At 37.9% G+C, this 144,179-nt stretch overlaps 1 protein-coding gene across 1 annotated transcript; it reads right to left on the reverse strand.

The window, feature by feature from the left end:
• Window positions 1–52,815: 52,815 nt before the first annotated feature.
• On the reverse strand, window positions 52,816–89,591 carry LOC145998879 (uncharacterized). Its single transcript, XM_083135575.1, has 3 exons — window positions 89,214–89,591; window positions 61,145–61,227; window positions 52,816–57,226 (listed from the first exon to the last, which is right to left on the reverse strand). The coding sequence occupies exons 1-3, from the start codon at window positions 89,361–89,363 to the stop codon at window positions 53,323–53,325; spliced, it is 4,137 nt and encodes a 1,378-aa protein (XP_082991701.1). The 5' UTR covers window positions 89,364–89,591; the 3' UTR covers window positions 52,816–53,322.
• Between the last annotated feature and the right edge of the window lie 54,588 nt (window positions 89,592–144,179).

Consider the following 144,179-nt stretch of genomic DNA (forward strand, 5'->3'; position numbering starts at 1 on the left):
ACATAAATTTACATTCTGCAAGACATTCTGCCTTTGAGTTGTTTCTTCCAGGCCTAAAGTCAGGAAACCATTTTTGTAAGGTAAGTCGTTACTAAAATCACATTTGCGTTTCGGCAAGGTTCAGATCGCGGATTCACAAAACTTCACTTCTCCACTGACATGTAACAACTAGGAGAACATCAGTTGAAAACTATTGTTCATTTCTGAATTCTGATGTCGTGAAACTCAAATCAAAGAAAGCCGCAGCGTATCGCATATTCTTACCTATTGTTAGAAACTTGTTGATCACCATGAGCCGCGGTAGATATCACGAAATCAAAACCTTACGAGACGAGCGGCGACAACAGAAGAGATGCAAAAGTCCAACATTTTTCTTTGTTTTTAAGAAAAATTTCTTGGCTTTGTGCTTGCAACTGAGTGTGTCGTATTTCTTTACTTTGAAATTGAATACGGAAATAATATTAACAATTATTATTAAATAACAGAAAAGAGAACATTTCCAAATTTTTCTAAAAATCTGCCCGCACCATTTTTAGTACTCGAAGAAGAGGATTAGCCCAGGCAAAACAGGACGTGTGGTAACCCTAAACGACTTGTATCGCTGCATCGGTTACAGCAAGCCCACGTGTGTTTCTCACTCAGGGTGCACTCCCCTAACCCTAATAGTGGAGTCTTCTGTCGCTACGTCACTGCACTTCCGTTGGGGATCGTCTCCTGAGCGGTGAGCTGTACAGCCCTGGCCTTGAATGTACCGACTTTCATCTCATTGTTTAACTGAAGAGGTTTCTGGCAGGGCAAGGATTTGACAGCTACACTGCGGTAGAGATAGTTCCAGTCTTTGCTGTCAGACACATATACCATGGGCATACAAAATTTAGTGCCATGCTACAACAAATGAACAACGGTGATGATTATGCCGAAAATTAGGTTAGGACTCACTGTTACTCATGCAATAAATTAGAACTGATATTCTTGTTTTATTTATGCCTAATCGGTAGGGATCTTGATATTTATTTTTCTTCAAATTTTCTTATTTTTTACTTTTTACTATACGGTGTTATTTTCACCAAAATTCACATTTTCATTTTAGCGCATTTTCTGGCAAATTATACCATCATGGTGTTTTTAAACTACTGTTTTAAATTGTAAGTCACATGGCTTACGCCTCTTCGTGAGAGTTTGATATCTTGAAAGTTATTTTGAGAAAGTTATTTTCCATACTCCCTTCTTAATTTTAAGGTAAAGGATTTTAGATAATGGAATTTTTCCCGTATATACTGAATGGTGCATAATGACCATAAGTGGCGACGCACCCAAAAAATTAAAATCCATCAAGCTCACGTGACAGATACCGATATGTTATGGCACCAAAAATTGGCATTATCTTTTTTTGACTTGTTAGTGTTGTTTCCCAAAATTCGCGTTTTTGTTTTAGAACATTAATCTGCCAAATATACCGAAACTTAATACTCCATTGTGCTTTAAATTATTATTTTAAATTGTAGGTCACATGGTATATGTATTTTCGTGACAGTTTGATATGTTCGAACAGATTTTTGAGGAAGTAAAAGTAAAGTGCTCATCTGCACTTTTCCATGAAGGTGTATAGGGGTGTGGAGTTAGGGCCCCACACTTTCTTGATCACGGCTGAAGGTGGAGGGGTATGTGATCAGCACCATGCTGGCTACCTTTATCCCTCAAAGTTTCCTCAAGGTACCAGCTTCATATGATGCTGGGTGGGTGCCGGAGCAGTTTGAATAGGTGGAAAACATCCCGATTCTCCCCCGCAGGGGATCGACCCCGGGTCTCTCGCATGGTAGTCAGACGCCGTAACGACTGAGCTCCATTATTACTCGCTCGACAAATGCCGATGGTGCGCACTTAGCTTGGTAATTCAAAACATATCTCGTGCGACAAATACGAAGATGTGGCTCTCGTGTGACGGTAGATACGCACTCGATCTCCTGTTAGAACGCTGCCACTTTGCTCTGTGATGCAAATGGTTTTGATAGATGTTGAAAAAATCGTGGGAAATACATGATTTAATGTGGCTGTCGGAATTATTCCATGTACGTATAAATCTATCGTTTACTCTTGAGTAAAATGTTCGAAAACTTGCATGTTCTATGTACACAAACATGGCCTAGAAAAGACAAGAATGTTGTATTTCATGGAATTTTTCGTTGTTTTAGGACATTTCTTTTTAAAAAAATCGCTAAAAACGCCAACAATTCGCATTTTATGCCAAATTCGCATTATTTCGATACTTCGAAAGGGCGAAAAATGTGTCCAGACATCACTTCACTTTCCTAAACATAACTTCGCAGCAATTACCATTTTTCACGGTTTTGGCGTTTGCGAAAAATCAATGTCCCTACTATTTGCTTTTATGATTGAATGATTCGAGTAAATATCATATTAAAATATTTACATATTTATTATTAGTATTTTATTTCATAATATTGGACATTAACTTCACTCAGTGAGATATTAATGACCATCTCACGAGTTTAAACAGACAGGACAGAGAGTGGCGTTAATTTCATTGCAATACTAGTGTTGCAGTAAATTTGAGGTTGGGAGCATGCACTTGCCACATTTTTATAACGTTCACCAATGTAAATTTATGTGTCACTTTTTCGTAATAGTATTCAATATCCCGTTTGGTTGGATTCTTCATGATATCTAAGAATAGTGCAATGTCATTGTAAACGTATGTTAACTTGTGTGAAACCAGTAATACGTCAGGATGATGAAAGAAAACCTTCGTAAGGACTGCTACATTAAATAAGGTGAAGTGAGCCAAAAGAGTAATAAAATTCCAGCAGCATATTTGCAGTCTAAAGCTCTTCTGTTTATGCATGCGATTTTTGTTGGATGTTGCAGTCCATGCAATTTCTGTCGCATGTTGTAGTGAGATACTTTGTCGGGTGGCGATATTCGACAAAAATCGTGTTAATATGGAAGCAAGGCTTAATTATATTACAAAAATCGTATGTATCAATGGAACCTATTTGTTTCCATGGTCCTTCAGTTTGCCCAACAAAATGCCTTACTACGACGTCTGACAACTATCGGACGGCGCCACCCGCTCTTATCCCCTCCATCTGTTGACAAGTCCCTTTACTACTCCCATACGGACAAGAAAAAAATGATAATTCAATGCATTTTCCACGTAATATTTAGAGACTTAACCTTTACTCCCCCGATGATACCATATGGCATCAGCAGAGTAAGGTCGTACTGGCCCGATGATACCATATGGTATCATGGTGCTGATTACGAAATGAATGTGCTTTTTGGACCTTCATACTCTTATGTTTGGGTGGAAACTCTGACACAGGTCTGGAGCAAGCCTGGGAAATTCATTTTGATGACAAACCTCCCCCGCTCTCCGCAACATATCCATGCCACATTTCCGAACAGTTTCACATTTTGGCTCATTATTCAACTTGTATGGTACCCAGGAACATGAAACATGTTTCAATCTCTTTGGAAACGTCCATTCTTTGAAAAGAACACTAAGGTTTGCGCCTTCTCCCCAAAATAGCGGGAGAAGAGGGGGCAAACTCCAGATTTTTATGTTGTTTTTTTCATTGAAATTCGGTGGTCGCGCCCCCAAACCTCCTTCCTCGGTTCGGCGTTCTGAATTGTACACGGTTGCATGCTATGATGTTTTAGCTGCAAAACAAAACTTATCCGAAGTAGATTGCTCCCATAGTGCCCGAATTATAACAATTTTCCTCCAAAAATGCAAATTACCTATTTTTCGTAAAAAAAAAAAAATATCACATTTTCGCTTATTATTCAACTTGTATGGCACCCAAGAACATGAAAGATGTTTCATTCTCTTGATAAATGTCCATTCTTTAAAAAGAATACTAAAGTTCGCGCCTTCTCCCCAAAGTAGCAGGAGAAGAGGGGTAAACTCCAGATTTTTATGTTTTTTCCATTGAAATTCAGGGGATGTGCCCCCCTCCCCCAAAACCCCCTTCCTCGGTTCGGCGTTCTGAATTGTACACGGTTGCATGCTCTGATGTTTTAGCTGCAAAACAAAAGTTATCCGAAGTAGATTGCTCCCATAGTGCCAGAGTTATAACAATTTTCCTCCAAAGAGTGTTCGAATTTAAAATTCCCGCCGAGAAGCCCGGGCGAGAGAAATTTCTCTCTTTCTCTCTCTCTTGCCATCACTGGTTTCTGGCGCCGTGGTTGTGTTGCACATAAAAGGGGCCTAAAGGTTGAGGCCGAAACTTACGAACGAGATTTCCTGTTCCCGTGCAGAGTTCCATAACGATATCTCTAAATAAATAATTTTTTTTTAAAAAAAAAGTCAATGAAGACGAAATTCCCTGACACTTCCCTGACTTTTTTTGACACCTCAATTTACCTGACTTTTCCCGGTTTTCGAGGTCTGTCGCCACCCTGCCTGGGCATTGAACGTCAGTCGGAGATGGTTCGGTTTTCAAATGTGTGGTTGAACTTGTTGGGGACCTGTTATTTTTAGATGTCTCGATCGCTTCCTCAACTCTACACCTTAAACCACCCACGCTTCGAAGAAATACTAACGGGACCCTGGTCAATAAAGCTAGTTAACAGTGTCCAAGGGATTCGATGCGCTAACCACGCGTTACTCCAGCCACTGTTCAATTTAGAACTAGTGACGTCATCTGAAAATTTATTGCGGATGGATTCAAAGCTGGAAGAAATATTTTCAGGAGGGCTCTGATTCTGAAGTCCTCTCGTCCTCACTGTATTATTTAATTTCCTTTCTTCATTACTTTTTCTCTTTCTTTGTTTTCTCTGATTCTTCCGTCTCTTATTTCTCTATTCATTATTTCCTCTTTCTTTTTCTTGATTCTCTATTTCTTTCTCCCTGTTCCTTCTCCCTTTGTTTCCCTACATCTTACATTTGTTCCTCTATTTCAATGTGTCTTACTTCCTTCATATTTATTTCTTTCTTGCTCCCCTGTTTCCTTATGTCCTTCTTCCTTCCTCTTCTTCCCTATATCATTCTTACCTTCTCTGTTTCCATACTTCTGTTTGCCTTCTTCTGTCCCCCTATTTCTTTCTTCCTTCCTCTGTTTCCGTATATCTTTCCTCCTTTCTCTGTTCCCCTATTTCTTTTTTCCTTTCTGTTTCCTGTCTTTCTTCCTTCCTCTGTTTCTCTATTTCTTCCTTCCTTCCCCGTTTCACTATTTTCCCTTCTTCCTCCTCTCTCTCAATTTCTTTCTTCCTGATTCTGTAATATCCCCTTTCGTGAATGTTGTTCATTCTTGCTCTGGTATACATCATTTTGAAAATTTCCCTTGTAACCTATTTGGCTGGACATAACTGGACTCGCACTATTTCACGGTGGGCTCACCAGGTGACGACACCTCTGCTTAGGAATATTCCTGAACTGCAAGAATGTGCCCATTGGACTGCAAAATGCGTTCCGATTACCTCCTAAGTGTTTCCGCACTATCGTAATAATGTTGAGATTTCAGCCTCGCAAGGCACTAAAAATGCGGTTGAAGAAGCAAGTGACTACATTTAAGAAAATTCCGCAAATTCTCCTTCAGAGTCGCAGACGCAAATCCTGACCATCGCCAGTAATGAACACGCTCCGTGCGCCGACTACCAACGCCTCGCCATAAGATTAACCTAACGAATGACGCAGCTAATAAATAACAGAGATAGCTAGCTACAGCAACTCCTTTGCGCTAAGATGCAAAACAAAAATTCGGACGCAGAACCCCGGAGGCCATAATGTAAGCCGGCGGCAACGAAATTCACCCATCCTGCGTGGTCGCATTGCATTCTGGGGGAGAGCGGGAAAATTCCGGTCACGAGCGACGCCCGCCATAAAATCCACCGCTAGATGGCAGCGTTGTTCTGACGATCCTTGGAGATTTCAAAGTCGGAAAAACCTTCCCCGAAATTGCTTCCTTTTTAGCGCTATCTGTGGCGCGTGCAAGTGAAGTCTGTTTACTTTACTCCTAAGAGCACAGCAAAATATGCAGGAAGCTACAGTGTAGCCAGGCACCCATGTAAAATACGCATGGATCTAATTGGCCAATTCCACTGCATTAAGTGCTTGCAGATGTTCCGTTTGGTCACATTCAGGGGTGGCCACAGGGAGGAATTATGGCACAGACTGCGCCATCGACATATTTTTCTCTTCAAACAATATAAAATTAAACATTGATGTAAATAATTTACACCTTAAATGCACCATATTTAACCCATTAGATGAAGAAAATAAAGTATTTAGCTGAAGGGTGCCCCCAGGTGGGTCTGTGGACGCATGTTGCGTCTACCCAGAACTTTGGGGGATGGGGGCTATTTTTATGATGGAAATTTAACGTGAACAATATAGCATTTGACACAAGTTGAATTAATAGCAATTTGTAGACTTCCAAGGGAATTGTGACGGATAATGTTTATTATTCAACATTTGTGAATTTTTGGCCTCCATATTGGATCCGCCATTTTGTTTTTGGGAAAAATATTGTCAGATTCGTAATCAGCGGTCCCGAAAACCCCGGGTAACAATTTTCGTTAATATTTATCAACATTTGTGAATTTTTGGCCGCCATATTGGATCCGCCATTTTGTTTTCGGGAAAAATATTGTCAGATTCGTAATCAGCGACCTCAAAAACCCCCGAGTATCCATTTTCAACAACATTCATTAATATCTAACCGATTTTCCACCCACGTACGTTCTCTTTATATTTTGTTTATGACTGCACATTGTTTAAACAATTAGTCTTAATACTAGGGTAGCAGGTTGTAGCAGCCAATTCTTTGAAATATCGAAAGTTAAGGGTTCAACAAACATTTTCCAGTGAGAATCATCGATCGAGTGAAGTCGAGTGGTTAAATTTTTGCTCAATGTTTATAAAAATGTTCTCAATAAAATGAAAAAAACATGAGTGTCTTTAATTATTAATAACTAATTTACAGTTAATTATGAATAAACTTGGATTTAATTATCGTATTACACATACCTTGCAGAAAATAATCCGCAACAATTTATACTAATATCATGTATTATGCCGATAATAGCGCACTATTTCTCCGGCACTTTATATACACGCTGTATTTTTGTTAGACGCGTCCGCTTGCACGTTGAACTTTGAAATGACCTGACTCACTGCTGAGTGGCATCAAACACTTGAAAACCGGTTTTCCTTGTGTTTTGGGGTTCCAACTAACGGTCGGTACACAAGGCAACGTTAAACTGGGACTTTCGAATTTTCCCCAATGGCCAGCTTTTTTCGATTCTATCCCACAGTGCATCGTATAGGCATAACAACTGAATATTATCACAATTTGAATAATATATGCCAGCACCATATCAAACACCTGGTCAACTTTCTAGTGTTAGCATCATTGATTAGTAATCAATGATTACTTTAACAATGGATCATGTTGAAAGATAAGTCATTCTTATATTTGTTTCACATTTTACTCACAGTACCTACCAGGGGGAAAAGACATTAAACACTGCGAGAACACACACTTTGTTTACAACATACATTATACAGACTTCTAATATGTATATTTCTCATTTTCCAAGTTTTACGTCGGAAGAGAGGACTAATTGTATCCACCCATAGACTTGGTAGTCCGACAAACAAGCGCCTTGCAGAAGCTGGAAACTTTACCGGAAGCAGAACAATGAAATTGATTGAGAGTGAAAACCGTAAGAAGTTAATCTACTGCGTTCTACACAATCTACAGATTGTTCGAGGTACGTTTGAAGGTGATTTCTAAAACCTATATTTACAGTGTGGTTTTGAGTGTACACTACATCCCGGGAATCTCGGGAGCGATTGGTTTATTTTACTTCGCTTTTCTGCCACTATTGACTAATCGCGAAGATGAGGATGAGAGATGATTTGATGAAATTCATGAAGAGAGACTCACAAACACCCATGCACAGGCCGGGATTCGAACCCAGAACCTCTGGCATCATAGCGCGCTGAGATAACCACTACACCACAAGTCTCTGAAGTAGTAGTGACTAGAGGAGGTTCGGCCAATGAACGCGTGACAGGGGAAGTGAGTGTGTATGGCTGCAGCTACCAGCCGTTTGCAGCAGTTCCGCACACTCGATTTCTCTCCTTTTCTACCGTTATGCGCGGCATTGCTCCACAGATTCTCGGGAAAGGGAAAGCGTTCGGGCTGGAAACTATTTGAAGATGTGACACCTACGTTCCATTTCTTGTCAATGGCGCCACCTGCTGAGAAAGTTATCGCCGTTCTTTGAGCGTAACATCGTTGTTCTGCACGATCGATGCAGTTCCGAAGGGAACGTCAACGATTCTCGGAAATGACTTCTGTCAAAAAGTAATAGAAATTGAACTTGCCCCGCCTCCCCCTCCCCCCACTTAAGAGATGCTCTACATCAACATCATCTTCTGGTAACTTACCAGGTTAGTCATGCATGGGGTCGAGAAAAGTGTCTGAAATTCATTTTATAAAATAAATAAATAAAATTTATAAAAAATATAAAATAAAATAAAAATGAAGAAAGTTATGAAGGAAAAATATGTCCTGTAGTCAGTTATTGTCACACAGCTATCTCACACTCCGTGGGGCTACTGAAAGAGGAAATGTGCCTTTCGAGGTGAGGTCAGAAATGAGATCCATTATGCAATCATAGGCGTAGCTAGAACTTTATATTTGGGTGTGCACAAAGAGAAAAAAATGCGGTCTTGTACCTTTTTAATAGCAAATTTTGCAACACAATCACTTGGCTCTTTAACTGCACTGATGTTTGTAAAGGAATATAAATTCACTAAATGACAGTGTTGAAAATTTCTGAATATATGTAGTAGAAAAAATCAAATTGCATAGAAATTACACACACACAAAATGTTCATAAATGTTACAAACAAATACATCAAAATACACGTCATCTATAACAAGAGACGTCTGTCAAAAGGTACAATATATCTTAAACTCATCAATAACATCATTTACATCAATAGAATAGACTAAGCTTTTTCCTGTTCCACAAATAGCAAATAGCAATCTATCCTGCTTCTGAGTTGCTCTTAATTTAGTTTTAACTTGGGAAAGCTTGGAGAAAACTGTCTCTCACACGTGCAGCTTGTGACAGGTATAGAAGAAAGGCGCTGTAGTACAGAGTAGAATGCAGTAAATATCTTCTTTCTCCAATGACATCAAAAAATCGAAAATCTATAGACACCCGTTTCATCAGCGATAATGCACACGTTTGTACCAAGTAATTACATTTTCAACTTCTTACAAACTGTCGCTTATTTTCTCTCTTATTGAAATATATGTCTTTGATTCTCTTTGATAAAGTAGCCCATTAGGGTGTGCCTAGGCACACCCGGCACACCCCGTAGCTACGCCTATGGACGCAATATAGGTTTAGGTCTCATTGGTACATTATAAAGATCTGCAATGGTGTATCGCGTTGGCGTCAGGTTTCAAATAACAAATGGCCAAAAGCTGCGGATATTGAAACAACAAAAAAAGCCAACAGGAAACTTTTTCTTTTTTGAAACTATGACAACATGGCGATAGCTCATTAATAGTCCACGTGAGCTCATTGTTGGGAGTCACCATTGTTGCGGGAGGAAGTTATTGATGACCAGCGAGTTGGGATTTCCTCCCGTAGCTGCAACAACGAACTGATTTACTGAATCCGACATCAGCTAGCCAAGCCTAATTGTCATTAACAGAGCTTTGTTGTTGATGAAAACTGGACAACAGGACACAGGAAGCAGGATTCGGACACAGGGATTTGTTTTCCATCCCGTTGCTCCTGTGATAAGTGGATTACAGAATATCGCGTACAAAGGGGATTAAAGAAAATGATTCAGCCGATCCGTCAGTGACAGTGGTTTTTTTGCGATACTTCTCACTCTTTGACACCCCCTTCCAACCCCGTTCAACTGTTGAAGGGTGCGTTACAGGGGTGACGTTGCGGAACCAATGTGTCATATCGGTACGCTGGGTGATATTCAATCGGCGGGTTTCCGAAAATATTAACCTGTTGGAGGGAAAATGTCGAAAGTTCAGTGCGGTAGAATCGCGAATGACAACAAGGCCGCTTAGCCAGAAATTCGTTTTTAGTATATTGTTGCATGGAAGGCGAGACGAAGAGTGTCACTTGACCACCTCGCCTGAGCCTCCTTTCGATTTCATATTGCATTTATCCTTCCTTTCTTGATTATTTACCATCTATACTCTTCAGTTTTCTGTCTTGTTTACTTTTTACCCCTCCATCTTTCTCCAACTACCCCTATCTCTCGCATCTTATATTTATCTTCTCCATCTCTGTCTACAACTTTTCTACGCCATTTTCACACCTCTTACACCTCTTTCCTTATCTGCAGTGATGTGCCGTAGACTATAAGTTTACGTCTACATGCGTTGTCTACACGTAATCTACGCGTAGATTACATTGGGTTGTAGTTTACATAGACTACGTAGACAATCTAAAGTACATTAAAATTAATTTTCAAGGGTTTCATGAAAGGAAAGTGACATTTTCAACTATATTGGTTCCTAACGAAATCAAAAGAATCCTATTTACAAAAAATTTCTCTTCTTTTCTATTATCAACTATGGAGGAAGATAAATAGTATGCAAGAAACAACAACAGATGGCAGTCGTGAGGTAAGAGTGGTCTATTTCCCATAAAACACTCTATTATTTCCCATATTAGGTCTCTTCCTAGGTGAGAAACTGTTCGAATTTGGAGGAAAGTGTATGAAAAGTTCTCCTCACACATCAGCAACTGATACGTAGTATAATTTTGTTCTACTTCCACAGCGCCCTTTGCTAAGTTATCACCTTTCGCCATGTTGTTTACATAGATTACGTAATCTACGTGTATAAAATAGTCTACGTGTAGAATGTAGACTATCGTTGTTTACGCGTAGACGCACATCACTGCTTATCTGCCTTGCTTCACTCACACACACACTGTCTCTTTCTCTCTCTGAGACTTGATTAGTTTGTCTTTCTTTCTGTGTGTCTGCCTTGCTTCCTTTATCTCTCTCTCTCCACTTTGCTCCTTTCTCTCCCTCCGCGTTGCTTGTTTTATACTTCTGTCTCTCATTTCTGCCTTGACTTTTATCTTTCTCTGTCCACCTTGCTTCTTTTTATATTTCTCTGTCTCTCCTTGATTCTTCTATCTCCTCCTCTCTCTTTCTCTCTCTATCTCTATCTCTCTCTGCCTTGCTTCTTTCATCCCTCTCTCACACACTTTCCCAATTTTCTCTTGCTCCTAGTTTCTCTATTTTTCTATTTTGTTTATTCCTTCTTTATGTGTATATACTAACACAATGAGCCGTTAAAATATACCTGTAGTCAACAGGTGTTCTAATTCGATATATCTTTCTAACTTTGAGCCCATGTTTGCATGGAAAATATTAAAAGGTACTTTATGTTAACTTATTGCTGGTATGATATAATTAGCATGACGATTCTTATATTTATCGTCTCCATCATTGTCTACAACTTTCTACGTCTTTCTGCAGTTGTCTAATCTGCACATTTATGGAGGTAATGCAGACCAGTACATTACTTTAAATTACCGCATATCATACCATCAGCAGACGTAACTTCCTATTTCCAATAGCGTTTTGTATGTAAATATGTATTTACGCTAACAAATTGAAGCTATTGTAAAAATCTTGCGCTTCACTTAAAATAAATATACACAAAATATATAAAGATAATAGGGCTAAACGAAGCAATGGCGGACGAACTACACTTTTCTTGCAGGGTCAGATTACTCTGTTAGCTGTCTGTTGGTTTTAGGCGTCGTGTCCATTGGTGAATGCTCACCATTTAGTCTAACGTTAATCGATTTCTCATAAGCTGATTGATTGCTTCAACTGGCAGGTGGGAAGTAACCAATCAGCTTCGCCTGTCATTTCTTACTTTCATGTCACAAGGTGTCGAACAAGAATCAGCGACTTCTCATGTTGCCAAAGCGCATGGCTTTCTCCGTTTTGATGGTTGTTGAAGAGCCCTGTTGCGATTGAACCCCCAACGCGCAAACGTAGCAAGAAGCAAGGGCAAGATTGCACATGGCAGTGTTTCTGCAGTACAGCTAATGTTCTTTCTGCAATGTCCAAATCGTAACAGGTAAGAAAAGAAAAACTGAGCACAGACTACATACAGAGCATTCCCTGACATTCGCTACGAGACTCGGCGGCAAGCGGCCCGGCATCAGCGCTTGTCTTTCCCGGCAAACGGGTCCTCGACAGTCGCTAGAGTCGACTATTAGAATTACAGTTTTCATATTGTGTACTAACCTTCACTACAGAAGGTGTTGAAAATGATATCCCTCTGCTGCAACACATTCCTGGCATCTCCGAAGGAAATTGGCATTTGCACTTGTAAGTTCGTCTACTGTAATTCTCCCGATTTCTCGTACAAAACTCTCTTTTAACTTTACGGATGGTGTGCGGACTGTGTCTGTATACTTTATTTTTTAGATTTCCCCATTTTTCTTTACACTTTTATTCAGAACTGACCCTGTTTTTTACGAGGTTAAATATAGTGGTCCTATGTGGAACGGGAACACCAGGAAATTTCGTTGCAAAACGTCGTCGCACTTCTCCACAATTCCTCTTTCCGAAGTAACACTCGACACGATAAATCCTTTGTTGTAATGTAAACTTTTGTGGTGCCATATTAAGCCACAATCTTCAACACACGGACACGACACAACACAACTTCCGAGGGAGGATTATAATGGCGTCAGTCTGGAACGTCAACAGAAAGGGAAAGAGAGCGAAGGCAGGGAGAGCGAAAAAAACAGATAGCGTGTGACTGTCGCAGACCCGTTCACCGGGAAAAACAAGCGATGATGCCGGGCCTCTTGCCGCTGTCTCTCGTAGCGAATGTCAGGGAATGAGCTGTATAGAGAGCTCGCAAGATCAGACGCCAGTTGAAAAGGTTGCGCCTCTGGTGGGGAGTTAGTGCTAATTTCAAAGCTAATTTCGACCGTCTGGTCATCGCCATTTGATCCTATGTTAATTGACAACCTATTGTTAGTTTCAAACGTCTCCTTGGAGATGATCAACCCCTGGGCCCTCCCTTTTAAATCCGCCCATGAAACGAAGTCCAATGAAAACACACCAATGTAATGCTATTTGCAATTTCGGAACCGCCTGCCACGCTCTACTGACGCTGTAAAGGAACGCGATATTCTATCATGAGGCTTAAAACATCCCACCCCCTTCCCTTCCAAGTCCCTTCAGACGTAGAGAAAGTCCCCCCGCGCGCTTTCAGTGTTGACAAGCGATAGCCGCAGCTCCACCTCTTCGAGGGACTTTCCCCGAAAATCCCTGTAATTTTCAGGGCATTGTCCCGCTTGCAGCGCATCACTGCTAACGGTGGTGCTATCCCTACGTAATCCTCCCTCTCACATTACTGTACCAAGCCCGTAGCTGAAGCTTTTCCCGGCTTAATTACACAGCGTTTAGTGCTTCCCGCCTTTTCTCAGAAAGCATACCGGGAAAAGGGCGGGAGAATTTCCCGCCATTTCCGAGGTAAGCGGCGTGCCCATTTTCCCATGTTCGATTTAGCTCTTTTCTTTGCATTTTCCGGGCCTTCTTGCTGGATACAGCGCGCAGCATCTTATTAAATCTGGTTTTCAGTCAGGGAGTCCTACTTGTGATTCAGGAATTCATGTAAATTGAGGAGACGGGCTCCGTTATCTTTCGTCCCTTCGCTGCATGTTGTACTCGAGAAATTAAAGCTGGAGAATGCAGTCGATTAACATAAAATCGATTCTCTTGGCGTGTTGATCGCTCTTTGGAATATCGGCGATCCTTTTTTGCATCCCGTTCCCTCGCTGTCTTTCTCATCCCCATCAATGTGGCTCCAAAGTTGCCAAATCTGGCACCAAATCACTAACAAGACGGATAATTTACAAATTTCGTGTAAATGCGAGTAATTGCTGTTTTGGGTACTGTATAGCAAATTCACGTAAATTCTACCGGACATACGAGGTATTTATTTACGAGAGATGTCGACTTAGATGTCACTATCAAGGTTCCTCGTTCGATTTCTCGTCTGGCATGGATGTTTCATTGTGAGCGTCCCTTCATCAATTTAATCTAATCATCATCGTCGTTGCGATTAACCAAAACTGGAAAAATGGCGCGAAAAAGGAAGTAAAAAATAAACGAGTATATACTACTCATAGACTTTCTGACATTTATGCATAGTAGCAAACTCTATAGTCGATAGATCGCTAATCGCTCATGAACATGACATAAGACGAGCAACCTTCTCTGGCAATTTTCTAAAGAATAAATGGTGGAGAACTGGCTTTCTTGAAATTCGAGTAGGAATCATTTCAAGGTCTCCATCAAAATCGGGTAGGAGACACACCTGTAGACCCATTGGATGTAAATGAGAAAGCTTGCTTCCTGAGAAATAACTATACAAATAATGAAGAGTTCGTGTAATTTCTGGCCATATATTTATATAGACCTTTGTAACACGTCAATAATATCAGATTACAGATTTTCGCTTTATTCCACGCGAGCAACTGAAGATCAGAACTATCGGTTCTAGAAGCTACTTTTTACTGTAGTGAACAGATATGTAACAAGCTCAATATTGTAATATCACAATGCCAATTTTAAAAAATATACACAAGAATTTCCTATGTCATCTCTGAATTCATATCCATACACACGCTTCATTTTGTGTTTTAGTGCCATTTGAGAACAAGGCATTGGAAACACTGCTACTGTATGACGTTTTTAGCTAGATTAGTGCCTGATGCGTTGGCAACACTGGGTGGCCCGCCTTCTCTTGGACTCGAGCCGGGGAAGAGCCGTAATGTTCCAAGGATAGAGGGCGCACCCTGTCTGCAAAGACGTAGATTATTCCGGACAATTTATCTTCTTCTTTGGAACGCTGGTAGCAGCCAGCAAGGAGGAGGAGTGAAGGAAAAGGGGGGGGGGGCTGGATAGGTTAAAAGAAGATGACCCTCCTGGAAACCGTTAACCCGGAAGCCAAATGTCTTCTCTAGGTTTCCGAAGGTATATTCCATCATTGGTTTTTCTTCCTAAATACAGATGTCTCTCACTTGCAGGAAGCTAGTGTTTCAAATGGCTTGGCGTAAACATGCATGGATCGTTTTACGTATGTTTGTCAAAATATTGTTTAGATTAATACCTTTGTCATGGGAACCAACGCACTTTCAGGAAGGTACAATGTTCTATCGTCGATTCAGGTTTCATCCAACTTGACATTTGAATAGCAGTAAATTCAAAACTTGCAATGGCATTGTAATGTTTCAAACTTTGTGGGAATAAGCAATGTACTTTCGTTTCCTTATTACATTCTTGGCTAAGTTTGATGACCTGGTAAATATTGATTCATGTACATTTATTTTTCTTCTAAATATTTATTCTGTGTTTCTATCATGTAGGTCAGTTATTGCCAGAAGCATTAAATATTAAAATATCATTAATCATTTCCTTTGTTTTCTTTACTTTTACAAAGTAGTATATACTTTATATTTATTTACAACTTACCTACTTTTCACTTTTAATATTTCTTCCAAAAGGGTTCTTTGCAAAATATATCTCGAAGCGCCATCTATTATTATTATTATTATTAGTCAAATAGTTTCTTACTGGGTAGAGATGTGACGAATCGACTTAAATTTTGTATGCATTGGTAAACTAATCAAAACTGTTCGAGAACGCATTGTCATTATGTTCCATTAATATTATTGGCAATTACTTTAATCAGCAAATCAATAGAAACAAAATTAAATCTGTCACGCTCTAATAAACACAAAAGCAAAATATCATCGTTAGATGATTTTCTAAAATAACCTATGCAATTAACATTACTGCAGGAACCTATAGAAACGTGTTATCTTCATTACACAATAAACAAGATCTGTGTAACATGCTTAGGAAGTTGGTTGAAAGAATGGAAAAAACTGATGCATATGAAACGTAGCTCACAATGGAAATAAGTAGAGAAAACTTCCCTCTTAGATATTGGCGGCAAACGGCGAATGTTAGGTAAAAAGTGGGATAACTATTTAAGAAGACAATGAATTATATAGCGCCATCTTTTAGCAAAGTTCAAAGAAACTAGATAATATACTCTCCTGGGAAATAATTAATCAGACTATAAACATGAAATTAAAGCAATTGAGCTCGTAATAAAATTTGAAATAAAGCTAATTGTAAAAATTAAAGTGATAATTTTGAATCAATTATTTGGTACTTCTGAACAAATGGAACGGATTTGTTCAGAATTACCTATTTGTGCTAACTTTGTTACAGTTGACTCTGTTGCTTATATACACCTCAAAGAAAGTATGGAATATTGTTTGTTATGTTGGGCATTAGTTGATAGGCACAGCATTGGAATGCAACAATACATGGTATCTATCTCGGCCGGACGTCCTTGTGTTTTCGCCGACATATGCCACAGTGCCTATCACCTTTTGCCCAATGTAACAATATTCCGAACTTCTTTATTTATTTATAAAACACTACAGGCAAATTCCCAGTTACAGTGCTTTGAGGTATTGTATGAAAGTACAATCCCAAATTGGATCCACACAAGGATATAAGGAACAGAAAATTAACAAGATTACAGCGTTGTACAAATAATGATAAAGAAAGCGACCACCAGGCACACGGTTAAGTTCTGAGTTAAGTTCAGATACATATTGACAAAACAAAAGTAATAAAGAATTGGAAAGAGAAAACAAAAACAATGGGAAAAGAAACTACGTATAAAATGGAACAGACTAATCGTTACATAACAACAATATATAATACAAGGGTGGTATATCATAAAGTATACAACATACTTTGTTACAATGCTTTTATACAGGGTTCACATAATATGTTAGCTTTTAGGTCTAAATAGATCAATGTCAGGGGCATTATTAGAGACTATATTGTACAACACACACATCCTCCTCATGGGATCCGTTTCGGCCATCCAGGTTCTACCGCATGGAATTTGGAAGAGGTCATTTCTGGGTCTTAATTTTGAGTATGGAACATAAAAGTTTATCTTTGCGAGATGTGCGGAGGAGTCAGTTTTTCCATTGACAAGTTTAAGGAAAGTTAACTGTCTTCAGAAGAGACGTCTAGGTCACGAGTGCAGGTGTAATGGCAGCCGAGTGAGGTATAAACAATGTATCACTTCACATTTTTAAAAGCCGATAACTATTCAACCGAGAGGAATAACGCTTCCTGTAGAAAGGCAAATCAATTGTGCTGCTTAAATACATACTTTATGGGGTATACAGTACACGTATCATCTATATATATATATATATAAAAAAAATGGATGTATGTGTGTGTGGGTGTGTGTATTTGTTTGTTCCGGCATAACTCTCGAACGCCAGGAGCGATTTCAACCAAACTTGGTACGCGTATCACTTGCAATCTGGAAAGAAATACTGTGGGGGTAAGACATCCCTGGCACCCTTAGGGGTGCGGTGGAAAGGGGTGACATGTAAAAATAATCGAGTATCACCGATATTAAAGTACCGCACAAACAGACATCCGTGACTCTATGCAATCCGCACAACGATAGTGTTTCTCGGGTTGTCTAACATTCAGGCTGTGTTGCAAATGGAATCCATAGTTTTCATGACACTCCCAGTAGGTTCAACTCCAAGTTCATCACCTATCGCCATGGGGGATGAGAGGTGGTGAAAAATGAAATGCCATAAATGATCTAGGTTAGTGTCGAATCCATAGTTTTCGGACTATGGTGACTTTCACGATCACATTTAAAATTAGTTAAATTTTACACTATAGTTAGAATTCGTTACTTTCCTGTCTAATACAAGATTGGGAAAATCAAAACCCGGGCAACGCCGGGCAATCAGCTAGTTGAAGAATACATTAGTCGTTTCAATGTAAATAGCGGTCACTGGCTCGTCTCGTGTTCCTTTCGTGCTGTATATATTATATCTAACGTTCTCTGCATGCTTCGCGTCGCAATCGCAAATGCTAAGCGGAATGTTACAGGAAATGCGTCCGTGTAAAGTATTGTCTGCTGTAAAAAAATTCTATAGATTTTTTGAAGCATTTATGCTATACCCTGTCCCGGCTAACTCTGGAGCAAGGCAGTGCATAGCGGCAGAGAAGTGGGGAAATCGAGTGGGCAGAACGAAGCAGCACACGCTGCTGCGAAGGGTGGTAACAGCAGTCGCTTCCCCCCTCCACGTAAACCAATTCCCTCTCACGTGGTCACTTGTAGAGCCGTCTCGCGTCACTACTTGCGCAGAAACTTGTTTTCGTTCGTTTGCTCCAAAGATGACTGGGACAGAGTCCAGCAAAGATGATTCCTTCTAAAGCAGCCCTTTGAAGGAAAACATTGTTGCCAGTTCTTATAATACAGACGATCTCTAATCCAAGACTTCTGGATGGCTGCATATTCCCACCTTCAACCAAGTGTGTGGTACCGAACTAAAAATATGTGCATTTGCTGTATATGACTAGAAGAGTTGATGTGTGGATATTTTAACAATGCACACATGTATATCGATTCGCAATGTAATATTGTTTCCGTCACATTTGCCAGCAGCTTTTCGGCATCGGGCACATGTTGTACAACCTAGCTGGGGTAATTTTCCGACTGTGGCCCCTGTACATTCCATCGGCATTCAGTGTGTATTTTGCAGAGCGATCCCCCGAAGATAATCCCCCTGTTCACTCAGTTTGAGTCAACATTTTACAACAAACCGGCAGTTTGCCCTCCCAGCGGTCAATACTCGGTCAAATTCACATCAAATGATCTGCACGGCAAATCCAAATGCACTCTGTAGGTCTCTTGTAACGATGTCATATATTATTGGCACGCAATCTTTCGCCTCCGTGCTCTCAAATAACAGCGTACGGACCAGCGTGTTTCAAAGTACATAGAAGCTAATCCAGGCTAGATATACAATCTCTGTATGATGTCCAAATGGTAGAACTCAAACTGGAGTCGAACCAAGAACTGTTCATATTTGATATTTCATCCCCCGGTAATGAAAATGCAATAGCAGATAATTGTAAACGACTTGGAAACAGTGGTGGATTTAGAACAAGGAGTAAGGAGCTTCCCATGATGGCGGCTGTATCCTTGTAATCAGGGCATCCCGGGTTCGATTCCCGGTGATGGTGATTCGGATCCCACTTTAAACTATAGGTCCAGTCCCGATCAGCATATCTGTGCATAAAATATACTTGAAACAAACTTTGACTTTTTGACAAACAAGGAGTGGCTTAGACACCAAAGGAGGGGATGTCACTTTTTTGCTATCATTTGATTTTTTATATTAGTTTTTCTTGTTTAGCGTCGCTTTTTGTCACTTTTCGCTAATGGTGACGATGATGATGTGATGGTATTGATGAAGGGACACTCACAAAGAACACCCACGACCAGGCCACGATTCGAACTTGGCACCCTCGGTGTCGTATTACATTGTTCTAACCACTCCGTCACGGAGGCCGGCATTACTATTATGTTAATATAAGCACATTTTGTACAAGGTTGGCGGTTATCAAACACCCCTCCCTCCATATCTTTCAATTCGGCCATGGGTATAGGAAACCAACACATGAAAATGTGCTTCATGCAGTTCAAGTGTACTCCAACGGCTAGCATGGACTCTTCACTGCATTTTAAGATGAAACGCGAACTAAAATGTACACCAACGAGCATCGAACCCTTGATTACAGGGCGATAGGTTAACTCTGGGCATTGACTAATCAGGAAAACTAGCCCTGGAACCACATCAGTACCTCTCCGGTGCCGTAGAAGTTAACGTTGAAGCATTGATACCAAGGTTCGTTTCCCAACGAGATCAGTGATCAGATTCCAGTGGATCAGTCTTATTCTAAACTTTCAGTGTCGATTAGCCTGTTTGTGCACAAAGCGGAATGAAAACTTGGGTTTCTTGGGCCTCGGGTTAACAGAAAATACAAGGGTTGGATAAAAAGTAATGGCAACACTGGTATAATTGCTACTTGACTGTATTGGCAGAGGAGCACGTGTTACATTCCTTCAATGTAATCGCCCCACCATCTCTACGACCTTCTGCCACACGTATGGAAGGCGTCGTACACCGTCAGCGCGTCTATTTCTGTCGATGTCCCGCAGTGACCGCCCTATAGCACGTATGATGGCTTCGCGCGTGTAGTGCTTCCCGCCCAGTGGTTCCTTCATTTTGGCAAAAAGGTCGTAATCACACGGTCTCATACCGGTGAATACGGCGGATGTTCCAGTACCTCCCACTACCAGTTATGCAGGAGCGCCGTCACAGTGTTCGCAGTATGACACTTTGCATTGTCAAGCAGGATGATGGGACATCGTGCCAGAACGTGCCGTCGCTTCCTTCTTAATGCGAGACGAAGCTGGTGTTGCAAGAAGGTGCAGAAGTAGGCTGCGTTGACCTTCTGCCTGAGAGACGTTGTTCTTCTTGCCTAAACATATTGTTAGGGCGCTTGCACTCTCGTCCTCTGCTTCAGAGCACTGCTGTTTTTGACTGAAAAACATACAATCGCACCCCACTCACTATACTTCCTCGTCTGACATTCCTTTATCAACCACGAAACGGTTGTGGCGCTGTGACTCGCCCCTTTCACGGGACAGCAGTGTTGCCATTACTTTTTATCCAACCCTTGTAACACTAAACTCTGTCCAGGGAATCTGTGAGCAAACTAACGGAATCAAGCCTCTACGCACGAAGTGACTCGAGACGGCTCGACCAATGAACTTGCGAGAAGGGAAGTGAGTGCACCGCTCTGCTCCGACCACTCGCTTTCTTCTCTTCTCTACCGTTATGCGCGGGTTTGCTCCGCAGATTCCCGAGACAGCGTGTATGTTCATGGGAGTTATAAGCAGTCAGTAGATAAAAGAACCATTGAAGATACATGAAGAACAGCGTCTCGAATGCTCTAGTCTTTTTGCACACGGCAACTTTGGCAATAATGAACAATAAGACCGCCATTTGCCATGCTCGTCAAGCTCACAGAATCCTCTTGAACACTCTTTCATCCACCCCTTGCTTGCAAGAGCCACTTTCTCGTTTTTCTTTTCTCTCTTTTTATACACCGCTCCCATCACGCTAAGCTGAAAGCAGTAATGAGGTAAAGAGGCCGAAACTTAATGCCGTCTCTTTAAACAAGGAGACGCCGTCGATTAACACGGTGTTAATGAGGTGTTAACAAGCTCGTTACACCCGACCGTCAGAGTTGTGACTGGATTCGCCAACTTTCGAGACGTCAATTTCGTCAAGGGCGTCAGAAGCCGGACGTAAAAAAAGGTTCATTGGAGGAAGTTTACGTTGAGAAGTAGCTTGCCTCTGTAAATTTTGCAGTACACGTTTTACGCTTCATCAAAAGTTCATTATCTCGTATTGTCTTTCCTGGTGTTTATACCGATCTTAAAAGTGACAAAAACAGTCAAGGCTTACTTTATGTCAACATGCTGAATAACAGGCAATACGGTACAAATTAAACACTTTTTTGCCGGTATGCAAGAAAATTCACTCTGCTTTTGGAGAGAGACAAATGTGTGGTATTTTTGTGATTATTTAGAGTAACTATTAAGATGGTAACTGTATAAAATCATTCCTTGTCTCACTTTTTCACGAGCATTAATTTTGCCCTGCCGACTCTACTGAAGTTTCTCATGTACGTATTCGTCTAATCTGTTAAGCTGTTTTTATGGAACTAATATTGAAATTCATTGTTGCCAGGTTATATTCTGGACTTGAAAATTATTCTCGAAGGTTGTGTTACAAGTTAAGAAGTGTACGCAGTATCAAAACACTTGCGCAAGTACAATCAAGTTTATTGAATTGCGCCATCGAGCTAAACCCTTACAGATTTAATAAGGACATTTTGTAGTTATGCTCTTCTGAACTAAAAATCATCAAATTGTACAAAATGATAAGTGACGTAAAATATATCCTAAAACAGTATAGATTTCTAACTTCGAAATTGTGTTTTTCATGATGAGTTGAACTATTTATCTATGTGAGATTTAAATACAAGAGAAACATGTAAAAAGTATGTGTAGGGCTATTTATCTTTCATATTCCAAATACCGATAGAGGAAAAGGTCTAAATATGGGCCCCCCTTTATGTGTTGTCATTTTCGGAGGAAAAAGATTAATATATCAACCATCTGCCTTAAAAATGCATATCTATGAAATGTATACTTAAATGTAATAGCATGCTAAAGTATAGAAGGTCTCCATTTTTTTTTTTAAAAAAAAAGCAATTTCCAAAAAATGGTAAAATTATGTATTTCAAAATTGTGGTCTAAATATGGGCTACTAGTGGCAATATCACAAACAGCAATTAAAATTTTAAAAAACAGTCATTTATCGCTAAAACATTATAAAATTCATATTTATGAATAATCTGTTGTTTTGAAAATCACGCGGAATGGGAAAAATCGAAATTAAAAAACCATCCAAATATTTGTTGAAAATGTGATCTCAACATTAGACCTCATGCCATAGCCCATATTTAGATCATCACGCTAGTTTTCTTCTTCAATTTATTTTCGCTCTCTGTGGTACATATTTCACAAACAAATCATAGCATTATAAAAGCCCACATTTTTTTTTACGTACCGCTAATATCATAACCTATACAAAGCAGATGAGAATTCAGAAAACGCTGAGTTAAAACATACCTGCAAAAAGTTTTCGGAGGTCGCAATTCTATAACAGCGTCCAAGGCCGAAACTAACTACCACTTTCTCTTGCGAATTGGCGCCGCAACCTTTGTCCTTGACAGATAACCAGTTCCCATAGCCTCTGCCAGGATGCAGCACTCGGGAGCGCTGATAACTCCAAAACCCATATTTAACCTTCGCCCATATTTAAACCTTCTCCTCACCATATGCTGTGAAATTTTCACATGTATCTTGTTTGTTCACTTTATGAGCCCGAGTTACAATTTACAATGACAACCTTGCGCACATTTTCAAATCTAAATGAGTCATTTGTCATCCAAAAAAGCCTTACGCTTAGAAAAGCTTTTTTTCGATTCGACTGCCATACGATAAGCAAATTAAATCCACTTTGTAAATGGTTAAGTGTACAAGAGACTTATTCGTCCCTTGCAAAATCAAAAATATGCTTAATATGGCCGAAAACTTTGTCAAAATTTGCTCTATCGAGTAGAATATGCACACACATGCCTCGACAAAATACCTTACTTTTTCATAATATGTACAGGAACGTATCATCCTTGCCCAGTGGCGCATCCTGAAATTTTCACCTGCGTACCGCAACAATAGTTATTGCATGCATTTATTAAACACCTCCCTATCTAGGACGTTAGGATGCGCACAGCCGCCATGTTTGCGGCCAATTTTATTTGTCGTTTGCAAGGAAATATCCAGCACTTAGCGTTCTTTATATCTGCACCAACTGTACATTTGTTTTAAATCCTGAATGTCTGTATTAGTATCTCCCGACAGCCCGCTTGAATTCCATATGCTTACAAGAACTGGCCTCAATCATGACTGCTCGAAGCCACAATGCAACAGTTTGTGACGTAAGTGAAACACACCTATATGAATTAGATATAATGGAAATGAAACACCAATGCAGGCATGGAAGTAAAATAAGAGGATATGTCCGACAACTTCCAATTTTCCGACAATTTCGAAAGGGAAATTTCCCTTCACGTAGCAACACTGCCTCTGCCAAGCGCGGCACAGAAACAGAAAGGAACAAGCAGTTTTTTTCCTGCCAACGCTGTTCCCAGCGTGGAAACTGACCGGGAAGGTCGCCCACTTTCTTCGGCTTCCTCCCCCTCACTGCGTACAATCGGGGAGGAAACCCAGACATCTAAAGGGTGCGATGGAGAAATTCGGATTTACAAGCTTATTTTAATAATTTGAATACCGGTATTATACAGGGTTAGTCTACAAGAAATAGACAATTTAAACGCATTATAAATTGAAATTTGTTTATTACATCAGAAAGCATTTTGTACTGTTGAATAGAAAAAGTCTTCAAGTTTACAACCTCCGCTTTTCGTTTGTCTTCGTGACGTCAGCATCACGTGAGCACCCTTTACGTCAGTCGAGCAGTATGGCCGCTAGCCAGGTGGAGAAGGCTTTCTGCGTGATTGAATTTGCAAAAAAACAAATTATGTTACTATCGTGCAGCGTCGTTTTAGAACACGGTATAGTAATCAACCACCCACAAGGCAGTCAGTCTACGATTGGAGCAAGAAATTTAAGGAAACTGGTTCTCTGTGCAAGATGAAAAGTCCTGGGAGAGGAGAACTAGACTATCGCATTGATATCTGTCGTGTTAAAAAAGGGTCACACACAGAACACTTGTAACTTACCAATGTAAACTTCAGGGCTTACTCTTTAAACCATTTAAGTATTTCAGCCCTATTATTAAAAGTCTTCTTCCTGTAAAACTTTGAAAGTGTCCATTTCTTTTAGGCTAACCCTGTATAATGAGCGATTTGCCATATATTAAAGCTAAATACAGGGTGTTGAAATAAAAAGGAAACTGAAAGTATGCAGAACGCACATTGTTCGGTTACTTTTCTTGCATCACCCTGTATATGAGAACACGGTAACATGGAGAATATGCCACTGTCCTTTCCAATGCACAATGCCTGCTAGTTAGTTTCCTCACGGCTATGAAATCAAGTGCGGAGAATCGAAGTTCCGTCATTCTGCAATTTTCTTCCATTGCTTATTGCACATCGGGGTCACTAATTCTTTGCAGTAATTTGTCCCGAAAAGGAGTTTGGATAATAGAAGCTCACCACAGGAGCACTTGTATATTCGCCACTCGGAAATTAGTTCGGGTAACAGACCTACAAGATGAAGAGATTTTTCGCCAACTCTGAGAGAAGGGGGAGGAAGCGCACTTTGAATAAGTGAAGCACTTTAAATGCATTGGACGTCGGAATGGTTACAGTCCTGGAATTAACAATCAGATAAGAACCGAATTATAATCAGAAAGAAGAGCAAAGTTTCGCAGAAGTCCATAAAAAAAAACTCGGCTTCTCTAGCAAAGGAAAAAAAATCCAGAGAATAAAATTAATTTCACCCCTTTCTGTTCGGTGGATTTCACTGGTCGAGTCGCGAGAAAGAATTTCCCCTTCTTCATCTTTCCGCCTCTCTTAAAGAAATGAAATTATTCCCTTGCATCACTGATGTTACTTGTACTTACCCCGTGCCCCTTCCTTTCTTCGTTTGGTGCGTGAGGTGCGTAGGAGATGCGTCGGGGAATTTGGTGGCGGCTCCTCTTGCACAAAGAGACGCCCATTCTATTCTGTCCTCACAACTTTCCTCTTCCGACTGTCCAGAGCTTCACTCTGAAACGACCAGACGCAAATATTTTAACTAATTGTTATTATTACCCTCAATTAATAGAAAAAACTAAAATAATTATGTGTTCTTAGTGTGTGTCTCAAATTATGTGACATCACCACTTAAAAATATGTTGCTGGTATATCTTTTTATAAAAAGACAACTCATGTTTTATGTATTATGCCCGGCGTTGCCCGGGAATTTATCCCAATCTTCCATTAGACAGGAAAACAATGAATTCTAACTATAGTGTAAAATGAGCTTGGATTTGAACGGCATTGGGAGTGTCACTATTCATCTTAGCGACCCCGACAACTATGGATTCCACACTAATATCGGTCGTTTTCGATTATTTTTACATGTCACCCACTTTCTCACCCCCACCCCTAGGGGTGCCAGGGGTGTCGTACCCCCACAGTATTTCTTTCTAGGCTGTAAGTCATATGTGTACCAAGTTTGGTTGAAATCGCTCCAGGATAGCAATATCGCACCTTCTGTGTAGGCAACCAACTTCGACGTGCTGTATAGCGGGAAGTATAACTTGCAGGATATTACACGAAAATTCCACGCAACAGAATGCTTTTTTATGTCCCCTTCCCACCCCACCCCTAGGGATGCCAGGGGTGTCTTACCCCCACACTATTTATTTCCAGATTGCAAGTGATACGTGTATCAAGTTTGGTTGAAATCGCTCCAGGCGTTCGAGAGTTATGCCGGAACAAACACACATATATATACACACATACATCCATTTATATATATATATATATATATATATATATATATATATATATATATATATATATATATAGAGAGAGAGAGAGAGAGAGAGAGAGAGAGAGAGAGAGAGAGAGAGAGAGAGAGAGATTGTGTATAAATTTGTACAATGTACATTTTAATGTTATACATATGTCTGGTTTATTACGGATTATGTTATGTATTCAATTTTGTGTATTTCTGAATGTCTATTTCTGTATTGAGTAATAAGTTATAATTATTTAATCTTGGACTGAAGATTATGTATACTCTGTCCCGGTTAGTTCTGGAGTAAGAGAAGAAAAGCAAGTCTCTGCGCAAATAGTGGCTCGAGACTGCTCCACCAATGAACACGTGAGAGGGAATGGAATTGCGTGGAGGGGGAACGCGACTGCAGTCACCAGTCTTCGCAGCAGCGTGTACTGCGTTGCTCTGCCCACTCGATTTCCCCCCTTCTCTGCCGTTATGCGCGACCTTACTCCTTGCTCTGCGACAGAGTTTAGATGTCAGTCTATTTTTAGAATATTTAGTACCTACAATTGATTCATCTGGATTGATCTTGAAGTATGTATTATGAGGGATTGTTAGAGCGAGTCAACATTGATGCCTAAACGGCAGTACAATTATCAACACGTGGACTTGCAATTCAAGCATATTTTTGGATATATTTGAAAATTATTGTATGTTACTAAGTACAATAAATCTAATCTTCTCTGTCACGCAGCGCACATAAGCCCCCACCTACTTGAGCAAAGAATTTCAAACTCGTGAATCTCTGTCCATCATGAGTTGATTATGGACATTACTGAACTAGAAGACAAATTGAAGAACCCTCGTATAAATCTTAAATAATTCCTAAGATTTCTAAATTAAACAAAGAGGGCTTCTCTATAGCATTCAATTTAAACACAAACTCGACAATTCAAATTAATGTCCATGTTACAAAAGTAAGCTGCTTTACGTCATTTCAGTCTAACGCATTTAAATCAAATATTTCGAGAACTTGTAAATAAATTCTGCAATGATAACATATGGAATCACTCACACCTTCTGTAACTGATATATCTGATTATCTCATGCTATTAACAATATGAGTACAAACACACATGAAATTCAAATTACATAAATTTATTAATTTAATTCTTGCAACAAACAGTAAGTAATGAATACTTTCAATTCAAGAGATTTTTTTAATGAATATAGTTTTCATGATTACTTTTATATATATTTTATCATATTCTATATGATTTTGTACCACCACCTTTGGCTGCAGACAGATATTGCACTACTTCTAATCAAAGAAGTGTTGATCACAAGTCTTGTTTCAAGTTGGAGAGAAGAGCTAAAAGTAATTATATCCTCTATAACAGGTAATATGATTATTTTACTTACTAAACAGATGTAAATCAAGAAGTCAGCGAAATTTCTTTTCAGATGATAATTTGTGAACGTATCTCATATCGACAATATTGAAGAAATATTCATTAAGTCAAGAATACCGTAGAATTTACTTTTTGTTTGTAAAGCATTCGTATTGTCCTAAATACTTGTATAGTTTATTCGGGCGAACAAAGAATTTTTTGATTGGGCGATTACCCACCCCTGGCCCCGTCCCTGGAAAAATTATAAAAGATGCAAATTAACCATGTAAGCATGAATGCAACTACTGCAAACAAGATATAGTAATGATAAGCCTAGTAACTACGTATAAAGCTAAATAAATATATAGATCGTGTTTTTTTTTTAAGCAATACAAATCCCACCCCTCATAGTACTAAGATCTACAGTGGAGTCGTCCGTCCAGCGGCATCTGTACGTTGAACTTGGCACTGGACGAGTCAGTGCTTCAGTATTCAGAGAGTTGGTGTCCAGTTTGCACGTGTTTGTGAAGTGTTAAGGTGTTAACAAGTGTTTTAGATTGTTTTGTTTGAGTTTACGTATTACTGGTGCTTCCTTCGGTCTAATAATGTCACCCTATCATACAATTTAAAACAATGATTTTTATGAGCAACTCTTATGTCATTACGAATTCTTGTAGGGAAGTCAGAAGGCGTTTTGCGGCAGAATTCCCAAATGTTCATATTCAACACAGAGACAGTGTTCGAAAACTTATGAATAAATTTAGGGAAACAGGGTCTGTTCTTGATAAGAAGCGAAGGGTGAAACGACGTGTCCTTGAGAACAAACTAGACGTCGTTGGAACACGATTGGAACATATTACTCCAAAATCCCTCCGGCGTATTGCACAAGAAACAGACAGCGTGGCGAGCTACCAAGCTTTTAAACCTGAACCATACATTAGAAAAATTGAAAGAAAACATCAGCAGAGAAACTTGAAACAATTTCAGAAGAGGAACTGACGCGTGTTAGTGAAAATTTCCTTAAAAAGATGCAGTAAATGTGTGGTTGCAGGAGGGCAACATTTCCAACACCTTTTGTAACAAGGTACATGCTCATTTCAATTGTAACTGTCAATGTAATTGTACAAGCTTATGTCATTGCATAGCTAGCGGTTCCAGTTACGCGGGTGTTGTATCCAGTTTGCCGGCAGACGTGCTCTCACTACCCGGCGCGCTAGCCGCAGCTTCACGGACGATTCGAGCGTGAAAAGCACTGTACAATTTCATTAAGCACTTCTAGATTAAAGATCTTGGCGACGCATGTACTCTTTTGGTCATGCCCCTTCGAAACAAAGGCACGCTACTATTATACAGTACTAGATTGAAAACGTGTTATCTTGGCATTGAAAGCAAAAGTGATTCACAATGTAAATTGTGAATCATCGACTCACAAAGTTCGATAATGACGCAGAATGTCCCAGCTATAATATCTCTCCAAGAAACAACAACCCATCCTAAAGAATCGTAACCTTATCTTGAACCTGACCGAACAATCGAGATGTAACTCGATAGCAAAGAAATCAAACGTTCCATCTGGACGAATGACCGAACTTGACCGTAACGAGGCTGTTCTCTTTAACCTTGACGACGGACTATGGCTTCCACGACTAGATGACGATGCCAACCCCATCTTTCGGAGTTCCTCGGAAGTTCTTTATGGACCGTTTGAAAGGGGGTTACGAGGAGCCGAGCAAGGAGGATCGTCCTCAGCTTCTGTGAGGTGATATAATGGGGCGTTATTCATGGTTGGGCTAATCAACTCCACGCCTGAAGGGCGCTAGAGCCCGAGATATGCTTCCTGGACCCGGATAAGCCTCCAGATCGTCAGCGAGGGAGGATATTCCAGTTGTAAATCTGACAGACTGTCTGTTGCTAGCAGCAAAATAGAGCAACTGATATGATATGTGTGCAGGGAAAATATCCGCAGCAAAATATTCAAATGTGGTGCTGTCCTTTTTTTGTTAATCGCAAAGGTAAGGATAAATTATGTTGGCGTTGCCAGAAATTTTTGTAGGGGAGGTCAGGCCATTGCTAAAACTATAATCGTAGAAATAATAAGAATAATAATTATTACCATGGTTAAAGTTCTTATTATACAATAATAACTATTATAAACTATTGCAATAAACCAATTTTATTACAAATTTATTATTATTATTATTATTATTATTCAATTTGCTACTCGATCCACCAAATGAGTGCATATCCACACATCTGTTTTAAATTATGTTTGTGTTTATCTTTCTCTGTGTGTGTCCTCTTTCTTTCTGTGCTTCCCTTAAAATGTAATACACCCGTGATATGAAAGATACGATTATTAATATCTCCTGTAATAAAATTTGCTATGGTAAGTTCCTCTAAGGGCACGCGGCCTCTAAGAGTACGCAGCTTAATTTTTGAAGGTTGGCAGATTTTCAGGAAGCTGCCATTTAGTCATCAGAATGCTTCACAAGTTGACTGTGTAGACGTCGTGCCTGGTGGATATTGGTGTGTTTTCTGTGAAGTTGTCTGTAAGTTTCTGTTTTTTGCCTGTTCACTGTAATATTGAACTGTCACATTTTAAGAGCTAATATCTGGTAATGGTAATAATTTGTTTTAAGTATGGTAATAAGTGTTAGTATACACCACAACGTCGAACATCAGACATATGTGAGAACGACACCCCTGCATGCTGCTGCTCCTGACCGATGAAATCTGAACCTTGTCTTGTTCCTTTAAGAGTACACAGTGCATGGAGAAGTCAGAAAATCAGAAGTTCTCACATCTTCACCGTACAAAAACTCAATTCTGGCTTCAACTTCCGGGACTTTGTAAAAACGGAACGACACAGTGACAACTAAATCAGTGTCTTCAAGGAAAATTGTGCGACCCCTTGATGATGCAACTCTACGTCATCACAAGAAAGTTTCTTCTGCCCTGGGTGTGATGAACAGTGTGTGGAACCCATGAATTGAAGATTGTGTTCAGTACGTATAATAGGTTGTGTCCAATGGTGGCACGAAGCATGCTCCTTTTATGAGGGCATGGGTATATTTAAATGTGACACCTTGAAGGACCTTGTGCACATTCTTAGAGGAACTGTCCTCTAAGAGTGCGCAATTACATTTTTTTCATAAATGTCTAAAAATAATGCAAGTTTATTATTACCTGGACAGTTGTTCATATGTATTCATACGCGTTTAAGTGCGAACTGTTTGTCGTTATAATTATTTATTTAGCTTCTGTGAAGTTGCAAAGTAAAATGCGTACTATTAGATGATTTCCCCGTATGTTCTATCACTAAACCCCGTTCCCCTATATTAATATACATAAGCAAAAAATTAATAATTCTTCCATCTCTCTCTCTCTCTCTCTCTCTCTCTCTCTCTCTCTCTGTGTATAACATTATTAGCAAATTCTTCTTTACCCTTGTAGCCGTATCATCGCAAACATGTTTACTGCAAATTCGCTCCTTTCAGGGCAAGCATAACGTAACGGTGAGAGATGCGACGCGAAAGTTAGGTCGCCTGAAACTCATAACTCGACAACTCTGAAGTAAAATTGCAGACATGAACGCGTGGGTGAGTTTTTGGGCAGCGTCCAAGAGAAAAACTGGGAGAGGAACTTATTTCAAGTGCGGAAGAGTGAGTGGTGCGGCTAAACTGAGGATGTTACGGCATTACAAAAAAAGAAAAAAGATATCCTTCCACTAAAAAAACACACACACACACACACACAAAACCGAACTCTTGGACGGTCAGTGAATTCTACTCGTGGAAGCGTTAACAAAAGCGCCTCCTAGTATAGGGACTTCGTATGATTCCAGACACTTTCAACAGACTGAAATTAGTTCATCTACTTTAATTACCGAAGGAAGGTCCAAAGATTCAAGCCTAGGAAATAAATCAGATTGAAGGTAACTGCATGTCGGTATTAGTGATGGGCAAATTCGGATATTCTTAAGTCCAAATATCCAAATTGTCTGGATTATCTGGATATTCGGATTATCCTAATTATCTGGATATTCGATATTCGGATTATTCCAAATGTCCGGATATCAGAATTGTGCATTATCCGGGCTGTTTTTAACGTGTATCCGTCTTACGGGTTATCAACATATTATTTTATTCGTCATGGTCGGATATTCTACAAATCCTTCATCAAGTCTGTACTATCCGGATATCCGAATTATTCGCATATTCGAATTATCCGTTGCATCCAAAACGTATATCGGATAATTTGAAATGAAGATAACCGTTATCTGGTCTTATATGAATGTTTCTCTTGCACTGCCTACGTTTTTATTTGATTTTTATGGCATTGTAGCATTTAGGACCGGGCTAACGAAATTTTCAGCCAATGACAAAGGTTCTACTCTCTAATCTCTCTTTGTGTGTGTGTGTGTGTGTGTGTGTGTGTGTGTGTAGAAAATAAGGGGGAGAGAAATCGGGCTCCACGGTAGAGCCGGGTTCGATTCCCAAAGTGGTTATTTCAGCTGAGAAATTTCCCAGTAATGTCTCTTCATTGAAGTGCTCTGCGGTTTACTCGGCCTCTAATGAAATGGATGACTGGGAGAACCCTGAGGCTGAGGGTGTGGGTAAAAGTGGCCGAAGTGTTTTAACATCACCTCACTAATGAACAAGACTGTGAATCCCTACCTCCACCCCTTTTTCATATGTGCAAGATACGTTTTACTTTATATGTATAAACACATGCATATAAACTTACTTCCTCATATAAATTACATCTACTCCCTCTTGCACTTTATTTATACGTAAAATCTGGTTTCATTTCACATTGCATGAGTGAAATGTTGTCACTAATTTGGTTTAATTTCATGCAGCCAACAGAAGTTTTTTATAAATTGGATTCGTGCGGGCTAAATATCCTTCCTGAAACTGCTTAATGTCACGTGTTTCAAGTAGAACTTTTCAAAAACTGGATTAATATTGCTTAGAACAAGCATACGTTTCCAAGACCTGGTATAATGTTAAACAGATCAAGTAAGAACTTTCCTTACACTGACTTAATGTTCTCAAACTGATAAAATATTCCTTAGAGCAAACAGAACTTTCCTAAAACTGGCATAATGTCACACAGTTCAAGCAGAACTTTTCTTCAACTGGCTTAATGTCATATAGTTCAAACAGAACTTTCCTAAAACTGGCATAATGTTACATAGTTCACGCAGAACTTTCCTCAAACTGGCATAATGTTAAACAGATCAAGTAAGAACTTTCCTTAAACTGGCTTAATGTCCTCAAATTGATATAATATTCCTTAGAACAAACAGAACTTTCCTAAAACTGGCATAATGTCACATAGTTCAAGCAGAACTTTCCTTCAACTGGCTTTATGTCATATAGTTCAAACAGAACTTTCCTAAAACTGGCATAATGTTACATAGTTCAAGCAGAACTTTCCTCAAACTGACATAATATTGCTGACAACAAGCAGAACTTTCCTAAAACTGGCATAATGTTAAACAGATCAAGTAAAAACTTTCCTTAAACTGGCTTAATGTCCTCAAACTGATATAATATTCCTTAGAACAAACAGAACTTTCCTAAAACTGGCATAATGTCACATAGTTCAAACAGAACTTTCCTCAAACTGACATAATATTGCTTACAACAAGCAGAACTATCCTAAAACTGGCATAATGTTAAACAGATCAAGTACGAACTTTCCATAAACTGGCTTCAATGTCCTCAAACTGATATAATAGTCCTTAGAACAAGCAGAACTTTCCAAAACCAGCCTAAAATCACACAGAACAAGCAAGAGCATTTCTGAAACCGAAGTTCGGGCAAAAATTTCCAAAAAAATTGCTTAATGATGCATGAATCAAAGGCAAAAATTTCTGAAACTGACAATGTTGCAAACTACAAATTTTATATTTTTTCTAACGTGAGGAATCAATCAAGCTTCTCATCCGTACACATGCATAATTAGAGTGTTGTATATTGCACCTTGCTAAATGTCTACCATTGTGTCTTGATCTAAACTCGACTCAATTGCCTTGTTATGCTGGTCTGCTGGGTGCCGCTGCGGGACAATTTGTCAGAGGAATTTCAAGAAGCTCGGACATCTCTGAGGGGAGCTCCACTACTCAGCCTTGTCGGGCTGATGAATGGCCGTGGAGCCGAGATTGCTACATGATGAATGATAACCACTTAGCCTTCCTTCACTAGGCATTTCTGTTCATCTCCGGAGGAGACCTCGCCAACCTTTGCATCTTCGCTCACGCTTCCCCCCGCCCACCACTACAACCAGGATCTTCCTACCCAGATCTCCCATCTACAAGCAACCAGGTAGGAAATCGAATATCATCGATCAATCCTTTCTTCCCCAGCGAGTTCACTATTACTGCATGAAGACACATCTTAATCTCTTTCTAGGAATCCTTGAGTTTAGCAAGATGTATCAATCTTATCTGAGGATAAAGTTTTCCCTGATTAAAGTAATGCGAAGGATACCGTTGATTCACATCTCGAAAACTAGACTAGTTGTAAACATGAAATTTGCTGCATAGCAAACTTCTATGAGGAATTTAGCTTAATTGCACACGTTATGTGAAATACCAAGAAAGTAGCTTAATGTCTCATGAATTAAGCAGAACATCCTTGAAACTACTTAATGTCATAACTTTCATGAAACTGGTCCATTGTACGTAACATAGATAAAGCAGGACTCTATTGAAACTGGTTCAATGTCATATAGATCAGTGGTTCTCAATATTAATAAATACATTATATCTAGGCTTGTTCACATGGCCGAATACATGGGGAGATTTTAACGGGTCCAAACCCTTCACATTGGATTATTGTATAATAAAATAAGCAACATTTCAAAATTAATTGTGTCCTTGACTGTTCTACTTTCGTGCAGATATATATATACGTCGAGAACATTTCTAGGATATCTATACATCAGTCTTAAATTTGATACACTGTAGCTAGTATGCTGGGTGTCCCACTTAAAAGTGGTACGCCTAACATTAATTCTGGCGTTCACAAATAAATGGGTGGAATCAGATTAATGTAGTTGCCTACACTGAAATATCGCATTACTTGAAGTCACACGTAATTGTTGAGTTGCGTTCGACAGTTTAAAAGTGATTGTTTGCGGAGATTGTTGTGCAAAAGTTTGCGGAGAAATGGTGCAGTTTGCAATTGAACACCGGATAGATATTGTTGAATTTTACATAAAGACAGGGTCCATTAAAGAGACTAAAGAAATGTTTGTCGGTATGAAGCCTCCCACAACCAATGCAATTCAAAAGATGTATAACAAATGGAGGACTACAGGATCCGTTAGTAATGTTTTGAAGAAGAAGCGTCGCACAGTGAAGACCCCGGTGGTAATGGATAGAATTCGCAGTAACATATTGAGAAGCCCCAAGAAATCGATACGAAGATTATCTCAACAAGTTGGTGTATCCCGCACAACATGCCATCGTGTACTAAAAGAGCTCCATTTCCGACCATTTCGTGTGACCGTAGTGCATGAATTGAAAGAACCAGACAACGCTAAAAGAGTTACTTATTGCAACTGGATGTTATCTTCGATTGCTGATGGTTACTTGTATCCTATGCTCTTCTTCATGACAGATGAAGCTTGGTTTCATCTTTCTGGTTACATCAACTCACAGAATTATAGATTTTGGTCACAGGATAACCCACACGTCGTGCATGAGGAACCTCTTCACCCAGAGAAGATAGGCGTTTGGTGTGCAGTGTCGGGAACACGCATTATCGGACCAATTTTCTTTGAAGAGACTATCAACAGCGAAAGATATCTGCAGATATTTGAGTCGTTCTATGCACAGTTAACATAAAATGAAAAAAGACACGGCGTCTTTCAACAAGATGGTGCCACTGCCCACACCTCCAACCAGAGTATGACTCGTATAAGTGAAGTGTTTCCCGAAAACAGGCTTGTCAGCAAAAACCTTTGGCCTCCGCGATCGCCGGACTTAACATCTTGTGATTTTTATTTATGGGGAGCTCTGAAAGGAAAGTGTACGCTAATAACCCTCATACGATAGACCAACTGAAAGAGAACATCACAAACGAGATAAATAACATCTCCCCTGAAGAATTACGACGTGTTTCTCAGAACATTGTACTGCGAGCGCAGCGATGCCTGGATGCTGGTGGATGGCACTTTCAGCATTTGTTATAAACCAGACAGTTTTACAGTTTTACACAGTAAGTGTACCTAACCTAACATAAGATGTGAAAATGTAATTATATGATGACACAAGTCTTGAAACTCTGCAGTATTTACATATGAAAAAACAATTCAACTAATATGAAAAGCAGTCAGTGAGTCGTACCACTTTTAAGTGGGACACCCGATATAAATTTTAGATCCGTTTTAACACATTAAAACTGCTTAAGCGCTCAATTTTAGTTCCCAGCACTAATTAACATATATGCACTCTTATTTATAATGAATTATTATTCCTTCGTTCCTTATTTATCTTAGTTCATTTGCTTCCATAAACCATAATGTAATATAGTGCAGTAGTTGTTTCTATTTCTTATAACTTTTGCCCGCTCTGCGTTCAATTGCTTTATCTTGAAGTTTAGGATACTGTGCGGCCATCTCTGTTCATTTATTCAAGTTACCTTTTCTTAAGGTTTGTAACACAAGGCATCGATCCTTTTTTTTTTTTTTTGCCTTAGTAATGGTAATATTATCGTCTTCTAATCAAGAGTTCCAGGATCCGATCCTAGATGTAAGTATATTAAACAGGTGTTCGTATTTGTATTTTGATATTCTACATCGCTTTTATGCACCGTTTGCCTGATCGCGACGATGAGGACGACTGATGAAGGGACACTCACAAAGAACATCCGGCAGTGGCGTACGCAGGATTTCTTTTCGGAAGAGGCTGGAATTTTAATGGTGGATACTATATAGCTGCTTTTTAGAGGAACGGTATGCACAATAAGATATTTAGTACACTGGTCGACAATTGCTAAGGAACAAACACGTTTTGACCAATAACTTTTGACTACGTGATCAGGGTGCAAGAAGTGAACAATATATAAGTACAGATATCAGTTAAGGTTTATTGAGAAAATATGACGTGGATTCCCATCAACCAAAGTAACAGGACGTCATAAAGCAAAACCAGGATAAGCAAGACAAAGTGAGGAAAGCACATGAATCACAATTAGGCATGTGTAGAGTGAGTCCAGAGGTAATCAGTATGGCGCGTGGCCACCGCGGATTGCACAGCAAGCTGCACACCTGTTTGGCATGCTGTCGATGAGAGTGTTCGTGTGTGTGAGGGGTGTATTGTCCCATTCTTCCTGAAGTGCAGTTTTCAGGTCCTGGAGGGTTCGGGGTGGGGGATACCTTTGTGCAACCCGCCTTCCGAGAGCATCCCACGCATATTCGATGGGATTGAGATCCGATGAATATGCAGGCCAGTCCATGCAGGTGATGTTTTCTCTTTCGAGTGTCTCTGTCACTTGGACAGTTCTGTGTGGACGCGCATTATCATCCGTGTAAAGAAAGTCAGGGCCAACTGCACCCCGAAAAAAGCGAACATAACCTTCCAGGATCTCGGTAGAATACCGTGCTCCAGTAACGGATCCTGCGGCGAAGATGTGCAGTGGTGTTTTCCCATTTTACATTATGCCTCCCCCCCCCCCCCCATACCGTGACTCCGGGTCCCCCATACCTGTCACGTTCACAGATGTGATGTGCATGATATCGTGTTCCACGTTCTCTCCACACCATTTGATGTCCAGAATCACTTGTTACACAGTACCGCGATTCATCGGAGAACATCACATTCGCCCATCTGTCTTGGTCCCAGTTACGATGCTGCACACACCAGTGTAATCTGGCACGACGGTGAGCTAGTTTTAATGGCACACACTTAACTGGCTTCCGGGCATACAACCCGCCACTGTTCAGTCGTCGCGTAATGGTTTTTGGGGACACACGAACACCTGAAGCACCGATAAGTCTTGAGCAATTTGCGCTGGAGTGGCAGATCGATTCATTTTTGCCACCTGGACGACGTACCGATCCTGGCAAGCAGTTGTACACCTTCCACGACCTCCACCATGCATACGCAAAGCTGTTCCTCTGGTACGAGTAGCTTTCTGAAGTCGGGAAATGACACTTTTCGATACCCCATAACACGTGTCACTTCAGTGACACTTCGCCCTGCCTCCAGCTGACCAACCACTCTGCCCCGTTCGTAATCACTCTTCTCGCCTTCTTTTGTTGCGCACCAGTATTGCACTGCCAACGGCCTTCGCCGTTTTTGACTGTCTCCCGTGGGTACCACCGTCTGCCACAGCACTGCAGTCTTTTCCTGATAACGATGCTCCAAGCGCACACGTTCCTTTCTGAATGGCCGCAATTATTCCTTGCTGCCCTCTACTTGTCTCTTTCTGGCATCAAACTGACACGGAGTTGTGTATGAAAAAAATATGGGTCAATATGTGTTTGTTACTTACCAATTGTCGATCTGTGTATATTGAGAACATTCTACTCTCAAAAATTGCAATATAATGGGGTCTGCATTTATCACTCTGGTTTTTCCCAAGTTCTTCACTTCTTTTATTTGAAAATGTTGATTTATTTTTCAGAAGTTCGGAGGGGGCTGTTGTCCCCCTCAGTCCCCTTCTGCGTACGCCAGTGATGCCCGGAACGGGACCAGAAGTGGTTCGGCTCCTACTTTAAACTGTAGGTCCAGTTCCGATTAGCCTATCCGAGCATAAAGTGGACCTGAACTTTCACAAAAAAAAAATTCCTTCACGTTTCATATTTACACCCAGTGTATTTCCTGAGCCTCAAAGCTTCGTAGATTTAACGCAGTACAATAAAACAAAAACAAAAAACTATGATCAATTCTGTTCGTAACGCTACGCAACAGTTTCCGAATCATCTGCAATTTCGGATTGATTGAATATGCATCAGGTAATTGTTTCGCCATGCATCCTGCAACACTGACTCGCATACAAAAACAGGCATTTGCCTGTTTGTGCGGAAGTCATAAACGGGAATTGGTCTGTGACGGGCATTCTGATTTGTATCTACGGAAGGAGGAGGGGGCGAAGGGGAGGGGTGGATTGAGACGCGAGCAGTTTTCAATTTAGCAATTTTTCCCCTCTAACAAAGCGGTCACAATTTCATTATTCGGCTCGTGTGTGTCATTCTCTTGACCCTCTGCTATAAACGGTACTTTGTGGGGATTGGTCGCTAAAAAGTGGGGGAGAGGGAAATTTGACACGAAATATACAAAGGAAAAACAGCAATCTATGAATTCATTTTAATAATAATTTATGCTTGCCTATATTGTTGCAACAACAGTCGTTGGAAGAACTAATTCGTCATAAATTAGTCTTTGTGATCTTCGCTTATTCTGTGTCCATGTTTCACAAAAAGTTTACGATTTATTATTTGGCACCTTGTCTATTTATAATACACTTTATTTAACCCTGCAAGATAAATATTCATTATATTACTTGTTATAATTTGAGTAATCATTCGATAGCTCTTGATAGGTCACAAAATAGAATACGCATATGAAATTTCGTGGACTGGAGGAAATATCAAGTTTCAGTATCATGATGGTTTGTTTGTCAACGGAGGTGAAAAGATTGACAGTAATAATCGACATTATAGTGATTTATTATTAACAAATAAATATAGAAATAGTATATTTTGTGCAGCGAAATGCCGATAAAATAAAAATTGTACAAGATGTTAGTTATGTCCATTTGGCGTAATATTCAAATACAAAGGAGAATCAAAAAGTAAGGTGAATATTGAATTTATTCCGAAACGTGAATGAGTACAAATATGAAACTGCAGTATGTTATGCACATGGTATCACACTACAATTCCACATAGTCGCCACTGCGGTCCAAACATTTATTCCAGCGAGAGACCAAATCGTCCATCCCGGTCGCAAAAAATTCTACACTGTGTGCGTGTGCCATGATCTATTGTTACGTTAGTTACTTAGATCATATTTTGTTTTACATATGTAAATCATATGTAGAATATGTACCAACTGATCAGAATAAAGCAGATATCCTTTTCAGTCATCTGATCCCTGGACCGTGGTAGTCAGGAGCAGCGCTAGGGTTTCTGGGTACCCAGAATTCCCCAAGCAATCGCGTCAGTTTGAGCTGTGACTTATATTAGGGTTGATGAGGCATGCCACGACCCAATACAGCATAACATTTTGTATAAAAGAATCTGATTCAAATCATTACGACATATATATATCAAATTCGGAAAAGTACTTAGCATATCTATCAAATTAACGTATTATAATGAAGAGGCTTTCTCGATGATTTCAATATTTATAACTTATTATATCTTAAGGGAAATAAACTCTTCATTATTGTATTTAAACAACGTACTTTCAAGTATCTTAATTCGTTATTAGTAAATGACAGACCTCAAGGTACCAGACCAGAGACGTGGGCCTTTTAACATGGGTCAACTAGAAGGCAAACATTTCGAAGGTGGAGGGGTGGTATAATGGCGGCGATCATACGTCATATTTCCATTTCTAACATCTATATTGAAGATTGTGAGTTATTGCGCCACACAATATTGCAATTTTCAAGTTTAATAAGAAGGATATAACTTTACATACGTATACCTCTCCACAAGTGAGTACAAATAATTTCTTCATAAAAGTGGTAACAATGATAAGCATAATTCACACATTCCTTTGCCGACGAAACATGGGCAATTGTACTGTGTGATTCTCATTCTACAAGAGAACGTTCATGCAGTTATACGAGCGTAATACGTACATTAACGATTGCTGTAAAGACAAGTAATATTGCACATGAATCGAGAGTGAATTTTTATTTTTCAACTAAGATGAAGAGCATTTCCGAAGTAGATAAACAACGTTGTATTATATGACTGTGATTATATGATAGTTACATTTAGTTCTTCGTATCTATTTCAAAGTGTTTTTTTTAATAAACTTTTGTTTGTAAAAGGACAAAGTAAAAGTTAATAATTTATATTATCATCGCCCAATCTTAAAATCTCGTTAACCAATTGATATACTATAAAAAATATTTTGTACATACATTAAACACGAAGTCAAAATATATACATAAATTTTTGGACAAGATATTAATCTCATAAATTGAAACTTCGATATTTTATTGCTAAAAATGTAGTGATATTATTGCTACTTTCAGTGTTATTTCAATAACGTTCGAGAAGTGAATCTTTCATTTTAAATAAGTTTCTGAAAGCAGTAACGTAATAACTGATCTGAAAATTCGGTAAGAGAAAATGTCTAACCCGAATACCCCACTGTTCATAATACCAGCAACTTATGTACACACTTGTATGTTTTAAAATGTTTACACTTTGAACGGTAAATGTTTTATATTGACTGTCATGTTGAAACATAACAAGATGCTCATAACAATATTGTGAAGTATGCTCCAAGAAACAGAGTTATTTCAGTATTATTACCTTAATAATAATATTACTAATAATTACACTAACTGCCTGGTGCAGTTACGTTTATCAAACAGAAAAATTCATAAAAAATATATTATGTCACGTACACAAACTGCATTGTTGTTGTTTGTGGTAGAGGATCATAGATGGCAGCATGTAAAAAGAACGACGCATATATTTGATGATGCATAAAGCAGTTTAGAAAGTGGGCCAGAGATGGCAGCACTCAGGAAGACGTCTGCCGTTGTGAAAAGAGAAAAAGGAAAGCGCTGATGTGGTGAAATAATGATTGTAGATATTAATACTAATTATTATTGTTATATTTATTATATAATATTATATATATATTATATATATATAATAATATTATTATTATAATGGAAGAATATTAGCACAATAACAGGATATAAATAAGGTGGAAAGGGTAATTAATATTCAGTAATAGTCTATGTGATCATTATATAAAAGTAAAGAAGTCGAATTGTAATTACGATTCTGGGTCTATTACGGTTCCCACGAACTGAGAGTTTCGTGCGGCTCTTGGGTTGTTTTCCCAGGTGTAGCTCCATTTCACGGCAGGCACCCAAGCACTTTTGGTAGGCGCATCTATTGCAGCTCCAAATTAAGGTTATCGCTGGCCAGGCGGCGTTCTATAACTAACCCCTTTCTCTTTGTTTGCCTGGAAGATCGATTTTCTTAATATTTCCGTCAATTTGGATCGACAAAGAAAAGAAAGAAGGAAAAATACACAACATGTAATAATTACAAGAAGAAGCAGCATTAGTAATTACAAGAAGAAGATGCCTTAGTAATTATAAGAAGAAGATGCCTTAATTATTACAAGAAGAAGCCTTAGTAATTACAAGAAGAAGAAGACTTAGTAATTATAAGAAGAAGAAGCCTTAGCGATTACAAGAAGAAGCCCAAAGAAGAAGATTGGCTACAATTAATATGAAATAAAAATAGAAGAAAAAAATTGTATGAAAAGATTTCCAAAGTTATCTAATATTTGTACATGATTATTCAAGAATATATTACGAATTGTACCCTCCGTAGTGGGTTAAATCTATTGTTTCATTCCATATATTCGTAGTGTTAGTCACCCTGATCTGTACCCAGAGGTATCTATCTCATTGTTTCTACCCTGAGTTAAGCTGGCAAATGCTCACGTGAGAGGACGTGGCAATTATGAGCACAGGTTAGAAGTGTTAGTGAAAATATACAAGGATGCAATTTCCAATGTGTATGCGTATTTTGTATTTTTGTATCCTGTACGCTTTCGTGGGCATGTTAGGTGCATAGCATTACCATTAAGCAGATCAACATGCTGTCGGTGTTACAATTTGTGTGTTTTGAGTAGGTTCGGTTTGTTATGTTTGATCGTTTTCGGGCTTTTTACTTATCTTCCCCTTCTGCACGTGAATATAGCGTGAAACGAGCTTCACAACAGTTACGAGGGAGACCACTTGTACGCATATTTATATTTTCTTATTTGTCCGTCCTTTTGCTATCATTTTAGATAATCATGACGGTGAGAAATTAGGTAAACTACATGAACATGAAACGCATGTCCAAAATCTTTTCTAGTTTGGCCACTTACAGCATTCACTTTTGAAGACATAATTGAGAACACATTATTTCTTTGTTACTTTAAAATTTACTCCGAAAATTAGCCTTAGTTCCATATTCATTTCCAGTTTTCTAAACCTATTTCTCAGCCTCCTGCGTAACTTGTAAAAAATCATCACACAGTCGAAACTGAATTTTCAATGTGTTACTAGCTGTATAATTTGAATGCTACATATTGGAATAATTGGTTTAACTGATTTGGTTTATTCTACTTTACTTTCCTGCCACTTTTGGCTAATCGCGATGATGAGGGTAAGTGATGATATAATGAAATTGATGAAGGGACACACACATACAAAGAACATCCATGCCCAGGACCCCCCTAATACAGATTCGATTACAATACTTTCTTATATATCGTGTATGTATGCTCTAAAGCTCTGAGAGCACTGTGGTGAGCAGTGGATGCAAAAATAACAAATATAAAGTAATATGAGTTATATGAAATGCGTTTCACATGTTGACACCCACAATGTTTCATTCTGCAGATTCAAATCAGATTGCGCATCTCTGCCATATTGCCATCCCCCTGGGGCTATGGGCGAGCAAAGATGCGCAGCTTCAAACTATAGCGCATCGTCTCCAGTCTGTAATTATAGGTCTGTGAGTAAATTTAAACTACATTAATAAGCTGTTAATACAAAGGTAAACCATTAACCTAAAGGGAATAGCTAATTGGTAAGTCGAACTCATACTCAGATATTCATATGCCTGTAGACATGCACTATGTATTTGCCAGTATTTTGGGGTTCGAGAACTTTCGTGTGATATAGACTGGATGGCCTCATGTATGCACAAAATGAGTACTTTTAATTAAAGTTTCTTTATATGAAATAAAAATTATGCTTAAAATACAACTAATTAGAATTAAATTAGATTTCATTGTCCTGCGTGTAAAAGTTGGCTACAAAAAAAAATAATTCCGAACCACAAACTTGTCCTATTACCACGCAAGGCGGTTCATTAGAGTGTATGTAATTTGCAGTTCCAATCCGAAGCAAATACAAAAAATTATATCACGTTTTCTTTCGCTATTTTATTTTATTGAAATTCGATTTGAAGTATTATATTGTCATATCTTACCTTTCTGTGCCATTAAAATACAATATCACAAAGCACTGTGCACACTCCCAAGGCCACCCGCATGATTTTTTTTTCTCGGGGAGAGGGCATAGTAAGATTTCATATCTTGAGCTTCCCCTTCTGTCATTGAAACTTGTACTGTTGTTGTTTTTTGTTATTATTGCTATTATTACTACTACTACTACTACTACTACTACTACTACTTTACAAATCATAAAATTCAAATTGAATTTAAAATACATTGGCTCTGTATACAAGTTCAGACTCCAGTCTTCTATCTACATAGAAATTGGATTCGCATTACTCCCTTTGCATAAACATCTATCACTTTGTTGATAATTGTTTCTTGTCTTTTTGTACTTTTTCACAAATCCCAAACAGATACCACTTAATCTACTGTCTTTCATTCTACCTCTGATCCATGTTTTTACATGCCGAAGGGTACTGGAAAAAGAAAGTAATAATTGAAAATGACAGGGTGTGAATTATCGAGATCAGATCTCGACTTTTCGTAATCCCGAACAGAAGATAAGTTCCAAAGGATCTTGTTTGAATGAAGCTAATGTTGATATTTTCTGCACTATAAGTGTCAGAAATTTCTTGAAATTGACAGTTTTTATTCCAGAAGTGTAAAAACAATCACTTGAAGAGGAAATAGTTTGTATAATTAGAGATTTAAACCGCATCGCGAAATTTCGAAAATTTCCCGACCCGATCGGAAAATGGAGAATTGTTTCAGTCCCGAACGTCAGGATTATTAATACTTGCTTTTAAATATTTCCGTCCTGCACACCCCTAGTTACGGCAGTTAACATGATTCTAATGTGTCTTGTGAAAACGTTCTCTCCTATTGTTGGACATGACAGTAAATTGCTATAACTGACAGCCTGTAAATCGTAGAAGATTATTTCTAACCTACGTCATTAAATCTTACTTAATACATTTATGACGCAATTTAGAAACAGTGTATTTACATTCTAAGTAAAACTAAACTCGTACACAGAAATAGCTATCGAAGTAATAACACCGAAAACGTACCCAAATTTTCATTGGCAGGTTCAAACTTAATGTCGATTTCACCACCTACAAGTTTCTTGTGAACGCTTGAATACATATTCGGTGAGGTTGGTCAGCAGAATGGTCCTCCTTTAATCCACAAGGCTGCGTACTTTTCGGCATGGAAGTCTTTGATAACTAGACAATTAATGGACACGAATAATTTTTCAGTTATGTTCGTTGCAATTAAGAAATGACGTACTGTGTGCTTTCAATTCGATTTTCTTTGAGGGGGATAGAAACATCTCTGGCAGGGATAAAGGTAATTTTCTTTGGCAGGGGATAAAATGTTTTGTGGGGGGAAATTCCCGGCATCCCCTCCGTAATTTCGCACACTGCCACAAAGGACAAAATTGTTAATCGAAAGATGAGTAAAAAAAAATATTGTTACTTCTAAAGCAATAATATTTATTTCTGCTGTCATTACTTTTATTCTATTATTTCATTATGTTATGTTAATATTATAGTATTATTTTCACTAAATTTTGTTTTGTTACATATGTAACAATATGTACAGTATATGTCTATCTTGCCCTCCCAATATTTAGTGGAAGTAGGTTGGTACACATATGTATCCCTCCAGAGATGTTGGTGTGTTTATGTATTATTTATCTGGTCAAGATTTCACTTTCCAAAATCGCAAGTCGAATATGTGAAAAGATCGTAAAATATTTTACTGACTAGCAACTAAAATTTTCACGTAACCCTATCTATGTAAACACGTTACTATGAGTACATACACTCACGTGGACTTGATTTGATTCTTGGTGGAATCGCACAATGCAGTATTTGGATCCCACTTCAAACTGTAGGTCCATTGACGACGCCAGGAAAGACAAGGATAATTGAAACGTATGTACCGGTCTTTCAAAAAAGCTATTGTAATCTCCAAGAATGATACCGTTGACAGAGGCCACGTACGTTTCTTGTCCTTCTATTGCATTATCCATTCACCCTTCTGACGCAATTAGCCTGGTAGTACAAATACGCAACGTTAATAATTATCCACTATGACCAGGCACGTATCTAGAAATATATTTCGGGGGGGGGGGAGGTCCGAACCAAGTGTCTCAAAATTAAATTAAATATTAATTAAATATGTAAATTTATTAATATTGGATTTTTATTATTACACGAATATGTAAAAAGAATATATACATATAACATCATGTATTTATTATCTAGCTTGCGTGTACTTAAGATCGCCAAAATTTGTATAAATACAAGGAAATTAATGTCAAATAGAATTGTCAATGAATTGCATATTTATCAAATAATAGACGTTAGATTCAGTTGACGAAAGGTAAAGTTCCTGATTAATATTTCTTGCATATTATCATTAGTAGTAATGTGCATAAATCTTATTTTGTACTGTCCTTCAAAACAGTATGATCCAAATATATTAATAATAATAAATATAATAATAACCCTTGTCTTCTGAGTTCGTAGGAAATAAATAACCACGATTATAGTACAATTGAGTACAGTTATGCTGAAAAGTACATTTTCATTAATTTATTTTAGTATTTGATAAGTCTTTCGGGGGGTCCGTACCCCCCTGAACCCTCCTAAATACGTCCTTGACTATGACATCAGTTCAAAAGGGCATGTGCGCGTTATTCTTGTGGCCATTAGAAATAGTTGTTCAATTACATTATAAAATTTACTACTTGAATATTATAAAAGTTGAATATGTTATATGTGTACGACTGAATATTGAATTTATTATTTTTTGTATTAAAGTGGTGAATTTTATGGTGTAATTTGAAAAATTCTCTCTAAGGTCACAATAATAACGTTGACATGTCCATAATTTACGAAAGGGGGACTGTAATAATAGTTTCTAACCCATGCATAATGACACACTATCTATATTTAACGCTACATAATCTTCCCAAATCTACTCGGTTTTATTCTGTAAACTTGACACCTATACAAAACCGCTAACGAATTCAAAACAGATCGCGTTTGTATGTACTCATTTTTCTTGTAGAGCTCTAGACTCGAGAGGTATATTTAACAGGGACAGCAAACATTCGTCACAGATTTCCGCTGGTAGTTCAGCCAACGTCCCTCAGATGTCTCTGCACGCGTGACGAATGGCGCGCCCTCTCGGTCGAGCGGAGAACTGTTTTGAATTTTGTTCAGCGTGCAATTGCGGGCAAGGATGAAAAATGAGCAGCTTCTTTACGAGTCCATGAAAAATAAATAGTCCTTCGGGATTTTAAGCAGGCTTTCCTATGTTCGTGTTATGAATGAACACGTGATGGGATTTTTAATACGGCTACAGGGTCGCGCGCGAATGATATGAGATGTGGTCAGTGGGGCAGTTAGCATGTATTTCAGAAGGACATCACGCAGGGTGCAACACATACGTAGGGGGAAGAAAACAATGCTTACACCACATAGACATGGAGTGCAATGAAATGTACCCTCAATTTGACTTTACGGGATTCTAAAAATAGGTCACCCTAAACAGGAAAAATACGAATGCAATATTCAGGGCTTGTAAATTCTTGTGAATGCTAGAAATGTTTACGAATTATCTCACAATAAACTTCCCTGTCTTTCGACATCAAAGCGTACCGAGAATAATTTTCAGGTGTAACCCAACTTTCGATCATAAAAAAGGTGTGAGAGAAAATTGTTAGGAGAAAACAATACTATTTTGAATTTTGTTCAGCGGGCAAGGATGAAAAATTAGCAGCTTTTTTTTATGCTCTTTAATTTTGCCTTAGAATATGCTGTTAGGAAGGTAAAAGAAACTAGCGAAGGACTAAAATTAAATGGTATGACTCAGTTGTTAGCATATGCAGATGATGTAGACTTATTAGGGGATGATATAAATACAATTAAGAATAATACTAAAATATTTTTCAAAGCAGCTAAAGAGATAGGTTTGGAAGTTAGCAAAGAGAAAACTAAATATATTCTTACAGGCCGAAACTAAGTGTTAGGTAATAATCAATATCTAATTATTGATAACAACTCGTTTGAACCAGTTTCCAAATTCAAGTACTTAGCAATAATACTAACAAATGAAAATTATATTAAAGAGGAAATAAAAAGAAGGCTTAATTCAGGAAATGCATGTTACTTCTCTCTTCATAAACTTTTGTCTTCTCGTTTAATATCTAGGAAACTAATAGTTAAAATATACAAAATAGTAATTTTGCCTGTATTATTATATGGATGCGAAACTTGGTCCCTTACATTGAAAGAGGAACATAAATTGAGAGTATTTGAAAATAAGGTCCTTAGGAAAATATTTGGACCTAAAAGGGATGAGGAGACAAGTGAGCGGAGAAGGTTACATAATTTAGAACTACATAATTTGTATTCATGTCCAGATATTATTAGAATGATTAAATCAAGTAGACTTAGGTGGGCAGGCCATGTGGCACGAATGGGAGAGGAGAGAAGAGTTTACAGGATTCTTGTGGGGAAACCTGATGGTAAGAGACCAATAGGAAGACCAAGACGAAGATGGAGGGATAACCTAAAGGAAATCGGTAGGGATGGAAAAAAGTATATAGATCTTGCTCAAGGTAGGGACAAATGGAAGGCCTGTGTTGCTGCAGCCATGAACCTTAGGGTTTAAGAGGGCTAGAGAGGTAGTTGGTTAGTTAGTTAGTTAGAAAACAATACTGAAATAACAAATTATACTGTACCTGTGAGCAATGACGTATTTAGGGAGGAGTCCAGCCCCGCCGCCCTTCCGAAAGACTTACTAAGTCCAAAATTTTAAATAATGAAAATAATGAAATAATAAAATAACTAAAATTAAATAATGAAAATAAACTTGTTTGATCGAGTGTTATTTATTTTCGCCAAACTCATTGGATGGCAAGGATTATATTGTGATCATGACTTTGAATGACGGCACCAAAGAAGATTTATGCAATACTTATAACGTAATATTCATAAAATATTACCAGGAACTTTACTTATCGTCAACTGGATATAACATCCTTTTTTTCATATTCGATAAATATTCAATTCTTTATCTATTTGACACTAATTTCCTTGCCAGGGCTGTTTCATTTTGTTTTATTTTTTTTACAAATTTTGCTGTGATATCTCTATTCTTATACCATCCTTTTACCTATTAATGTAATAAAAATATATTAATTAATTACACATTTTAATTAATACTCTTTTAATTAATTTAATATATTTTAGTTTAAGCATTATTATTATTATTATTATTATTATTATTATTATTATTATTATTATTATTATTATTATTACTATGAGACCCTTGGTTCTGACCCCCCCCCCCGAAACATATTTCTAGATACGTACCTGTCTGTGAGTTTGTATGGGGGCTATTCACAGGATGTTTACATTTCTGTGCTTCCTTGGCGCGGGCGGGAACTTTACTTCCGGTTTTCAACATGGAGTTCAAAGGTATAAAGGCAGTGTCTTAAGACAAGGCCACAATTACTGTGTGGCTTTTGGTTACAACACGAGGTTGGGAACAAATATTTTTTCTCGGGTATCTACTTAGTTATACATAGTTTTCAGACAGATCCGATACGAAAAAATCAGTGAATTCAGACAGTAAAGCGAAAATAGTGGACACAAACACGAGGGAATATGCTCTATAGTCGACACTGCATCACCGGAGTAAATCAAATGAAAATATTTTACGTGTTTCGAAAGTCATTATTGTCTAACGCACATGTGTTGACTATATTTAAAAATTGAAACTGTTTATAATCATACATAATTTCATTAATTATAATTTAAATGTAATCAATGTAAACTTTATTATTAAAATAAAGTCTTTCTTGAACGACACTTGCAAAAGTTAATAATAAAATACAATAACTGTGTATTTCAGTATTGCAACTGTTGTGCTGGATATGCACTCGAATAGCATTAATAAATAAATAATAATAAATTTTGAATAAAATTTGTTTATTTCACTAGTTTATTAAGTATTTATTGTATAACAATTATAACAGTTGTAATTATTATTTTTATTATTACTAATAAATACTATTCTACTTTTAATACTGGCCTTTATCCCCTACATAAATTTCTGACGACGGTCTCTCTAAGCCATACGAAAAAATTGTTCTAAAATTAAAGGGGCTGTGTTTGATTACACAATGTCGAAAATTATACATTTCACTGTTGTAAAATTGAAGTATTTCAATGTTTATAATTTATGTAAGCTTTATTTCAACCTGCAGAAGTCTCAACATAAGACTGTTGGTAGAAGATCAACATTGTCTTGCGAAAGACTACTATTTTTCCGCAAATCTTCATCCAAAGGATCAGGCAAATTGCCAATCTTTTCTAGGTACTTTGTTTCTTTATATCACTCAAAAATTTCAAGTGATCCATTTTGTATCCCATCTTTTATAAGAAAATAAGCTTGGTGACTATCTGCATTCTATTTGTTTACATTGGAAAACCGGAAGTTCTTTCCCCGCCATCTATAATCGAATTACCACATCGATTATTTTTTGTTTACTCAGGAATAAGACCCATCTTAATTGCATGCAGCGGTCGAAATGAAAATTTTCACGAAACGGAACGTTTGCTTTTGTTAACATGCTGCTGTTGTCTTTCTTAGTTTCTTTTGTCTCCGACTACTACAGTAACGAGATTAAGAACTATTGAAATGCACTGTAATACAATTAATAAAAGTAAATATTGAAATATTTACATAAACAAGAGAATTTACTTCCATTTTTAAGATTTAAACAGACTGATATCTCGGCAATCCATAGTCAAACTGCAGAAGCAGTTAAGAAACTCGCGTTAGTAAGCACAGAGATATTTTGTAACGTAACATGTGACACCTATTTGTCAATTTCATATGGAAGTGGAGTAGATTTTAGTTCTTAACATGCATTGTTCTTCAGAACGTCAACAATATACTGCTCAGCTTAGTTTCAGAAACATAAACAGCAAGTCGCAGGAACGATTTGGTGTGAGTTTGATTAAGTATGCCTACCGTTATTAATCATGGAAAAATATAAGATACGAAAGTATGATAGAAAAAAGAATGGTCATAAAAAGATAATCCGAATTTGTGTAAAGATATTGTGCAGAAGATAGACACTTACCTCTGTTAGAACAATCGAATTCGCAAGAGAATAGAAATATTCATAATTAACAATTAAATTTAAAAAAAGATAACGAAGTACAAAAGTACAAAAATACAAGTATGAACACAACATAAACGCCATCATACTCTGTTACGTCTCCACACGGTAACAACGCATCTCCACGTAGAGGGGAGATAAAGGAATGGTATAATATGCACTATTGAAGAGTTTTAACAATTTAGTTCACACTGGAAAGGAAAATATATTGAAATATGGAAGTTCTATGCATTTCTGACGAGACGGAACGAGAAGGTTGCAGATATTAACGAACCGGAACGCCGTTCCAGTCCATATCGAGCCCTGATTGTAACTTCTGCATTCACAACATAATTAAATTTTGGCATGACGTTACCGGAAACATTAAACATGCATAACAGTAAATTTACGATTTTCCCACTGTCCTTTACAGAATATGTGCCACTGTAATTAAATTTACAAGAAACACGTCAAATACCACATTTGTGCCCATTGCACAGTACCGTGAAAGCACACAGAGAGGAGTTGGAGGCAGGATCCATACATTCACGATCTCTGCCCTCTGTAGAGATGATGTGATAAGCACCATGCTCCGGTACACACCTATTAAAAGCTGGATGAACCCCAGCCGATTTTATGCACGATTAAGGCCAGAACAATTGTCAACCTTACATCACCCATGCCGGGAATCGAAACCAGATCACCCACGTGACAGTTGTACACCCTGCCGACTAGACCACTGCGGATCCTATTTCGCCACTTAGTATGAATTAAAAACATGTTCAGCAATTAATTCTTTCACTATAAGCATTCGGTGATATGATTGTGAAAAATAAGGTTATTGCATATAAAGTATCGATACATCTGCATGTTATTGAAGTTAAATTTTCCTGCATAACATGAAAACATGACCCAATCAACAAAAATTAATGTCAGTGAAATTCAGCACAAAATAAGAAACAAAGGCTACTCTTTTTTGCGTAAAAAAAAATTAATCTTCGCGATTAACCAAAAATTGCAGAAATGCGAAGTAAAATAAACCAAATCAATCAATGTTTTCGTTAAAAAATCGAATTGTAGAGCAGTGTAATCAAAATTTTCATCGTTATCATAAGTGGTAAAAAGCTAACCCAAATAAAGAAAGCACACTTTCCCACAAGAACTTAAATAAAACTTGCATACACAAAAAAGTGGGAAAATTTAGCATTGCCTATTAAAGAAAAGAAGGCATAATATCAGTTATCACTTTTTTTTGGCACGTCACTGTTCATGCTTGTCGATAAAAGAAATAATTCCAAATATTTAACATGCTAGCAGAATAAGTAAAGAGACAAGAGTTCCGAAAGCACAGTATAAGTTGTCAAATAAAACTTAATATAACTACACAAAGTAAATGAACGGGAAGAAAAAAGGTCGAAGAATGACATGTCAAGCAAAAAAAAAAAAATGCGAAAACTGTACTCTGATTTGTGAAAACATAAGTTCAAGTCAGTGTGTTTCAATCCCATAAGACGGAATCTAAACATATTTGTTGATGGTATTTTAATAATGATCGAACCCTAATTCGACAGAACTGAAATGGCGGAAGTATCTTTTTTTCTTTTTTTTTTCCTTTCAAAAACAAGATCTCATAGTTCTCATATGCTGCAATGGCCCCGTGATATTGACACCTAGCGCCGCCCCTACGAACACCACACAGGTTTACTATCAAAGCACATGACTCGCATTGCGTGACACGGTATTGTACGTACTCCATTGCACATTATACATACCGGTAAACACACACAACCACACGAATATGTGTTTGAACATAATGTTGTTAATGGAAACAAAGACAAATATAATGAATCAAATTCACAATGGAGCAATTAGCTACAGCAAATTGAATTCACGGAGTGAGATATTTAGATTAATTCTTTTTGCATGTGACTTGTTTCATAAATGTTTACAATGAGATAACGCAAAACGTGCATTCATTCAACATTTAAATGAATACCATATTATACGTTTCACACACGCGGAATATCGCTGTATTTCAGTGTGCTTTATTTTAGTATATTGTCTATTTAAAACCATTACCTTTTGTTCGAGCCTCTAAACATTTAAAGAATAAATTTATATACAAACCAAGTGGCTTATATCTGACAAAGAGACGTGGTTATAATATACCAGGAGACAGCTACAACCATTACACAAGGAAATACCAATGCAGCTTGTTTTTACTCCAGTTTATTTTGAATTCAGATTATTGTTACTAGAATAAAGCATAATGTTTACAACAAATATATTTTCGTTTGTTAGCGTATGGTTCATCTGCCTGTGAAACATCTGTGATATGTACATTGATTTTCGTGGTTTGATGTCTAGCTCTTCATAAATCTATATTTACTGTACATTTATACAAGTAAAGCATGAGTTGGAAGTTACTGCTAAGAATGTACACAAGGTTATTTACACTTTATAGGCCAGTTTGTAAATTAAACATTAACACTGTCACACAGCGGATGCAGTTTTCGTAACGTCTTGACTAGCATCAGTTTCACAAGGTTTGTGGCTAGGAATGGAAATTTGCTTCAAGTCGGTATGTAGGAAGGAATGACTGAGAGTTTCCGATTGGGACGATTTGGTTGCCTCAGGTTTGATTGGCTCATCGTCATCTTCAGGACGTAACATCTCGATCAAAGCCTGTTCCATCTCGCATAAAGAAGGCGTTAGAGACGAGTCTTCAGCGTCAGCCTCCTCAACTTTGGGAGCAAGCACGATCGTGTCTGATTCAGAGGACTTGGAAGTTCGGGCTTTGAGTTCGTCTAAAAGCGCCTTCAAAGTTTCTGGGGAAGGTCCGGAAGATTTGTTGCAAAATGGGTCCTGTGGGGTGTTTCGAGGAGTATCGGTGACAGCTCTTCGCGCATGGTTTATTGATTTAGAGCAAGGAGTTGCGTTATTCGTTTCCTCTAGTTCCGAGTTATCCAAGAGGTCTTCCAAAGCGACTCCTTCCAGTCCGTTTTCGATTCTTTTGGACCTTGAGATATCTCCTATCGTCTCTGCTGTATTCTTCTTCCCCAAAGAAGAAACACTGTCTTGTTCATCTGGATTCGAAACCCGGCCTCTGGTATTGTTTTCAAGATTTACTGTAGTTCTGTAAATCTTTGATTCTTTTGGTCCTTCCGGTTCTGAGTGCGACAATGTGTAAAATCTTTCCTCAAACTTGTACGGCGATTCCTCTAACAAAATATTCAGCAATGCCGAATGATCACTATCGTCTACTATTGGATTTTCCATGTTGTTGTTCTCTTTGTCAAAATTTCCGTTTTGTGAAGTCTTCATTGCAGGATGTTTCACTGTTTCAGTACCACACACCACGCTGTTGGGAAGGTAACTGTTTTCCTTGATGTAGATTACTTCTACATTTCCATCTTCACCAGAACCACCCAAAAGACTGTTCCTAGGGCGAGGAACAGGGGCTATGTCCTTCGTGTATGAACTCGAGTCTTTTATTTCTACCTGATCATCACGACGTAGTTCTGCTGCAGAAGCTTTACAATCACATTTGCTATCACGTTGCGTGAATGCTTTTCCAGTCAGTTCATTGTTGAAATAATTTATTTCACTGCCATCCTTCGCTTCAGAGATTCCAGTATCGTTGGATCGGTCAGATTTGTAACTTTTAGATATATCTTCTTTGGGTACAGTAGATTCATTTTGAGTACGATGTATTTCGTCCAGATACTCAACTGATGATGAGGATGAAGTCTCTACGGCATCAAGAAATTCTGGAGGATCGTCTTCTGAATCGGATAAAATTTGATCCAAGTTGTCTGGCTTATCTTTAGCTTCCATGAGAAAATCGCCCATCTTCTCTGGTCTTTTGTTTTCTTCCTCCATATTTGATCTTACATTTGAGTTCTCTGGAGATACATTGGAAACATATTGTCGACGTTCGGACTGTTTGTCTTTATTCAAAATGTGGTTTTTCCTTCCAGAACATTCTGTACCAGAGTTCTCGCTGTCGGCTGTTAATTGAAGAAATTTTGTAGCATCATGAAATTCCTTTTCTTCTGGAGTAAGGAGTTTTTTGGCCTCTTCTAGAATATCGGAGCATGTGGAAAGTGGTTGGATATTTTCGAGCTTAAGAACTCTATCTACACGTTTCTCAGAGAATAAGTCTGAGTCCTGCTGCTTCGACTTAAGTTCATTTTCTCTTTGATGTATATTTTCTTCTGTTTCCTTTTGACTGCCGTAATTTACAATGTTTGGGTCTAAAACTTGATCATTTTGTTCACTGGTTTTAAATGGATTTGTGCCTGTACATATGGTGTCTGCTTTGTCCAAATTCTTGTTGTTTTCGTTCGTACACTCAACAAAATCCTTTCTACATATTTCACTTTCTTGTTTGTAGTCTACAGTTGCTTCAATATGATTCAGTGAACTTCCTGGAAATTCGAATATCATGTTTTCAAAACATTTTTCATCGTTATTAGAGCAATTTTCTTGTTTGGAACTACTGTTAACAGAATTTGCAGATATATGAATCTGTTTAAGTCTCGCATTCAACTCCTCATACTTATTACTGTGGCATGTTGGTTGGTCATTTGTATCCACAGTCACTTCTGTAGTCATAGCTATGTCGCGATCGTGAGAATTTTCATCTTTTTGATCATTCATGGTATTTCCTAATAATTTTACGACATCAAACTTCACTGTTTTTCTAATATCAGCAGAGGTTCCTCTTTTACTTCTCTTAAAAGAGTTATTATTCTCAGCTTCTCCAGACGAATCTTTTCCTACATTTCCAATGTTGATCAGCTGTTGCTCTTGTAGGCCCTTGGATGTTGAGAGATCATAGTTGGCAGACTTGTCTTCCGATGAAGGTGGCCGAATGGGAAATATAAATGTCTGTTTCATTTCTTCTTGTTTTGCTGCGACAGATTTTATTATGTCCTCCACAGTGGGTGTGGAACTACTGGTGAAAACGTCTTTCAATTGTATATCTACCACCTCAACTGGTGTAGGAGGTATAATGTTAACAGCAAACTTCTGACATGTCTCATCAACGAATGTGTTATCATCCTCTTCAAATGCTCCGTTAAAAAACGAGCCATCGGTGTTTTGAAAACTTATTGATGGTCCCTTCTTATCGACACATTTATCCGAGTTGCTGGAAGTTCTAAATGGATTATTGGTTTCTGCTTTTGTATCTTTTACGTAGGTCAAATCTTCCGATTCACTGTGTCTCTTGGATTGTTCTTCGAGTGAAGAATTTTGGATAATTGTTGGACTTTTACGATAATCACATTCCTCTTCGCATTTAGTGACAGTGAATTTTGAAGAGAATTTATTACAATTGCTTGTAGAAGACTCTATATAACTAGCCGATGTTGGCAATGTGGGTTTCTCTTGATCCTTGAGAGATGGCGGCAGTTCGGAACTGGAAAAGTTCGTCTCTACAGAGATATTTGTAGGATTATCTCTTTCCAGCATAATGTGTTCAGCACCAGGTTCTTGAAATTTACTTAAAGTATCAACGTTTTCTTCTTCACCTTGTAGAATGCTTTTGTTATCTTTATTTTCTGTGCTGCTTAATGATAGAGGATCAACATTAGGACTAGTACGTTTGCTGTCATCCATGGTGATTGGTGAAGGACTACGGCTTTCTCTAGCACTCCTTGTAACCGACTCAAATGTATCGATAATTTTCTTGACAGAAAATCTGTTCGTGTTAGTGTCAACCTGTTTTGACTTCTCGAAGGTATTTTCATCCTTTTTTGAAAAACTGCTGTCCTTTTCTCGTAGAATTATTTCTGTTTGATCTGATTTTGAAGCATGGTTCTCCTTTGTATCTTGACTTTCTTCTTTTGTGATCCCTTCATTATCATCAGGCAGAAAAGGATTCGTTGATCCATTCCGAGGTTCAGAATCCAAGTTTTCGATTCTATTTGATACTACCTCACCTTCTTCGTTCGACTTTTCATCTTCTATCTTTTCGCCTTGTCTGTCAACTTTGGAGACAGCTTCTTCTGGAGACGACAGTTCTTCGGTTGTCAGGGGAAGGTGTACAGGGGGTGGTGGCGGGGGTGGACGATCAGGTCGGCAGTAGGGAGGGGAAGTAGGAGACTTCGGTCTCTGTTCCTCCAAGGAAGAGGAACCGCTCTTAAGCATCTTGAGTATTTCACGTCTCCTCGGGGGACGGATCGGCGGGGGTTTGTTAACTTCCACATCCCTCTTGTCTCTCTTTGGCACTTGAGGAGGCGAATCCTTCAAAGGTATCTCTTCGAATCCAGGCAGGGAGTCAGCAACTAGAACAACTTCCTTCTTTGTTGAACCATTGACGGCAGTGTTTCCTTTCCGCCCTCTATGAACTGGTTCAGGGTCAGCGCTCTTACCATTTGCAGTGTCTCTCCTGCAAATAAAAACAGACTAAAATCAATGGAAATAGATTACCGATTATAGATGTTACAGTGTGTGCCCCCGTTTCGAATATTGCTTTTCAGATCAAATATAATCTTCTTTGGAGTTACACTTTATGTGAAAAGAAGTGAGAGTTAATATGTAGTTTGTATCTCGTTAACAAGTATGTTTTTCGTCTGTTAGAGAGATGTTGTTAGAAAACTTTTTTTTAAAAAAAGTATATATACACACAATTATCCATCTGCACTTTGCAACATCCCATGAGCCGTATATAGGGGGGAGTGGGGGTAGTAGAATAGAATAGAATAGAATGGTCTTTATTTAAGCAGGCATGTTTCGGCCTCATGGGCCGTTCTTACAACCAACCCTTGTCAAAGATACAATAAATGAATAAAAACAAAAAGAAAGAAAAAAACACATAATGATCATGATAATACAATAAAGATAATATAAAGATTATACACTGATAAAATAATACATTGAATAGATTAGTATATATACTGTTGAGTAAAGACAAGTAATAAGTCTTCGGTAGTTCAATGTGTGTGCGGGGAGGGGTAGGTTAGGTATGCGTTATATGATGTATAAGTGCAGGTGCAATTGTTAACATATGAAGGTTAATGAAGTTGTTGGGACAATAGTAAGTTCTTCAGATTTTTCTTAAAACTTTGATGGCAAATAATGTTAGTCAATGGTGCAGGCAGTTTGTTCCATTCCCTGATCCCTGTAACAATGATGGACTTGTTATATGTGGCGGTTTTATGTTTGGGGATTTTTAGATTGTGCTTCTTGCGGATATTATGTTCGGCTGATGTTCTACGAGAACAGATCTTATCGGATAAGTATTTTGGGGAACCACTCTTAAGTATTTTGTGCATCAAGGTGAGCGTTAAGTATTTTCTTCTATTGTTAATGTTTAGCCAAGAAAGTTTCTTTAAATAGGGGGATACATGTTCCTTTCTGTTTAGGTTAAATATGAAACGTATACAACAATTCTGAATTTTTTGAAGTTTATAGTTTAGGCCCTGGGATATATTACTGTACACTGGAGCGCAATAGTCTAATGTGGATAGGACGAGTGCTTGCATAAGACCATCTTTAACATTAGCGTTCACAGCATGTTTTAAATGATACAAAGATTTAAGTTTCCCCATACAGTTTTTCACAATAAATTCGACTTGTGGCTCCCAATGTAAGTGTCTATCGAACACAATCCCCAAGTTTTTGCTTGTATCCACTTCGCATAGCGGTATACTGCCAAGAGTTGGAGGAGAAGGTGCGTTTTTGTGAAGTTTCTTAAGTGTACCATGAGTTCCTACGGTCATGATCAAGATTTTGTTGGATTTAATTGAAGGGAGTTCCTCCGTGACCAATTGGTTATAGCATCAAGGTCGAATTGAAGTTTGGTCATCGCATTATCGTAGTTTTCTGTATTACACTGAATATAGATTTGCGAATCGTCAGCATACTGATGGTAGTGGCAATATTGGACAGCGCGGTCGAAATCAGCTACGTAAATCATGTATAGTAGTGGACCCAATATACTTCCTTGAGGGACGCCTTGTGGAACAACTAACCATTTAGAGTATGTGACTTCCGGTTCCCGATATTTCACCCGTTGTTTCCTGTTGCACACATTCTTCGCTTTCGGCCATTTGGAGGTGATGTGATCAGCCGCCTTTGTCCCCCAGGGTTTCCCCCAGGTACCCATTTACGTGAGGCTGAATGAGCCCCATAGCCGTTACACGGGGACAAGGATGGAAAAACTCCAACCTTAGATCAATAATATACAAGGTAATTCATAATTATTTTCGTGGTTTCCGTGAGCTATAATTTTCAAATCTGAAAGAAAACTACCCACAATGTATGAAACCGAAACTCAAAGTTCTATTTGGCAACGCAATATTCGTCGGATTGATCTCTGGCAGATAGCGACGTCATATTTGAAAATGTTCGCCCCATGGAAAGCAATGTTCTCACTTGGTCTTTCGTAAGCAAGTCCGTTATGACAACGCAACTTCGTTACAGGACTTGGAAGGTAGAAGATTCACCTGCAGATAAAGATATGCTAGGTTGTTACTGCGGTAGGAACAGTTAGGCGGCGAATGCTAGAGAGCGCTTGGAGGGACATTGATTATCGTTTGGTCATCTTAAGTGCCACGAAGTTTGTTCAAATTGTTTGGCATTTCGCTTGGGCAATATGTTTTGAGTTACCAATACATTTCATATAAGCAGCTCCACCCTGCCACTTACGGCTTGAAAACAACAGACCACAGAAATTGCTACATGTTTAAATCACCTTATATATGTAAGACCTATTGACTCTGTGTGAGGTATAAGAAAAAGTAAACTGTCCTTGACCCCCCCCCCCAATGTTGGCACTCAATCACTGGATGTAAGAAGTGTGACTGCACGTCCACTTTTGATTGATTGATTGATTGATTTGGTGCTTTAAGTCCACTTTATCCACAGTAAGGTTAATCGGGACTGGACCTACAGTTTAATTGATTGTATTGATTTTGTGTTTTGTAAGTCCACTTTATGCACAGTAAGGCTAATCGGGACTGGACCTACAGTTTAAAGTGGAATCCGAACCACTATGTGCCTCCACCGGGTATCTAACCCGGGACCCCTTGTTTTCAAGGCGACGACGCTACCACTGCGCCATCGGGAAGGTCCTACGCTCACTCTTAACAAATGGGGCATGTGCATTTATATGTCTAGTTACAACTGTTAAATGTGGCTCGCTGTTTCGGTGATATTAGAGCACCTCATTCGTTTTCCAATTTTTGAGCCGTTTTAAAATCAGTTTCTCCCCTTCCCGTTTATGGCCTCTCTCCAAGACCCTCTAAACCCGGGTCTGCTCATTGAATCTGATAAATAATCAATTGGTAATCACAAAATACACCAGCTTCCTCATTGATTCTTCGGATTTAGGTATTTAACATCTTTTTCTACTTCTATAGTGAATCGCGGCAATGAGATCGAAAGGTGATTAGATGGAAATGCATACAAGAAAAGGTTGAAGAGTGGACAAACAACTGAACAATTGAATGACAGGCTTAGGTCTTGTTCGAAGTTATCCGACTCGGTGGTCGTTATGATCGGACCGAATGATATCCTAAATTTCAAACTGGAAGAGCAGATATTGTAAATTGTTGTCTGAGCGGACCAAGGAGATTAATTGGTTAACCCTACCTCCTATACCCAGAATTATGATATACAAAGATTCTAGTGTTTGGTGTAAATGGAGAGATATAAACGAGTACATTGTCTCGTTCCATAACGGAAGAAATGTGAAGGGTAGTTGAAATCCATGTAGGAACAAACCTTAAGAATGCATGCATCACACAGAATTCTAACCCGATAAGAATCAAGATTTGAAACAAGCTAATAGATTGAAGTAAACGAAAAAAAATTGATAAATGTACTCCTCTACTTCTAATACTGTAGACATATATCATTCTTAAAAATCAATATGTCAATCATAATAATATTTTTTATTCACTTTTTATGTCACTTTTGGGTAATTTGCGAAGATGGGAATGAGTGATGATATGATGAAATTGATGAAAGAACATTCACCGATGCCCAGGCCGGGATTCAAACCCAGGACTCTTGGCGTAGAGCACGATGTGCTAACCACTCCGTCACGGGCGTCGGCTAATATAGAAGGAGTAAGCAGTACAAATGTTACAATACTACTGGTAGTACTTGTAAGCAAAAGCTTCCGATGGGATCTGTTGCCTTGTAATCGAGAGGTTCAGGGTTCGATTCTGGCGTGGAGGAATAATGCACAGTAATTCTGATCCCACGTTAATCGTAGATCCAGTCCCGATTACCCTATCTGATCATTAAGTGAACTTAAACCAAGTACTTCGTAAATGTTTCAATTACGTTATTTACTTGCCTGATAATGGTAAAAGAATGGACGCTCGATGTCCAGCCGTTCCTTGTATGTTGCCCTTCGTTTCTATCTCGGGATGGGCACATCTGAAAGATAAATTAGAAGTGGTCAATTGAACGAAATAAGCAATCTGCAAAAACAAAGTTCACGCCATCTTTAAAATGAGATTTAAAAGCAACATCTAAAGACCTAACGAATTGGCATAGTATGGGATGGACTCTTGAAGACTATGGCTCAGAAAAAATCAATCTCGTCTCTCGTGTATTTTTGCTTGACAAATGTTTATAATCATACAACAAATAAGGACTGTCTACTTTCACACAAGAAGCATTTTATCAAGAGGTGACGAGTTCAGCCCCCAGTAGAAGCTATTTAAGTGTAAGTGAAGTCCCACTTAGGTTACCCAGAAGCATGGGCGTTGGGAGGGGAGGGTCGACCTTACCCTCTGGGGACACATATGTAATTAATTTCAAGTTACAAAAAAGCAGAAAGCTTGTTATTTTTATTGTTAGTAACAGAAATATAGTTCAGTTAGTTGGTATTCGAACACAGTAACCAAGATAAAAACTACATTAGATTAAAAACATTGTGCCAAATAGAGGAACCAGGTTACGCTTTCACTTTCTTTCATTTAATACAAAGAATAACCGATTCCGCTGTTTTCGAAATTCCAAAAACCAGAGTTTTAAGTGAGGTGTTAAATAACAAATATTATGGACTAAAATTTCTCCCAAACTTTTGTGTGTGAAATTTAACAAAATATAGTAACTATGGATTTTAGTGCAATAATTGTATAAGTCTTCTTCGCGAAATAGGAAGAAGTAAATGAGAGGGAGATCTACATGGTGGTCCAAAAGTATGGAGACACCCGAAAAAAAGTTGAATGCCATACTGTTCCGCAAAACTAACACTGCAGGATTGTAATAGGTATGGGGGAAAATGTTATAGGACATATAACGCCTTCTTGAAACCAGCCATCTTGAATTCAACTTCAAAATTTTAAATGGGAATGGAGTGATATTAAATATCAAATCAGGCTAGAATTTCATGAAAAATGCAGTGGCAATGGTTATTTCGACGTATCCTTAACCAGTAAAAAGTTATGAGTGAATTACACCAAGTAATGAGTGACTTATTGTACACCACGTTATGAGGGAATTGAAGACTAAAATTGGTAAATGCTGTAAGTGCCACAATAATTCAAACACCGTTTTCCATGTTAAACTGTGAAATGTGCCATGCTTTATATTGTGGTAAACTTGAAAAGTGGCTGGTAGTAGTTCAAAGGGCGTGCCACTTTTCACGTTTACACTTTCGCTTTTGGCACTTACAACGTTTACCACTTTTAGTCCTCAATTATTGTACCAATTAACAGTGGTCGGAAGTAGTGCGGTACAACATGTGTATCTGTAGCGGCGCTACATTTTGAAAATTGTAGCTGTAGGTGTAGCGAAGCTACAAAATTTCTGAAGTTGTTTCTCGGCATTTTGAGGTAAATTCTGAATTCTGAATTCTCTTACTTTACAAAGTCTATTACATGGAAATACGGATAATATAGATTATACATATCTTGTTAATGAAGATTATAGATATCCGCGTAATTTATTTAATGAATAATTCTAACATCCAGATAACTAACTGACATATGAACATATTCCGGCTAACAGCTATGTATTTTTTTAGCTGCTACGCTATTTTGGGGAGAAACATGTTCATGTCTCCTTTTTGGCACCCCTGGGGAAAAATGCCTCGTTTGCGCCACCCGCAGAACAAATCCTGTGGATATCAATGTTGTAAGAGACAGCAAAATGTCGTTAACTACTGTGTAAAACACAATTTCCAATGCAAAAAACGAGCGATTTTTTTTCCACTACAATGACAAAGCAATAGTGCCAACATGCTCACGGCAATTATCATTGTTGAGAAAGAGACAGTGAGATATATTTCTCGTTCAAAATACTGATTTAATGATGAAATATTTATTGTCAAGAAAAATATGTTGATATAAGTGTAATGCATAAATAAACCTACCATTGTTTTTTGTGTATAGTTGTAATCATTAATTTGGTAACACCATAACTGCAATACTCATATATCTAATTTGAATCTATATGCCACTTACAGTACATAGGTAAGTTATTCCCAAACACTATAGTAAAAACAAGTAACTGAAGTAACACTGCCTCCAAAATTATCGAATGGCGAGAATCATGATAATAAATAACAGAGTCTATTTACCAGTAAGTACAACTATTATACTAGGGGCTTCTTTTGAATATCCATATGGTTGTTTTAAGTTTCTTTTATGTAGAAGTAGCGCAAAAGTAGCGAGTAGCGAACAGGAGAAGCGTAGCGAGATACTTTTTGGTAGCTGTAGCTGAAGCGAAGCTACTTTTAAAATGTTGAGTTCTGATCACTGCTAACTTGCTACTTTTCGATGTGTGAGAGAAAGTATTAAAATGGCTCTAACTCGTCAGTAACGCATCGAGATCATACTGACGTCTAGGGGGAGAAATTCACATGCCATCCCATTACACATGATTTTGATCACGGATATTCCCGAAGGGTTGAATTTTGTGACTGGTTGTTTCCAACCATTACAGCGTGATGCTTCCACTGAATGAAAAGTCCTTCACAGTGACGAGGCTAATTTTTGTGTTCGTAAGAAAGTTAATAAACAGAATATTTGATGATTTTTATCTGATAACCTACTTTGGAGAGAAACGTTCTCACAACGTTCCCATAGCATTGTGGCGCTCCGTCGTGTTGCAAATGAAAACTCTGCAAAAGTACCTTCTTCCGTAGGCGAAGTTGAAAAAACCTGTTCTTATAACAAATTCAAGTAGCCCACAGCACTTAAGGCTCTGTCGATGAAAAATGGACTAACCAATCGCTTCCTCACACCACACACCACCATTAACTTACCAACCTTACCCGAATGGCTGTGATATCTCAAAATTGATTATCAGATAAAAAGCTTCGAATATTCTGTTTATTAACTTTCTTATGAACATAAAAATTAGCCTCGTCACTGTGAATGACTATTCATTTCAGTGGAAGCATCACACTGTAATTGTTGGAAGCAAACAGCCACAAAATTCAACCCTTCGGGAATATACGTGATCAAAAACATGTGTAATGGGATGGCATGCGAACTTCTCTCCATAGACGTCAGTATGATCTCAATGCGTTACTGACACGTTAGAGCCATTTTAATTCTTTTCTCTCACACATCGAAAAGTAGCAAGTTTGTACAATAATTCACTCATGACTAGGGCTAGGAAGTTGAGGAAAAATCATTTTCTTTCCTAGAGTCCGAAGACGAGGGCCAACATAATATATGTTCATTTTGGGTCATTGTAGGCCAGAAAAAGGTGGGTTTTATTTGTCTTTTTTGCCTTTTTCGGCGATATTTTGCTTATTGGTCCTTTTTAGCCTTTTTTTAGGTCTTAACCTTTTTTCCTTTTTTCGACTACGTTTTTACTTCACATTTTCAATTCGAATCATCATCAGTTTATCACCTCTTAAACATCCTTTCTGTAGTAAAGAAATTTAAAAAATAAAAATTATATATATATATATATTTGAACCATCCCTGAAACGAGAGAAAAACATTTTTGGACGACTGAAGAAGGTACGGTACAAGGTCCTTAAACCGTAACTTGTCTGGAAGGTCGCGCTGTAAGTGGCGACTTTATCTTGTTTTGTAGCTTTCAGCACGGTGTATACGACCAGACAGCACGCGCCTGCAAAGATCTCAAGTCAGATAACGATAACTGAAGTTATTAATTAATTTGGATCACATTTATACGTCCTTTTTTCCGTTTTCTAAGGTCCTTTTTTATATTTTTAGGTATTTTTATAGGTATTTTTTGGCAATTTATAGGTCTTCAACTACTCATAACCTTTTACTGGTTAAAGATACATCGAAATAACCTTCACCACTGCATTTCTCGTGAAATTCTAGCCTGATTTGATACATCATATCACTCCATTCCCATTTAAAATTTTGAAGTTGAATTCAAGATGGCGGGTTTTAAGATGGTGGCCGTCATCGTCATATGTCCTATAACATTTTCCCCCCACTTCTATTACAAACCTGCAGTGTTAGTTTTGCGGAACATTTATTCGGGTATCTCCATACTTTTGGCCACCCTGTATACGGTCGGAGAGAAACTATAATTGTTTTACACAAAGCTGATGTATGGAAAGAAAAAAAGGTTGAAGAATGTCAGATAAAAGATGCGAAAACACTCATCTAATTAATGTCTAATGAATTTAAACGTTAAGATCAAGTGAAAGTGTTTCGATCCGTAACATGGATCTGTTGCTGATATTTTTAATAAGTTTTATTTTATTAATCGACTCTAGAATATATTCGAGTCTTCGTTCAATAATCGAGCGAACTTGGTTAGAATAAAGTTTTAAATAAACAAGTACGTATAGTTAGCTCATATCTATCACGCAAAGAATTCTGAATGGTGCGATGGCCCCGTGACATTGACACCTAGCGCCGCCGATGCGACGGACAATCGGTTTTACTATCAAAGCATATGACTCGCCTTGCGTGATACGGTACGATTAGCAACAGTAGTTATCACTAATGAAGGGAAAAAATGCAAAACAACCCGACAAGCTTTCCTGTTACGTCATACTGAAAGGAATGGAAATAGTTAACATTGACATCACAAAGTATAGCAACTTTCTCTTTCAAGCATTTGACGCTAGAAATAAAATAAGGGTACTAAACGGAATAATTCTGCTTTAAAATATCTTGCCGTTATTTTTCCTGTTCGTTTATGTATTTTTTAAATTTACTTGTAAATTCCTGAATGCAGAGCGAATCTATCTATTACATAGAAGGCAGTATATTACAAATTATTATACAAGATATTTAATCCTACTACGGAAGTAAATTTAATTACCACTATACCTAACTATTTCAAACAAAATATTTGTAGGACTTCTGGGTAGGGGGGGGGGCTTCAGCCCTCAGAGCTCACCTCCTGACTACGTGCCTGGATAATTTAGTGAACTGTAGAGAGTTTGTATCCTATAAAGCAGTGGTTCTAAACCTTCGTACCCCGGTAAATTCGTGTTTTAAAAGTCGATGCACCTGTCCCAACAATATACTCGTGAATACCTTTCCAATTTTGTTAAGTTTACACGTTAATAAATATGCAAAATTTAACATTAACAAATAAATTATGGAATAATCACAGACAGTACAAGTTCGATTATGTCTAGGCGTGTTGATAAATATAAAATTTGGTTTAAATTAATTGACAACCACTGGATCTAATTTAACGTTAGTTTCCTCTGGCCAATATCATAAAATTAATTTGGTAAGTGATGATTTTTATTGGCTTGTTTCATTTCGGACATAGAAAAATTCAAACTAATCAGAATATTTCCACTTCAATATATTTGTTCATGAAAATTAGGAAATTGTTGCGAAAACTAAATTGACCGTGTAGTGCCCATTGTCAACTTCCAAATTTGGGGGTGGAAAGAAACGCGGCCTCCGGTTAGATCTCTTGATTAATCACCACCACTGTCCCGAAAGCATTTTCTGTTATGGCAGTCGAACTCAAAACCCCAAAGAAATGCCATCTTGCCAGGTGATTGCCAGCGTGAGTAGTGGTATTGACTGTATTATAAACTCGATAAAGTATGAACCCCCCTCAGGCAGATTTGCCTATACTTAAAACTAGCTCAACATGCCCATATGAGCTTTTTGCTCAAGTGTGGAACCCTGTCTAATCCAAGATTTTTGTAAAAATGCCCTCGGGAATTTCCTGTGAAAGTATGACCCCCCTCAGATTGATTTGACTACACTTACAAAAGGCACTTCTGTGAGATTGTTGTCCATAAACTTGTCAAAAATTGATATTTTTTTGGCTACACTTAAAATTAAGCTAAAACCCATACCTACCCACACATATTTACTTCCGGTTTAAGTTCAATTGGATACCAGGTTCAATTTGTTTATCTAATATTAAAACAATGCAATTCTTCTAGAATTGCTCCGTGACTCTCTTATTTCTTACATCATATGTTTGCATGTTTCAAGTAATTCTCCTCTGTGTCAGTGTGTACAATTCCCGACACGGTAGTATTGATTTTTGCTTTGCATGTTTCAAGTGGTTCTCCTCTGCGTCAGTGCTTGCAGAAATTCCCGAGTATTGAAGCTTTGCGTGCAAACAAAATTGCATCAGCCAGTATTGTGAGAGTGGTTGAGGAGAACAGATGTGTTGTTACAGTGCTTCTCATACTTACAGGCCTGTTTGGTTTAATTCATATTAAATATTGAACAATATTTTTGCCTGATATTTGTTACATCTAGCTTGTTTGTTGTAATCCACTCATATTTAGAGTCAGGATTATATCTGTCCCAGCCTGTTATACAAAAATCAATACACAACAAGGTCATTGCCATTCTAGACATGCATGTCCGTGCAGGTATTTGTGCTAGGTCAGTGTGAATGAATATTTATTCTTTTTTTCCACTTGTAGGCTATTAGCTTTACAACCTGTCATAAAAAGCATAGAATTTTGATTTGAACCCCAAGAAATTTTATATAAATACCAAAGCCAAAAAATATTAACACACATACACACACACACATACACACAAATCACACTGCTGAACCCAACTGATATTTTTTATTAAGCATAGAATTTTGATTTGAATCCCAAGAAATTGTATATAATAAACAACAACAAAAATGCCGAATCAAAAATATTGCAATCAGTGCAATAAAAATATATCCAGCCCCAATTGGGCTAAGCATCAAAGGATTTGTAACCCAGACAAATGCAGAACTCCCACAAAAATATGCCCCAAATGCAATAGAAAATATAGCATGGAATATTTCACATATAAACATAAAGGTACTTGCTCTGCACAGTCATCAATATTGCCCCCACAACCATCTACATCTGGTCTGAAAAGGAAGCATGAAGCACCTGTTAATGCTGGACCTGCAAAGCAGCCACGCTATGCACCACCTATCCATAGCAGTTTTAATGCCCAACTTAGGGATTACCGGTTTGTATCAGAGCCAAGATGTGATATTAAGAATTTTTTGAACAGTATAAATTCTGATGTGCAGGCAATTCTAAATGCACAAAATGGCTCTTATAAGCTGTCCCTCAAATTGTTTACACAATATAAGAAACCAAATGGCACAAAATTTACACAGCCCCACATAACAGAAACTGTACCTGTATATTCAAATGCAAATTCAGACAGAATAATAAGCAGTTTGATGGATCAATTGAATATTAAACACTCTGAATTTGCAGCAAAAGAGTCTGGATGGAGCCTATGCGGTTCTCCACACAAGTTATATGTTAATATTTCTGAATTCAGCCCATTACAAGGATCTACATATCTGCCATTACCGGCCAATATTAAAAACAAAAGAGCCGTGGTCAATATTGAAAATAATGATGAGAAATGCTTTTTGTGGTGTATTTTAGCTGCTTTGTTTCCAGTTTCAAGGAATCCTCAGAGAATAAATTATTACAAACAACATGAACATATTTTTAATGAAGCAATGAAGGGCTTAGAATATCCAATGTCTGTTCAGAATATTGATAAATTTGAAAAAAGGGCCAGGAATATCAATGATAAACAATTATCTATTAATGTATTTACTTGTTCTACTGGCCGTGGCAATTGCTTGATAGCACCTCTCAGAATCAGTACATTTGATGATGATTCTGCTGTCCCGATTGATCTGCTCTTAATTGAAGGGAATGGCACATATCATTACACTCTGATACATAATCTTGAAGCTTTAGTGAGAACACAACTAGACAAATCCAATATAATATTCAAGTTGTGCAGAAGATGCCTAACTGTATTTTATGGTCAAAAAATGGTGAAGGGGGTTCGTGAAGAGAGTGCAGAAATTGCAAAAAATAAGTTAATTGAACATTTAAAATACTGTAAAAATCATAAACCTGTTCATATGGTGATGCCAATGCCAAGTGAAAATGCAAAATTCAAAAAGTTTGAAGCCTTGTTGGAACACCCAGCATATATAGTCTGTGATTTTGAATCAAATCTCAAACCTCTTGCATTCTGCAATCCAGATCCTGAAGAATCTTCAATTACACCATACCAGCTACATGAACCTTCCAGTTTTTGTTATGTGATTGTACATTATGGTCTTGTTAGTAAAGAATATTCATACATGGGACCAGATGCCATCAAAAAATTTGCACATAGAATAGAAAATGAGTGCCGTGACATAGCATCTAATATTTTATTAAAATCAAAACCCATGTTGCCTTTAACAGAGAAACAGATTGAAGATTTCAACAATGCAGAAAAATGCCCGGTATGTGATTCTGAATTTTCAGATACAAAAATCAAGGTGAAACACCATTCTCATACAGATGGTAAATTCAAAATGGCCCTGTGTAATAGCTGTAATATTAAGATCAAGAGACCAAAATTTGTCCCTATATTTTGCCATGGAGCATCCAATTATGATTTTCATCATCTGATCAGATATGAGGGGTTTGACAAGCAGAATTTAAATATTTTAGCAGAAAATGATGAAAAATATATATCTATTAGCAAAATAATTAAAGTTAATGGTGTTCCTATTCACATAAGATTTCTTGATTCTTACAGAATTTTATCAGCTAGCCTGGCTACACTGGCCACTCAATTATCTGATGATCAATTCAAAATTACATGTGCCATGTTTCCAAATCAGGACCTGAAATTAATTAGGCGGAAGGGTGTATATCCATATGATTATGTTACAGATTTTTCTAAATTTGATGAGTGTTCTTTGCCACCACAAGAAGAGTTTTACAGCAAAATCAGAGGATCTAGAATCACTGATGATGATTATCACCATGCCCAATTGATGTGGAACAATTTAAAATGCCAGACATTTGGTGATTATCACATGGCATATTTAAAACTTGATGTGACCCTCTTAGCTGATATATTGCAGGCATTCAGAAAATCTTCCATGCAAAATTATAGACTGGATCCAATATATTTTTACAGTGCCCTGGGCCTAGCATGGGCTGCAATGTTTTTAAACACTAAAAAGCATTTGGATCTGATCCAAGATCAAGATATGTATCTGTTTATGGAGCAATGTATAAGAGGGGGGATGGTGCAATGCTCTCAGAGATATGCCAGAGCAAATAACAAATATATTCCTGATTATGATCCAGCACTGCCATCAAATTATATACTGTATGTGGATGCAAACAGCCTCTATGGTTACGCTATGATGAATAAATTGCCATATTCAGGGCTTGAGTGGGTTGAAAATTTCAATATTGAAGATCTTAAGGATTTTGATGACAGTCACTATGGCCTCTTCTTAGAGGTTGAATTGACAATTCCTGATGATTTACACAACAAATTTTCTGATCTGCCCCCAATTCCTGAGGTTCAGTGCTCACCTGGCTCTAAACAGAAGAAATTGATGATGACTCTGGAGCCAAAACAGGGTTATGTCATATATTACAAAAACCTCCAGTTCCTGATGCATCATGGTGTTCAAGTGAGCAAAATTGGAAAAGTTTTGAGGTTCAGGCACTTAAAATGGTTGAAGCCATATATTGATACAAACACAGAGCTTCGAACATCTGCAATGAGCCAATTTGATAAGGCCTTGTTTAAATTGATGGTCAATTCTGTGTATGGAAAAACAATTGAAAATGTCAGAAAACATACCGATGTTAAAATAATTACTGACCCCAGCCTGAGCAAAAAATTGGTTGCAAAGCCCAATTTCAATTATAGAAGAATTTATGATGAAAATATGGCACTTTTCAACATGAAAAAAACAAAGATTAAATTTGATAAGCCTATTTATGTAGGGGCTGTGATATTGGAATTGGCCAAATTACACATGTTAAAATTGTATTATGATGTGTTGAAGCCTTTTTATAAGGATCGTGTAAAACTGATGTACATGGACACGGATAGTTTTGTTCTTGATATTCACACAGAAGATGTTTATCAAGATATTTCCCAGCCTGAATTGCTTGAATATTTTGATACCAGTGAACATACAAAGATTCAACCCCACAACAAAAAAGTGCCTGGCAAGTTAAAAGATGAGACACTTGGTGATGTTATTGTGGTATTTGCTGGGTTAAGCGCCAAGATGTACAGTTTTGAAACATGTAGTGGTGTTGTTGCCAAAAAAGCCAAGGGTATTGGCAAAGTAACTGTTGGAAAAGAGCTTGAATTTAAAGATTATAAAAATTGCCTCAAGACCCAGAATTTAATAAGAACATCAGAATCCAGAATTCAGAGTGTGGATCACTTATTGACTAGCAATATTGTAAGAAAAGTGGCTCTGGACCCACATGATGATAAGAGATGTATTTTGTCATGTGGCATACATACTTTACCATGGGGTCATTGTGATTTGAAAAATGGCAATCAATGCCCAATTACAGAGCATGATTTGAAATAAATAAACATGCCTATGAACTTATTTGGGTTTAAAAAACAAGGTATTATGGACCTGCCAGCCCCACAACCCTCCTCTGATATACAGTCTATGCTGTCTAAACTAAGTGGTTTCTTAATTATTCATCTGAACAGCATACTTACAGATGTTGATGATGAAACAGGCAAAATATTGTACATATTTAACAATAATTTAAATTATTACCAATTACCTGTAGGTGGGCAATTGCAATTTACTACAACCCCTGAGGGTGATGTTAAAATTTCAGTAGGGAGAAATATTTATAGAATTAAGCACTCAAACACGATTTCTGGCACTGTATATACTGTTTCTGCTGGTGACTGCTTATATATTGAGGTCCCGGGATCATATGACAAGCTTATACCCTTTTTTATAGAATTAAGAATCAGATACTCTATAATAAATACCCACTAAAAACAAAATGCCTAATGATATTTTTGGCCATACAAGACATGAAGATCACAGTGATGAGATTCTGATGCTTGATGTCAGAGTCAAGAAATTAAGAAGTGATTTACAAGCTTTACAAACTACACTCAATGCCAGTCTTCAATTAGAAATTACAAATTTGCAATCACAATGCATGGACCCTCTTCTTAAAATTGATTCTGAACTCAAATTGCTGCTTCAGAAATATACTGATTTGGCCACATTAGATAATTTTCAAAGTTTAGAAGAAGCTGTAGCAGCTCTTCAAGCCAAATTTAAGACCCAGGCTAACAACTCTGAGCAATTGAAACAGCAATTGGAAGAGCAGATAAATAATGTCCAGACACAGCTCCAAACAATTGTCAAAAGCATAAAATCACAAGAAGATTTTGATCTAGTGATTTCCACTCTAAAGGAACAGATTCAGTCATTACAGATACCTAATCTGGATCCTCTGAACAATGCCATAGCCGAGGTTAAAAAAAAAATTGAGACACTTGAAAATTTTATGAACAACTTGCCATCTTCTGATGCTTTGAGTGCAATAACTCGGAGTGTTGCAAATATTAAGCTGCAACTTGAAACATATGAAGATTTTGGAAAAATTCAAAGTACCATAACCCATCTTGAAGGTACAATAGCAGCAGTGCAAAGTGATTTGGCAAATGTACTAGAATCCCGATTGCCTGGGATTGTAGATACCCTTGTCAGTGTCCAGCAACAAATCACAAAGCTTGAAAACCTCAACACTGAATCTGAACTATCTCATTTTCATCACTTGATAGATGATATCCAAACAAAACTTGAAATTTTACAACAATCAACACCCTCTCAGGCAGATATAGCCCTGCTCCAAAATGCTATGCAAAATGTGGCTGATGCTTCTGAATTAAACAATGTGAAATTGGCACTTGAATTTTTACAAAATACAGTATCAAATCTGCCTACATCACAGGAACTTAAAAATATTAAGAGGGCAGTGAATCGCATATTGAAATCAGAAGATATCAAAAATATCCAAGCAGAGATCAAACATCTCACACAGACAGTGGCCACTCTACCAACCAATCAACATATTAATGAACTGCATGCCCTGTTTGAGGATATCAGAAGACAGGTCCATGATCTTACAGCTCAAAATTCAAAATTGGCAGTTGTTGAAAATTTGCAACAAATTGCTGCTAATATCAAGCAACAGCTAGGGACCATGGAATCCAATCAAGCAAATGCTCTGTCTGTTTTTGCCACCCAGCTACAAGAAATTGTGCAACAATACAAAAAACTTGTTGTAGACATAAAAATCAAGCCAGGCCATGATGATGTTGTTAGGACTATCAATGAGCACCTTGAATCTGTAACAAGCAGATTGCTCACAGCAGAAAAAGAAATAACAGGCATAATCGAGAATCCAAAACATACAGTAATTCTTGAATTGTACAGCATCCCCAACAAAGAATATGATTCTCCATTTACACCAGGTGGCAAAATATATATGCTGTCCCCTGCACAATTTTATTACCAATTTTTTGTTGGGGGCACATTGAGACCAATCAAGATCAAATATTGGCTTCAACCACAGGCACACCACTACCCCACCTTATCAATAACAAATGCTGATAACAAAGTGAAAATCACCCGTGTAGAATTAGAGGATTTTACAGACCCCAATACATTAGAAACAGCCTATGTTGAAGATGATGGATCTCTGGAATTTAAAATACATATAGGGGACAAATTATATTTAGAAAATCCTGTAGTATCAGCTGCTGAACACCCTATAGTTGCAATATTCTTGTTTACATATTATGTCTAGACAAATTATTGTTGATGAATTACACAGACAGGCCAGACATAATTTTAAGAGACTCCCAGTAGTCACAAAAAGCATAGATGATTTATGGCAGGGGGACTTGATTGAAATGGCAAGTGGACAGTTGAAAAACTTAGACAAAATCAACAAGGGCTACAAGTATCTACTCACTGTAATAGACACATTTTCAAAATTTGCCTGGGCTGTGCCACTCAAATCCAAGACTGGAAAATGTGTTACAGAGGCCATCAGGACAATCATCAATCAGAGTGGAAGATCCCCGCGCTATTTGCAAACAGATAATGGCAAAGAATTTTATAATTCAGTGTTTCAACAATTTATTAAAAGCCAGTCAATACAACATTATTCGAGTTACAGTGATCTCAAGGCCTCAATTGTAGAGAGATTCAACAAAACCCTAAAAAATCTTATGTATAAACAATTTACACTTCAAGGTAATTATAAATGGATTAATATTCTTCCAGAACTTCTACATAAATATAACAACTCGGTCCATTCCACAATCAACATGAAACCCTCTGAAGTAACTTCATCTGATGAGCAAAAATTGATCAGCACTGTTTATTATCCTAAATATCAGCCAACAACAAGAAAGGCCAAATACAGGGTGGGTGATCAAGTAAGAATCAGTAAATATAAGCACTTATTCAAAAGGGGCTTTACAAGAAACTGGAGCACTGAATTATTTACAGTGGTTCAAGTTAAACCTGGGACCCTTAACACATATATAATAAAAGATCACCGAGGAGAAATTCTCAAAGGCCGATTCTATGAAGAAGAGCTCAGCAAAACTAAACAGCCTGACACATATCTCATAGAAAAAATCATCCGCAGAAAAGGCAACAAGTTACTTGTCAAATGGCTAGGACTTCCAGAACACAGCTGGATCGATGCAAACAAAATAATAATATGAGCACCTGGGATGTTATAAAAAGGCTGCCAGAACCTGAACAGCAGAATAAGAGAAATGGCAAGTTGCTACCTGATAATATTAGGTGTCTTATTGTTGGGCCATCTGCTTGTGGTAAAACTACACTAATAGTTGATAATTTTTTTTGGCACCCAACTGGTTAGACTGGAAAAACAGGCACTTGTATATCTTCTCTAAGAGCTTGGAACAATTAAAATATCAGCAACTGATGAAGCTATATGATGGATTGGATATTGCCACTTTTGAACCAGATGTTAAGCCACTTCATGACTGTCTCGATAATTCTGTTGTTGTGTTTGATGACATTATATTGGATAATCAAAACAAGGTTAGAAACTTTTTTACACAGGGCCGGCACAAAAACATTGATTGCTTCTACCTGGCACAGACTTTTTCAAAAATACCCAAGCAGCTGATCCGAGACAACAGCAATTTTATATGTGTGTTTCATCAAGACCATACCAACCTCAAACACATACATGATGAATATGTAGGTGGGGACCTGAGCTACAATGATTTTTCTAAGATTTGCAGCAAGTGCTGGAACCAGGATAGTTATGGGTTTGTCACAATTGATATGACAAGAACACCCAATAGTGGCAAATACAGAAATAAAATCAACAATTTTCTAGACATTGAAACATATATAAATAAACATGAAAAGGCCAATTATTGATGATCTTAAATTAAGAGATTATCTTGTAAAAAGATTTAAGGGATGGAAATCAGAGAACCGAGGAATTTATGAAAAACACAAGCAAACAGAACAGCCTGTAATTGATGCTATTAGTGAATTAGGAAAAAATATCAAAACTGTTACAGAGCAAAATCAAAATTTGATCACAGAGCTTGTGCCTGTAGCTGCAAGGAACATATTAGATTATCCATTCACCCCACTTTCCAGTATTCATACACCTAGTCCTATTGCTCCTAGAAGAATTGAAGCTACTCAAAATCCTATTGAATTGGGTCTTCTTGCTCAAAAATATTTAACCACACCTAAAGACAATAAAGATGAGGTTTTTGGCTTATATGCTGACACAGAGCGTGATGGTAGCATCATACATAGAATTGGCAATTTCAGAGTAACATTTATGGGAGATGATATAATTGTATATTCAGAATCTCATCTTGGAGAAAAAGGTGCTTTTGTTAAGTACCCCCGGCACGCCTGGATTGTGGGAACTGATGACTAGGAAAAGGCCTGGCAGCTATACAGATCAAGATTATGAACATTACAAAGAAATATTAATAAAATCAGATGCTCTATACCAGAACAATGATCCCACACAAAAAAGAGTCAAGTCTAGCAGTGGAGCAAAATACAACAATTTAATCAAGCCCATATGGTCACAAATCAAGAATGGAAGTGGAATCAAACAATACAACACCCTGCCCAAAGAATTTGTGTGGGTTGATGATGTCAGGAAACTTGTAGATAGGTTATTGGTGATAGCTGGGGAGGAAAATGCTGGGAACCACAATTTTTACAATGAAAAGGTTGGAATTATGGACATGATAAGCACAAAATTGTCTAATTTTATAGTAAATGACACTAAGGGGATTGGATATCTTATAAAAATAATTAATACTCTACCACCTAAATTTTGGAATATTTCTGAGGGTCGGGGCTTGGTTAATGACATTATAAATAAGCTGCCATTTGAACTGCATATTCCAGGCTATCAGTATTGTGGTCCCGGTACAAAATTGGACCATAGATTAAACAGAGGTGATCCTGGTGTTAATCCCCTAGATGCTGCTTGTAGAGACCATGACATAGCATACAACACACATTCTGATCTTGACAAGAGACATGTTGCAGACAAGAAATTAGAAGAGGCTGCATTTGGTAGATTTGTAAGCAAAGATGCATCTTTGAGTGAAAAAATAGCAGCATTGGGAACCACCATAGCTATGAGCACCAAACAAAAATTGGGGTGGGGGTTGTGAATATGTATATAATAAACCTACAATGAAGGCCAAGGGTGTTATGTATCAAATACCTTATGCAGGTCTCAAATCTCTTGGGCCTATTGATAGCCTTTTAACCAAAAAGCAGCGCAAGAAAAAAAGCTCTTGTATTGCCAAGGGTTATGGTATGAAATTGTTGCTTAGTACCCCCCAATTAAAAAAATTACAGCAATCAAGAAAAAAATCACATGTGGGGGGATTTATATTTACCATCCCTGCCATCTTAGCTGCTCTCGGGGCTGTTGGGAGCTTGGCTGGGGGATCAGCCGCCATAGCAAAAACAGTAATAGATGCCAAGAAGAATAGGGCAGAATTAGATGAGCAGAGGCGCCATAACCTGGCCATTGAGAAACAAGGCAAAGGTGTTAAGAGAGCCATGAATAAGTTTTAAAAAAACAAGAGCCGCTTACAAACCAAGATATTGAAGCTTTAATCAAGCCACTGGGCATCAAACATTTTAGAGGTGTGTACATGTCTGATTCTTTACCAGAACAACCACTCAACAAAGAGTGTGGCATTGTTAATTTGGATAAGTACAAAAATCAGGGCACTCACTGGATCTGCTATCTTAAATATTTAAAAAATAAGGCATTTGTGTTTGATTCATTTGGAGGTGTTCCACCTGAAAATTTAATAAAATATTTAAATTCAGCTAATTTTTATTACAATAATGCCCGTGTTCAAAACTTCAAAGATGTTAATTGTGGACATTTGTGTTTATCTGTTCTTAGATATGTCTCAAATAAATAAACCATCAATTGAAGATTTTCAAAAAGCCTTGTGGTATTTAAAACATCATGGGGGTATTCCATCTCACCAGCCAAAATTCAATATTGAAACTCAAATTACATGATGACATTGTATATCCCAAAACAATAGCTCTCAGGGCATTTTACGGCATGTACCTGATCCCTAATATTACACACCACAACAACAAAATTGCAGTAGGTGATGAAAAAATTGTCATCACTCCAGGACAGTATAATCTGTCCACTCTAAATGCTCAATTACCCAGAGGTATAGTGTTAAGTCAAAATTCTGTCACTCACAGAGTAGAAATTGTATCTGCTACAGAAACAGTGGATCTGGGTACTATAGGAGAGCTGTTGGGCTTTGAGAACAACACAAAACTTGAACCAGGCATCAAACACACTGCTATGAATATACCTAAATTCTTAGCCATAGAGACTCTAAATATTCACTGTAATGTGGCAGAGGGTATGATCACCAAATCAAATGGCATAGGCACTCACAAACAAACTGGCATCATTGCAACATTCAAACCTAATTCTGAATTCATGGAGCCCATCATCTACAATCCATCCCCAACATTATATTTTCCTGTGTGCCATAATAGAATAGATTATATTGAATTGATGGTCACTAATGAAAAAGAAGAATTAGTTGATTTTGCTGGAGCCACAACAACTGCAATCATAGAGATTAATATTTAAATAAAAATACATACAAGAAAAAATGGAAAATATTGAGAGTTATGAGCTACAATCATTCCCCCCAAACAGGAGGACATTTGCAAATTTAAATCAACCCAACACAGAGATTGAGGTTGATCTTGATGTAGGGGATGGCTTTATACACCCCCACAGAGCAGATCTATACATCAAATTTGATGTTGTAAAGCTCGATGGTACAGATTATCCGGCAAATTCAAATATAAGATTGGTAGATAATTTTGTGCCACATCTATTCTCTGAAATTGAGGTCAGAAAGCATGGCGTTGTTATAAACAGAGTAGATTATCCCGGCATTACCTCCACAGCTTTGGCCACACTAAAATTATCCAAAACCGAGGCTTCTTACTACAAAATAGGTGGATTTGAGGCTGGTGATAAGATATTATCTAAAAACCACACTGTACTGTTCCCTATGCGCCTGTTGCCAGGATTCTTCTCAGATTACAAAGATATTATGTGGAAGGGTGGTTTAAGAATCACATTTAGAAGAGCTGCAAATGATAATAATGCTTTGATGAGGTACAGTGCAATAAACTCTACAGGGGAAGCTCTGCCTAATACCCTACCTGATGAGGGCAAATGCATTATTCAGACTATGGAGTTAAGAATCCCTGTTGTTGAATATGAGGCCAGTTATGCTCTTAAATACAAAGCAGATATAATAAAAAATCCACAGATTCCTCTACAATTTTATACATATCAATGTGTACAGAAGCCCGCATCTGGTACTTATTATGAGTTTGATGCTACAAATTCATTCTCCAGCATACAATATGACATGCCGGATTTTGTAGTGGTATTGTTTCAGACTGGAAGACACAATAATCAGGAAAAAAATTCAAGTAAATTTGATAACTGCAACATCAAGAACATATATCTTAAAAATGGCAGAAATGAGGTATTTCCTAGAGAAAATTACAATTTAGACATGTCCAAGGATGATTTCCTCAAATTATATGAGGCATTTTCAGCATTCAAAAGGGTCACTACTGGCAATACTGACATGTATTACACACCAGATGAATTCAAAGCACAGAGACCCATGTTTGTAATCAACACTTCAAAAAGGAAACAAGTTGTGGTTAATGACAGGACAAACATTAAAATTATCTGTGAATTCCATGAGGCATTACCTGATGACACAATATGTAGTGTTATTCTCATAGGTGAAAAATCATATGTTTATGATGTAAGAAATGAGAGAGTCACAGAGCAATTCTAAAAAGTCTCTGCTTATTGCACAAGTTGGGCCTGGTGTCCAATTGAACTTAAACTGGAAGTAAATATGTGTGTGTGTGTGTGTGTATGTGTGTGTGTGTGTGTGTGTGTGTGTGTGTAGGTGTGTGTGTAGGTGTGGGTGTGGGTGGGTGTGGGTGAGGGGGGCTTAGTTTTAAGTGTAGCCAAAAAAAAATATCAAGAGGGGCATATTTTTAACAAATTTATGGACAACAATCTCACAGAAGTACCTTTTATAAGTGTGGGCAAATCAATCTGAGGGGGGTCATACTTTCACAGGAAATTCCCGAGGGCATTTTTACAAAAATCTTGGATTAGACAGGGTTCCACACTTGAGCAAAAAGCTCATATGGGCATGTTGAGCTAGTTTTAAGTGTAGGCAAATCGGCCTGAGGGGGGTTCATACTTTCTCGAGTTTATAATACAGTCAATACCACTACTAGCGTGGGCTGCAATTCGCAAAACTTCAGAAGAACTTCTCCCGGTCCGGCATACTTGACGTCAGGGCCGAGGTCCATCGATAGAGAAGCACTGCTACAAGGAAGTGATCTTTCTTTTAAGGATAATCTTTTGGTGTTTTTGTGTAAAAGAAGTTATGAGATTTACTGTTGGAGCGTGGTACACGTATACTTACCATGTACAGGGTGAGTCATAAGTCTCCATACAAATGGTGAAAACGGTGACTAATGTTTATTTTTCCTCTTCAGGCAGGTGAACCAATGAAAAAGAGATGCCGCTAAGGAAGGAAGAACGGATTGACATCATTCTGTTGGCTGGGAGTGGTACCACCAGTCATGTAGCACGTACATTCAATGCAACAGGGAACTTTACCTTTGTCGGACTCCTGGTCACGCTGTCAGCACCTGCGTTACCCTCCTTCCATCTGTTGCTGTCTTTGGTCTTCCAGGCCTGCTTTCGTAGGCGACGGAACCTGTCCTTCTGAATTTCTTGATAAGTTTGGCCACGGTGTCATGGGTTATTTGCGTTCTGTGGGTTGCATTGAATGTACGTGCTACATGACGGATGGTACCACTCCCAGCCAACAGAATGATGTCAATCTGTTCTTCCTTCGTTAGTGGCATCTCTTAATCATTGGTTCACCTGCCTGAAAAGGAAAAATAAAAATTAGTCACCGTTTTCACCATTTGTATGGAGACATATGACTCACCCTGTATATATCTTTCACAATAACCCCATCAAACGCCACCATTTATTCTCGGAAACCCTGTATGTCACAAAAAAAATTAAAACAAATGGGGGGAACCCCCGAAGTAAGCCCACCTCTACCCGCATACATTTGAGGGTATGCGCTTGGTGCCTGGTGCCTTAAAATATACCAGGACGTCAGTTGAATTAATTTAAAAGATCCCCGACGTTCAATTTATCTAATTTATCGGTTATTTATTCATACAATATACATGAGAAAATAAACATGATAGAATAATACACATATAGTAAAATAAAAATAAAATAGATAATCTTGCATGGAACATAAAGTAATTGTTTATTTTTGCCGTTCTTGGGACCAGAACGATATTAAGTACTTCGTGAGTAAGGCGATCAATGATTGCAAAGTAGGTTGAGGTCTGTTTTTATTTTTATTGTATAATTATTGTTGTCATATAATTTGAAATTTAAATGTTGCGATTGTGTCAGCCAATCCAATGTTATCAGAACGGGTATTTGGTTTGAAGCGAGTTTTTTGCTTCCCTTATTCTGGAGTCCTAGTTTTTAATGAAGTGTGTGCCATGTTACAATATGCAGTTTGAAACTGATAAAATTTTTCAGAATGTATGCAATTTTGTTTTGTTGCGGGTAATTTTTGTTTTGATCACAAAAAAAGAGGAGAAAATGAAAATAAATCAGATTTACAGGAGGAACGAAGATGCATCCGTCAGATAACGGAGCCAGAGACCTGCACAAGACCCGGAAAAAACCCGTCTGCGAGGAGGCGCGCCTACAAGAATATGCAACACGCACGTCAAGCCCAGGTGTTCGACATCGCGCAAGCGAGCTTCACGTCACAGTTGTGCATAGGTATCGATGCCTGCCAGGTTTTTCTATTACCCGGGTCTTAAGAAGACCCGTGAGACTCGATGTACTTTCTTGCAAGTAGAAGCGAGCACTCCTGTCAGTGTTGCCAACGGCCATTATATTTCACTACGCATGGAAATATTTGAATTTCTGCTAGGCGCAGCGCAGGTGCCTTGAGGTTGTATAACCATTGGCGTAGCAAGGGATGGGTGAAGTGGGCGACCACCCTGGGCCTTGCGCATGTAGGGGCCTCCCGTCCCATGAGGTTGATACGAAAAACGTAATAAATGGAAGTGAGAAAGATAGAAAAGACTAATTTTTGTGGGCAATAAAATTAAGACCTTTTTATCTGGCTTTATATTCTAGTTTAACGTTATAATTTGAATGAATACGTCAAATCAGAGGCGGGCGGGAGCTCTAACCATAAGAGGCCATAGTTTGTTACATTTACATCCTACAAACTTTGAAATGAGGAAACAAAGTAGGACTCATTAAGTAATATATAGGTTATATTTCAAGATTCTTACTTTGTATTTCTGATTTTTTTTAAAAAAAAGTTTAGCACATTTAAGGATATTTCAGTTGTCTTACTGCCTAAAGAATATCGGGACTGGACCTATAGTTTAAAGTGGGATCCGAACCACCATGTGCTACGACCGAGTATCGAACCCGGTACCCCTTGATTACAAGGCGACGACACTACCACTGCGCCATAGTGGAGGACCCCCCAAAAAGTATAATGTAGAACCACCACCAGTCACACAAAGTTCCAAAATATTTACGATGGCACTTTTTGCGAGACTTGGTTCATACTCCTTTACAGGTGACAGCAGTGGCAGCAATTAGGGGCGGAACCGAGAGAGTGGAGTTGCGCCCCCCCCCCCCCCACTTTTTGCCACTTTTGCACCACGCTAACCTCATATACCAAGGGAAATTAAACTGTCCTTGCCCTCCTAGTTTTGAAACCCAATCGCCGCCACTGGGTGTGAATGATACAAATGTTTTCTAGTAAGGAATAAATGTCAAATTGATAAAAGTGATGAACATTTTAAGTGCTCCTTGACCATTTTAGAATCTAAAAGTTGGCAACGGTGACTGCGTGACTCATGTATCTGGTGACGGTGTAAAACCGGAATGAGCGTTCGCTGAAGATAAGCGAGCTTCGTCTTGCAAGGCCTTCCAGTTACCCGTGGGCTTTCGATGCTTGACGGGTCAAAACTCAGGTATATAGTTTTACTCGCCCGCCCGACCAGCCAGGCGGGCCTAGTAAGCGATTCTGGCCGCTGTGCAGCCCTCTGAACGGAGCAAGGTTGACACTACTGCACCGTGTGTTTACATGTCTGGATTGTTCTGAAGTTATACCGTAAGGGGTAATTGAAAAGCTTCAACGCTTTACAATTTCTCACCACTTTTTTACAACCTACAATATACTTCGGGTTCTGCAACTTAGAACGAGACTTCTGTGGAAACAATAATTGCATCTATCTTACTCAAGTGTGGCATAACTCACGCATTGTAAGCACGAAGTGTTGATCCTATCTGATGGCGTAGTGGCAACGTAGTCCCCTTGTAATCAAGGGATCCCTGGTTCGCTACTCACTTGTGCACATACTGGAGCGAATCCTACTTTAAAACTCTAAAACCAGTCCCGATTAGCCTTAGGTGGACTTAAAGCTAAGCGAAGTGTTGTTGTTAGTTTCACAATTGGCCGCAAGCACCGCACATTTAGTTTCTAGACATATAGTACAGCCACGAACACTTCTGGGTTGTAATAACTGCATTAACTTCAATGCGATCACAACAACCCAGAAGTGTCTGTGACTGTACAATTAACCGCAAAGCATTATGAATAGCTACTATTGTTCTTGAAATACATCTTGGCTTTTAGTAAAAGCTTTTAGAACCAATTTAATTATCAGATCACTTCCATTTGATATTACATAAAATGTTTAATTAAGAAATGAGGAATTAAATTAGAATAGCAACGAAATTCTTAAAATTACGATCCATTTTTTGGATAACTTATGCACCGTGTCATGGAGAGACATGGAATGCGTAACACACATTCTCGGATCAGCACCACGCTCGGGAAACCTGGGTTTCCTCTCATTGAACAGAGGCTGGGTGAACTCCAGGGCCGATTTATGCAAGGACATTCTCTTTATATCTAAGAGAAAGGTTGTACAACAACAAAAGTGCGTAACCTGATCATACAACAATTACGTACAGGCGAACCTTAAAATCCAATACTCAAAACTATTCCTGCAGTTCATTGTACCAGTTTCTAGTAATTTCTTCAGGGTAACCCCCTATCGAAACTTATCAATGTTTTGACCCAGAATCTTCTATACACGTATACTTTGTTAACTACGCAATGGTGCATGACCAATCTGTTATTGTAGAAGTACTCTACAACCCATTCAAGCTCCAAGTGGAACCCAACTCACAGATAACAAGTTGTGGTGCAGAAGGAACGTCCAAGCAATGGAAGTGGAACGGTGCGTCCTGCTTGAGAAAAAATGATAAACATTCGATTACGTAAGCGGTGGAAATGAACGACGCACCTGAGAAGCATGCAAGGCCATGAGACTTGCCCATGTTGTTCGTAACACTTATCTTTCAAGTGTAAATCAGGACCCGGCAATGCAGATATGCGCTCCATTTGACTTCCAAACAGTTTCCTCTTCTTAACGTAGGAAGAGTACACCTGGAAGTTGCAAAGAAAGTACAATTTCTGGCTGTAAAATATGTGTCGTCCTTGTAGTCCTGTGCAACAGGGCGTAAATTAGCAAAGTTAAGAACTCTACCAATACAACTGCAATGTTGAGGGTATGTTACTTTCCAAACAAAAAGATTCTGTCAGAAGCATATGACATTTTCATTCCCATCACGTAGGCCTTCTCATTTCCTCTTAATTGACGTCTTTAATCGGTCAATATTTTCTCGAAATGTTTCTTGTTAACCAATGCAGTGAACGTTCCCAGGAATTTTGAAAACTTCTAGCATGCAGTCCTACCATATTTTTCTGTATTTAGTGCTTTATGAAACATCAATGAACTAACTCGGGCAAGCCACCGAGCCCATATGTGTTATAGCCAATATTAAAAAAAACAAAAACTTCGAGCATATCTATATGCATGACATACACACACTCATATATCTAGATATATGTAAATTGACGACCATACAGTATCTGTAATCCCCAACTTGTACCAAAGCAACATCGAATACCAGATGTTTGTTTACGCGTAGTTTTCCAGGGTTTTTTTTTTTTAAGTCCACTTCATGTACAGAAAGGCTAATCAGGATTCGACTTAGAATTTAAAATAGGATCCGAACTACTATGTGCCTCAACCGGGTATCGAACCCGGGACCGCTTGATTGCAAACGGCAGCGTTACTATTACGTCACCGTAGAGGCTCATCAGATACATGATTGATTTATTTGCTTTATTTTACCTCGCTTCTTGTGCCCCTTTTGGCTAACTTGCGAAGATGGGAATGAGTGATGATGTAATGAAATTGATGAATGGACACTCACAAACATCCAGGCCAGGATTCGAACCCAGGAACCCTGGCATCGTAGCGCGATTTGCTATCCACTCCGCCACGGGGCCGGCATCAGATACCTGAGAATAATGTCATAATACCTCTATGAAATTCAGCCTCTTCATTACATAAATAGTAAATTAATTATCTTCTTCTGGAAAAGAGGGGTTATAATCACTGTAGTTTAAATACTCGTAGGTTTGCATTCCTTTTAGCGCGAAAAAGAACATTTTAGTCCATATTTAAAGATGTAATTGGAATATTGAAGAGATTTGTCAATATAGAGCTTGCAATATTATTAAATTTGAAAGGTAGGCAATCATCCTAGCTGTCTCTCCGCATCCACAATGTGAAAAATTATTAGTTCAATTCTAAATTCAAATACTAAAATTCTATTTACAAAAATCATTACTGATAAACAGGAATTAGCAATACGGATAAACAGTTAGATGGAAAACTACGAACACGAGCATATAATCAGCAAATAAATGAGAATAGGTCTGTGTGTTCGTCTTGGAAGAGCCTGGCTTGCCTTACATTGCTCTAGTTCTGTTCGTTAGTGTCGTGGCGCCAGCAACGCTATTGTCGCAAGTTGGTAACTGTCAAACCAGACAAGATAGTCACGATCCTTGCAAGATCAAAATGCATTGGAAAGGGTATCATTAAATAGGAATTCCGTCCTTGTGTGGTCTGAATCGTAAATGCTGCTCGATGTTGAGGGGAGTGTGCATCGACTTAAATGACATGATATTATCCGACCTGACCCGATTCCTCCCAAACCCAACCTGGCTAAAATAGAATACATTATGTGGAGTATTGCAGCAGCACATTCATCACAGACGAGTTTTGGTTTTGTGATCTGTAAATCAAGTGAGAGGGTTCTAGCTAACGTGTAGGAAATGATTTTCACTGAATAATAAAAAAATATATTATTGTTGGTAAAACATAAAAAGTATTTAAGTTGAAAGGGGGGAGGAAATGAATGTGTTCTTTTCTAGACTATTACTCGATGTTTCACATTCTTTAATTGGTTTCAAACTGCAAGGTTGCAAGTTTATTCGCTTGCCATATTTTATTATCTTTTCTGCACCGGTTGTCTTTTGTCACAACTCTTGTGTCATGTTATAGATTTAATTAAAGTCAGGTGTAAAAAGTGTTCATACTCCTAGAGTTTTTTATTTAAAGTAGTTTTCTCGCAGTAATTTTGGCCACTCTGATAATGAACACACTATAAAACACGATAGACGGGCATATAATGGTGCTATTCTGTCAATTATTTGTACTTGTGAAAATTACACATGTGAGAAATCTACTGAATTGGCAAAGTTAAGCTTAAACCAGACCCGAAAAGTATTTGTACATCCTTCATTTACGTATACTATACCCCTACACTTTGAACACTGTTCATTACATTGAATTGTTCTTGTTAGTATTCACTGATGAAGAAATATGACCCACTTCTTTTCTTAAATGCTTATCTCAAGTCGGTTGCATTTGGGTTGCACGTGGCTAACATTAATTTTAACAATACTGTCATAATATTAAATTCTATCCAATTAAGCACAAAGAGTGAATATGTACAGTTGTTTTTATATTAAAATGCAACAATTTCAACTTTGTGTGTGAAAAATGATGAAAATGAACTTCTGAACCATATTCCTTTCTCTTCCGCCTAGTCTTTACATCATCTACAATTCCAACATATTTAGAAAGGTGGCAAAATTCAAATACGTTAAGTGTAGTTCAATGTAAATTCAGAAAGTACACAGATTAACTTCTCTCTTCAGAAGTACTTTTCTCCCATTTGTTTTATATTAAAAGCTTTAAAATGTATGAATGTTTAACATTGAAAAATAACAAATACATGTGTTTTAGAACGTAATATGTTCAGATGTGTATTTAGATCTAAATGGTTTAAAAAGTGAATAAATCAAACTGCATGATATATCTACATTCTATCACTCCTGCATTATTCATACCCGAATCAATTTTATGACCTTAATTTCCTTTAAATTTGTTATGTAACGTTGTTGCTCGGTTTAAGATTGCCGTAAGAGTGCAACAAAGCCAAGCAAATTTCCACCAATCTCTCTACCTATATCAGAATAAGACTTGTCTTACTTCAGAATCAAGTAGGCACATCATATCGAAAATCCCAATGTAGGTTACCACCTCGACTAGCCTCGATACGTTGAACACATTCCTCCAAGTTTCGTGGAATCCAGTATTTTCCGGCTACGGTATCACCTCAATTATTATTAAAGTGAATTGGTTTTGTTTCACCGCCAAAGGAGGAGATAATGTAGAACTCAATCTGTTCAGAATAATCGATCTCAGTCGAAATATAGGATCTAATAGATTATAGACCTACATTTACTTATAATTAGCAATTGCCTGAAATTTCAGCAAAACCAGTCTACATTTATTAGTTCAATCGCTGGCAAATTAAGTGAGATTTTTTCTATTTTACTTCCTTAATTTAACTACACCTTTAAAGCTCACACCTGACTTTATTGCAAAAATATTTCGCAAGTGCACTTTCTGCTCGCATACGATAGTCTGAACTGCACCTATGGTTTAAAGAAACTGACAATTGAACCAAACTTGAAAATCCTCGATTACAAGGCAAGAGCCCTTGTCCCCGCATAAAGCCGCTCCCGAACTCACCCAGCCTCAAACAAATTAATGGGTACCTGCGGGTATTCCTGGGTGGAGGGGGTGTAAAGGCGGCTGGAGCGGCTTATCACATCACCTCCAAGATGGCCGAGATCGAGAATGTATGCGGCCCTACTCCCACATACTCTAAATGTGTCTTCATGGCACAGTGCTATATGCACGGGGAACTTTACCTTACAAGTCAACAACATTTGATCTGATAATAAGGAAAGTTTGTTTAGGTTGCTGAATAATAGCTAGATGTGTCAACTTTGTGGCAATTTGCACCTGTGCATGGGATAAGCGGGAAGGGAGAAGGCCCTTATCGAAAAATACTACGACTTTTTCTACTTCTAGTATAATTAATTATGTTGTTGCAAAAAGCTCAGCATTTTGGGACGAAACCTTACGACTGATACTAAAAAAGATTGTTACAATGCGATAAAAAATGCGCAGACAGTGATTATAAAAGTTGTAGTTGTATAACATCAGTCCAAATAACCATATGAAAGAACAACATAAATTAGTACTTTGGTCGTGGCTTCTATCACAGAAATCAGGCTCCATCCCCCTCCCCCCCCTCCCCCCCCTCCCCACACACACATACAGGCCTTGTGGTTGATCTTCCATCTACTTCCTGACTCATCCACATCGTCGCAATCAGTGGCGCAGGATGTACAAATTCCACCTTCCGTGCGCGCGTTGTAAGTGAGGGAGATATATACTCGTTTATTTTTTAATGACATGCGTAATTCTGTATCTGAACAATACACAGCAACACAATGACAACTATTCCTCGTAACATCCTGCTTTTTAATTCAATTACAAAATTGCAAATATTTAAAGTTAGAAATGTGTACCTCCAAGCCTTAAACTTCGGCATGTTTTTATCATCTTGCACTCATTTTCAACCATTTGTCGCCGTTTTTAGATACATATCAACTAATCTATCCAGTAGAGTGGGATGCATAAGTATTACCAAGTAAAATATCCATCAGCAGTGGCGGCGATTAGGGGGTCGAAAGGGCTTTTTGCCCCCTCCCACTTTTCGCCACTTTTGCCCCCGCACTATGCTAAACCTTATCTACAAAGGGAAATATACTGTCTTTGTCCCCCCCAGTTTTGGCACCTTGCCCCCTGCTTTTGGAAACCAATCGCCGCCACTGTTCATCACCATGTTTATTCTCCTTGTTTTACCCAATGAGAACTTAAAGAACAGAAACAAAACGCCAAACAAGCTACTGACAACTTCTGCACCAGCATATATCCATTTCTTTAAAAAAAACATGTAGGATGCGGGAGAAAAATTAATGAAAATATATTTGTGCATCCCACTGTATCACAATGTAAATTCCACCGGTGAAAACACATAAAATAACAAAACACGACATACTCATCACCGTACTGAAACAATTGCGTGATCACATAAAATAACACTAAAAACAAAACTTATTATAGAAAAATGTACATACCTCAGATGCTGTTTTCACAACATAGTCCACGGCTCGTCCAAAAGGATTTTTCCGCTCGCTACCATTTGTAGAAGTATCCTTGTCCGTTTTGCACGCAGCAGCACCCATTTTTAACCAGCAATCACGAAGAATCACAACAAAACAGCACATTAAATACGTTGCAACAGACAAGAATCAACCGCCCATTTTCGCTGCAGCTGAACCAGCCACCTAACCCACTGCCACAGCACTCACTGCTATGTTGGTAACACTGCGACCTTCGACGGTGCTAAAGCGACACAATTTGCAGCTAAACAGTACCTGCAACCTAGGACGAGCACAACCTTCCCACATGAGTTTTGTAATCAAGCTTTTCTTCGTCATTGTGTCACGACCGGAAAAGTCGTATCATTGTTTTGAGTAAAAAAAAACTTATTCCGTTTCGGACATTTTGTCTTCATTATGTTACCGTTCAACGGATCCCAAATTCTCACAGTTTCTCCTTGCAGTTGCTTTTAACGAGAAGCGTTGGCTTGTGTGCAGCCATCTTCAGATGTTTATTTGTATTCCCTTTCGTGGGTCGATGCTAATGAGCTGAAGTGTAAACAGCAAACTGTTTCTTCTTGACACTCTCTCTTGGCACCAAAATGAGTGCAAGGGCTACTCTCAACGTCTAAAGGAACTCTAACTTTGTGCCACTATAAATGTGGTTTCGTTTGACCTAAACGAGACATACTATTCCCACAAAAACTAGAAACGGAATAGAATTTGGCAGTTTTCTAATGCACAGCATTGCATTCTTATAAGTATGTTAATGCATTAACAATAAATTATCCCTAGATTACGAAAATGAACACAAAAGTTAATAGATCATTTTTTACCTGTCTTTACACAAAATGAAGATAAAATTGTAGTTAAAAGAAACAGGTTTCAATTTAAAATAGTGGCCGTCCAATACAAACTTTTGTATTTTGTTTCGTGCCAAGTTACACGTTTCTAAAAACAAAAACAGTGATCATTTTTCTAAGTAGAGTTCTATTTTATTTATGAAAGGTTTAGTGCGTCCAATATCTCCTGACCGCCTAAATGAAACTACGCGGAGGTAAAAGATAAACAGAGGAACGTAACAGGAGATTAACAATGAAACGAGAGAGAAAAGGACAGGTAAAATACCATCAGACGACTTAGAAACAAGGAAAAGTCAAAAGAGGTAACGCAAAAGAGAGTAAATAAGAAAGGAGAAAATAAAGGAGGACTATTGAGAGAGAGAGAGAAACATTGGCCATGAGGTAAAAGAAGGGGGGGGAGGAGTACGGCACCAACTCCCAGCCAGTTGGAAATTGAAAAGTAGGCAAGGCTTTAAATAAAAATTCATATCTCGGAAACTACGAATGTTAGAGTTTCAAAATTTAGCTCGTTTTCTTTAGTACAGATTAGGCTATAATCTTAGGCCATGGTCTTATAAATGAATTTCCTTTATCATGTAGAAGAAGAAACTAAAGAGCCTAATTTATTTAGAAATTATTCATTTTGTTGGGCCCCAACGTAGGCAAGACCGGGACTGAGGGTTCACAACGGTACGTGCATATTGTTCTGATGTGTGTTCCATTCTCGTGGTAAGAATAGCGCACTTGCTGCTGATATTTTCAGAGATTTTTTTAAATGTAAAAGTCGTGCTTGTTCTCGGCGGAAAATTTAACCCGCCCCCCTCCCTCCAAATGTAGCCAGAATCTAATTAAACTTTACTAATTACTAATTAGACACCTCAACACTCAAAACTTTTATCTCCGAACATTTCCTGAGCCACAATATGCTACAAAAGTCGAAAACGCTCCATCCGACGGTAGGGAACTCACCAAAATGTGACATATATGTATATCACATTCAGCGTTTTAAGGGTTAACAACTTCAGGTATTCAGATGCACATAAGTTGTGTTTCTGATTCAGTATGAAACATGGATCAGGGCACAGTCGTACTCATGAGCGGATCGGCACACAGCTCACATTACAGTTGTAGATTATTAAGTCGGGGTTCCATTAGTGTCACACTTATCACAGTTCCTTATTCATCAAATCATCGCTGTATTTTTCTCTTTCAAATTCGAATTACAGCTTCAACTTCTTTACAAATCATTGAAATTACATTACATTCGAAATACATTCCCCATGCCCTACTTTCAGTATCCATATTTGTAGCACTCTGCTGGTGATTTGAAACCCGATTAAAGAAAGACCAAACTGTTCTTCGAGGTTCAGATAACGGATTTATATGTAAATACATATTTATGTATGAAGCTGGAATCACTTATATTTTGTATTATCTTTGCGCATCATTGCATGCAGACACGAAAAATTCAGTTTTTATTTTCCATATTTGTACATATATTAGGTGTTGGTTCATATTTTAGTTATTTTTATATTATTATTTTCATATTTCAGGACATTTCTCAACATATGCTCCATATATAACTACATGTCCCCGTGTGACCGAAGTTGGGTGAAGTTCTTACGAATAATTGAAAGATTTGAAATACACTTCAATTACTTCTTGCGATATTGAACGCAGTTTTAGTCAATGTAAATCCTTCTCAAGAGAAAACAGAATGAAATGGACGTTCGACACTTGCAAGAAATTCACTGTATTGGAAACAGAAAATGAAAATACATTTTGTGTTGTTTTACAATTAATGTCAATGTAAGTGTACTGTACTTTATGTAGCTCCTGTAGTGTCTTATATTAATAAAAACGTAAATTTTTACAATTTAAAGTCCACATGTAACTCCGTATTTTGGTGTAAGTAACTAAATGTGTGTTTACATATTTAGGACATTTTTACTACATTTTCCCTGGCCATGACTGTACAAGCCTAATTTTTATTGTATTTCCATTGGAGTGAAATTATGTGTCTGACATGGAATTTTCGATATTATACATTTCTCAGATGTGTTCTCTTGCTCCATTGCGGACGAAAAAAATATGAAATAATATGAAGAGGGAATGTAACCGATCCACAAACTATAAACACAAAAACGATGGACCAAGTTCAGAATTGGTATCTTGGTTCCGTTAGGGTGCTACGGGTGGTAAGTGGGTTCAACGACACTTAGCTTGAAAGGTCTCTGGGAGATTTCACACTGAAGCGACACGTGTCGCGTGTCACTTGAAGACCGACTAATAGAATGCAGACTTCTATTGCGCATCATGTTACGGAACGTAACGTTGATATTTACTGGTTCGGTGTCAAGTGACGCGTGTCGCTTGCCACTTCAATGTGAAATTTGAAAACAACTTTTGCAGTAAACATTTTAAAGCCAGGTCAATGATTTTCAAAACTACGGTTTCGGTTAAGTCACTAACTACGTAAGTGGATAATATTATCAAAAGGGAAATAACTGATCGCAACAATTCCACATTATCACTAGTGCCCGGATATTGACCTAAAACAGTGGTTCTCAAACTGTGGTACGCATACCCCTAGGGGTACATGAACAACTTGAAGGGGGGTACACGATCAGCTCTGAAGAGAAATGTCGAGAATACACACACGACAACATTTTTGCTGCAGGTATGTTCAGATTTCATAGCTTTAGCACTCAACAGGGAAATGAAGCTGATTTTGTCACTGACACTCTTATCTTTGTTTCGAAATATCTACCCATTTCATACTTGAACTCAAAAACCCACAAACATTTGTTACAGTGTAAAAACGTCACGAGTACGACTGGGTATATTGTTGGAGAAGTTTATAAGTATGTTGCAATAATACAGGCGGTACCTCCTAACTACTGATAATACCTACTGGTGCCAAACTTGCTTGTGCATTGTTAGATTGTAGTTAATGTATATGCGAGCACGCAATAGTTTCCATTACTCTGGAAACATATGAAAATTAAAGTTTTTGTATGTACTTCTTAGCATATATGTGTTTCACATTTTTATTTTTGTAACTAATGTTAAAGATTGTAAATGTAGAAACACCCAACAAAATAATAAACGTAGGTTTTTAATGGTTATTTGTTTACCATCTTTCCACATACAGTCTGAAGGCCATTGCTCAATTGCAGTTATACACCTCCAACATAGCAAAAAAGTCCCACCAATCAGGCAGCCAAAAAAATTCTCCAAACCCCACTATTCGGAGAAAACCTATGGTGGGGGTACATTAGACGTATAGTTACGACTAAAGGGAACAATGAGAAAAAAGTTTGAGAACGGCTGGTCTAGAAGCCTGTTTTGTTCCTGTGAATGGATTACCAAAGCTTTATTTCTTGTTTTATAAGAGTGGATTTGGGTACACGAGAATTAATTGAAGTTACTGCTGCATAACATAATAAGTATATTACAAAATCATGTAGCAATTCAAGCTAAGAGATTACTGTTATTTTGATGTCATTATGTAGTCATTATATAAACACATACCTTACAATAAACGTGTTCTTTAATAGCCATCAGACATGCGACTTCTCCAAAATGACAAACAAATTTTCTGAATGGTGTAAGCGATGGAAACTGTCCATAAACTCTTCGAAATGCTCTTGCATAACAATTTCATTGAAGCAAAACATTCTTGAAGGTAATTATACACTCACCGACATCCCTCTAGCAAAAGAAGTACAACACCGAGATCTAGGTATCCTCATAGATTCTAAACTAACTTTCGATAATCACATATCAACCATCACAAAAAAGGCAATGCGTATGCTAGGCTTACTTTACAGATTCACCGAAATCAATAACCCGAAAGCACTTTCCATTTACTTCAAGATATTTGTGTCCCCCATTCTAGAAAATTGTTCACCAATCTGGAACATGGCTGCCCATTCTCATACCTCCAAGATCGACAGCGTTCTCAGCTTTTTCCTCTCCATCGTTCGATATAGAGTGCCCTCCCTGAGACACCTACCTAAGAGAGATCTGCTTGTAAACTTAAACATAAATACTTCAGAATCACGTAAATACGTTGCAGATATGCAATTACTACATAAGATCATTAATGGAAACCTAAGATGTAGCATCCCACTCCACGAACTCTCCCTCAGAGTGCCCAGACATAAAACACGGAGCAAGGAGACTTTCCACATGCAACGTTCATTATTCCCTAGGCTACCGAACCAATTCAATATCATCTCAAACCAAGTAGATATTTTCAGTTCATATTCGTCTTTTATCACAAACTTAGAAAAAAATGTACATAAGTAATGCATTGTGAAAGTAATCTGCTTACCTTGGTACTGTCTTGGCTTGCTTATGTTTATATTTATGTTTATATTTTGTTTATTTTATTTTATCTTGTTTCGTGTGTTCTTTTTAACACTACAGTACTGTTTTACTGTTGTGTCTTTCCTGTTTAAAATGGCTTCTGCTGTACTAGAAATTGCAATAAATAAATAAGTAACTCTTAAAGTATATAAGTAAGGCTATTATTCTTCGATTTTGAAACCGTAAATATATAATATGGTCATGTTTTGTTTTTGTTTTTTTTTGTTTTTTTGGAAGGTGGGAATGAAGGGGGCCAGGATCGAAAGTTGAGGAAGGTAAGATAGAAATCGACTTCCCGCGAGTGGAAATTTTAACTTCAGGCACCCTGGTATAGGGAACCATATACATAAGTTTTATTGTATCTATACTTGCCTATTTCGGTTAATAGTGACTATTTCAGTTGATAGTGCCTCTATCCTACATTAATACCTAATAGAGTGCCCTAAAAAGGTGACAGAAACAGATATTCTTTATTTTTTTCACAACTTCCCCGAAGCGTGGAGCTACAGGAAGCCCTCGGAGTTTCTGATTCTAGCACTAATATATCCTTTGGTTCTGCACAAAATTTTCCACTTCTTTTCTACACTGATTTGTGGTAGTCAGTCACAAACACCGGCGTACGCAGAGGAGGCTGGTGGGGCTACAGCCCCTCCGAAATTTTGAGAAAAATCATCTTTTTCAGAACTCGAGGAAAAACAGAGTGGTAAATGCCCCTTAAAAAAAACCTGATTGCCATTTTTGGGAGAGGAAAGTCATAAATTTGCGAAATATGTTATTGTGCATGCCAACACTTAGAAAACAGCTATGTACTATCCGTCTTTACAATTCCAGCTCTCCCGAATAAAAATTCTGTGTACGCCAGTGGTGACAAACATGCGTTAACACTGAGAATATATTCCCAAGCAACATCTACCCCTTCCAGGTGGGGAAATTTAATAATTGACAGTGTCTGACCCAAATTACATGATATGTGGTCTGACCTGATCTGTGCCAAGAAAAGTCTCTGCCCCGGGGTTCGTAATCTGTTGTTGGTCAAAATAGTTGTCCTTGAGATTGCCAAGCAGAATGCGATGCACAGGAGATAAGGATTGGTATGGGTCCTTGCAGGTGATATATTGTGTACGCTCTGTCTTAAGCACTGGCGTACTCAGGGAGGAGCTTAAGGGGATGTAGCCCCTTCAGAAAATGAGAAAATTAAAAAAATAAAAATAAAACAGAAAGCAGCTTGGAGAAAACCCAATGTGGTAATGCGTAAGCCCCTTCAAATAGCCCGGGATTACAATTAAAAATAGTAATTACGAAATATTGTATTGCGAATCCCGTCTCGTAGGCAAAGCAGCTATGTAGACTCCTCTGAAAGAAAATCCTGCATATGTCAGTGGTCGTAAGCAAGGATGTATTTAGGGAGGTCCAAGGAGTCCGGACCCCCACTGAAGGACTTACCAAGTACTAAAATTTAATTGTAATTATTTAACAATTTGTTATATAATCGATGGTTATTTATTTCTGCTGAACTTATTGCAAGGCAAGGATTATATTGGGATAATGTATACTAATGTCCAAAATTAAAGCAACAAACGGAAATTCTTTCCCGTGTGTCCATTTGACCCCATAATACGATCAGGTGATAGTAGTATTTATGATGTCATAGCCTTAATGTGCCAGGATTTATCAACAAAAAATTCACGATAGCAACAGATTAAACGTGGCAAATTTATAAAAAAGAAGAATCACAGGAGGAAAGAATTTCTGTTTGTTGCTTTAATTTTGGACACTAGTGTACTTTGAAAGACAGTACCAAATAATATTTATGCATACTACTACTTATGATAATATGCATCAAATATTAATCAGCAATTTTACTTTCTGTCAGTTGTAATAGGCAATTAAAAGTGATCACTAGGGGTAGCATTTTCATGACTTAGCATATTTTTTTGGGAAAGGGTGATGTGTTCCCTAAACATATAGAAATTCATATTATGAAGAAACTAATTAAATTAAGGTGCTTTTTAAGGGCATATTTTGGCATATTTGGTCATTTCTGCGTGATGGAGCATATTTTGATGGATTTTCGGTCATATTCAGCATATTTTTGCATTTTCAAGAAATATACAGTCATTTCGATGTGGATTCGTTCTTAATCCCATGTTTACTCCAGAGTTGTTTTTTTTGAATGCAGCAAAATCTTTTTCATTTTTATTTGAAAATTTAGAGAAAGTATTCATTGTGCATTGCAACTTGGGGCCCGTAAATTGAACTAAAAAAAGTACGTATGTAAAAAATATCTCAGCATTTAGATATTGATGTTTGAAGCAGTCCAGTTATAAGGGCATATTTCTCAAATTATAGTGCATATTTTGTAAAATTTTAGGTCATAAGAGCATATTTTATTTTGCATATTTTGGTGATTTTTAGGCCATAAAAATCCTAGCCCTAGTGATCGCCATATAATTATTTTTGGCTGTTACAATTGGATCTAACTCCTTTTTTGATATTCAATAAGTATTTAATTCATTATCTATTTTACATTAATTTCCTTGCCAGGGCAGTTGTTTTTATACAAATTTTGGCGATCTTAACTACACATATGCTAGATAATTATTACATGCTGTTATATCTCTATTCTTTTACCTTCTTCTTACGTATTCATGTAATAAGACTATATTAATTAATATACATATTTAATTATTATTTAATGTAATTGAAAATAACAATAGTTAATATTATTATTATTACTATTATAACAAATAATGATGTTGCTCAACTTCAGGCTGATCTCAATAAAATGACATATTGGTGCAAGATTAATGAAATGGAAATTAACTTGAAAAAGTGTAAAGTTTTAAAATGTACTAAGAAAGTTCATTATATAGTCTCCAACTATTTTATTTATCAAAATAAAATCCAAAGTTGGGGCAGTCATAAAGACTTAGGAATATTAATAGACTCCTCTCTCATATTTGATGAGCACATTTCAGAAATCTGCAAAAGAGCAAAGAGAATGCTTGGTTATATATTTTTCTCATGGAAAGTTTTAAAAAATAAGATACCTTAATATTCTTGTATAAAACGATAGTTCGTCCTATTCTTGAATATGCAAATGAATTATGGTTTCTGACTTCAACCAGTCACCTTCAAAAATATGAATGAGTTCAAAAACTTTTTATCAGGTTATTATGCACAAAGTTTAAAAACAATTACTACGATCAACATTACTCTGAATGGTTAACACAGTTGAATATGTTGACCTTAGAAGAAAGAAGAAAAATTAAAAGGATAAATTTTGTAGAGAAGATATTAACTTTCCAAATTGACAGTGAATACTTTTTGAATAATATAGCTTATAAAATTCCCAGATATTCCCATAGGTATATCTCAATTCTCACATGCCTAAACAAGGCCAGAGGTTTAGTAGCTGATCTTGTTGAAACATACAATTTGAATTTATGTTGATGTATAAGATTGTAGGATCCACTGTTTTATTTTATAATTATGGATTCAATTTTTTTAATTTTGTATAACCAATTTTGACATAGTGATATACCTGGTTGTTTAATCGTGATCATCACTTAAATAAATATTATTATTATTATTATTATTATTAGAACAATACACAGTTAATTGCACAATATTATATAACAATAAACAATTATTAGTATCAGAGATATAATAGATCTCGTTGAAAACTGTAACTTGAAGTGTAAATATGCTAACTTGTTATGTTATGTTATTCTGCAGCTTATGTACGTATTTTATTCGTGTAACTTTGTACTTTTGTATTTGACTTAGTGCTGTATTAGGTTTCATACTGTGCTCAACACTTAAAATAAACGATTATTATTATTATTGCGACACTTGGTCGGATCCACCCCCCCCCCTCCTCCGAAATGTTTTTCTAGATACGTGCCTGGTCGTAAGGTTAGTTATGATTGTGGAACTTGGTAGGTCTTCTGGCGAACTTAAGTTAGATTACAGTCCTGTTGAAATCGCTACATTCGCTGTATGCGCGCATAACGACCTCCGTGTTGAGATAACTTTCCCTCAGTAGAAAAAAGTTTTATCCGAAAAGAGTACTTCTTTCCTGCAAGATATTTTGAAGCAATTTCTGGTTGTGCATTGCAGATCTTCAATTACGCGTATTGCAAATTAGAGAACTAAGGATTTTTTGCAGGGTATTTCACCACGAAAGCTTGTATTCGCTATTGTTTTTATTTGGTATTCATTAGGTTATTAAAATCACCGATGATTTATTACGATCAATAGACAAGAGAATTGCAGATTTTTTATTTGTGGTATATACTGAATAGAGGGACTCGTGGCTTTGAAGAATGAATGTTAACAATAACTAAGGACTAAATTCACGTTGATCAGCTGTGTGTAAATACTCAGTTAAGAGATATTTTGGATTGGTGTATTTGTTTTGCTTAAACTCACAATATAAACAAAATATTTTTTGAGGGAAGTTAAAAAATATTATTTCGCTCTCAAAACTACGTAATTGTGTTCAGTGAATAACAAAGCATAAGACATGATTAAATTCACATCATTCAAAATATGTCTTGATATATCATACAGGTCCTGTTGACCGCACGACTGTGTTAGTGCCCAAAATGTTCTAGCTATTATTATATGATGGCAAACGTGCTACGTTCGACTGTCTCCTAGATTCCACGGCGCAAAAGCCGTAACGGACATCGCCCGAAGAAACACATTGCGGTATCTCATGAGGTGTCCTAACACAAAGGCAGTATGATGAGCTTCCAATCTTTAACAACAACGGACCGTGGACGGTTTCCTCCTTATCTGGAATCCAAGCTAGCCCCACTGACCCTGGGAACATTCCCCATTTAGACTGTTTGTGGAGGATGGTGAAAGTCGCTTCTGCCGAGCAGGGGCGGCGCCAGACTTTCTGGTTTGGGTGTCCAAGATTTGGATGGGTCGCGTCTTGAAAAAGAAAACGTATTTTTATAATTGCATTGTTTTGATTTGATTTCTATTATTTAGCGTCGCCTTTCTTCCACTTTTGGCTAATCGTGACCATGAGAATGAGTGTCATGAAATTAATGAAGGGACACCCATATCCCGGACGGGATACGAACTCTGGACTCCAGGTGCCGTAGCTAGCCGCGCTATCCACTCCGCCCGGAGATCGGCGCTCACATTGCTGTACCTGCGAACAAAGATTTATTTTTCAGTAATAGAACGTTTAAATATTGAAATAAAAATTACGCAAATTCAAATGTTGCATTGAAAATTTAGGTTCGTGAAACATAATGGTATAATAATAGCAATAATAATTAAAAGTATAAACTAATGAACAGGAAACGGATTACATATTTAGTTATTTTAATCAAAATATGGGCTTACAATTCTGAAAAATTGCAATTTTCATTAAGCAAGCGCCTCACATAGCTAAATAAAGTGCATTAGGCACAAAATATATTATTTGTAATGCAAAATATGATGAAGATGATGAAGTGACACTCACAAAGAACACCAGGGGTCCCTGATGTAGTAGTACCCAAATGCGGTGTTGACATCCTGAGATCACTGTCAGTGTCGCATTGCCACCAGTGTACTATTTTCAGTTTCTGTTTTACATACAATTGTGAAAGAACGCACCAGTGCAATACATCTATTTTCAAAATATAATTTTTTTAAAAAATCAGAAATGTATTGCTTTATTTGATTTGTTGTGTGTTAGTAATTTCATTTCAGTGTGAAACGTGGTTGCCTTTTCCTGAAATACTACATTTGCCGTCTGTAGATGAAAAGATAAGAATTTGAATTTATTGATCCAAAAATGTTATGATAAATTTGCACCCGTGAAGAGGAGGAGGGTTAAAAATCCCCATCCCCATGGATGACATCGCATATATTAAAGCTTATGTCACTACGGGATATGCAACACGTGAAATATAAAAAGGCGCTACAGAAATCCTCGGAAACAACCTATTTAGCATTTGAGGCCTATCGAAGGTTGCGTAACCACTGTACGCAAGAAGTTCGGAAGGCTAAGCTAAAGTATGCTTTTAGTCCACAGAATGCACTATTAAATCCCAAAGAATTGTGGAAGAGGTTGAATGTGTTCGGAGTAAACCGGAAACAATCAGATAACACGAATCTTGATATTTCAGAAAATCAACTTAACGATCACTTTTGTACATTACCGATATTTTGCCATGCAACTAAAACAAATACAATTGAAGATATAAATTCCTCGCCAGTATCACATTCTGGTCCAAAATTCTCTCTATGTGTGGTCCAGAAGGAAGAGGTAGAAGTTGCAATCAATAAAGTAAAAAGTAACACACAAGGAACCGATGACATTTCTATTACCATGGTTAAAAAAATTACTCCAGTCATACTTGAATATGTCACTGACATTATCAACTCTTCGCTCACCTCTGGTATTTTCCCATCATTATGGAAATTAGCATGTGTGTGAGCACTTCCTAAAATATCATCTCCGGTTAATGCTTCGGATTATAGACCAATTAGTATTCTGCCTGCCTTATCGAAAACCCTAGAGTATGTTGTCCATAGCCAAATAAAAAAACATCTTGTGATAAATAATATGTTAAATCCTTTCCAATCAGGCTTTAGACCTAACCATAGTACTTGTACAGTCCTCGTAAATGTGACAGATGATATCCGTGAAGCGATGGATAACCGCCAAATAACTATATTAGTGTTACTGGATTTTAGTAAAGCCTTTCAGACTGTGGATCATGATATACTTTTGAGTAAACTTTAATTTTTCTGTGGGTGCAGTTGATTGGGTTAAATCGTACTTATCTGGTAGAAGTCAATGCGTTGCATCATCGTCTGGAAAATCTGACTGGAAATCTTTTGACTCTGGTGTTCCTCAGGGTAGTGTATTGGGTCCATTGTTATTTTCAATGTATGTAAACGATATAACAAGAACCATAAGAAATCTTACACATTATATGTATGCTGGTGATTTTCAGTGTTATATATCAAGTTTATTGTCGAATTTATCACGTGGAATTGAGCTGATGAACATGGAACTGTCAAATATTAATAATTGGGCTACCCGTCATGGGTTATATATAAATTTCAATAAATCACAATGCATATTAATTGGATCACGTCAGCTTTTAGCACGTATAAATTCGGCTAATATCCCAACTGTACAACTAAACGGTGCATGCATACCATTTTCTAAATCTGTTAATAATCTAGGGGTGATTATAGATACAAACCTTACCTGGTCTAAACACATTAATAATATATGTAAGAAAGCCTATGCCTCCTTACATCTATTATACAAATCAAAAAAAAATTCTTCCGCCTGTTATTAAAGAACGACTTGTACAAGCTTTGGTCCTCTCACATCTTGACTATTGCGATAGTGTATATGCTGCTTGTAATGAAATGCTGGCAATGAGATTCAAAAAATTTAGAATTCATGCATAAGATATATATTTAACCTTAAGAAGTATGATAATATTATAATAAATTAGGCTGGATTAAAATGAAAGAAAGACGGAGGTACAGAAAACTAGTGTTGCTATATAAGTTACTTTATACAGGAAGTCCTTTATATCTCACCGACAGATTGCTTCCCTTAGGAAACCCAGAGTTATCATACACAAGATCCCAAAGTTCCAATCTTCTGACAATTAAAACTTACAAAACTGAATTTTTTAGTAACTCTTTTACTGTATCAGTGGTTAGGGACTGGAATGCACTTTCACATGAAATGAGAAAATCAATTTCCATAGGTATCTTCAAAAGAAGATTAAGATAAAATTTCATGGAGTGATTTTTTTTTTTGTCAAATTAGTACATGTTTAATAAATATTTGTAGTGGCCTGTTATGTATATAAACCTATGTATGAGTGTGTGTACATGTATATATATACGTATATATGTTTTATGTATTTCTTTGAATAACATATTTTACCGCTGTTGGTTTGACATGAAATGTATATGTGTGACCGTTATTTACAATGTTTATATATGAATCAATTTATGAATATGTTCTATATTATGAAATTTTGTATGTGGTTGAGTGTAAGAAAAGGCACGAGCCTTAATCTTCGCCACAAATAAATAAGAGACAAATAAATAAATAAATAAATCCATTTTATTCGTTTTGTTTAGTAACATTTAGTCAAAATTGAAGAAAAACTTTGTTCTGTTGATTTTACGTACGGAAATTTCTGGGTTTTGGTTACACAGTGAGAGGAGGGATTTTCTTTATTTTTTCAATTTCGATATACGTATTACTTTTTTTTAAATGTAAATAACGTGTTTGAAACATGACAAAACAGACCACGTCAAATTTGAAGGCACTAAGTCACTCACTTTCTACAAACGTATCCTCTATTTGGCTAAATCCGCGCGAATATATCGATTTAGTCATTATTGACTAAACCATTCTTAATAGTGTATCTGTATAAGCTTAAGACTAACTGTTTTATCCCTGGAGAACCCAGTCAACCTATCAAATCAGTAGAAATTAAGAAACCAGAATTTTTAAGTCAACAGAAGATGATAACCATATATTTTAGATGTCATCGCATTGTAATCAAGGGGTCCATTGTTCGATACCCGGTGGATACCCATAGTGGTTCGGATCCCCCTTTAAACTGTAGTCCCGATAAGCCTATCTGTGCATAAAATAAACTTAAAACAACAAATCAAATATATTTCTTAGGTTAGTGGATATTTCGGGGGGCATCAGTATGACAACCTTGTTCTAATACTACGTAAAAAAAAAAGTATTTGTAATTTTGTTATTTTACACCGCTATTCTGTCACTTTTGGTTCATCGCGATGAGCCCGGGAAATCGACAGTCTACCACTTATCGCGCTCAGACATTAATTTCAAAAGAATTGGCTAAGCATGAACATATCTGACATGCAAGTATGTCCTTAAAAGTGCCCACGGAGAGAGCACTGAAGAGATAAGTGATAATCTTATATGCTTTACGATTACGAGATGGCAGCCATCTTCATAGTGGAGTGGAGTGGTTAGCTATGAATTGTTTTGTATTTTTTTCACTTTGCACGTGGCTTTACCAATCGCGAAGAAGGGGTTAAGAAAATACACTGTCAAAGGAATACCAATGCCCAGACCACAAATCGAACCCGGGACCTGCAGCAGTTTGAACGTGAGTCGACCACTCAACATACTCTGTTACAAAGGCTGTAGGTGCCTTAAGCTCGTATATTGGTTAGACATGGTAATCCTAGAGTCGGACTTGAAAAATAAGGGAGTATGTAGTTTCATCAGGAGGGAATGAACTTCACCTACGAGTCATTCCATGCCAAATCAACACAGATATGTGCAATTTTTAACCTGACCATCTCCGATTTTCATGAAATTTGGGGAGTTGAAACTATGCATAGAACTTATTAACTATGAAAATTTTTAGTCTCGTGCGTCTTGTAATTGTTAAATTATTCAAGGTCAAAGTTTGCAGAAATTGCCTTTTTTGAGCCCGCTTAGGTATACTAAATCTGCTGTAACTCCGCCCCTATTTCATCTAGGAAGCTCAAATAAAGCTTATTGTACAGGTAATTGAAGAAGCTTTCCAGTGATATATAACAAGCCTACCTTTGGATAAAAATATAATTTTGTCACGTGACCTTGACTTTTGACCTTGAATATCTCAAAACATGTCATCACCAAAAATCGTGAAAAAAATATATTTGGTCCCTCATACCATACTATAAAACATACCAGAAAATCATTCTGGGACTGCAATGGGATCAGAAGATACAAAATAATATGTGTAACTATGTGACTGATAAAAGCCCCATTACATGAACTATGAAGAGTCAAATGTCCCTTAACACCCCCTACAAAATGTGAAGGAGTTATCCTGGGTATAATGGGTCATAAAAGAAATAGGTTAGCCACAGGGAGATCCCTAGCCATGTGTGTCAAGCGCAGATCTGGCATATTGTTGACCGCCATATTGAATTCAACGCAAAAATTTCAAAGGAAAGGGGGTTATGTGATATATCAAATGAGGCTAGAATTTCACGAGATATGAAGTGACGAAGGATTTTCCAACATATATTTAACCAGCAAAAATTTATTACTGCATGCTTGTAACCATTTTCTCCTTTTCGAGGTGTTAAAAACAAAGCATTGGAATGCTCCTAACGTGTTAGGAACTCATCGAGATCACGCTGACATCTTGGGAGAGAAAGATGTATACGCACCATTGCATATGATTTTAATCAGCTACATTCACCAAATAGTTGAATAGTGAAGAATATTGGGAAAAGTATCTCAAACAATTACGTGACACTTCCTTTGGAATGAAAAATTCTTCAGTGACGAGGCAAATTTTTATGTTCACGGTGAAGTTAATAAAAATAATATGCAATACCTGTGATTTGCTCAGTCGAATGGTTGTTGCTGGTAAGCTAATTATGTGGTATAATGTATAGCGAACGGAAATGGTTGGTCCATATTCAACAACGGAACCTTAAATGGTGAGGGCTTCTTTGATTTGTTAAGTGAACAGGTTTTTTCACCCTTGCTTATGGGATATGGCACTTTTCGAGAGTTTTGAAACAGGACAGAGTGTGACCACACTATGTGGACATTTTCGCAATTTCTTCATGGTAATTTTCTAGGTACACGGGGATCTATTAAAAGGCCTGCACATTCCCCAGATCTAACATCTTAGGAGGACTTTTACCTTCAGAAACATTTGAAGAGAATGGTGCATGCACTAAAAATCCCTGATATTGACCATCTGAGAGAAGGCATAGTTGCTGCTTGTGATGTTGTTGCACATGCTACATTACCAAATGTTCTATGCGAGTGTGAGACACGTCAACGAGTGTGCTCACAGGAACATTGACAACATTATAATGTGCATATATCGTAAGTGAAAGATATGTGTATAACTTTTTGCTGGCGTAAGATACGTTGGAAAATCCTTCGTCACTTCATTTCTCGTGAAATTCTAGCCTGATTTGATATATCACATCACTCCCTTTCCTTTGAAAAATTTGCGTTGAATTCAATATGGCGTCAACAATATGCCGGACCTGCGCTTGACACACATGGCTAGGGATCTTCCTGTGGCTAACCTATTTATTTTATGACCAATTATACCCAGGATAACTCCTTCACATTTTGTAGGGGGTGTTAAGGGACATTTAGCTCTTCATAGTTCATGTAATGTGCTTTTATTAGTCACATAGTTACACATATTATTTTGTATCTTCTGATCTCATTGCAGTCCCAGAATGATTTTCTGGTATGTTTTAGAGTATGGCATGAGGGACCAAATATATTTTTTTCACGACTTTTGGTGATGACATGTTTTGAGATATTCAAGGTCAAAAATCAAGGTCACGTGACAAAATTATATTATTATCCAAAGGTAGGCTTGTTATATATCACTGGAAAGCTTCTTCAATTCTCTGTACAATAAGCTTTATTTGAGCTTCCTAGGCGAAATAGGGGCGGAGTTACAGCAGATTTAGTATAGCTAAGCGGGCTCAAAAAGGGCAATTTATGCTAACTTTGACCTTGAATAATTTAACAATTACAAGACGCACGAAACTAAAAATTTCCATAGTTACTAAGTTCCATGCATAGTTTCAACTCCCCAAATTTCATGAAAATCGGAGATGGTCAGGTCAAAGGCTGTGTTGATTTCGCATGGAATGACTCCTACACGATCAATCTATCTATATATATAAAAATGGATGTATGTGTGTTCCGGCATAACTCTCGAACCCCTGGAGCGATTTCAGCCAAACTTGGTACACATATGACTTACAATCTGGAAAGAAATACTGTGGGGGTAAGACACCTAGCACCCCTAGGGGTGGGGGTGGGAAGGGGTGACATGTAAAAATAATCGAAAACGATCGATATTAGTGTGGAATCCATAGTCGTCGGGTTCGCTAAGATGAATAGTGACACTCCCAACGCCGTTCAACTCCAAGACACATCTGGCACCCCTAGGGGAGGGGGTGGGAAGGGGTGACGTAAAATTAATCAAAAACGACCGATATTAGTGTGGAATCCATAGTTGTCGGGGTCGCTAAGATGAATAGCGACTCTCCAAATGCCGTTCAACTCTGAGACATCCCTGGCACCCCTAGGGGAGGGGATGGGAAGGGGGTGACATGTAAAAATAATCGAAAACGACCGATATTAGTGTGGAATCCATAGTTGTCGGGGTCGCTAAGATGAATAGCGACTCTCCAAATGCCGTTCAACTCTGAGACATCCCTGGAACCCCTAGGGGAGGGGGTGGGAGGGGGTGACATGTAAAAATAATCGAAAACGACAGATATTAGTGTGGAATCCATAGTTGTCGGGGTCGCTAAGATGAATAGTGACACTCCCAATGCCGTTCAACTCCAAGTTCATTTTACACTATAGTTAGAATTCATTATATTCCTGTCTAATAGACGGGCAATGCCGTGTCAAGCTCTCTTCCAAGTAGTACACTCGGGACTGCATTTTCCACACTAACGAGGCTCTGGTATGTGGACTCTGTAGACCTTGTTTTGAATTTTTGAATTTGAATTTAAAAATTTGGGTACGTCAGCACTTAGGTTATTTTGCACCCGTCACATTATACGGGGGCCAGCCCCTTACCAATTCAAATATCAACTCTAACGTTGCATAACTAAAAATCTTAAAATATTCTGACCTGTTAAAAGCTGAGGCTGTAAGGAGGCACTCAGCACACACAAGGACAAAAAACAGCACACACAAGGACAAAAAACAGGAGAACACACACAAAATTATACTGGCCATAATGCCAGTCGCCAGAGCCTCGTTCGTCTGCAAAATGCAGTCCAGGGTGTACTGCGTGGAAATGAGCTTGACTTTTGGGCGCCCCTTACACCCCTCTGTGGAGCTTGTGTTGCCCTGTCCATGTAGCTGTGATTCTCCTTCCGTCAATTCATATCATCACTTTTCATCCTCACCTTCGCGATTAGCGAAAATAGGCAGAAAAGCAAAATGGAAAAAAGAATCAATGCCTTCTCGTAGTCAATGAAATACGTGTATAACCTTCCCCGTTTCATCCATTCTGTTCCTTCCTAAATAAAAATACGTTGGCCAAGAAAGAAAGTAATAATTATTTTCCCACAATTGATGCATGCATCACTTCAGATCCAAGAAATGTAATATAAGCTTAGTTCAGCGCTCTCGTGTAAAATAAATACTTCTCCTATATGAAGAAATTAGAATGTAGAAATGCTCATGAATGTCGTCGCAGAGCAAGCTGTCCTTTTTTCCACAATTGACGCATGCGTTCACGAGACGCCTCTACTCATACAAAATGTACTTTGAGCTTGTATAATAATTCTGTAAGTAACAAAAACAATGTGTTTAGGTAGGAGTTCTTTGAGTACAACATTTTCTAGTATAACTTTCTTCCTTCTCTTGACATTTAAAATATTACCAGCAGCTATAAATGAAATAATATGTTCTCACACATGTTCACACACTGTGTAAGGCAAATAACAAATTGCAGTGACAGACTCTGCTCAGGTATCCCGGTCGCCATCCACGTACTAAAAAAAAAGCCCCTAAGTGAAGTGGACATATGTAGTGAAAATGGTAACAGAAAAATCCAGGTTTCTGGTTAACTTCCAGGCTTTTTCCAGGTTATCCAGGTACAAAAGTAGATTCCAGGCTAATTCCAGGTTTCCCAGGTCAGTAGACACCCTCTTTTCTTCATTAAATTCATGCACTGACACTGCTACACTACAGCCACATTACTGAAACCTGCAACAAATAAACTTGGTTAGTTTTCCAACATTTTGGCACCACTTTCACATCTCTACCTTGCATATAGCGGATATGAATAAAGTTTGTAATCAGGGAAAGACTTCTGGGACACCCGGTAATTTTTTTTGTATTCAGAATTTTCAAAGAAATAAATAAATTTCAGTTGTGGAATACCCAGGCAAATCCTGGACAGATTCCCCCTGCAACACATAGTATTTCACCCGTCGCAGAAACTGCAAAACTGGGTTTCTGGAATCTATTGCTAACTACTTCTCCAATTCAGCTTTCTCAACTTCTCCAATTCAGCTTTCTCAACTTCTCCTAGAACTATTTTCTTCAGAACAATATCGAAAAGAGATTGGATGGACAGAGAAAGAAAAAAAAATCTATTCTGATCTTTGTCTATTCAAAACTATCAACGAAATTTTACCAAATTTTTAATACTTCATTTGAGATTCAGATTAACTGTATTTTGATTCAAATTAACAACACAATCATAAATTGCAATGGTACAGCTACAGACAGACCACAATGGCCTGGATGGCCTAGTGTGGAGGATTCAACCTGCAAACACACTGAATGTGAATCCATCACCTTAAGGTCGAATTCAAAGGAAGCAATGCTGGATTGCTACATTTAACGTGCGGTTCTGGTGACGATAGAGTGCGCACAGAGATAAATGTATTATAGACAGATATTGAACTCGAGCAGCAAACCGTCTGCACTCTGAATCTGTGGTTGGCAGTGCGAGTCGAACAAACGCTATTTGTCGCGTGAGATTTAATGGAAAATAATGCACAACGATAGACTAAAGAATAAGAGAAGCATAATTTTTTTAACATAAATTGTTTTGCAGATTATATACGAGATATAATTGTGACAATTTTCCTTATCAAAACCAGGGGCCGTGTTATACGCCCATAGAAACGGCATTAAATATACCGTACAGTATCACTAAGTACACAAATAATTCCTCAGACGATATTTCAGTCTCTATAGGACTGCCATTTTTCTCCTTCCTATTACTTTAATAGTAAAATTAGCACCTCAAATCACTACTACTTTCGTGAAGAAAATGGCCCAAAAATAATTTTTAATCCTCACCAGTATGTTGTTTCAATATTTAGCTGCAAGCGATCGATAGATATAATCGCAAAAAGTTATTGTATTTTTATTATGTACAATTTAAGAATAAAATGCACTCATAGTGCATATCTTCATCATCTGACCATCATTCCCTTAGTTTCTACTGTCCTTTTATTTTGTACTCAAATAACAGAATGATCCTTCACTAGGTTATACAGCAGCATTGTCCGCAAAAATTAACATAAGTTTATAAAAATCACAGTGTCCAGACCTACACAGACAAAGAAATGTTTTCTATTACCAAAAATGAAAGCTCTGCTTGAGCATGATAAATTTGCATTTCGGCAAATTTCCATCTGAAAGGTCGTTGGTTGATAAAAGGGTGGGTTTTCTTTATCTTCGTAACCAGGCACCTGCGACGCTATGAGATGAGTTTTGGAATGTCCTTGACCCAACTAGTGCCTATGACCAGACAGAAGTAGGCTATTTTTTAATGCTGACACAAAGACCGGGGAAAATGAAGCAGACAAACTTGAAACGAACATGCAAATTACTCCCAATATATGCAAAGTATATGCACGTTAAGCTAAAACATGCACTAACGTCCAAAATATGCATTTATATGCACTATAAAACTTTACCAGAGTAATCCACATCAAGTGAAATGGATAAATTTGTTGAGAGCATGTGAATTTTTCTTAAGGAAAAAAACATGCAAATATGCAAAAATCCGCCCCCTCATGACTGCTCTTCTGTGCACCAGTGAATCCATATATTGCGAACTAGATTATCCCGTTCGCCACGCTCTATACATTTTAGCAAAGCTTTCTTGAGGCTGTTTTCTGCACTGATCGGGTTTAGATCTGTGGTAGATTAGAAACGGAAATATGTCCCAGTGAGAAATACCCAACTCAAAATCTTCTTGATTGCACGACCATTACCTAAGCTCGTTGAGTTTACATATTGAATTGAATTGGTTGATTTTTCTTATTCGGTGTCGTATTTCTTCTACTGTGAAGACGATGAGAATGAGTGAAGATATTATGAAATTGATAAAAGGACACACACGATAAACTCGCCAATGCTCACGCCGAGATTCGACCCCGGGACCCCTGGTGTCGGAGAGCGCTGTCCTAACCACTACGCCACGAAGGTCGGCTTCTATATTGAAGAATTACAATTTAAATATTTTACACTACTATTAGTTTAAATTCCACACTTTCAAAACATTTTCATTATTCATGTAATTTGACAAGGGTTGTTTGTAGGAACGGCTCATAGAACCAAAACATTATTTTATTACAAATATCCACAATTTTAGGCCCTCCATTCCACTTAGTGTGAATTTCCGCAATTTAAAATACTTCTTGCATGCCATCAATTCCAAATTTCACAGCTTTCAAACAAATATACAGCCCTCTCTTATTCTAATGGTGTGTAATCATCCCGGGTTCTATTCCCGGTGGAGGCAATTTGCACAGTGGTTCGAATTTCGCTTTAAACTTTATGTCCAATCCTGATGACCCATCTAATCATAAACAGTGTTGCCAGAATCTAAAGTCACAAATTCCCTTTGTAAGAGGAAACCAAAAATTCTCACTAACTCGCTCAATTTTTCTGTTTAGCTAAATAAATCTAATGTATGTATACATAAAAAGATATATTTTGTATACACAAAAAACAATTCATCACATACATGAAAATAGCCACTCGCTATGAATATACAGTTGTGTTCGTTCCATCATCCTATTTAAAATGTTCATCCTGAGCGACGTAAGATAGACAAAATGGATATGTAGGTTTGTACTCAAAGAGGTGGAAATTAGTAGCAGCGAAATATTACGGATACGGAACTGGAACCAGGCCCGTAGTCACAATTTTATTTTGGGGAGGGGGGGATCATCCTTTATCAGCAGCCGCCATCTAAAGGCGAGAAAGTGTGGAGTAGAAGCCCTGAAGGTGAATTTCTCAGTATATTACAACTTATTATACGAGATATTTAATCTTGCTAAGGAAGTAAAATTAATTACCGGTACGCCCTATTTAAAATAGATATTTGCAACATTTCCGGGAGGCTTCAGCCCACGAGCCCCCATGGCTACGTGTCTGACAGGAGCCTATTGAGTGTGATGTCTTGAAATTTGCCTCAAATTTTGATATTTTTGCATAGGATTTCCCTTTCCTATTAAAATTAGGCTAGAATTTCCCTTCAAAAGGAAAATTTCCCTTCATGGCACTGACTCTCGAAGTACCTTCATCATTTTAGCTAATTTTTTCCATTTATTTTAGTGAATTTCAGTGTCAATTGCGAAGGTTTGAACACCTAAAAAGCTGCATTTTCCTACAAGAAACAGTAAAAAGAATATTGAGTTTCGTTCAGTTCCAACTACCACTCCGCAGCCTATACGCTCAGCAAAATACTTCGTGGTCAGTTATTCGAAACCTGTTGGGGGTGGCCTCACGAACAATAACTGCAGGGCTACATACCTTTCTTCCAGAATCCAGACTCCCGCTGGACTAACGGAAGCTTCAAGTTCATTGACCCCTCATTCACCTTTTCCAGTCTAGGGGTTGGAAAATTTTCCGTGCGTTATTTCCGAATATAGCGGATGCTGGTACCGTTTCCATGACCAGCGGTAGTATTCGCCAGCCATATATAAACCCAGGGGGACGCTGGCGAATCATCATTTTGCAAGGACCGGAGCGAGGCAGACTTCAGGTGAGTAGACGATGAGGACAAACATTGTCCATTGTTGATTGTTTAACTGTGCTTTATGTCGCGTTCCTATACCACAATGTATGCCTGTGGGTTTTTATTTCACTTCGTTTTTCAGCCACTTTTGGCTAATCGCTTCGACGAGAATGTGTGATTATATGAGATTGATGAAGGGACACTCACAACGAATATCCATGTCCAGGCCGGGATTCGAACCCTGGACCCCGGTGTCGTTGCGCGGCGTGATAACTACTCCGCCTCGGAGGCGGCTGCCTGTGGATTGTTTAGCGTAACGTGATACGACCGAAAACCGGAGGTCAGTTTTAAATTCTGGTTCAGATACTGGCGTACATATGGTGATGCTGATGGCACGGGCGTCGCCAGAAATTGTTGCAGGGGGGGGGGCAAATGATAAAAGTTGAATAGTAGATAAATAATAAGTTATTACCACGGTTATAAATGTTATAATACAATAATAAATATTATAAACTAACAACAATAAATCTTATTCGAAACAATAATAATTATTATTATGATTATTATATAAATGGGGGGACTCGATCCACCAAACGAGTGAATACCAGCACAACTATTTTCCATTATTTCTTTTGCATTTTATGCATTCAGTATCTGAATGCATTTTGATATTAACCTTTGCACGTCTTGTTCAAGAAAAGGCATTAAATGTTTGGGTTCAGGTTTCTTTTTATAAAGTGTGTTGTGTGACCTCTCACCTACAACTGTAATTATTAGAATTTTGAAAACTGTGAAATCATTTGTTCTTTGGATGAAATAGTAGACTATAACCTTGTTTCTGTAGTTTTCATTCAATGTTTTCGATCCAATGGATTTTTACTTTGATTATTCTGTTCGAGTACTAACTCAATGAACTTTATTTCTGTTCTTAACAATAAGAGTAACAAACTTTCGGCTTTCTTGTATCTTTAAATGAACAATGTCAGGAGGGGGGTCCATCGACCCGTTCGACCCCCGCCCTCCCGACGCCCATGGCTGATGGGGCTACAACCCCTCCTGAAAGTTTGACAAAATCAACATTTTTAAGGGAAAACATTAAAGACCTCGGTAAAAACCAATGTCGTCAATGTAAACCCCCCTTTTTGTATTTGATTTTTTTTTAAAACTTAGGTTAAATATACTAATTCCGAAATATTGTATTGTGGATTCCGCTCCCCCTAATGCTATAACGCAGCTATGTAATAGCCCCCCTTTACAATTCTAGTCCCCTCAGAGAAAACTCGCGGCGATAGAAAAGCAGCATGGTGAAATGACAAAGGTCTGTAAAGCATCTTTTCATTTCGTGTTTTTCGACTTTCGCGTTCACTTCACGTACATGCTAATCAGGAATGGACCTACTATTGCTTCTTGTATTTTTTAGTTGTTATTTTATTTACGTCGCTTTTCTACATATTAAGTTAATCACAACGATGAGGATGAATGATAAATTGATGAAACTGACAGTGGTCGGAAATAGCGCGCTATTGTACCAAGTGACAACATTGTCAAAAATGTGTTAAGTCCATAAAGAGCAAGTCTATTACAAGATAATGACAATCCGGATAATAGATATTTTATCCCAGATTAATCATGAACATCAGTCGACCCCCCCCCCCCCCCCACCGTCCCATCCTGGGAATTGACATTATTTATTTCAAGTTAGAAAACAGCAGAAAGCTTGTTATTGTTCAGTTAGTATTCGAACCGAATGACAAAGTAAAAAATGCGTTAGATCAAATAAATTGAGACTAAAATACAGAAGTCAGCTTATGTTTTCATGGTCTACCATTTATTGCAAAATAATAAATGATTCAACAGTTTTCAAAATTTAAAAAATAAAAAAGTTTTATGTGAGAGGTCACAGAACATAATCTTGGTGACTAAATTTTAAATCGTCTTCTTGAAAAATGTGTGTAAATGTTAATAAAAATAGAAAAACTATGCATTTCAGTGCACGAACTTAATGAAATGTAGAAAGATAATGAAAAAGAGTTGTGCTGGAAATTCATTCAGCTAGAAGAATCACCCAAAGCATATTTCAATAATAATAAGAATAACTTTGGAATAAAACTGCTTACTTTTTAATAATTTATAATTATTGTTGAGTAATAATTATTATAACCATTATAATTATTATGATTATTTCTATTCAAGTTTAATTCGTGGTCTGAACCCTCCCCTCCCCCTACACAAATTTCTGGCGACGCCCGTGAGCGTAATTCAGTTCATTATTATATGAAGAATTCTTATACGTATCTAGTTAATAGACTGACATAATTATTAATACAATCCGTTCGACGGTTATCTGGTTATATTGTCACATAACTAATTACGCAGAAGCGGGATATCCTAATATTTGTATGGGATAAACCTATAACCAGCTATGTTGTTGACACATATCCAGATAATTTAATTTATTAATATCTATCTATCCGTAGGGAGGGTAAATGGGTAATCCAAATGTCAGATACCGAGATAAAAATATAGCAAGATATCTAGATATCAAAATTGAGTATATCCAGTACATAGGTTTCCACTATTCGAATTAAGAATTATTTTATCTTTATGAGTGATATTTAGAGAATTCGAATATCTAGATATCAGTTATCATAATTATCTGCATATTATGAAACTCTGGATATCTATCATGACCACAACAATTTTTATTCTTTAAGGAATCAGTAACGAGAAACATTTTCCATTGATATTTTTGGTTCAAAATATTACCTTCATGTTCGTCTATTAAAGAGTGAAATAATTACTCCTAATAAAATATTTTTATGTATAAAAAAAATAATCCAACCAATTATATTTATGTATAATTGTAAACATTAATTTGGGTATCGTACCCGGTTAGCCTATTTGTACATAAAGTGGATTTAAAATTTAAAACTCATGAAAACCGCGACCTTTAATTACAAGCCTTATAATTTTTATGAAAAAAAAAAAACTAGCTCGTAAACATGTTTGCAAAATGCCTGTGTGTAATATTTTGAATACCCTCTTTCTACAACAAAATACAAAATTTAAAAGTTTATTATCCACAATATGAAAATCTGTATCAAAGATACTGTTATCAAAAGTTCTGCATTCATTCATCATAGTGGGAGAAAATTAATTGTTTGTTTCAGAATGAGATTTTTCAGAATCTAACTTGTGTGAAAATTCGAAGAAGGACGACAAAATTCTAAATTCTGTATATTTAAATCGGTTTAAAATTTAGAAATCTTGAAGTCAATTATATTCATTATCGTCTTGACTATGTAATAACTTTGTAGCGCCTTAAGCCAATTTCTGTTCAAAGTTAATACAAAAGTTTCCTCAGAATTCTCTACAAGCAAATCCGTACAAACTTATTTTTCAAGCCTTGTAATATTTGCATAATTCTCCGAAATCGAAAAATCGTAGGAGTTTCCATGGATGTCCTGCAGATGCCTCTGGTTACAAAAACATACTTCAAATAAAATAAGAACGTTCAAGGACATCTAGAATCCATATAAATTAATTAGTAAGGGCAGTTTATTTTGTTGAAAATCCTTATGATGTATATTTTCTTGTTAAATTGCAAAATGCGAAAAATTTGCCATGCCGCTTGGAATAATGCAGAATGAAGTTCTTATGAGTTATTTAAGTACACGAAATTCGGAGGAAATAACAAAGCTTTGCTATTGTTGTGCTGGTGTAAGAAAATTTGTCTAAGCTAAGAAACAGAAACACAACAATAATTATTTTAGGTGCACTCTCATGTTCAGAAAAACTAATTACAAATGGGCCTATTAGTTTAAATAGTACGTTATGATCATATTATACCACCAGTGATCGTATTAAAAGTTCGGATTTTGGAAACAGTTAAAGCACGTTTTCCTGCTGTGATATAACTTCAAATAACAATAAACATTTTAAGACTAATAATTAAATTTATTACGCAAGTCATTCACGAGCATTCGTTCCATTTGTAGCTAGTTCCCAGCCTTTAATTTTCGCCCATCTCTTTGAATTTCGTTCCTGATTCGTAAGTAACAGTACTGCAGTGTGGCATCATAATCATGAGCGAAGAAACAACGGTTTGTTCCGTGAAAAGAGTATCTTTCAACGCACGCAGCTCCTCCATTTGCTCTGCTGTTTATTAAGTGCAGTGTGCAGGCGGTAATATCACACCGGTGAGATCCTCCTACTAGGTCTAAATTCCTATATTTTCCCGTTCTATAACTAGTAGGTGTCTGACGTAATCTCCTTTTAAAATCATCAGCACGACATTCGTGTATGTAAAAGAAAATCAGAAGCATAAGCATCAGATTTGGGAGGGGGTACACTTTCTGTCCTCCAATTCCTTGAGAACGCCGGCCTCCGTGGCGGAGTGGTTAGCACAGCGCGCTGCGATGCCAGGGGTCCCGGATTCGAATCTCGCCCTGGACATGGGTGTTCTTTATGAATGTCCCTTCATCAGTTTCATGAAATGACTCATCCCCATCTTCGCGATTAGCCAAAAGTAGCAGAAATGCGAAGTAAGATGAACCAAATTAATCATACATAAAATAGCGATCACATCAGTCTTATCCACGTACAAATTTACTTGAAGCCGGCGCTACTGTTCATAGCTACGCGTAAAGCTCCTACTTCTAACAATAACAATGCACTTCCGTTAGAAATTTCTGAGCACACCACTGCTCTTCGACCACCATTAACAGTAGTATTTTTTGAGTTCTTGTATTATTTTTAACATCACTTTATGCACAGATAGGCTAATAAGGACTGATCATACAATTTAAAGTGGGATTCGAACCACTGTGCAATGTGCCTCCACCGGACCGTGTATCGAACCCGGGAACCATTGATTACAAGGCGACGACATAACCACTGCGCCAACCCCTGTGTAGTATTTCGCATGAAAGAGTTATGTGGTTAATGTTTGCACTGCACATGTGAAAACATGAGAACTTGTAAATCTAGGAGTATAAACTATTGAACTATAAATGTGAATACTAGGGGAGGGCACCCCTAATGGGTCTTGGGGGAGAGTTTTTGGTATCTCTATCACCCCCCCTGAGGCGTGATTTAACATAGGCTAGACAGACACGGACTCGTATGTTTATTTAATTTTTTTCGGGGTGGGGGGGACAAAATGTTGGACGTAATGCAATTTTGTAAGGTCATCCGCTAAGTTACCATTAGAGGATGACGCTCCGTGGCAGCATTTGCCTGAAGTGACCAAACACCCTTGTGAGAGGTTCGAACCCGTAACATCCCGAACACGAGTTCGTCACTTCAACCATTCGTAAGTTGCATTGGAAATTTCGTTGCTTGATATTATTATTTCACCACCTGGTGTAAGGGTTTACCCTTTCCGAAGGGACCCCTTGCACGTAGTGAACACTGGATTGCATTTTGCAGACTAACGATGCTCTGGCGTTATACTCACATCCAGTATAATCCTGCGGGACCTGTATTGTGTGCTGTCGATGTGTGTTTGTGATTTTATTTTCATCTGTCTCATTACCATTCATCGTCATCTCATCACCATTCTCATCGCCGTGATTAGCAAAAAAGTGGCAGAAAAGCGACGTAAAATTAAATTTTGGAAAATAACAGCTACGCCACAAATCCAAACTTCTATATTAAATATGATTCAAGTTCCATAGCTGTCCGTGCATTTATACTTGAATTTATCTTATTCTGTGGCTTCCCCCAACTGTTTCCTAATGGCAGGAGCGTATATTCTAGCCTAGCTAGGCTACCTGTTAAGCCTGGAGTTTAGAGAAAAAAAATAGAGGAGAAACATTTCCTATGAGTTGGCAACCTCATTTCCTATGAGTTGGCAACCTCTTTCCTATGAGTTGGCAACCTCATTTCCTATGACTTGGCAACTTGATTTCCTATGAGTTGGCAACCTGATTTCCTATGAGTTGGCAACCTGATTTCTTAGGAGTTGGTAAACTTACGGTATTTCTATTCATAGCTTAGGACCACGTGACAGTGAGATAGCCCAGATCTTGGGTCAGTATACGCCACTGGCCAATGGAATTCGTATCAACTTTTTCCCAGATACGCACGTTCGTCCATAACAAAACTCTCTTGTTTCTTAACGTCAGATAACGTACCGAGATAAAACTGCCCAGTGACAGTGTTCCAAATGAACATTTGGTATTATTTGTGCGTCTGGGTATTTTTTTCCGTGCGTTACTATGTATGTAATACTAGTATACAAAGCACAAGTATTACCGCACAAAACAGTGTATTTGTTTGTATTTTTGTGCCATTGGCTGCTAATTGAAACCAGAAAACAGCGACGATGGAACTCGATCGCAGAAAAGCCACTTGCCAGGCCAGCGCCTTGGGATTATTTTTTTACTCAGCTAATCGCGACGATGAGGATGGATGGTAATTAATTAATTGAAGAAACGACAACCATAAGCACACATACTGACAGGATGCAGACCCCCCCCACCAACGCAGGCTATGAACCTAGGCGTCAGAGCCCTGTTTACATGTAAAAATGTAGTGTCCAGGTGTACTAAAAGATCACCCTAACACTAGTGGTTCTCAATTTTAGTGAGACCGGTAAAATTTCTTTACAGCTGATACCAACAATTTTACTAGTGTGTACTTCTCAAATTTTATTAACTTTATTTGTTAATTATACCCAGACCACGCTGGGCCCCATTCGCACCGCAGAACGGTTATTTTTGACAAAATCCTGTTTTTTTTCTGCTGGCCGATTCGGGTAGGAGGGATTCTAATGTTGCCGCATCTTGCCCAAACAGGGTAGGCCTAATTGGCTGTTTGGCTGCATGTTTCCTCGTGGGTAAACGCGGCAACAGCGGGTCACTTGGCTTGACCAATATGTACCCTTGAAATTTAAAATTAACAAATAAAATATGGCATAAAGAGTTATAGTTCGATTAAGTCTAGGATTGTTGGCAAATATGAATTAGGATTAAATCAGTTGTCAACCAGAGAGACCTCTCGCGGTTGATTGATTGACTGATTTTACTTCGCTCTCCTGTCATTTTTGGTGGATGAGTGATGATGTAATGAAATTGATGAAAGGACACACACAAGGAACACACATGCTCAGACCGGAATTCTAACAAATGACTTCTGGGTCATAGTGGTTTCTCCCTCCCCGCCCCCGCTGTAACTACGGGTCTGTGCTCTAGAGCCAGGATATATACAGTGTTGCCACAATATGAGGGCACAATTTCCCTTTCCAAGGGACAAAATTTCCCTTTTTGGACCAATTTTTCCCTCCACCTAAGCAAATTATATAATAATAATAATAATTACTAGTAATGGTGGTAGCAGCATTATTAGTGGTGGTGGTGGAAGCAGAAGTAGAACGTAGTTAATTATTCCGTTGAATTCGTTATTCGTTAAAAAAAATCACATTTTAGTTTCATCACTTCCTGACCAGATGCCCCAGGTTTGAATCCTGGTCAGGAATCCATTTAATCGTTAATCCTCATCGTCGCTATTTATCCAAAGATGCAGAAAAGCAACGTACAATAAACTTAAAGGAGCAGAAACAAGTAGGAATAGCAAAATAAATAAATAACATAAAAATGTGGACATGAAATTCAAAATTAACATAAACTGTAATAATGTAGTAGATGACCTTAATCCCTGCAATCGTGGTATTCTTCATCGAAATTCCCATTTTTCCCCTTTTGGCTAAAATTGCAAAAGGGAAATTTCCCTTCATGTGTCAACACTGGATATATACACTGGGAAAATATGCGACCTACAGGCTTCTCTGTAGCATTCGTCACTAGCGCCAATACTCAATGCCAGAGCTCAAAAGATGACGCTTGATGTATAGGCTCTTAGAATTAGCTCTGTTGAATTTCTCAAACTATGATGGTGCTTGCTTGATTGAATAAGGTTATTTCACGTCACTTTTCCGCCACTTTTGGCTCATCCCGATGATGAGGATGAGTGATGATATCATGAAACTGATGAAGGGATACTCACAATGAATGCTCGTGCCACGCCGGGATTCGAACCCGGTACCCATGACGTCGTAGTGTGCTGTGCTAACCACTCCCACAAGGAAGTCGGCTGTAATGGTGCACGGTGATCCGAGTGTAGTTATCACGGCATCATGACGTCACATTCAATGATTTGGAGGTGAGGCTTCATAAATTCTCACCTAGGCTGTTGATAAGAGTGAGATACGCAAAAGCTTGCATGAAGCAAATAGGGGAGGAGGAAGTGTCTTCATTGAATTGATTGATTGATTGAATTGTTGTTTTAAGTCCATTTTATGCACAGAAAGGCTAATCGGGACTGGACCTACAGTTTAAAGTGGGATCCGAACCATTGTGCCATGTGCCTCCACCGGGTATCGAACCCGGGACCCCTTGTCTGCATTGGAATCGAACACACTTCGATGCAGTGTAGCCAAGTCGCCTTGTCGAGACTTAGTTTTGAGTTGTTTTTAGTCCACTTTATGCACAGAAAGGCTAAGCGGGACTATGGTTTAAAGTGAGATCCGAACCACTATGTGCCTATCTAGGTATCGAACCCGCGGCCCACTTGAAGGGAAGGCGATGACGTTACCACTACGCCATCGGAGAGGTCCTGTTGCATTGAGCTGAGTAAAGGTAAACATTTATTACAATAACAACATTTACGTAAAGGGTTGCGTTCTTATCCTATATCCCGGAATATGAGTCTTACGGCAACTTTTCTGCGCACACACTGTTATTATCTAAACGAGCAAGGAAACTACGTAAACCTGCTTCGAATCCTGGGAGTAAAAATAGTGTACATATTTTGCGATGATTTAATTAAATTTATGTCGCTTTTCTGTCACCTTGGCTAATCGCGACTATGGTGATAAGATGATTCACAGATTGATTTAGTTTACTTCGCATTTCTGCCACTTTTAGCTAATCGCGAAGATAGGATGAATCGTGATACGATGAAGAGACTATAATTATTTGAAGGGACAAACACATTTGGACGAAACACTGTGTCCTACAGAGAATTATGCTGGCATCAGGTTCAAGTGCCAGAGCTCCGTTAGTCAGAAAATTGCAGTCCAGGGTGTACTACGTGGAAGTGGAAGTGAGTTTGACATTCGGCTGTCTTCTCAAAGTTCACTCCTTACAACGCACATTTATTTTATTTAATAAATTGTATCAATGTAATATTTTTTTCTGGGGGGCAAACGTAACCGCTACAAAACAGTTACTATTGGCAGAAAATCGTTACAAAACAGTTACTTTTGGCAGAAAACCGTTACAAACCGTTGTTTTGGGCATTCCTTGGATCGGAATCATTTCAAAAGGAAAATAAAATTATTTTTCCACTTAAAAAAGCACAATGAACGTTTTAACCACTTGTAATAATGCACCATTCGCTGTTAAAACTGCACTTATGAGACACTACATTTCTAACTTTGATCAAGAAATATAGATGGCACTACATTAAAAATATTATGGCGAATATCGTACGATGAAAAATAATCAAGAAAGTCATGATTAAATACTAGAAGAAGCTAAATACTGTATTTATAGTGAAAAAATAATTGTGTTGATGCACCATCATTAGTATTATTTTCTGAAAGCTACGTTTGATGCAATACATTGCGTAAGACTGACTAACAATTATACATATTACGAATGCTGAATGTTGTGTAGGAAAAATTAGTAGAAAGAATTTCGTTCCATAACACTTTCATTTGTTCTTTCTTAATTCATCAAATGAATTTTCTTAGCTCTTTTCTTTAATCTTGCACATTAGTGCAATTATCAGATTATTTTATTTGTACCACCAAATAGATTATTGTACCTGTAAAAGCTACGATATAATCGCCCTCCAATCCCAAAGCAGATGATTGGTTACATTACAATGCAAAGAACCATGAAAAAATGTAATCTGTAAGATGTGTGGATATATCAAGCCTGGTGATGTTGAAGTGTGAATTCTCTTACAGGTCAAAATGCAGCGCTCCATAAGATTCCTATGCCTGGCAGTTGTTGGGCTCTGCTACTACTTGGCAGATAACGTGGAGACGTCAGCCGTAGATCTCAGCCAGATCAAGGAGACTAGCAAGGAGATCCAAGCAGTAGAAACTGGCAAGAGCAAGGAGGTGGAGGAGGTGGAGGAGGAGGAGGAGGGCCCGGAGAACAGGCAGGGACCTCTGGCCGCCCTGCTTCCCCCTAACAAGGGAGTGATCCAAGAGGCTACCAAAACAGTCTTCGTTCAGGTCACCAAGGTCCTCACCAAGCACCCTGTCTGTATGACAGTATACGGCGTCAAACCACCCTGCTTACCTCGTCCACCACCCCCTCCAGTGTACCATAAGCCACTATCTCCCACCCCACCACCCCCACCACCACACGACCACCTGCCTCACCCTCACCCCCACCACCCACCACCACCTCCTTCCCCTCACCATCCACCTCACGACCATCCTGCACCAGCACCACTCCCTCCTCACCCTCATCATGACCATCCTGCACCACCTCCCCCACCTCCTCACCCTCACCACCCACCTCACGACCATCCTGCACCACCACCTCCACCTCCTCACCCTCACCACCCACCTCACGCTCATCCTGCACCACCTCCTCACCCTCACGGACCACACGAGCCACACACCCCCGACTGCTACAGGGAGCACGGTCATGAATGGAACGGCCATGAAATCGAACCATCTGCAGCTCTACAGTAAGTACACTGAATGCAATGTACTTTCTTTCATAATCAATTTTGCTTGGTTAGCGACAGCTACAGCAACTTGCATATATATACGCTATGAACCCCAAACCTGACTTGCTTAACCTACTCACACATGTTTCTGATACGAGAAACAAAAATAACTTAACCTATTCACATGCTTAGTTCTGGTGAGTAGACTAGGTAGATCAGGTTTGTTGCTATAGCTGTCACTAGTCGCTCGTGAGTATTAACTCCCTCTGCCATTTATTCCTACACTGTTCAAGACAATTTTCACTTGGTTCTAACGTTAAATATACATATACGAGTATATATTTATTCGTGACTTCTAACGTTTCACTACAACTTCTTGCAAATGAAGCATAACGTGTTTAGAACAGTTTTATTTTAGATTCTCTTGATAACTCTGCTCTAAAAGTAGTCATTACTTCAAATTTGTCCCATCGTAACAGTTTTTGTAACAATTTTGATTATTACAGAGCTTAAAAAACATATTTCAAACACCTGCATGCTCAAAATCTATGTATTTTAGAAATTAATCACTCTCGTTTATTGTTGAATACTTTTTGATTAAAAAAAATCCAATATAATCACACTAAATATAATTTTAAAAAAAACTCATCTTTTCCATATTATTGCCAACTTTTCTTCTTCCTTTATGAAAGCTCAGAGTTTTCAATCTTTTAGTTAAATATGCGCAAAACAAATCCCCAAAGAAGTTTATACTTGTATAGCTTTTGTTACTTATATTTTTCAGTTGTACAGCTGGTAGTAAATGTTAATAGTAGTCAAATTGCCCATAATTAAGTTTGATTTCTTTGCTTTATGCAATACGAGGTTCGAGAACAGCCAAGCAAACAGAAGATTATGCTCCAGGATCACTGCACTTTATTCACCTTAGAAACGCTTAGGTTGTAAAAGAGAACGATAATATCACTGGAGAATTTGCCATATTTATCGAATGGTGTATTTTACACCGCGCAAGGAGTTTGGAATGAGCAGAAGAAGGGGGGATCAAGTAGTTTCCAAGGCTCGGCATTCGTAAATTCGTTCCCAGCTATGAAAAGAAAATTTCCTTCCTTCGAGAACCTTGGAATGTCACCGAGCCCCTAGAGATCCTTGTTAAGGCGAAGAGGGACAATTACGCACCAGGCATGCATTTATTCCAATATCGTCGGAATGAGCAATGCTACTAAAAAGATCTCCGCCAGAAATGAAGAGTATGAATTTCTCCCCATGTGGCAAGTGGAGCGGTTTCCTAAGTTGATTATTAAGCCTTATACGATTTTTGAAAATATGATGAATTAGTATTTACCGAATCCCATGTATGCCTTATGGGAAATCGACTTCAACTTCAAGTTACGGCTCATCAATTGGGAGTTTCGACTTTTCCTACTATGACATAGTTCAACGTGTCCTTTTTCCGTCCATGTACTTTTCTACGTCGTCGGATGTTTGATATTCCCGAGAGAACGAATAAAATAATGGTTCCATAAGCCTAGTGCATTTCTCCTTGCCTCCTACGGCCATCCTGGCAGTGTTGACAAACCTGATGTGCATAATAGAGCTAAATTTCACCATTAATATAGCTAAAGATGACTTTCAAGGAGCTAGATTAACGAAGGCTGCATAAAGTGCCTACTAGGGTAATTTTAGTTGTCAGAGGGGGGGGGGGGTGTGCTGCTATTACCGTTAGCTTTAAAGTGATGGCAATTTATTCTTAGTTTTCACCGCCTAGATTTGGCGGCATCACCCATCTCAATAATCCAATGATGTTAATATAAAATCGAAAATAAAGGGTTCCCGGATAACAAAATTGTCATCTTCATCTTAGCCACAGCGCTATATGTAAAAATCCATGGGGAGGAAAGAAGAGGTGGGTGACGCAGCCTATAGCTATACGAATATCACGTCACGTGCAATATGTACACTCATGGCAAAAGTTGGTATTTATGGGCCGGAGCCAGTGGTGGCATCATAGTGGGGCAGAGGGCGGGTGCCACAGTTCACAGTCAAACGAGTGCACGAAAGAGCCAGATCTGGCTCCAAAAGAGTGAAGTTGGCAACAGTGATCAGCAGCTGCCCCAGCGAGAAAGACATAGGGAAAATTGTCCCTCCTCGCCTTAAAAACGAGACGAGAACGAGAGACCTATGTAAAGTCCGAGACTTTCGGTTTCGTTGTACACTTGAAAAATTTACCTGAACCGAATTTACCTAATTTTGTTCCTTACTTAGCGCACCAAGCGAATACCTACCTGATTATTTATAGGCTGGATGTGTGTGTTGTTTGTAGTAATTATCAAGTCAGTTCGTTAGTGGCAAAAAGTCAGTTTGTTTCAAGTTAACTTCATGCGCAGGTAAACCTACAGATTAAAGTGGGATATGAACAATTGTACAGTCACGGAGACTTCTGGATTGAAACAATCCCATTGTCTCCCAACGGGATCGTTACAATCCAGAAGTGTCCGTGACTGTACCACATACCTCCATCGAGAATCGAACCCGGAAACAGTTCATTACCGGGGATTGTTAACATGTGCTGAATTGTTGCATATATTCAGGATAAAATTAGTTTCTTTCCTCGAGGCTTATTAGCCTCGAAACCAGAGGCGTCAAACAGAAAAACTTTGTTAGAAAACGTTGTTGGCCTTAATTATCTAAAGTGAAAGTTTATGCGATTGCAAACCGTATATATTGCTTATATTACATATTTCGAGACGATACCGAGAACGAGACAGGTATCTACAACTGGAGATGAGACCAATACGGTGTCAAGTCTCGTCTTGATATCATCCCTTATATTTCTACAGAGTTGTTTTTAAATTTTACTGTATAATTCACTTTTAAAGAGGAAAACGATAATTCATAGCAAATTTTTGATAAAACATAATCCTGGAAATTATAAACAAACGTTTTTTTTCTAAATACAGTAAAATATTACCCAATTAAATGGTGTCTTCCCGATCCATCGCTACTCCAAAAGTGGCCGTGGTTTGTCCGATCCATCGCTCCTGATAACGAAAGTGGTTTCTCCGGGTCAGCTGTTCGCCCCAGTAGCCAAGATATTTGAGGAGGAATTTGGTTAGGTTAGGGATTACTTTTATTGTGTACCTACTGTTCATTTATTTATTTATTTTCTTATTAATTTGTTTATTATTTGCATTTATTATTGCGAGATGCTCAGTTGTTCATTTACTTCATTTTTACATATTTATGTGTGTAACAACGTTTGTTAGTTTTGTTTGTGCGTGTGGCACACGTTTTTATATACATTCTGTGAGTGTTCATTTCCTTATTTTCGGAAGCGATGGATCGGGAACAAATCAAATAAATTATTGAGTGCACTTTTACAAGCTGATCGCAACGCTCACCGTGCAATGATATGTCTAACTTTATTGAATCTTTAAACGAGAGTTGCGCAATAAATACCATCTAATTACTGTAGAAAAATACAGCACATGCAGGTGTAGAAAGTAGAACAAATTTGTATGTCTCTATTCGAAATACACCTTCGTTTTGGAATTTAAATGCGGCTACTTCATCGCCACGTAAAGTCATTCGGCAACATTTCTTTAAATACGCTTGTTCATAGTCTGTTTTCTTTTGCACGTAGGAGACAGTAGGGAGCTGTTCTCATAGATCATATACTTTTCGTTAATAGATCCTCGGATAGATTTTGGATTATCTTACATTGGAAAAGCTAATCCTGACAGCTTCATCTACATTTTGAAGTTCAAAAATGATAATGAACAACGTTCTAAGCTTCGAATTTCAATATTGATTTCCATTCAATACAATATTCTATATTTTTTTACGCATTAAAACGCATAACCAATGTGACGTAAACGAAAGGTTAAAGCAATTTCGTTTGACAGAACTCGAATCAAGCCCTTCAGTCGTACAATCCATCACAAAAATATACGGAACCAAATTGTCCATCACCAGGTCAGTTTGTTTTCCAATGAGCGTGTCGAGAGTTAAAACAAAAATGCAAGTAAATGAGAATATATCAATTTTGAAAAGACCAACACAATTTTATTCTGGATATAACGCATAAGCTGTAACGTGGGTGCACCACTGAGAGGAAGGGGGGAGGGGAGGATCATCAGAACTCCCTTCGAACTTCATTTCCCTGAAGAAAATAGGACAATGTAACTGCTCTGCTCCATTTACCAATTCACATTTGCATTCAAAATATATTTTTTGAATTGTAAAGTGAGATGCACAAATATTACCAGCCAAATTGTTCATTGTAGTTTTCATTTCCTTTTACCACCTGTCTGTTTTATGGTGGCGCCCATCCAGCGTCGAATGACATGGGTACCTTGGGGGGGGGGGGTAAAGGCGGTCAGGGACGTGATGCTGATCACATCACCCCCACTCATGACCGGATCAAGAAAGTGTGGGGCGTTACCCCCACACCCCCTATACGCCTTCATGGCGTGGTGCTAAGCACAGGGGAGAACTTTACTTTACTGTTTTAAAGAGTGTTTGATAGTAATAAGTCACTTGTTTCCTTTGATGTAATTGTTCATGTATGGCTTTTCTAATTCTATATCTTCATACTTTAACTATGACTTCTACTATAATTTAATGAATATTACTTTAGGGATGGTCATAATTAAAAAATCTCACTTGCAGTTTCCACTGTTGTACAGTGGGACGCAAAAGTATCACCGTATTTATGGTCTTTGTTTTACAGAGTGAGAGCTTTAAGAATACAAACAAAACACAAAATGCAAGACAAAAATCAATGTATAAAGTCCTGCACAATTTGCCGAGCAATACTTGTACATTCCACTGTACGGTATTACTCCGCAAATTGTCCACTAATTTCATTAGTTTTTCTTATATCCTGGGTGTTTTTAAGGAATGGATTTTTAGGGTGGTACACTCATGTTCAGATAAAATGGAGCACACTTCAATTAATATAGGCCTGCACAATTTGTCGAGCAATACTTGTTCATTCCACTGTACGGTATTGCTCCGCAAATTATCCATAACTAATTTCATCAGTTTTTTTACAGTCTGTGTGTTTTAAGGAATAGATTTTTAGGATGGTACACTCATATTCAGATAAGATGGAGCACACTTCAACTATCCATCCTTATGTGAACAGGAGTGTACAAAGCGTGTCAGCAGCTTGTTTTAATTCTTGAAGCTTTCATTGTATAAAACAAAAAGAATAAACATGGTGATGGACAATTGATTGGCAATACGTACGAGTCGCACTGTACAAATTATACTAGAAGTAACTTACAATTACAGTAACAGTAACTCTAAATTAGCGACATTACAAAATGAGTAACTGTAACAGAGTTATTTTCATCGAAGTAAATTTTCAAACACTGGTCTTTAAGGAATGGAATTGAGGTCATTCTGGAACATATTTTTTGATTGTCGAATACTATGATTTGTAATATATGTTAATAAAGATTGTGAGCGTACTAATGTTTGGCCATCTGCGTTTTATTTCAGTATATCCGGATCAAGCGCTGCTATCGATGATATCCTAGTTGTCCCGGGATTGAAGGCTCAGGACTCCAAACTGCCCGCTGCCAAGACCGAATCCGAGACTGAAGACGCAGCTGCCTCTTCAGAAGAGGAGCCATCTTCACGAGAAGCTAAGTTCCTGACTCTTGACGGATCACTCTTAGACAGCGACGACCTGGACATCGACGGAGAAGAGTACTTCTTCATGTCCCCGAGGGAAGAAATCGAAGGCTCACTCCTGGAGACTCCAGCTCTGGAGAAATCCGAAGGTAGGATCATCCTTGGAGGTGGTGGACAGACCAAGATCGTCACCAAGACCCTCTGGGTGACAAAAATCAGGAAGGTGACCGATTATGGAGTGACTGCAACCTTGGTCGCACACAACTGCATTCCTACCAACAACAAGATACCGCTCTGCCACCCAGAAGGCTACTACCACCACAAGCCTCACTCAGTCTACAAGGAGGAGTCGCAGCACAACTTGGAAGAGAAGGCTGAGGAAACCAAGGAAGATGACAGCGAAAAGACGCCAGTTGACGCTAACAACTAAGATAACTTGAGAAATGTAAATGTAGAATTAGAGACTGTATCATAATCATATAACCACAAGGATGTGCACAGAGACATCTAGGAGGAGCAAACCAAGTAATGTAGTGTGAGTATCAACCACCATATGTGTATGTGGTACATTTCGTCAGCGTGGAGATTAAGCTAATATACTTGCTAAGTTGACATTATTGTAAACAACGAATGTGCCAGCTCTGACAGAAACTGTAACATCATTTTTGACAACGCTGTGTTCTTTACACATATATCACTTAAGTTGCACCAAAAATTCCAGATAACTTGTAATGCTTATTCTCCTCGCATGAGAAATGCGATAATCATCACTTATAATTTTCCTCATATATCAACACGGAAAACCAAATATAAATTATTTATATATATTTATTATACTTATGTATTAGTATTAATTATTTGATAATAAACAGCTAGAAATGAAGTCTTCTTTCTATGTGTTATACCTCGCTACTCTTTGCAATGTTCATACATGTTAAAAACCTGTTTTGACAAGATTTACACCAAATACCTTCACCTGGTTTGCTGCAATAGCAACATACTGTGTCAATAATGGGGAATTAGTATTAATGTGCAAATAATATTTTTAGATATAATGATATAACTACAACATTTAAGTGGCAGCATAGATTTCGGTAATCTGCCACCTCACTGAGTGTTGTAATTTGTAACTAGCAACTATATTTCTCTGTTTTATATATCATGAAGTTTCTTATACGAGTTAGATTTTCCTCTATAATACTAACTGGTTAGATAACATTACAAGAGGTTCAAGACACGACAAAACTATGTAGGTATTGTTATATGATATGGTCAAATGGCAACACAATTCAACGTCTTCTTTAACTATTATTTTCATTTAAAATGTGTTGAAGGAAATTATATCGTAAGAACTTGTAAGATTGACTCAATTATATTAATCTAGATATCCTATAACTACATAACGTCTACATAGAATTTTCGTGATTTTAATCTCTCATCACCTACATTCAGTTAGTAAACTTTCAAGTTAGTTTTAAGTCCACTTTATGCACAGATAGGCTAATCGGGGAATGGACTTTTAGTTTAAAGTGCGATCCGAACCACTGTATGCCTCCACCAGGTATCGAACCCGGGACTCCTGTTGGTCTACTTGCTAATTGAGGCTTGAGTGTAGAACACCTGACGTCTCAAGCCTCAAAACTTGAAAACGGTTAGTGTATAACATGTTTGTGGTGGTTGGAATTTTTTGGATGGAAAAATAATCTAAAAAATATTAACTCTTTTGCATTAATTTACTAAAATTAGATTCTTTTTCAATTACAGCCTCTCACGTCTGACAAATTATTTCAGGGGATAAACTTTCGAACGAAGGAACGAAAATGTGGGCAGTTTGTAAAACCTTTCATTTATTTATTTATTTTACATATTTTCGTCATCTAAAATTTCCAAAGTTTCAGTGATTTACTGCTGAGAGTTAGTGCTTTAAATAAGAAAATATTTCATCTGTGCTTTCATTTACATGGTTATTACAAATAGCATATTTTTCAAGTTAAATTTTACACGCGATTACTAAAAATCAGAAACATACAACATCGCATATCACTGTAAAACTTACGCAACCAACCCGTAAGAACGTGCACACTAGTGACCTCTTTACACGCCCTTTGAACTACTTACAGAGCTACCAGCCACATTTCACGTTTACCACATTATAAAGCATGGCACATTTCACAGTTTAAAGTTGAAAACGGTGTTTGAATTATTGTTGCACTTACAGCGTTTACCAATTTTAGTCTTCAAATGTTAATAAATGCATATAATCTTTCACATCACGTACATTATTTTAAAAAAAGTTCATTGAAAACGCATTATTGTAGCATAAAATAAAATTGTAACTTAATTGTAGATTATTCATTCCATTTCAAATCAACACAATTAGATGCAATTTTCAACCCAACTATTTTCATGAAATTTGGGGCGTTGAAACTTTACATGGGAACATAGTTACCGTGAAAATTATAAGTCTCATATGTATTGTAATTGTAAAATTATTCAAGGTCAAAGTTGACAGAAATTGTCATTTCTGAGCACATTTAGCTATCCTAAGTGCTGTAACTGTGCAACAAGCCTGTCTTTGGATAAAATAAAATATTGTCACGTGACCTTGTCCTTTGACCTTCAAAACCTCAAAACATGTCATCGCCAAAAATGTATGAAAAATATATTTGATACACAATGCCATACTATAAAACATGAAAAATATGTATAGCTATATGGCTATATTACTGATAAAGGACTCAATACAATGTACAGTGGGGTCCATAAGTGTGACACACCCAAATAACCTGATCACCAAGAAAGGAAGTAAGTAAAAACACTTGTGCTGCAGCATTGTAATATTCAGGGCCCATTGTTGCCACCGTCACAGTATCATGAAAGGATTCCAAGATAACAAATTGGAAAAAAAATGTTTGGTGCATAAGATAGCTTATTTATTAATATAACTCAGACATCAAATGAACAGCAAGTTGAAAGTGATTTCAATGGAAAGCCAACAAGATTGATTGATTCGGTTTATTTTACTTCGCTTTTCTGTCACTTTTGGCTAATCGTGAAGATAAGGATGAGTCATGATATGATTAAATTGATGAAGGAACACACAAAGAACGTCCATGCCAAGGTCGGGATTCGAACCCGGAACCTTTGACGTTGTAGTGCAGCGTGATAAGCAGTCCGCCACAGAGGTGGGCTTAGTACATCACTTGACAAGTGTTTTCATTTGCTTTTGAATGAGAACCATCTCACCTCCTGCGAGATAATAAGCAATAAAATTATACCAATCCATCGATAAGGTTAATCTAAAAACAAAATATTTGCTTTACTATAGGTAAACATACTATTTTGTATCCTCTGATCCTATTACAGTCCCAGTTTGATTTTTCATCTGTTATATAGTATGACATGGTGTATCAAATATTTTTTTTCATAAATTGTGGCGATGACATGTTTTGAGATTTTCACGGTCAACGAACAAGGTCACGTGACAATGTCCAAAGACAGTATTGTTGCATATCATTGGAAAGCTTGTTTAATTCTTTGTGGAATAAACTTCATTTCAGCTTCCTACGCCAAATAAAAGCACAGTTACAGCACTTTTAGGATAGCTAAATGTGCTCAGAAATGGCAATTTCAAATGTGCTCAGAAATGGCAATTTCTATCAAATTTGGCTTGAATAATTTTACAATTACAAGACACATGGGGTTCATAATTATCACTGTAACTACGTTCATGAAAATAGACGGTCAGATTGTGGGCTGTGTTGATTTCGTATGGAATTACTCAGATCTATATGAAGAGGTGAGGTTGATAAGTGGAACTATGGAAATCTGTAATTCAATATCTAAAATATGAACGTGTCAAAATTATTTCGTCTTTGATATACAGTACCAATTGCTCTAGCTCCCAGTAAAATAAAAGTTTATTTAACACCATATCCATATCTAAAGTAGGTTGTAACATCGAAAATAAAAATCCATCTCTATGCTGTATCGTTTAAGACATTTTCAACTCTACAGTCAATATAATAGAATTAGATGTTTGATTTAACATTGTGTACAAGAAGTTGTTTCTTTCATGTCAGTGACAGTTACTGTTCATTGTTCTCGCCTTCGATAGGTTGTGGTACTGCATTTTCACCCCCATTTGGTTGATCTACAGTCTGCGTTTGTAAGGCTGCTTGCGAAATCGTGACAGTTGTTGTAACAGTCATTGTCTGGACAGCTGTTGGCTGTGGCGTTGCGCTTACAATGCTTGTGCTAACCGTTGGCTGTGGGGTTGCGGTTGCAATGCTTGTACTAACCATAGATGATTTTTGATCCTTAGAAGCGATGGTCGTTCCATAACAAGGAGGAAAAGGCAACGAACTCGGCTCGCACCTCAAAAGTTGCATGGTCTTAGTACTCTTAGGATATATTGTGGACGTGAAGATCTCTAGCGTTACCGTCTTGGTGACCGTGCTTGCCTGGTGGTAGTGCACTCCAAACCTCATTTGAGAGTCGTGGCTTCCCGTCGCCATTGGAGTCAAAGTGGAGAAAATAACTGACTGCGTCGACTGGAGCATTGGACTCTCCAACTTGTGACGCTGGTCGACTGGAGGTGTTGGAATGGACCCTTCCAGGTATAATGAAGACTGCATCGGATCAGGATTGGGTGTATTATCCACCACAGCAGTGTGCGTTGTAGTTGGTAACACCTCACTGGAACAAAATGTCAGAAAGTGATTAGGCTTACGTTGCGAGTCACCATTTCACCAAACCAGCCCAGCTTTCTATTCTTCCATTATTCGTAAGGCATGCAGCATCTTGTGTACAACACAAAGAAAATGATTAATAATTTCCAAGCATCACTTAACAAAAGTTTCATAATTTTGAAAGTAGTGGCATGCTTCAATGTTCTATAACTGTGGCTCTGTTCGAAAGATACAAAGTACAGACTTGAAGTATGATCTTGGCGGAAGTGACGTCACCTAGTACAGTTCGAGAGCGCCAAGTACAGAAGTACACCGCTCGCAGCATAGGTCGTTGCTGACTAGATCATGTGATATCCGCACTTGTTGTTCATTTGTTTAAAATCACGGAGGTAGAAACCCACACCACAGGTTAAATATACATTATGGGCCAGCAAGTTGTTGATTAAAGTTCTTCTAATGTGTGGAAATGTATGTGTAAGAACATTTGAAAATGCTATGTGATTTCTATGGTGAGAAACAAGTGTTTAAAACGCGGGGAAAACAACGTGTCCTCAATTTTATCTACTGATCGTATTTGGCGCTGCAGTCGAAGTGTAATTCGAAAGACTTTCACTTCCAGTCCACGACTTCAAGACCGCGCTGCAAAACCATTCTCGGAGGATGGTCGCTTAAAGTAAGATCTCGCACCTTTTGGACACGGCCTGTATGTATGGAAACAACACGGTGACGATGTTAAACTTAACGAGTGTTTTAGTAGTGACCTTACTTTGCAATTGATGAAGCATTCTTTACAAACAAAATTTTTGCTCTCGTGAATGAAGGAACAATATAAGACTTATGTCTCACGATTTACGAGTGTTGTCTATATTTCAATTTCTCCCAACAGTTCGTGCTTGAAAGAGAATGCGAGGTTTTTTGTTGCAAATATAGAATTTCTTTTAGATGGTACTTTTCTTTCAGCACACCGATATATATTTATTTTAGTTTAGTTTCCATTGTCAACCCGGTCCGTGCCCAGGATTTTTCTTGAGGGGGAGGATCCTAAGTGATGTTGGAATGTTATACAGGTATATATATGACCACCAACTCTATGATACAGAGCATTCCCTAACATTCGCTACGAGACTCGGCGGCAAGCGACCCGGCATCAGCGCTTGTCTTTCCCGGTGAACGGGTCCGCGACAGTCGCTTATATTAAACCTCGTAAAAAGGTTTAGAGTAACAGGGTCAGTTCTGAATAAAAGTGGAAAGAAAAACCAGGTATACAAAGATAATCCGCACACCATCCGTGAGTTAAAAAAGAGTATTGTACGAAAAATCAGGAGAAATACAGTAGACGAACTTGCACGTGTAAATGCCAATTTCCTTCGGAGATGCCAGGAATGTGTTGCAGCAGAGGGATATAATTTTCAACACCTTCTGTAATCAAGGTTAGTACACAATACGAAAACTGTAATTTTAATAGCAGACTCTAGCGACTGTCGCTGACCAGTTCACCGGGAAAGACAAGCGCTGATACCGGGCAGCTTGCCGCCGAGTCTCGTAGCGAATGTCATGGAATGCTCTGTAGTATTGTACCTAGACGTACAACTTATAGAGTTGCAATATTGTAGTCCAAAGTAACAGAAACAATTAAACTCATTGATAGACTCCCACTGTATCGATAAGAAATCAGAGTCATTCCATGCCAAATCAACACAGATATGTGCAATTTTTAACCTGACCATCTCCAATTTTCATGAAATTTGGGGAGTTGAAACTATGCATAGAACTTAGTAACTATGAAAATTTTTAGTCTCGTGCGTCTTGTAATTGTTAAATTATTCAAGGTCAAAGTTTGCAGAAATTGCCTTTTTTGAGCCCGCTTAGCTATACTAAATGTGCTGTAACTCCGCCACTATTTTGCCTAGGAAGCTCAAATAAAGCTTATTGTACAGGGAATTGAATAAGCTTTCCAGTGATATATAACAAGCCTACCTTTGGATAAAAATATAATTTTGTCACGTGACCTTGACTTTTGACCTTGAATATCTCAAAACATGTCATCACCAAAAATAGTGAAAAAAATATATTTGGTCCCTCATACCATACTATAAAACATACCAAAAAATCATTCTGGGACTGCAATGGGATCAGAAGATACAAAATAATATGTGTAACTATGTGACTGATAAAAGCCCCATTACATGAACTATGAAGAGTCAAATGTCCCTTAACACCCCCTACAAAATGTGACGGAGTTATCCTGGGTATAATTGGTCATGAAAGAAATAGGTTAGGCACAGGGAGATCCCTAGCCGTGTGTGTCAAGCGCAGATCCGGCATATTGTTGACCGCCATATTGAATTCAACGCAAAAATTTCAAAGGAAAGGGGGTGATGTGATATATCAAATGAGGCTAGAATTTCACGAGAAATGAAGTGACGAAGGTTTATCCAACATATATTTAACCAGCAAAAATTTATTACTGCATGCTTGTAACCATTTTCTCCTTTTCGAGGTGTTAAAAACGAAGCATTGGAACGCTCCTAACGTGTTAGGAACTTATCGAGATCACGCTGACATCTTGGGAGAGAAAGAAGTATACGCACCATTGCATATGATTTTAATCGGCTACATTCACCAAATAGTTGAATAGTGAAGAATATTTGGAAATGTATCTCAAACAATTACGTGACACTTCCTTTGGAATGAAAAATTCTTCAGTGACGAGGCAAATTTTTATGTTCACGGTGAAGTTAATAAAAATAATATGCAATACCTGTGATTTGCTCAGTCGAATGGTTGTTGCTGGTAAGCTAATTATGTGGTATAATGTATGGCGAACGGAAATGCTTGGTCCATATTCAACAACGGAACCTTAAATGGTGAGGGCTTCTTGAATTTGTTAAGTGAACAGGTTTTTCACCCTTGCTTATGGGATATGGCACTTTTCGAGAGTTTTGAAACAGGACAGAGTGTGACCGCACTATGTGGACATTTTCGCAATTTCTTCATGGTAATTTTCTAGGTAGATTGATGGGCATACGGGGATCTATTAAAAGGCCTGCACATTCCCCAGATCTAACATCTTAGGAGGACTTTTACCTTCAGAAACATTTGAAGAGAATGGTGCATGCACTAAAAGTCCCTGATATTGACCATCTGAGAGAAGGCATAGTTGCTGCTTGCGATGATGTTGCACCTGCTACATTACTAAATGTTCTATGCGAGTGTGGGAGACGTCAACGAGTGTGCTCACAGGAACATTGACAACATTATAATGTGCATATATCGTAAGTGAAAGATATGTGTATAACTTTTTGCTGGCGTAAGATACGTTGGAAAATCCTTCGTCACTTCATTTCTCGTGAAATTCTAGCCTCATTTGATATATCACATCACCCCCTTTCCTTTGAAATTTTTGCGTTGAATTCAAAATGGCGGTCAACAATATGCCGGATCTGCGCTTGACACACACGGCTAGGGATCTCCCTGTGCCTAACCTATTTCTTTCATGACCAATTATACCCAGGATAACTCCTTCACATTTTGTAGGGGGTGTTAAGGGACATTTGACTCTTCATAGTTCATGTAATGGGGCTTTTATCAGTCATATAGTTACACATATTATTTTGTATCTTCTGATCCCATTGCAGTCCCAGAATGATTTTTTGGTATGTTTTATAGTATGGAATGAGGGACCAAATATATTTTTTTCACTATTTTTGGTGATGACATGTTTTGAGATATTCAAGGTCAAAAGTCAAGGTCACGTGACAAAATTATATTTTTATCCAAAGGTAGGCTTGTTATATATCACTGGAAAGCTTGTTCAATTCCCTGTACCATAAGCTTTATTTGAGCTTCCTACGTGAAATAGGGGCGGAGTTACAGCACATTTAGTATAGCTAAGCGGGCTCAAAAAGGGCAATTTCTGCAAACTTTGACCTTGAATAATTTAACAATTACAAGACGCACGAAACTAAAATGTTTATACTTACTAAGTTCCATGCATAGTTTCAACTCCCCAAATGTCATGAAAATCGGAGATGATCAGGTCAAAGGCTGTGTTGATTTCGCATGGAATGACTCATCAGCAACACAGTTCCTTACAGACCAAGGCTGTCACACGGCGTACAGCTTGGTGCTTATTGCGTACATTGAATCCTGAGAAGTATTCGAATAGGTACTATATTCCGAAAATCAACAATGCTTTCAAATTTTCTTTACTTTTCTCATACCAGTAGTATTGAACAGTCATAATGATGTTCGGAAAAGACTTCCTTTAGAAATATTATGCTTAGAAATATATATAAAAATTAAGTTACAACAAAATTAAACGCACTGCCGTGTTTCTCGTGAAATTCAAGCTCATTTTGATATGTTACACGACTACCTTTCCGTTTAAGAAAATTAAGTCGACTCCAAGATCTCGAATTTTTAGACAGCGGCCATCTTGGTAACACGGCATAGATGCCCCCCTCACTCACATCATCTTTACAGATATTGGATTGATGTACGTCATCCCGTTTGTCTTTTATGGGGTACCTCCACACTTTTAGCCAGGGCCGGCCCTACGTGGGAGCGGAGCCTGGGTCTTACAATACTCAAGGAGCCTATAATAAAAATTTATCAAATTTTTGTTCCTTAGTTTGAAGAATATGTGTTCTGTATAATCATTACATAAATATTATTACATTTCATTTATACACACATTATTATCTAAGAGAAATAAGCAGAACATGCTGAAGCTTAAAACTGACAATTATTATATAAGTTTCAAAATTGTTGTTTCATTTCAATTCTGATGTACACCTGGTGCGACGTTCATTATATTTAATTAAAAACTGGGTGTTCATATCAAACTGTTACTATAACTATAAAAGTGGCAATATTTATTCATATCTAATAACATAATTGTGCTGTCATTGGATTTTGACACGCTAGTGAATTTACATTGATTCATATCAAATAATATTTTCACACTATGATTTCATTCTACACGTAAAGGAACAATATATATTTTTATACAAATACTGAACGCGATTCTCATGTAGTAGCTTACTTCGTTTAGAATAAGATTTCAGTATTTTTTTATATGTTTAAGTATGTCAAAATAATCAAATGAAGGCTCTATCAAGTTAGTTACTTAATTGGAAGCACCCGTGTCCTATCGTATCGTACCCAAGGTATTGGATAGAAATGACAAGTCTTATGCCATTCTTAGCATAGTAGGAAACAGAGATAGGAATGCGGAATAAGCAATGAGGCAAACGTGAGGTTATTGACTTGGGAGACGAGGAGGTTTGGAGTGTTGGAATTGAGAGGGAGTGAGAGCAGTTGGCGAGAATACGAGACAGAGTAAGGACTGCGGATTGAGAGAGAGAAGCGAAGTGGAGAACGATTATTTGGCAATGGTGTGTGATGAGATTGATGTCTGACATGGAGGTCAGACAAGTGCATTTGAGAGGTAAAGTGTCGGAATAATCTTCATCTATTTGTAAGGCAAATAAACCAATCCATATCGGTTCAGTCATGGAGAGTACAAAACTCGTAGTAAACCGCACACAAACAATTATTTTCATCTGCCGCTTGACCCCCCCCTGCTATTAGCCCACCCTATTATATGGAATTGTAATTTTTGCTTTGAAGTTTAGACCCACTTACTTTAATGTGGCTGATGGTTGTATATCCAAGTAGGGAGCTACTGTCGCTAACTGTCTCTCTCTGGGACAAGATGGCAGCTTTCCCAGAGTGACGATGCACGTTGCAGGCGCCTCCACCAGTGCTGTTCCTGCGACGTACACTAGCTTCGTGGCAGCCGGAGCGGGGAGGAAAAACTTCTCTCTTTTAGGAGAATGCTCTTTACGAGAATGCGCTCCAAATGTCACAAGGATCAAACACGTGACGAAGAAACGGAGCATTTTTACAGCACTTACTGAAAAAGAAGGCAAAACAATGATTTAGAGTTATGGTTGGCATGTTTACAAATAAACTGAAATATCTTTGGAAACTACAATGATAGGTTTTAAATTTTACAAAAACACACACACCAAAATAATGTTACCTTGCTAAAATAATGTGTGGATCATGAAGCCAGTAAGATGCCAGTAAGATGCAAAGTTGCTTTTCAGGATAGAGTGTAACTTGTAGTAGTGATTTCAACATGTTTTTCAAGAAGCCACTACCAACGGCAATTTTCTCGTAACTACATCCAACGGCAAAAGTAATAGCAGGCGAATTGCCCGTCACCATTTTCATTTAGTTTGTTTTCCACAATGTGATTGATGATCATGAATTGAAATAAAAGTGGCAGCAATCAACAGGATTTCATTCCTTAACACAAAACATGAACATGGAAAAACAAAGTAGCGATGAACAATTTGCTTACTGTTAATTTTTGCCGATGGCTGTACCAAGACGAGATCGTAACTCGAGACAGACAAGATTTACTGTACGAAAGTCAGCAAGTCATACGTACAGCCAGAACGGTTGATAGGCTGTGCTAACTTACATCGATACATTATATCGTATCATAGAGATTGCCTGATGCAGAGGCGTGAGCGCCATTCGCAAATTAGTGTGAGGTCTATCTTCTCCTATTCCCCCTCCATCGCAAAAAAAACAACAAAAACAAACAAACAATTACTATATACAATAATATAAACCGGTGGAGCAACAGCCCTTGAGGGTCAGGTCCTCAGGAAAGTGAATGCATCCAGTGCAGGAAAGTGAATGTATCTCTCTTTCCGATTAGGATAAATGGATTGCCTCTTGTATGCAATAATAGCGTTCTTGCTTGAATATCTAATATTCTACGCTCAATATGGCAACATGATTTTCATGTCATAACTGAATATGACACTGCAAGTTAATTTTTTTCATCAAAAGTAGGTTTTTATAAGGAAATCTAAAAAAAACTAAGCGGCGAGCAAGTGCCCCTTCGAACCCTGCTGGCGACGCCCTGCTCTAGAAGGGCCACTTCCGAGTTGTAATGACTCTATTAAAAGTCAACGTGATCGTTATAATGTGGAAGTGGTATATTTCCCAATACCATCTATTCAAAGGTACGCTCCAGTCCTTTATGAACGGAAGTTTCCGTGTTGTGAAATATCTTCAATCTGGAGTGATCGGCAAAACATGTCACGAAACGACAGCTTTCGATGTTTTGTGTATAACATAAAAATTTCTTTCAGGGCTCGGAAACAACAATTACAGAGTTATTTGATCCCACAGTATTATAATGCCACTAAGCTTTGCACTCCTTACTTAACAAAAATGTCAAAAATTACTATCAGCTCAGAACATAACACAACACAACCTAACACGGCAAAATTATTAACACCATTTAATCTAACACTCCTAACGAAGTAAAACGGATCACATGTGAAAAGAAAACCACGCATATATTACATACATAACTTAAAATATGCATTTTCAGCTATGTGATTGCAGGGTGAAATGTGTAAAGTGGCACACGAATGACGTATGTTGCAGTTTCTTATTCCTAAAACCGGTTGTATGCATACTAAAAAAGGACCAAAAAACGTACATTTTTCAATCGACAGATTTCGATGTTTATAACCGAGATATAGTGACTCGCATAAATGTTCGGACAGATACGAAGTTTTAATTTTAATGCTTGTTACACACACACATTTTAAATGAAGGCACATTAAATTAACATCTCAACATCTGCTCCAATTTGCACGACTGCTTTTCGGAGCTTTGCTTGAGTTTTCGTATCATAGCACGTTCGTCTCTTTCACCTATTTATCTTGGCAAGCCCTTCTGAGATTTGAAACCTATTTAGCTTCTCATAAACATTTTATGCCACCAAGGTACTCTTACAGGTATTGAAAATTTGTTCAATTTTCATGTACCAGCGTCCTTTGCATGAATAAAAATAAACACCTGCCGTTTGCTCGAATGGTGTATTTCTGATTTTGTACCCCATTTCTCCTGTACTCCATCAGGACAGGACTTGTAACAGCAACTTGTAACAGCTGTGATAGGAAGTGGCTTGTTCTTACCCCACATACAACGGATAGGTAAGGAGCTAAGAAGCAGGAACAGAAGGCAATCACGATGTGTTGTGTTCGAGTATTAAAGTGCCGTCTTTGTTGACACACAAACACAAAAATGTTTCTTAAAAATAACGTGTTCTGAGATTTAACAAGTAAACAGCGAATATAACTTTCAATAGACGTACATACGTATATTTTACCACCTTTTACATTGACATGCACGTTGTTACCAAAAAAGCGTTCGATAATAACAAAATATTGTTCTTATTCCTAAACCATGCTAAAATTACCACTTTGTAGCGGGGGTACATCGCGATTACCCCAAAAAGTAGAACAGAAAGGCAACATAACCGAAATGGAATGAAATATTCACACTTCAATTGCATACACAGTGAGTAGATCACTGCTCGCAATGGGGTGGGGGAAGCGGGGAATGTACCTCCCCAGCAAAATTCATGCAAACACACACATATTTAACAATTTTCACTTCAGGAGCTGATATAAATGCGTAACAAGCTAGCTACATTATTCGACTTTACGGGCGAGTTTCATAAAAGGGTTGTTTATACATTCGAGAATAATAGGCTTAGAGTCTAGAGTGGAACGTTTTGGGGGATTGGTTCAATTCTACCAGTTTCGTCATCGTCACAAGTCACTAAGCTATAAACATAGTATAGCAACTGAAAAGTAAATACTCGTGGAGGTTAATACAAAGCAGCATATTACAATTACGCGCCGTAATAGAACCTCCAACGCTGTGTAAGCAAGCAGGAAATGTTACTAGAGCATTCCCTGTCATTCGCTACGAGACTCTGCGGCAAGCGGCCCGGCGTCAGCGCTTGTCTTTCCCGGTGAACGGGTCCGCAACAGTCGCACGCTACAGTCTGTTTTTCTCGCTCTCTTTCCCTTTCTGTTGACGTTGCAGACTGACGCCAGTATAATCCTCCTTCGGAAGTTGTGTTGTGTCGTGTCCGTGTGTTGAAGATTGTGGCTTAATATGGCACCACAAAAATTTAAATTACAACAAAGGCTTTATCTTGTCGAGTGTGACTTCGGAAAGAGGAATTGTGGAGAAGTGCGACGACGTTTTGCAACGAAATTTCCTGGTGTTCGCGTTTCACATAGGACCACTATATTAAACCTCGTAAAAAAGTTTAAGAGTAACAGGGTCAGTTCTGAATGAAAGTGGAAAGAAAAACCAAGTATACAAAGACAATCCACACACCATCCGTGAGTTAAAAGAGAGTATTGTACGATAAATCGGGAGAATTACAGTAGACGAAGTTGCACGCATAAATGCCAATTTCCTTCAGAGATGCCAGGAATGTGTTGCAGCAGAGACATCATTTTCAACACCTCCTGTAGTTAAGGTCAGTACACAATATGAAAACTGTAATTTTAATAGCCGACTCTAGCGACTGTTGCGGACCCCGTTTACCGAGAAAGACAAGCGCTAACGCCGGGCCGCTTGCCGCCGAGTCTCGTAGCGAATGTCAGGGAATGCTCTACTTTCAACCAGTGTCAAACTCTTGCAACAAGATTGCTATGTAGCTTGCCCACTTGAGTTTAGCTTCGAGAAGAATGGGATTAGGTACGTGGCTTTCTGTCGAACGTGTTTAATTCAAAATGACACCAGGCAGTAAAATATAAACGAAATACATATTATATGAAACGCTATGTTAGCTAATAGATATACATGTTGTTCACGTGGAAACCACGAAAAGTACTTTCATTTGCCTTAATGCACAGCGCTACTTACCTTTTTGATTGAAGTTGAATCGGGTGAACATCTCTACTTCTGCAGCTGGCGTGTATATATTTTTGATTCCCACGTAAAACACTGATCAACTCGCTTGTTTTCATCTTTAGACATGCTTATAGCGCAGATATAACTTGCAAGCACAGAAATAAAAGCACTAATCACACACGTAAATTTAAGACATCCGCACACGTTCACGTAACATCAATTCCAAACTGGCGCGTAATTGCCGCCTACCCCCACAGAGGCGTTGTCGTCGCTAGTGTTATGTCAAACTTTACCGGTCGGTAACGACGCCACCCACGTTGTATCTTTAAAATACAGAAACGTTCTTTGGAGCGAGATGCAGAATGCTATTCAAACGTTATTTATTATTTTTTTTTTTTTTACCGAAGTTAAGTGTTTCTCGTGTAATAAAAATGTGTTTCGTAAACCTTAGATAATGTAGAAAGTCATGAGTTTCCGAAAACGACGTCATTGTGAAGCTGAGTGCTATTAAAGCCCAATATTTTGGCTGATTGTGAGGTCGAGGATGGGTAATGATATGAAGGGGGAGGGGAAAATCAAGAAATTGCCATTTTTTTCGATTTTGAGGTTTACAGCTCATTCTGTTGGTTGGAACTTGTACTAAACAACTGTACAAAAACCACTGGAATGAAATGAGAAATGTGCGTGTAAGAGACGATCGAATATTTGAGGTACTGTGAAAGAACATAGGAAAGATTAGTATTAAAAAGTCGTTTTCTCCAAAAACTGGTTTTGTGACATTCCTTGTTCTTTCCTCTTACCCTTCATATGATGAAATTGTAAGGACATTCACACACCCATGCCCCAGACCGGGATTCAAACACGGTACCCCTGGCATTGTAGCGAACTATTGTGCAAACTACTCCGCCACGGCGGTCGGCTTATTTATGCACAGTAAGGCTAATCGGGACTGTACCTACAGTTTAAAGTGGGATCCGAACCAGCATGTGCCTCCACCGGGTATTGAACCCGGGACTCCTTGATTACAAGGCAACGACGGGTTTATTAAGTGTTGATGCGCATGACATTTATTATTACACACTATGCCCTATCCAATAATGCAATATTAACGTATGTTTTCTTTGTATAAGTATTTTCTCTTTGTACTTTACACCTTTTTTGTTTTGTCTACAACACTTTCAAAATTATACTTCCTGAAAATAAGAGCGCTCCAGGGTTGCGAGGAGAGACGTGAAAAAGTTTTTTTATTTACATGTATAAATATTTTTCTTGATAAATTTATATACATACATAACAAATGATTATTTTTTAAATTTATACCAATCAAGGTAAAAAGTGTGATACCAGGTTTATAAAATAAGTCAATAAATTAACAACAACTGTAAAAACAAAAGCAGTCATGCGGAATTT

Source organism: Lepisma saccharinum, chromosome 14 (genome assembly GCF_977018435.1).
Source record: "Lepisma saccharinum chromosome 14, izLepSacc3.1, whole genome shotgun sequence".
NCBI lineage: Eukaryota > Metazoa > Arthropoda > Insecta > Zygentoma > Lepismatidae > Lepisma > Lepisma saccharinum.

What these genes read in the sequence shown, in the direction of transcription:
- LOC145998879 (XM_083135575.1), bottom strand. Translation starts at nt 89,363, where the DNA reads ATGTGCTGTTTTGTTGTGATTCTTCGTGATTGCTGGTTAAAAATGGGT. An exon ending in TTGTGAAAACAGCATCTGAG is followed by an intron (nt 61,228 to 89,213) that starts GTATGTACATTT and finishes TTTATCTTTCAG; the next exon opens with ATGTGCCCATCCCGAGATAG. An exon ending in CATTCTTTTACCATTATCAG is followed by an intron (nt 57,227 to 61,144) that starts GCAAGTAAATAA and finishes TTTTATTTGCAG; the next exon opens with GAGAGACACTGCAAATGGTA.